Raw genomic sequence first — 133735 nt, 5'->3', positions numbered from 1 at the left:
TTTCAATTTGCTGTCCTGATAATTCGTAAGTGACGTCGCTGAACAAATACATGATGGCGTTGTTTACCAGAGCAATTTGGTCTGCTGCTGCGTAAGCTGTTCCGTTTGCTTTTTTCAGAACCCCTTCGACGAGGATGTAAGCATCAGACGGAACTGTTTGCACAGACTGGCAATCAATCTCAAAAACGATCGATCCTGAAGAATTTAAATCGAGATTTGTTGGAAGGTACTCGAAAAAATCAACTTTTTCAATACCGGTGTCGTACACAGGCTTTTCATCAATTCTTAATCTGTCGGTGTTTATCATTTTTTTAAAATGAGAAAAAAAATTTTATGTCATTTTTGATTCGTCAAAAAAAATCACGCAATCAAAAGCCTGCTCCCCATTTTGACCAGATCTTGGATTCTGGAAGCGTTCTTTTTTGTCATTTTCTTTTTTACTTGAATGGACGAACCAAACATTTTTTTATGCAGCTCTTCCATCGGATTAATAGATGCATACTGATTCACGTTTGCCGCTTCGTTTAAAATCGTGCTGGTCAATTGGTTTGGATTCACCGTCCCTGTCTTGGCGTAAACTTTTTCAATCGCTTTTTTTCCTTTGTCGATTGCAACGTCTTTGGCTGTTAATATGGCTGAAGATGCCAATTCTTTTCCGGCAGATTTGGCGGCGGTGATCGCTTCTCTTCCAATTTCGCTTGCTGCTGCTTTTCTTAATAAGTGAAGAGACGATCTCGATGCGTTTGAAGCTATCATTCTCCTCAAAAAATTTTTAAACGTGTCCACGATTCCTCCACCTCAGATGACGTTCTTTTTTATATATCTTCTGTTGTTCAGAATAAGCATTTTTAAAATGAGAAAATATTTTTTTAATTTACCATCGTGTTTCACGACTCGATGTATTTTTGAATCGATCGGTATTGCTCTTCGTTGATTTCCCCCTGTCTCAAAAGCTCGTCACAAATGGCAACAGCTTCGTTTCTCGATGCGATATTTCCAGCATGACCCGCGGCGATGCTCAAGCTAAGTCTTTGCACAAGAGCATTTGGATCGCTCGGAAGAATGATCACTCCACGACCTTTTATTCCCCTCGTTTTTGTGTAATTTCTTTCCCAAAATTTTGAAACAATCTTATCCCACTTTTCGCTTCTCGAAGCTTTTGATACGGTTGGTTTCCCTTCTCTCTCCATTGCATGCGTTTCGACCAGTATTTTTTCATAATTTTCAAAGTCCTCGTTTGTTACCTTTGTTATAACAGGCCTGGATCTTGTGATCAACTCCCAAAAACCTATTGTCCCATTGTACTTTTCTCCATCAATAATGATGTCGTTTTCATCGATAAAAATTTCTTTGTTTCCAATAAACATTTTTCCGCGTTCTTTTGCGTGAATTCCAAAAACTCTGTCTGCAGAAAATTTTTTGGCTGCGTATTTTGACAAATATTCCAATGCTATATTTCCAACATTCATTTTTCCAAAAGTTTTTTCAGCACTTTTTAAACTTTCAGAAGGCGTCTCGCTTTCTGGGTAAGTCAAAGCCAGTGGAGTGTTTCCAACCTCTTTGTATGCGATGCTCTTTATCTCGTTTTTCACTTTTTCGTTGCTTTCGATGAGCGGCTTAAAAAACTTGGACGAATCAGTCTGATAATTTGCATCTGAAATGTTCGCGATAAGGCTCTCATTGTAAATTTTTTCCCTGTTGGCTATATAACTTTTTACAATCTCATCTCTCTTTTTTGGGTCATGTATTTTAAAGAATTCCATTTTTTTAAAATACTGAGAAAAAAACTTAAACAAAAAAAAAAACTCGTTTGTGTTTTTGTTTATTCTCTTACGAATCCGTCAAAAAAATTTTAATTTTTTTGAAAAAGGTTGTTAAATGCTTTAATGGCTTCTTCTCTTCCTTTTTGGATCAGTGACTCTTTAGCCAATTCATCAATGCTGCTTTTTGTTTTTGTTCGGATTTCTTCGGTCATGGTTTTAAATTTTTGAAGCTCGCTGAAAATTAATTCGTATTCGGAATCGCTCACAAATCCGTCCATGAGAGATTTTGAAATGTGATCGCTTATCGTGTTCAATTTTGACTCGGAAAGAACTTTTAATTTTTCATGCTTTTCAGCCCTCAACATCATTTTTTTGTTTTGGTGATTTCCGAAAATGGACAAAGCCCCCATTCCAACCGCAATCCCCTAAATTTTTTCAGTGTTTTTTATTATCTTCATCTTTTTAACAAAGACAGATTTTTTTTAATTCGAATCGATGTGATTTATTTTGCAAAGCTTTTCACCTTTTTTGACTATGACGTCATTGATGCTGTTATTGCTTACATCCAAAACAATGTCGTCTAAAGACTCTGATAAAATAACATCGTTTTTGTAAAAGTTCAATTGATCGCTTATTTTATTCATCAAAGTGACGACAGCAATTCTTTTGTCAAAATTCAACCCAACGGACAACGATATTGTCGTGTGAGAAAGAGCAGCAAATTTAATGACTTTCTGAACAAAAATCTCATGATGTCCGTTTATGTTGAAACAATTTGGATGAGCCAAATTTTTTTTTACCACAATAATATTTTCCGAATTTTTCTTTTTCAACCCTTTGATTATTTCCACCAAATTTTCCAACTCTTTGATTCTTTCCACTAAATTTTCCAAATCTTTGAATCTTTCCAACTCTTTGATTCTTTCCAACTCTTTGATTTTCTCATCCATATGTCCCAAATACAATTTCGAAATTTCCAAATTCGAATCAATGTGTTTTTCTGCTGAGACAACATTTCTAAAAAACTTGTGAGGGGCATGCATTTTTTAATATGAAAAGAAAATGTTTTAACTCATTTTATTTTTATTTTTTTTCTTAGTGTTTTCACATTTCTTCGTCAGATTCCATTTCTCCCAAATCCAAGTCATCTTGCAACAAAAAATTGATTACTTCGGCGTGACCGAAAAAAGAGGCTATATGGAGAGGAGTCCAGTTATTTAATTCTCGCGCGTTGACGTCGGCTCCGTTTTCAATTAAAATTTTTACAACTTCAGCATGACCGTTTTGAGATGAAATGTGCAGCGGCGTTCTTTTATTTTCACCTTGCGCGTTGACGTCGGCTCCGTTTTGCAACAACAATCGAACAATTTTAATATAACCATAATAAGATGCCAAGTGCAATGGCGTCCAGTCGTTTTTATCTTGCGCGTTTACATTAGCTCCATTTTGCAACAAAAATTCGACTACTTTTACATCACCGTGATAAGATGCTGTGTACAGCATCGTCCATTTTTCATCGTTTGACTCGTTTACATCAACTCCGTTTTGCAACAAAAATTTGGCAGCGTCAAGTCTAGCAATTTCCGATGCCTCGTGCAATAACGTCCATTCGTTTTCAATCGTCATCTTTTTTATATGAAAAGAAAATTTTTTTAACTCATTTTTTTTTCTTTTTTTTTCTTAGTGTTTTTCTTTATCAGATTCAGGCTCATCAGATTCAGACTCATCAGATTCAGACCCATCCGTAATAGTAACGTGCATCGGCGTCATGTTTGCATCACAACGTGCGTTGACGTCGGCTCCGTTTTCAATTAAAATTTTCATGACGTCAAGATAACCTTTTTCCGTAGCAAAGTGCAACGGCGTCCAGTTTTTTTTCATCTCGAGCGTTGACGTCGGCTCCGTTTTCAATTAAAATTTTTACAACTTCGGCATGACCGTTTTGAGATGCTAAGTGCAGCGGCGTTCTTTTATTTTTATCTCGCGCGTCGACCTCGTCTCCGTTTTCATTTTGTGTATCAACATCGTTATGAAATTTTTGATAAGCCAAATCGTGAAGGTATTCTGCATAGTCCACTCGGTCCACCGGATTGGGCCCTGCAAAAATCATTCCTTGAAGATTTATATTTTTTGAAAAATTTTCAATCGTCATCTTTTTTATATGAAAAGAAAATTTTTTTAACTCATTTTATTTTTTTAATTTTTCTTCGTGTTTTCACATTTCTTCGTCAGATTCCGTTTCTCCTAAATCCAAATCGTCACCCATGATGCTTTGAACTGAAGGTGCATTTTTTGCAATGACCACTTCTGGAATTCTAACCTGAATGGACTCGATCTGCGACCCGACAAAAACACCCTCAATTTTCAAAGAGGCAACGGCGTAGCACTTTTGTCGAACATATTCCAAAGGATTCACTTTAACAAACTCTTTTGTTTTCTTTTTGAAAAACAAAGAAGAAACTTCAATGTTTTTTTCTCTTTTCTTTGTAAACAATTTTCCGAAAAAAATGGGCGCTGCGTTTGAATTATCTGATTTGTTTTTAAAAATGGACAAATCCTCCGTTGTTATTTTTTTCGTTCTTCCTCCTTTTTTCAAAGTGGGAATCATTTCCTTGACTTTATCGCGAAGAAATTTTGATATTTTTTCAGTCGCCTCGATAAATTTTTTTTCTTTTTCGTTCATTCCGTTTTTTTCGTTGAAACCGAGAAAGGACATGGAATATCCCTCCAGTTAGTTCGTTCCAAAACTGCAATTTTCAAACACACCCAGAGAAAACAAAACGGGGGTTCTTAAAATAAAAGGACCTTTTCCAGAGGGGTACTCATAAAAAAGTGGAATCTTTTGGTACTGAATTGGTTTGGTTGCGGAATAAATTTCTCCAACCGATAATTTGCTCTCGTCAAAATTTTCAATTGTAACAAAATTCATCTTTTTAAAAAGAAAAGAAAATTTTTTTATATCATTTTTTCAAACGGATCAATTCTTTATTATCCACCCATGAGTTGAACGAGTCTGGATATCCTTTCCATTTGACCAATGATTTGCTTTTTGTTCGGCGAATTATTTTTTCAATTCTAAATAATTCTTGATGCGTCTTTTGCATTTCCTGTTCGTAAAAAGTTCCTTGAATTTCTTCACCGGTGGCGTCAGCGATTTTATACGTAGGTGGATCCGTTCGCTGAATTTTTGACACGGTAAAAACCTCCTCGGTCCATCTCGGCGTGTACCCTTTTTCAAAATTGGTCTTCTTTTTTGTTATCCTCACTTTGTCTCTTATTAAAAATTTCGGTTCTGGTCTTTCTTTTTGTATCTTTCCATTCAGGTTCATCCAGACCATATTTTTATTCTTTTTCTCGCTGGCTTCAACTGGAGTCATTTTTATGGACGAGTGTTTTGTGTTGTTATAATTTTTTACCATTTCATCCAAAACGTCAATATATTTATTGGTGCTGTTGGCTGAAAAATATTTAAACATTTTTTCTTTCATCGTTCTGTTCCATCGCTCGACGACACAGCTTTTTTCCTCGTTTTCAGTAGAATATAATTGAACACCCAACGCTTTCACGTGCTTGTTGTAAAATTCTTTTCCTTTGTCCACCCACATTTTTACACATTTTCTTTCACCAAAAATCTTTTTCAACGCTTCAGCCACTTCAAAACCCGTTTTGCTTTTCAACGGAACGATCCACCCATACTTTAAAAAAACGTCAATCACCATGAACAAATATTTTGCACCATTGTTGAATTTTGAAAACGATTGCATGTCAACCAAATCGGCAGCCCATATTTCATCAATGTCGTTCACAAACACTTTTCTTTTTTTAAAATGGCGAATGACCAGTTTGTGAAGCTCCTCTGCAAGCTTATCCGTCCATTTCAGAGACACCCAGTCCGAATTTGGCTTTGGCTTTGATGATTGAAGCGATAAGTTTTCTTTCGTTTATTTCTTTTTGAGTGGGGTTTGGAATGGAGTTCATTTCTTCAAGCATCATTTGATCTGCCAAATTTCTACTTTGAACGTCGTTTAAATATTTATAGGCTAAATCGTGGTGGTACGCTGCACTGTCAACTCGGTCCACTGGTTTGCTCCACTCTTGGTACATGTCGGTGGATGTGAGCCTTTTGTCCAAGTTTGTACCAGGCCCTGCAAAATTCATTCCTGGAACGTACATTTCTCCTGGAAATTTTGCCCACGGAAGCTTTATTTTTTTTGAAAAATTGTTAATCGATTAGACCAAGTCTCCCCCTTTTGTTGCCGAAGAAGTAAATTGACATTTTGTCGTTCCGCAAGAGTCGCAAGTCCCTTTTAGCATTTTTCTGTTGTTTTTTGAGATTTCGTTTCTCAAATGGATCGTTTCTGTTTTCCTTTTACATTTGACGCAGTACATTTTTTTATTTTAAATAAATATTTTTAAATTAAAAAAAATGGAAGTAACCGATTTGTCATGGAATATTGGGAAAAACAAAAGGAACAACAACGAACTTTTACCAAGAAGCGTTCGAGGAATCATCGTTGGAAAATCAGGTTGTGGAAAAACAACGCTCCTTCTAAATTTGCTGTTAAAACCTGGATGGTTAGATTACAACCATTTACAAGTTTATGGAAAATCTCTTTTCCAACCCGAGTACAAAATACTGAAAAGTTCGTTCGAAAAAAAATTACCAAAAAATATTATTCTCGATTTGTTCAAGGTACAAAAAGATATTGAAAAATTAAATTTAAACCCTAAATGCGTCATTGATGACCTTTCAAAATATTATTCCGAGGACATGGAGTGTCAATTTTTCGAAACGTCTGACGATGTGCCTGAACCACATTTATGAAGATCACGTTTCGAGCGACATGTCAATAGAAGTTTTCAAAAAATTTTGCGATGATTGCTGGTCTGAGCCTAACGGATTTGTTGTTATCGATTTATCGTCAAAAAAATGCGAGGGAAAATACCGATTTGGACTTGACATTTTTGGTGCACCAAAAGAATCCATTTTTTGTGCACCGAAAGAATCCATTTTTTGTTTACCAAAAGAATCCATTTAAAAAAAAATTTCGTCCATTTAAAAAAATGTCAGGCATAATCATCGATGTGGATGGAACATCCAACGTAATAATAACAGAATTTTTGGACAAAATTGTTTTTGAAAAAGGGAAAACTTATGAGATGGCTTTTCTCAACAATTATTTGCAAAAAACCGTCTCAAACACATTCAAAAATTACGCGTCTCAAAGCGCAAGCTACGTTGCCGCAAATAAAATCAGCTACTCCCCCGAAAACATCAAAATTGGATCCTATTCAAACACTTTAAATTCAACCATCAAACTTGGATTAAATTATTTGATGGATTTGAACGTGGAAAACAGCATCGCCTCGCTTTTGGGTTTCACAAAAAGACAATTAGACTCCAATTCCGAATACGAGTCAGACGACATTGTCAGAATTACGAACGCCAACACGATCAGAATCGTCAACAACGTTATCGGGTCGGCATACATCAACGGCTCGCAATTAAATTGCATTTACTCCTTTTACCCCGCTGTGGGTCCTGGTTTTAAAATCATCGAAAGACCCACCCATTTGGTTTACTTCCCCGTCAAAGTACCAGAAATTTCCACGATGATCACACGCGTTGTCGATCAAAACGGAAATTTAATCAACTTTCGCGGAGAGGACATCACGATCCGTTATCACATTTGAGAAATGAAATAAATATTTTTTCCGTCATTTAAAAAAATGAGCAAATATATCAGTGTAAAATTAAATGTGTCTCAGGGACAGATCGAAAAAATAAAAAAATCAATCATTGAAGGAAAACCCGCGAGCATCCGTATTTCAAAAGATAATTTACACGGAAACGACGTTTTACTTTTAACAGAAAGCCAACATCGAAAAATTGTGGACGCTCTCAATCGAGGAGTTGGAGTCACCATAAAAATGAGCAAAACTCAATTGGAACACAACGCAAAAGTAAAAGGAGGATTTCTTGGTGCTCTTTTACCTTTATTGGGAAGGGTTGCAGCTAAAGCCGCCCCAGTTTTTGCTAAGGCCGCTTTGGGCGGTGTTGCCTCTTCTCTTGGTTCCAATATGATCGACAAAATTGTAGGAAATGGAATAAAAGCAGAAGGAGGATTTCTTCCTTTTCTTTTACCTTTATTGGGAGCTCTTGCGCCCACTCAAAAGCAATGGAAAAGGAATGAAAATTGCTACATACAAAGGAGACGGACTTTTTTTAACACCCTGGGTCACAGGAAGCTCACTCAAAGATGGATTTTACTTCAAAAGAGATGGAAAATATGTACCTATCCTATCTTGATTGCTTCTCGGACAAAACTCCCCATTCTCAAGAATCCTTTGTAAAAAACTTTTTTGAGCTAAATAATTTTCTTGGCATAATAAAATGAACGAAAAAACTAGAATATTGCGAAATGAGGATGAAAAAATTAGAAGTATAAAAACACTTGACCAAATTGAATATTTAATGAGCAAAGGAGTAGGATGGAGTGAAATTGAAATGTACAAATCAATTCTCGAACAAAAACAAAAACAAGAACAAAGAAAAAAAGAAATTTTTCGGGCAAAATTTAAACACCTTTACAAAAATTAAATTTTTTTTCATTACGCGTTATCACGTCATGAAAAAATAAAACGTTTTCTCGTCGTCGTCGGGAATTTTTCTCCCAGAAAAAATTTTTCAACCCTCGTTGAAAAATTTTTTCTGGGAGAAAAATTCCCGACGACGACGAGAAATGATTTTTTGAGAAATGATTTTTTTCATCATCGTTGTGATTTATCAAAAAATTCACAACGATGATGAAAAAAATCATTTCTCACAAAAAAAATTTCAACCCGCGATTATACAAAAATTTCATAACGGCGATGAAAAATGGTTTTGTCCCAGAACTCCCCTTTTCTAGTGGTCAGGTGGTCAGAACCTCGATGTAACCGAAGACCTTATCTTACAAGATATAATTTCCAAACTAAGTTAGGCCGTTGCATAAAATCCTAGATTTGAGGCCTTAACCATTTTTAAACAAATTATATTGGAACTAGTGCGTAAAGCCTTACGAACTGTTCTCTTACAAACCGGTAAGTTCAGTGTAGACTTGACCTTAGACAGTGGAATATGAAGCTAGTTTTACAGTACTCTGCTTATCTCTGGCTATTAGCTTTAATATTTTCGGCTTCCATTTGGCGGTGTCTTAGTTTTTTGGATTTTTTAAGTAATTTTTTTTCACCACATTTTAGGATCTAACGAGCCTATTTGTAATTTCTCTGATTGATACCGTTTCCTGTCTGTAACTTTTAATGATTCCTTTATCCTTTTATCCAACACACTTCCTTTTGACATTATGAAGCAATTTACTTGAATTTATCCACTTAAATTTAGCTGACTAAACAAACATTTCCTGTGTTTATTTTGTATGATTTCTAAATCTTAGAAAATAAACACAGGGAGTGTTTGAAACAAAGTTATCATTTTTATATAAATTGATTTTTAGCTCAGACAATACATGAGCTCCTGAAGATCTGTAAATTTTCCTTGAGGTTGTCGAATTCCTAATGTTTCAAGTTTTTTTGAAATATTGTCACCTCAAGTACGTGAATGTGGCTCAAATGAGCCTAAAATCCTCAGAGAATACATGCAATACATGTACAATACATGAGCTTTACAATATCATGAGGCTATTTTAGGTCAAACTTAACACTTGTTAACAATAAGAATAAGAATGAGAATATCAATAACAATAATAGTTATAACAATAATAGTAATAAAAATTAATAAAATAATAACAACAAGAATAATAATAATAGTAATTATCATTATTATGATAAAAATCTGATACACTTCAGGCTGCGCATGGAATATGATCTCTAATTTCGGCCATCTCATTATTTACTTTCTTGACCGCTCTGACATCATGTTCGGACATATCGTCGTTTTTAAAGAAATTCTTAACAAGAACCTATGACAAAAATATTACTAATAATAATGAAAGAGAAAAAAAAGAAAAAATACAAATTAAACTGAAAAGAGTCATTCATTCATTTAATTTTCGTGAGAAAGTGAACGACTTTTTAGTTTGATCGAGGATTACAAACTTAATCGAGGACATCAAACTTACTTTGTACGCCGTATCGAAGCGTCTTCCTTCAACGGACTTCTTCGCAACGTTTTTGGTGGCAAGCTCCAACATTTCTAAAAAGTCGTCTATTGTGTGGTTTTTTTTCAGTATTTGACGTTCCACTGAAAGACGAGCTTTAGATATGACCCTCTTCTTCATTTGAGTTAAATCACGATCAAAGTTTTTCATACGAGCAAGATGAGCTTAAAGTAAAGATTATTTACGCAAACTTACAAAACAACAAACTCGCAGATATACAAAAGGAGCAACAAACAACAAGAGTCAAAATTACCATTTCTGTGTTTTCTGAAAAATCTCAACAGATCTTCTTGCTCGTCCAAAGTACAATTTTCTTGCTTACCTAATAATTCATTGTTTATTAAGAATGATTGAAAATCGACATCATCAAATTTTTTAAATAAATTTTTAAGCCAATTTAATTATAGAATGATAAAAAAAGACGTACAATACTCAATTGCTGATTTCTCCATTTCGTTCATATTATAGCTAAATAGTTTGTTTTCACGTCGTAACAAGCGTTTTTCGGCGTTTATGTTGCTCTGCATGGTTTGAAAACGGCGTGATATTTGCAAAAAGTTCTTGGCTAAAGTCCTTCTCAGCAGACACTCATTTTTCTGATCTGACAGTTCTTCATACAATGAATCAACATCTAATGTGAAAAGCAAACTGAATAACTCTTTTTTAACAAAAAAAGACATGAAGTTGGCGATAAATCTTTAAAACGAAAATTTATAATCAAAATAACAATTTATAAACATAAAAGTACCAATAGGTATTATTGTTCTTTCTTCAATGTTGGTTTTTGTCGCAGGGTAGATAGTATTAAATATGTCATCGGCAGCAAAGTTAGGGAGGTCGTTATACATTTGGCGGCGTACCTCTGTCAGTGTCCATTTTTTAATGATATTGTCCTAAAGAATTAAAAAAGTAAAAAGCAAAAATAAAATAGTGGACATTTTCAGCTCTTTTCTAAAACCCCTTCTTTTGACTTTACATTCAGAACAATTTTAGCAACCATCGATTACCGAAGAGATCAAAACATTTTTTTCGAGGGTTTGCAGAACTCAAATCTTTTAGAACTAAATGTAAATATTTCAAAACGATTGAATTAGTAACAGAACAAAAAAGAAGGAATTAGTTACAGAAAGATTAATTTTTGGATTACACCTGGCAATTCTTAACTGGAAGAATTAATAACAGGTAGAATTCTAAACTTGTAGAATTTTTACCTAGTAGAATTTCTTAATCGGAAGAATTTTTCACTATGGCATTATTTCTAAAAAATATTTAACGGAATCAAAACAGTGTTTATTCGAGTCCAGAAACCCTCATTTCTTGTGACTACATCTACTTTAAAACACACCTCTGGTTAACCTTGCCAATTTGAAAAAATTCAGCAGTTGAAGGAGAATCCTTTTCTTTTAGCGAACCAGTTTTTATTGTGACTCGGTTTTAAAAGTTTTTCAAGAAGTAAAAATAAGATAACTTTGTAATTGCAGTTACCAACCTTATCAAAATATGCCCTCGATTTTTGCCATTTTTTCAGGTTGCTTTAGAAATATATATCTGATTTTAGTAACGAACAGAAGTCGTGCGCCAAGAAGTTCAAGATATCAAAACTCATTCATGTAAGGCTCTTTTGTCTTTTTTTGTGTCGTCATTTGTAATACACATTGGATTGTTTTGTTTAAGATTATTTGGTATTGCTGTTTTACAGTGTTTTACAGGCCAACAGCCGCAGTTGGCTGGGATTTACTTCTTTTATTGTAATGCTTCGCCCTAAGAGTTTTTCTTTAATGAATTAATTTGCTCAGTTAACTAAATTAGGCTAAAACCTCCGACAAAAAGTTAGTTCCTTTGGAGTTTCAATTTTCTAAAGGCTAAAACCTCCGACAAAAAGTTAGTTCCTTTGGAGTTTCAATTTTCTAAGGATTTTGATCAAAGCCAAGAGGTTTGCAGCTTTAGAATTAGTATGCTGAAATTTACCAGAATTACATCAACAAATCAGAGAAAAACTAAAAGAAAAGAACCTTTTTTTGCCATTAATAAGTTTTTCTGCTACCTTTTTGCTACCATCTTTTTCATCAGCATCTTCATTTACAGCTGATTTTATTTCTCCATCCATTTTGTTAATGTTTTCTTCAGATTCTTTGTATTCCTTTTCTAGCTGTGAGAATAACGCAGAATTAAATTTTAAAAAACTAAAATGATAAAGTTAGAAAATCAAAAAAAGACATCACTAAAAAAAAGGAAGAAACAATTAGAAAAATTATGCATATAATAATAAAAAGGAATTCATGTAAATTTGTCCATATAGTTTTTAGAAAGTAGAGTGCAACAGAATTTATTGGTTGCACTCTATCTTCTAGAGTACAAATATAACTCCAAACATTAGTAAAAATACTTTACTTTAATTAGTTTAATAGTACTTCAGAATTTTAAAACACACTTATAGCAATAAAAATAGCTAAAAGGGGAGGAAGTATTCCTTTCTAGTGCTGCTGTTTTTTCTCCAGACAGTGCTCAATTATATTCCAGAAAAAAACTTTACATAAAATTCTTTTCAAAAATGAATGCAAAAATAAACTTTAAGAAAAGATAAAAAACTGCTACCTTCTTCAATTCTTGTTGTTGACGAGTCAATAACAAAAAACAAACAAAAAAATTGACAGAATTCCAGGAAAAGTAAAATATTTGGAAATAGGACTTAAATGTAAATTATATATATATATATATATATATATATATATATATATATATATATATATATATATATATATATATATATATATATATATATATATATATATATATATATATATATATATATATATATATATATATATATATGTTAATAAAAAAAACATCAAATAATACGAATTCTCTAAATACAAATATTAATTTATGATGAAATTTTCGCTGGATTATGGTTACCAGCATCATCAGCTCGATAAATTTATTTATCGAGCTGATGATGCTGGTAACCATAATCCAGCGAAAATTTCATCATAAATTAATATTTGTATTTAGAGAATTCGTATTATTTGATGTTTTTTTATTAACATAACATACACTCTTATACAAGATGTCAACATTCAAATCATATATATATATATATATATATATATATATATATATATATATATATATATATATATATATATATATATATATATATATATATATATAATTTAAATAAAAAAATGCCCAAAAATAAAAAATAATTATAAATTTAACAATACATTCTTTCAAATATCAATTGCACATTCACAGCTTCTTTACCTAAACATACTCTTCAATGAAACCTTGATAAGCCTTGGGGCTTATCAAGACGAATGTTTGTGTTAAGGTTTTAGATGCTAAGAAAATTAAACATTTAAACTCTTCTTCATATCATATTTCAAAAGGCTAATAATATAGTATAGCTTTCCATGGGTGAAGTTTGATAATAATTGTTACTTTGTCATTTTTGTCGAAAGTGATTGTATTTCTATTAATAATTCATATTTTCTTGCTATCTTTATTTTAAGTAAAGATAGCAAGAAAATATGAATTATCAATAGAAATACAATCACTTTCAATCAGCAATATTTAGATTGTGGCAATTTAAATACTCAATGGGACAAAGTGCAATGAAAATTCTACTTCCATGATATGGGATAATTTAAAATAGGAGAAAAAGCTGGAAATTTAATCAGTTAAAAATGATAAGGACATCAATGAACTACATCTGCTGCTGAATACAGAATTGCTACTACTAATAAAAGAAATAAACTGCTTTTTTACATTTTTTTAATACTTTTTATTTATTTTTTTACTGTCCAAGACACTACAACTTGATGAAACTATTTCATAAAATTGTAATAATATTAAAAACTCAAAATTTTTAAGTTTGTTTATTTAAATAGTAAGCATGATTTAAAAAAAAGTTAATCAAGCTAAAAAAATTTTTGTTAAAAAGCTCTACAAAAGTCGTTTAAAAAAAAAAATTAAAATCATCAATATTATCTATTTTGAAACACCACTTACATGAACAGTTTTTTGTTCTTCCTCTTTCATCTTACTCATTGCAGTTTTTATTTGATCAGTAACATTAGATGCCCCAGGATAAAGTATATCAGTTACAGCTTTTCCAATTGTTTTGGCAAAACTAAAATCAAGACATGCTTCTATTTCAACTGCTTTATTGGATTTTCCAAGAAGTGTCACATTAACATTTATACCAAAACAACCCTTAGCTGCCTTTTTAAGGGAAGTTTCAAAACAAGCATGATGAATTTCTATTATATTTTTTGTAATGTAGTTGGCAATATCTTTTGCTACTTGCAAACCAGCACTAATACTTTTTTGAGCTGATTTGAAAACATTTTCGAACCGATCAATAAAAGACTTTGCCTTAGTGAGTATGTATTTTACACCCTGCACAAGTTTTTCCAAACCTTTATATACCAAGTCTCGAATCTTTGAAAGAGATACAAATAATCATTTGAAAATGATTTTTAAGACAAATATTTCTTCATAATACTAAAACTTCAAAAAAATTTTCTTTCTGATTAGTTTTATGGTATCAGCAGTTGTAATTTAAAACATTAACTAAGTTATAGAATGATATCACAAAATATTTTGAATAGGAACAAAAATTTTCAAAGATATTAGAGATGTACTGAGGGAATTCATGAGAACTGGAAAAAGTTAAGTTGTTGTAAAAATTTATAAGAAACAATTTTTAATATCAAGCCAAAAATTTACAGTTGGGCTGCTGGTCAAATAAAAAGATTGACTATGCTTAAGAGTGTAAATTTACTAGATGGTCTGTCTTGTAATAATAACCATTAATTTCAGCTTTTAACAATGCAAGATCAACAATTTTATAAACAGCTGAAGTGAATTAAATTAACAATGATTAAATTGATAAAAGTGAAATATGATTTAATTAAATTGATAAAAGTGAAATATGATTTGATTAAATTGATAATAATGAATTATGATTTGTTGTAATAATTAACAATGGCTCAATGAATAAATTAATAAAATGATTAGTCTATTATTAAAGAAACTGAGTTAAGAGACTATTTAACACTTTTCAAAGTGTAGACTTAACCTATATTTGTTGAAGTATAATTGGATCGAAGAATAAAACAGAGTTTTAAACATCTAAAGTTTTTAACTTTGTATTTAAGGTAAAATAGACATAGAATTAACAAGTATTTTACAAATATTATAAACTGTTGTTAAATATTTTATAATCCAATTAACAAAAATACCAATTTGCTTTATCAACTGTTTGATTGTATATAGAAACATTTTGAAATATTTTGAAATATTTATACATTATTAGAATTATTAATATTACAGAGAGAAATATTTGTAAAGAAACATTTAGAGGTATTTAAAGATCTTTTAAGTTTTGAGAAGATTAGCATCAACAAGACATCTTTTACTGAAAGAGAAATGATGTTGTAATTGGAGGTGTTAACTAATGCTGAAGGTTTATTTTAAAAGGTGGCTGCTGTTAATCAGATGCCGAAAAAAAATTCTAATAATACTAACAATTATTATAAACAACATACCACTTGCTTTGCTAACTTCTTTTTAACTTTGTTTTTTAAATAAACCAATCGAGCCTTACACTTTACCCCTAAAAGTTGTAAAGAAATTTTTAATCTAATAATCAAATTTAAAAAAAAAAAAACTTGATTCTTCAGAGTACTGCTAATTATGTTAAAGAGCTTTAAGTCAACTTTTTTTATTCTTCTATTTAGGTACAATATCTAATCATACTCTTACCTTAGTTAAAATACTTAAAACTAAAACAAAATATGACCTGAAACAGTTTATCTTACTGTTTTTGTTTACTAAAAAAACTGACTTTCTATTTTATTTTTCTAGTTTAAACATCTTTTAATGAAATATTTATAGAACAATGGTTTTAAAGAAACTAGTTTTGAACTTAATAAAATATTCATGTTGATGGGGACCACTCACCACTTTTTATTGAATATCTTATAATAATATGTTTAAATGATAAAAAGAATTCATGTCTCAACTTGATTTTCGTTTTATCAAATGACACTCATAATCAAAATGAAAAAAAAAAAAATCAAATAATAAAAAGCTTTACAAAGAAAAAAATTAAAGAATTTAATTATTAGAAGACTTTTTATGGTTAAATTGTTAGAGAAACCTGCATACAATCTTACCACTGAATATCCCAGAAGATTCAGAGCAGCCAGCATTAATTTTTTCAGTATATCTCTGTATTTTATCTGCACTAATTTTCATTGCTGACTGCAATAAGTTCAATTTTTGTTCAAACTTGGAAACTGATTCAGAAATGGTATCATACCATTTATCTAAATATATAGAAGGGAACAGTTTTTGATACTTTTATAAACACATGTTTTTCTTTAAATTAAATATGTAACCAATTTTAATAACTATTGCAAGTCACAGATAACAAGATAACAAGTATTTAAATTAACTATGCTAAAGTTGTATTTTCAGAGCTGAAAACAAATTTCATAAAAATCAATAAGACAATTTAAAAGTAAAGTATTATAACTTTTGATTAAAAACGTTTTTTTCAATTAAAAAATTTACAATGATACAAGATTTGTTATAAAATATTAAACTTACTCCAATGAAAAAACGTTTATGATTTTTATTTATACGAGCCATATTTATGTGATGACAGGAAATAAATATTTTAGAATGACAAAATGAACACTGCCAGCTCAGACATATCAATAACATTCAGATTTGTTTAACAACAACTGATTTTGTTCAATACTAAAACTTTTCCAAACTCCAGCAAAAAAAAAAAAAAACATCAACTCTTAATCAAGTCAGGACCAATCAATATGTTAAAAAGAAAAGATATGTTTAATCTATATGTTACAAAGAATTTCAAATTCAAGGTTGATCCAATAAGGCAACACAGTTGAAAACTATTTTATAAAAACATGGATTAAAGTTTTAACTAAAAAGCAAAACATGGGGGATAAACTTGTTATCCATTAAAAAGAACTTCAGAGTTTCCTTAACATCAGAAATATTTATGAGAGCTATATTGTGAAACTGGGAACTAATGGTGATGGAGGCTTCTAAAAAGTAAGTTATGTAATCATTAAAGTTGCCCAATACTAACTGTCATGAAAACATCTTCTCACTTATAACTAAAGATTTTAGGGTGAAACATCAGCTCTTTCAAAAATTTCCTTTTGCCTTATCTTGTGATTTGAAATTAAGGTTATTTTAAGCTGGGTTTTTTAAAAATATAGCTCGTTTTCCCATTATCAAAGGCTCTAATAAAACTTTGATCCTTGATATCCTCCTGGCTATAGAGCCTACTTCTCAGTATTAACCATCTTTCACAATCTTTTTTTTACTAACAACGCAAAGTCCTCCTTTTCTTTTCTTATCTTACTTTTAGACAAATTGGAATTTAGAACTTTTAAACAATAGACCATTTTAATTTTTTATTTTGAAAAAATCTCATTTTTGAAAACAAAATTTTGAAAGTTATATAATTAATTTAATGAAAGCAAATGTTTTGCTTACAACCATGTTTAAATATTTTTGAAATTTTACCCTAAACTTCATGAAAAAGGTAATCTTCTACAATTTATGTAAATCTCCCAAAAATTTAAAAAAGTTCATAAAAAAACTAATGAAAATCAAACATTAGGTTTGTAATTCCCTATTAAGCAAATTCAAAGTGGAAACCGTTCATTAGTTTTAGCCTATTTTTTTAGAACAAAAGCTTTTATAAGATGTAGGAAATCTCAGTAAAATAATTTTTTTTTACTTGTTTTTTCTTTTTTAGCACTTAAATTAGCATCAGCCTTTTTAGCATCTTCAGCAGCAGCTTTTGCAACTTTATTTGCTTCATTGGATGCATCAGCCATTTTTGTAGATAAACATGCTGAAACCTGAGAAAAAATATATTGATTTAATGAACTGGTTGAAAAACTGCACTTGCTTCCAAAGAAAATTTTTTAGTTTTATAAATTTTGTTTAAAACTTTATGTAACAAGATAAATAACACATAAAAAAAACAACTGAGATTGGTTGCACTAGCTGGCTTTTTTAAACACATTCAGTAAACGCAAAAAAAAAAAAAAAAAAAAAAAAGCAAGTAGAGTGATACACTCTGTAAATGCAATACTGTCAGTTGGGCTTTGAGTTCAGTAAGATGTGGATATATGTCTCTTTTAATTAACTACACAGCAAAAATTCTAATGTTTTATCTAAGACTCTTGTAATAAGCTGATTTTGAATGTTTTAACTGATTTGACATATTTTAGGTAAAAATGCTTGTAACTTAACCTACTGTGTTGCCAATAGTAAGGCTCAGTAAATTTGATAAAGTGCTTTGTTAATATAATATTTGAGCTTATTTCATGGAGTGCCTAAAAGAAGATCTGTTGACACAAAGTCACAGGTAAGTGTATCAGCCAAGATATCATATTTGTCCGATTGCAATTTGCCAAAAAATGCCAAAATAAGAAAAAAACAACCAGAAAATGATAACAACAACTTTGTTTATAACATTCTATCAACAAATCTAATCACAAAAGACTATATTCTTTGCTTTGTTTCAGGAGTAAATGGTGACACCAAAGTATGGAGTTGTAAGGGTAAAAGCAGAGAGAAGCTCTTAAGCTTCTTATTTGAAGAACAAAGCAACTGTTAAAAGAAAAATACACATAAAAGAAAGTATAAATAATTCTTATATAAATAATTAGTAAAAAAGATAAAAATAATTAAGCTTTGTATACAGAAAATGCAGCATCAACTAGAGACAGCTTTGCATCATAAGGTGCTTTCACAGTCAAATTTGCTTCAACAATTTTAAATAAACTTCCAGCAACACTAAATTCTAAGCCTTCATTTCCAACATTGATGTTAACTTCAGCTGATATACCAAGAACTGTTACACTTCCACTTATTATGAATTTTGCCTAAACAAACAAAAACATAAGCTTTTTAGTTTTAAACTTAATTCTATATTGTTGTCCATGGTTTAATATAGAGGTAACTTTTAGAATAGAATGATATAAGAAATAGATATGTTGAGAAAGCTAGATATATTGAGAAAGAACATGAGATAAAAACAAAGTATTTCTAGCTCTTTTATTGCTAATATTGCATCTGAAAAATAAAAATTTTTCTTCTACAACACACTGTGATAACATGATTCAAGAGAGTAAACCAGTTTGGCAATTAAGTTTCTGTATAAATTAAATTAAAATAAAGTCCAAAATAGTTGTTTTTGGACTGTTTGAGGAAATCCCCATCTTTTTGAAAGGAAATTTTGCACATGTATTATTTTTGTTTGGAACAGTAGCTTAAAAAAAGAAAAACTCCTTAATTGTCAAAGAACTAGCCATGTAATAAAAGAAAGATACTAATAGATCTATAAACAAGCTATTGAAAAACTGTATGAGAAAAATTATTATCACTAACCAAAGAGGCAGATAAATGGATAAGAACTATTGGTCCTCTAGCTTTGTCACCTATTGAAAACAAACCAAAAGCTCCATCAAAAAAACTTATTGGAGAAAGCTCAGCTTTCAATTGAAAGCTCTGGGTTGGATTGACAATAAGTAGTGCTTTAACTGAATATCCAAGAACATTTACAGTTCCTTGTAGAGTCAATCCTGATGAAATCTTTAAGTCTAGTTGCTTGACTTCCTTTCCTAGAAAATTTAAAAAAATAAGAAAGTTAACTTGCTGTTTTCAGACAAATTCAGTTAAAAACTGTAAACTTTTTCAAACAACTTTTTTAGAATTTAGAAACAGGGCGCATCACTGAAATTAAACTAACAGCTGAAAGTGTTTTTTTTTTTTTTTGGACCCATATCAAATTCAATTCCTTTAAAAAAAAGCTTTTTTTTGTTTTAAAGGAAGCTCAAACCAAAAAATTTTAAAAGCAAGTTTCTGATGAAAGGTAAGCTGTCTTAACAACTAGTTAGATTATGGATAAAGAAGGTTATTGTAAGAGATTTTAAGAAACTGGTTTGAAAAAGAAAACTCATAATCAGCAAAACAAAGCTTTGTTTAAAATTAATTGTTTACCTTTAGGATTAATTGCATAACCAACAACAAGACCATCTGGAAAACCAGTATCCAAAATAACTTGAGGAAGGTTCAAAACAAAACCAAATGCTTCTGCACAAGCTTCAAGTGTTAATTTATTGATACTTGCATAAATGTAGTTATCTGTTGGGTCTAAAAGATTGATTCCTCCAGCAACCTTTGCAACTATTTCTTTACCTTCTATCCCAATGTTTATTTGGCCACTTAGGGCTAAAATTTGCAAAAATAAAGAAATAAATAGCAATGAACAAAGTAAAAATTTATATATCACTTTAAAATAAATCAAATTTATCATAATATATACATTTAGACATAAAATATTAAAACACAAATAAAATTCCAGAAAAAGGATAAATATATTTAAAAAAACAAAGGATAATTATGAGATAATTTAAACAACTTAATTTTTTATAAAATCTTTAATTAAGTCTTTAATATATGACACATTAGTTATGTGAAAAAAAATAGAAAAAAATAGCCACCATCTGTTCAAAAAGAAAAGAGATTATTACAAAGATTAAAGCAAGAAAACTGATTAAAAAACCTTTAGAATGATGAAAAAAAAAGGTCTTTTAAAGACCTAGAAATTTTACATGATCTGATTTATAGAAGCAAATGAGTTGAAAAATATTTATCAGAATAAAAAAAAATTGCAGTTTTCTATTAAAGCTATTTTCTGGAGTAGCCTAAAAAGCAAGAATATCCAATTCAAAAGCTGACTTGAATAGATTTGAGACTGAAGACTTATTTGAAGAGTAAAAAGAGTACTTACTCTTTAGCTACCATGGAGAAGAGGAGCCAAAGAGTGATATGGAACACAACATCTCAGAAAATACTGTGCAATTATGATTAGATGACATAGGGTTGTAAAGTTATTGTACAGTAAAAAAAAACATTCACATCTGCAAAGAACTGAAAAGCAGATTTGAAATGTGCAAAGACTCACATAAAATAGACAGTAAATTAGTGGAGACAAATACTGGTTATATTGGAAAATAAAATAAATATTGAACATTGTGGTTGGATGAACCAATTTTTAATCTGAAAAGTTCATGTAGTAAACTAAATATGAGAAAACCAACTGAGAAACAAAAAAAGACAATATACAATACGTGTGGCTAAGGCTTAATGGTTTAGGAGTGCTTTTCAGAATTTTCTGAATTGGTACTACATATGCATATATATATATATATATATATATATATATATATATATATATATATATATATATATATATATATATATATATATATATATATATATATATATATATATATATATATATATATATATATATATACAGTACTGTGCAAAAGAAAGTAGCACCTAAGAAAGTTTTAAAAAAATGCACATTTAAATAAATATAAGTAAATAATATTGAGTTTTTATTAAATTAAACTAAGATATTTTTTTAAATAAAGCTATATTTATTTATTTTAGTTAATGATTTCGTTAATAATATAATTTTTTTATTAATATTTATTAGATGGTTTCAACTCGTATCATTTTTCACCCACTTATGTTTGCTCATTTATTGCGGACAAGGATCAACACTAGAAATTGATTACATCAATCACTGTACTACTTATTTATTTTGTTTAAATTTATTATTTTTAAATATTTTTTGATAAATAAGAATGTGGCGAAGAATTTTTATTTACTGTTGAGTTCTCGCATTAATTACAGATTTTTTCGTCTAAAAAATTTTTTTTTTTTTTTTCAAAAGTTTTGTTTTATAATAAAATTAATTTTCAGTACTAATAAAATTTTAAAGATATCAATAAATGATAGAAATCGCATCATTGTTTTACATGAAGAGGGCTATAGTCAAGTTAAAATAGCCAAACGTAGGAATTGTTCACGAGCCTCAGTTCAAAAAATAGTTAAAAAATATAATGAAACTGGTGATGTAGTGGATAAAAAGAGGTCTGGTCGTCCCAAGAAGTTAAGCCTATGCAATGAACAGTTTTTAAAAATAACAGCGCTACGAAATCGCAAGAAAGTAAGCGCAGAACTCGTTCAAGATCTTAAAAGAGCTAGTGGAACTTTAGTACATGCATCTACTGTGTGACGATCTCTAATAAAATCTGGATTAAAAGGCTGTGTAGCTATTAAAAAACCTTTACTACGCAAAGGTAATAAAGAAAAAAGATTAAAGTTCGCCAGAGAGCACAAAGAGTGGCAGAAAAATTAATGGGACAAGGTATTGTTTACAGACGAATCTAAATTTCAAATATTTGGGACGAATAGACGTCAGTATGTTAGGCGAAGAAAGGGAGAGGCATTGAAAGAGCCATGTCTAGCATCAACTATCAAACATGGTGGGGGAATATTCAAGTTTGGGGGTGTATTTCAATAAAAGGGGTAGGGGACATTGTTAGAATAACAGAAAAGCTTACAGGTGAAAAATATAAAAATATTTTACATAATCATACTGTGCCTTCTGGATGACAACTGATCGGGATTATTTTATCCGACAACAGGATAACAATCCCAAACATACTTGCAAGCTAGTTAAAAATTGTTTGTCAAATCTGGAAGAGGGAGTGCTTAAAACCATGCTTTGGCCTCCTCAGAGCCCTGATTTGAACATAATCGAACATGTGTGGGACTACTTAGACAGAAAGAAGATGGAAAGGTTGCCAAAGAATGTAAATGAACTTTGGAATGTTCTAAAAGAAGAATGGTATAATATCCCCATCATATTTATTGAAAATCTGTATAAAAGTATAACTAAAAGGCTCCAAGATGTTATTGTAAATAATGGTGGTCACACTAAATATTAATTAAGTCTCTATGTATAGTTATAAATTTAAATGTTTTTAATAAAACTTGTATTATATTGCACAATTTAATAAAAAATATGTTTGTACATATATCTTTGTTTTAATTTCATTTTGTTTGATTTTGCATTTTATCTTAATATATAAAAATTCTCTTAGGTGCTACTTTCTTCAGTACAGTACTGTGTATATATATATATATATATATATATATATATATATATATATACACAGTACTGTACACAGCCCTAATATATATATATATATATATATATATATATATATATATATATATATATATATATATATATATATATATATATATATATATATATATATATATATATATATATATATATTAGGGCTGTTCATGTGAACACAGGAAAAAAAATTTTTTCTCGGATTTGAATGCATGGTTGTTTATTTTGTGCCATTTGACATAGTAATTGACTGTGGAAAAAATCTTTCCAATCAGATAATGTTTAGGGGGTGCTCAATGACCATAAAGTTTTACGAAAAACGTCAAAAACGTGTAAAAAGTTCCAAAGTTCCAAAAATTTCTAGAACCTGGTTAGTTAGATTTTTTCCACTGAAATATTGTCTGATTGCGTGCTATATAGATTAATTAAAGTGCAGCAGATTAACTGTCATCAGGGCACCAGACTAAAAAATGTCTGCTAGTGTTTAAAACAACTGTGTTTATATCATTTTGTTAAAATTTGTATTCATAATTTTAATACTATTATTTAACTCAATTTAGAATTTGTTCAAACAGAATAAAAAGGTTTACAAGTATAAATATTATTTTTATTTGGAATTTCAGTTTGACAACAAATGTATTAATATTTTGATAGTACTTAACCTTAGTAACCTATTACAGAAAACTAGCATGGTAGTCTGGTAGTGTATTGTTTGTTATTAAGTGCAGATAATAATAATTTCTAATTTGAAAATATTTATTTAATTTCTTTAGTAATAATTATTATAATATATTGCTGCAGCTGCATAAACCAACAACTGAATGATAAGTTTGTATAATATGGTATTGAGTTTTGATTTTCTCATAATATTTCAGTTATCATTGAAATGGCAGCATCATCTCGTGTTGCTATCTCTACACGACTTCAAACCAAAATCTTTTTAATTGGACAACCAGAGCCAAATCTTCCAGATAAAGTTCTTCCCTTAACATCTGATGTTTTAAAAACATTTTTTTATCATCTTAATTCAACCAAAAAGTCAGTGCCTGAAAGTCTTAAAACAACTGTTGATGAACTGATTGTTATTTGGAATAAAGCCCGTATTCCGACAGCATTTCATCCGAATGTAGTCTTAAAGTTGAAAACTTTAGTCCAGGAATTTAAATTAATAAAAAAAAATAAATCCAGATTGTCAGATTCTCAGAAATCGAGAGAGAAATCATTTACAGACACCATTGGCCTACTTTTTGACATTGCCCACAAGGATGCTGAAACCATGATCAGAATTGAAGAAGATAAAGAATTTTTATTGGATCAGAGATGTCAGAGAAAAATGGTGATGTTTGGAGAGGACAAAGAACTTTCAAAATTAGAAGAAAGAAATGAAGCAAGGAAACAAGCAGAGAGAGAACGAAAGCTAAAAGAAGAGCAAAGACAATCTGGTGCGAGTGCAATAGTTCCTGTTATTGAACCTTTACATGACGAAAGTTATAGTGATGACAACGATAACGATGCTGTTGATAATGACAAAATGGTTGATAGAGATTTTGAGATAGAAATCCCTGTTTATTACAGACAACAAGTCAGTAAAGCAAGTTCTTCAGGGTCAGCTGAATCAAGTTTAGCAAGTACTCCAAAACGACAATGTATCTTAGATACAATTCTTGACTCGCCTGATGTTTCATCAACATTAGACAGAATTAATCTATCTGACACAAAATTTACTATACTAGCAGCAGCAATTGCAAGGGCTGGTGGACAGAACCTCGATGATGGATCATTGTCACGTTCTACAGTCCGTTGAAAACGAACCTATCATCGATCAAATATTGAAGCCACTGTTCGAACTGAATTCTGCGATTTGGACAAACCACCATTAATCGTCCACTGGGATGGCAAACTGATGATAGATCGTACAAATTCTGCAGCCCCTAAAGCAAATGTTGACCGGCTATCTGTAGGTGTGACAGGTCACAATGTTGACAAAATACTTGGAATAGCTAAACTATCAGCTGGAACTGGAGAAGCCCAAGCAAAAGCAGTTATTCATCTGCTTAATTTCTGAGACATAATTGGTGATGTTATTGGAATGAGTTTTGATACTACAGCCTCTAACACTGGCTCCAAAAATGGTGCATGTGTAGTTCTAGAGAAACATATAGGTAGAAATTTGTTATATTTCGCTTGCAGACACCATGTTCATGAGATCATAGTAGCAGGAGTGTTTGGATCACTATTTGGACCATCATCTGGTCCCAACATACCTCTTTTCCAGAGATTTCAGCAATATTGGCCCAAAGTTAATCAAGGAAATTTTAAACCTCTGGATGACATTCGAATGAAAATACCCCTGGTGCAAGAACTACAAAATGAAGTGATTGCATTCCTCAAAGAAAACCTGCATGTTAAAATGCCAAGGGATGACTACAAAGAAATCATGGATCTCTGTCTGTTAATACTTGGAAAACTGCCTGATCAAGAAGAGAAAAATTATCATTTCAAGATCCCTGGTGCTTATCACATGGCTCGCTGGATGGCCAAGGTTATTTATTGTTTTAAGATTTATTTATTTCGTGAAGAGTTCAAGTTGACCACAAAAGAGGAAAAAAATCTCTGTGAATTTTGCTTATTTGCTAGTCTGGTTTATGTAAAATCTTGGATATCATGCACAAATGCCAGCGATGCTCCAGTTAATGACTTGTTTCTGTTTCAGCAACTTAAGCAGTTTGCAGTTGTGAATAAAACGATTTCCGAAGCAGCAGTCAAGAACTTTCAAAACCATTTGTGGTACCTTTCACCAGAATTGGTCCCACTAGCTTTGTTTTCAAACAAACTTCAAACGGAAGAGAAGCGAAAAATGATTTCCAACATGAAATTTCACGGTGAGAACTGGTCTGAAAGGTTGATCAAATTAAAGAACATTGAAAGTCTAGAGAAGAAATCTCTGGACATGCTGGTGACATCAGTTTCAGCAAGTGCGTTGCGGTCAATGAAGGTTGATATTGATTTTCTGTTCAACAACGATCCAGCTACCTGGAATGATTCCCCAGAATACCAAGAAGGAAAAAATTTAGTATATTCATTGAAAGTAGTAAATGATGCTGCCGAACGATCTGTGGCTTTAATGTCGATGTTTAATGAATCGATTACAAGGAATGAATCTGAAATGCAGAGGTTAATTCAGGTGGTTGAGGATCATAGAAAGCGAGTGCCAGATGCCAGAAAGTGTACTCTGAAGAGTTATAGTCCTCGCTAGCATTAACATTGCACGAACTATAACATTACGATAATTAAATGTTAATTGCTCATATGTTTTTTTGTTTATAATTCGTATTTTAATCAATGACAAAGAGTCAAAAATCCTAGTGTTTTATTTTGGAAAAATTCTGATATAACAAAAACCGCAGAACTTTAGTCGTATTGCAGTATTTTATTTCATTAATTTCTCTGCTAATAAACCAGTCTAAAGTGGATGTGGATTGTAATTTGTATTCAGAATTTAATATTTAGAGATAATTAAAACTGATCAAATCTGAAAAATCTAATTAACCGGGTTTTAGAAATTTGTGGAACTTTGTTACTTTTTCCATGTTTTTCACATTTTTCGTAAAACTTTATGGTCATTGAGCACCCCCTAAACATTATCTGATTGGAAAGATTTTTTGCACAGTTAATTACTATGTCAAATGGCACAAAATAAACAACTATGCAATCAAATCTGAAAAAAAAATTTTTTTTGGACAGCCCTAATATATATATATATATATATATATATATATATAAAGTATGTAGAATTATATATGTATTTGTTGATTACAGTTTAATGCTGAAATATTGTATCAGGAACTTTAAACTGCTTGGTCACAAATAAAACAAGTTAAAATTAATGATTTTACACCTTATAGATGAATTAAGGTTAACAAGAACAATTCATATGCCATCAATTACTGATCTGATATGTTTTTGATATACCATATTTTATACTTCAATTACATTTTATCTAAATCTATAGTTTTTTTGTATTTATATTGAAATAGTCAGTAGCATATCATAAAATTTTTTAAAGTTTCAATATGTGTGTCTCTTACTTTTGGTGGACGCTGTATATTTGAATAATCAAGAATTGTTTGATATCCTGGTGAAAGACAAAGTTCAAGGATGGTCTCTGACTTTTCCAACAGGATTATGCTGTTATAAACCCAAGAAAAAACACCTCATTTCTAGACACTTTATTATTATTATAATCTTATATTGTGACCTTCTTAGAGCATTAAATATTATAGCCTCTTCTTAATTACTTAAGTTTGCAGTTCAATTTCGAATCTTTTATCAGATGTGAAAAACATTTAGTTAAGTAGATCAACTACTTTTGAGAAATTGTATTTTTAAAATCTGTCTTGAAACTATGGGCACCCAATTCATTTTTATAATCATTTCACTAAATTTTAAACTAAAATATAGCAATAAAAAGTTTTATAGCAAACAAAAGTCTTACCTAATTCAAGAGGATTAAACATTGGGGGTTGAAGTGCAACATTTAGTTCAGTGTTACCTATTGCAAGATAATTTAAATTAAAAGGCTTTTCCCACATTCCAGTCATTATTGCTGAGAATTTAAGGGCACCAGATCCTGACAATCCAATTCCAACTAAAAAATAATTCAATAAAACTTTTGTTTCTTTATGTCTTTATTTACAAAACAAACTTAATCTACTAATTAATTTAAACTAATCTTCTAATTAAGTTAAATCTCTATATTAACTTTAGATATGAGAAAATCTCAAAAGTTTCACTTTTTAATTTTGAAAGTGAAATCTTGAGAACAGTTTAATCTTTTTATATAACGCTTTCATCTTAATTTTTACATAATTTTTTAATAACAATGTGGTTGGAAGTTTATCAAGGTTTTAATACATTTAAACATGATTGAAAAGCTCAATTTGTAATGATACCTTTAAATATTAATTTCTCAGGAATTTCTAAGGTAAGCTTTGCTTTTAACATGAATTCATTCTTTAATCCAATAGACAGATCAAAATATGCAGAGTTTAATGTTATCACTTTTGTATTGCTATTTAGCAGTTCTAGAGAGTCTCCATTATATCCAGCTTTTAGATTAAACCCATCACTATTAAAACCAGCTGTAACAAAAAGCTTTGCTCCAGGTTTCATTTTTTTCTTTGCAAACTCACAAAGTGGGTTCTTCATGCAATCCTCTGGAATTCTTAGCTCTCCGCTAAAGTAAACTCCTAAAAATAAGAAAAAAGTTCTGTTTGAATGAGTCCTAAGCTGAAAACTATTTCATTCTAATGCTAAAATTGTAATCAATATCAACAACAACAATTAATGATAATAATAATGTTGTTACTAGAGCTTAGAAGCCTGGGATTCCAGTATTTGGTCATTTTCCTATAATCCTAAGATTACCAGTATCAACCCCAGAGAATTTTCTTCAAAAGAAATTCTATATATTTTTTACTTTTACCGCTAATAAAACCTAGGAAATTTACATGATTTTGTAAATTAATTAGTTTAATTTTATAATTAGCTAATTTAATTACACTGTACAACAATTTTTAACTTTTTGAAAAAAATAAGAACCAAATTAGGTTATCTTTATTAATTCAGACGTGCTGATTCCAAATATGTAATCAGTTATGCTGTAGCACATCACAATTTTTTGAAATAACGATTTAAAGTTGTAATGTAAGATGCATTTTTCTATACATATGAATAAGTGTATGAACATGTTTATTATCACTTTTAACACAAACTGTTTACTTGTATTTAATTGTATTTAGCCTGGCGTTTGAATGCTGCATCGGGTTCATCGTGCTGCAAAGTCCAGCAGTAATCTGCAAGCATGACGGGGCTCCACTTTCCCTTGTATCTGCTTTCCATTGTGGCAATACTCTGATGAAAGCGCTCGCCATTTTCATCATATACATCTCCATTGACAAAGAAGAAGGAAAGATGGGAATGAAGAAAGTGGAGCTTCAGCGACATGTTACAACTCAGTTGTTGATAGGATGCAATTAATCTGTCTACCAAATCAGCGTAATTTGGTGCAATATGTTTTCCAAGGAATCCCTGGCACACCCGTTTGAATGCATCCCATGCTGCAAGTTCATATTGATCCATCGTTCCCAAAACCGTGTCATCCAGCATCAGTTCTTGTATTTGGGGCCCACCAAAATGCCCTCTTTAATTTTGGCGTCACTGATTTTAAGAAATGTGGTCTGCAAATACTGAAATGCTGGTTTGTCGTGATCTAACGCCTTTACAAACTGTTTGATGATTCCAAGGTTGATGGGCAAGATGATCTTCTCTTTATCCAGAGGTTCATGAATGACGTTATGGGAACCAACCTCAAATGTTTCTCGTTGTGGCCAACATTTCCTCATATAATGTTCTGATTTCATCCTGCTATCCCATTTGAAGAGGAAACACATGTACTTAGTAAAACCAGCCTGCAATCCATTTAGTATAGCAACAACTTTCAAATCTGCACATATGGACCATCTGTGATCTCTGTATTTAATTCTGTCCAGAATAAGTGATATATTCACATAGCTTTCCCTCAGGGTTACCGAATGTGCTATGGGAATGGAAGGCAGTACATTTCCAGTATGCAGTAATACTGCCTTAATACTATAAAGTGATGCGTCAATGAACAAATTCCACATAGATGAATCGTATTGTACTCTTAGATCATCAAACAATCCACTGATGTCATTACAGAAGCAAAGTTCTTCATCCATAGAGAAGTATTGCTGCAGTTCCCGTAATCGCTTTCTAAATGACGACACTCTTGCATCACCAGCCAACAGATGCCACTCCTGGAGACGTGAAGCCAGTAATTCACTCTGTTGCTTTTTTAAATACAAATCTTGAACGAGATCTTTCAGGTCAGATCCTGTTATGAAGTGGGGTTTATGCTCTGTATCTTCTGGCAACTCGTAACTATCATCGTCATCAGTATCCTCGTCTGAATCAGAACTGTCCGTGTTTGGGATTTCCGATGGAGGTTCAGGAACAGGGAGTTCAGCCGAATGAGGAACAGGACGAATAGCTGAAGGTAGATTTGGGTACACTATAGCTTTCTTACCCTTAGAATTGCGACCTGATATGTTAACAGAACAGAAATAGCAATCTGAACAATGATTTTGGGGTTCACGCCACGCCATTGGCACCCCAAATGTTGGTCCTCCACCAGTCCTGTTTGCCCACGAAGATAGTGAACTAGCCCACCTCACACAGCATGCATGAGGCGCCCAGTTCTTATCCTGGTTGCTGAAGTATAGTTCATACAGTTTTTTCACATGTGGTGTCAATCTTCATCTGCATCTCTTTAAAGTCAGTTTGCCACAAATGTAGCAAAAGTTGTCGGCTTGATTTTTAAAAGTTCTGGGCATTTCTTGTTTCAATATACACTGTATTATATCTATATATTACTTGGCTAACTAAAGTTTATATAAAATAAAACAGACTTACATTTACTCTAATACAAGGTCAAACAAATGCAAATAGGTGTATGATAAAGAAATGCTAATAAATAAATCATAAACAACTGCTAATAAATATATTAAAAATCACATTGACAACTTTCATAGTGAAAATCGAAAATTTTAAAATGTGAATTTACACAAAATTGGTGGGTCACACAACAAAACGGACATCATTTTCGTAATCTCCAAATAAAAATACATAAGGTAGTGTCAATGGCATTTCCGTTTTTTTTTTCGTTGTTGTACAGTGTTATTATTGGATAAATGACATGTTTTGCTCGGACAAATTTGGTATTGAATTATTATTATTTTGTGAATAGCAAGTACAGGAAATTTAAAAGCAAATAACTTTCTTATTATGTGACAAATAAGTTTGTGGAAATATATAATATTTTTTAATAATTATTAGATTATATACAAAAATTAAAAGTTAAATAACCAGATTGTGTAAGAATTTTAAAATTGAAAGTAATTTAGGTGATTGGAAACATTTTCTACAAGATGACATGTCAGACAGCAATGTAAAAATTGGTGGTTCATTAAAAGATTTCCATTTAGAGAGGTTGTTTATGCATAACTTTTAAGCCAGAAGTGCAACCTCTATCTATTCTATCAGCAGCATCAGATGAACCACAAATGAAGAAATCTGAGCTAGTAAAATACCTTTTAAACAAACAAAAATCACTTCCTGCTGCACTTGCTTGCTGAAAAGCATTTGATGGGCATTCATTTAATGGAATTTGTCCTTTAAAAAACTTATGTGTCTTCCTATCTGCCATGGGGTTAAGAAATTCAATTTCAGTAAACACATAAATCAATAATCAAGTTATAGAAAAAAAAACAAGGTTCAATTCATCAACTTAATGAGAATTAGAAAACAAATCTATTAAATATATGGACATTGTTTTGAAATGATTGCTAGTTAAATACTAACATTCATGGACATGGGGGTTCTTCATCTAAAAAACTTACCATATTCTGCTGGAATTTTGCTAAATCTGTCAAAATTTGAAGATGAATTTTTCTGAAGAAGAAATAACTATAGTGCCTTTTTCATTTAAATGTAAAAAATCTTTTGGCAGAAATTTATTATCCAGCTATGTAGATATGAGAAATTGTCAAAAATAACAAAAGAAATAACATTATTTGAAAAAGGAAGTACATGGGAGAAATATTCAGAAAGAGCTCATTCTTTTTTATTGACTTTATTGACTAAATACAAGGAGTGCTGAGTCTGAGTGGGCATTTTCTTCTACTAGGTGTTTCAGTTTAAAAATGTGGAACTGAACTTGATGGTCAGCATTTGCAGATGCTGTGAGTAGCTTGTATAAAAATTATAATGAGATTTAAAAAACAAAAGAATCTTTTATCAAAGACAGAAGTCAAACAAAAGAAATTCAAAATGTTCAAAATCTCATTAAGAAATGAATACTTAATTTTTTTTGACAATTTTCTGGAAATGTATTCATTATCATTTTAATAAAGCATTTAAGACTTTTCAGGAAGAGAATTTTAACTGGGTGCTGCAATTTGTCTTTAAAAACCATTTTACATTTCATTCACAACTTAAGGATCAGGTTGAGGAATACAAGAAAAAAAGCCAAAATGATGCTTCCTAACACATAATATGCAAAAAGAATAAAAAAAGGAAGCAACAATATGACCTTTTTTAATGGTGATGCTAATGAAATTGAATTTCAGGGAATTCTTAAATTCAAGATTGAGACATACTTTCCTTTTATTGAGAAAATCAACCACATAGCATATGAGAGAATTAATCACATAGCACATGAGAGAATCAATGAAATTTTTGGAACAATCGCCAAAATTAAAATAAAAAATCATTGCTCAAAACTAAAAAAAGACTTAAATAAACGTGAACTTTTTTAAAATTCCAGCTATTTAAATATTACATTTCAAAAGATGAACAATTTTACTGAATTTTATTCAACACTAAAGAGAGACAACATGGAATCAACTTTTCACCAATTTGAGACCATTGAAAGAAAATTTCTTAAGAACTTTTCTTTCAATGGTCTCAAATTGCATTGGCCAGCAATCATTTTTAAAACAAAAACTTATCAAAAATAAGCTCCACTCTAGCATGTTACAAGAATGATTGAACTGTCTGTCCTTAATGTTGATTGAATCTGAGATTCTTCTCAAAATTGATCTTGATATTATTGATGAGTTTTCAAGAAAAAAAAAAGCACAAAAACAACATATGAATTCAAAAATTGTTTTAATGTTTACCACTTAACTGTTTTATTTCATTTTTAAAAACTTAGAAAAAGCCTTTAATTTGGGTCTGGATAGCCTTAAGATGGCCCTAGTACCTTCATAATTCATAGATTTCTTGTCCTGGTTCAAAAACTTATGAAGTGCAATACCATTACATATATACACTATGATTGAAAGAAAAACAAAAAGAACAAACATTTTAAACCATCACACATACATTCAGTACCAATTATTACGATCTTGTGCTCAAAATAAGAATAAAGTTTAAACAATTGCTTACACAAGGTTTTTTGAACTTTTGAACAGATTAAAGGGTATTATCAAAATAAAAAAGTGAATAAAGATGGTGAAAAATTCATTTGCACAAATGCTAGTTGGTTTATGTACAATACTTATATTGTACACTCTTGTTTAAAACTGAAATACTTAAAATCACTAGATTACTCAGATACTAAAAGTAGTGGCAAAACTACCTTCAAGTGATTCTATTCTTGTTGCTTATAATCAGCAAGAAAAAATTAATGCTGATTTGCATAATTTTTGCATGATTAGGCAAAATTGTAAGAGAAAAATAGTCAACAACAAAAAAACTAAAAATTTGAACATTTACAAAGTATTAAAGTACCTGTTCTTTCATTAATAAACATATCTTTAATTTCTGGTGTTTTAAACTTGTTTTGGTCTGTATTAGAAATAATCAAGGCTAAATGAAATATTTAAACATTTTTAAAACAAGCATAATAAAGATTTTATTGAAATAAAACATTAGAAATGAGTATATTGAATTTTTTTTTTAAAAATTGAACTTTTATATTGAATTTCTATATTGAATTTTTATATTGAACTTTTTTTTTAAATACATTACTACAAAAATCATTACAACTAAAAATCATTGCAAAGTGAGAATATTGAGTTGTGAGATGATACAAATATAGACTTAATAATATTGTACTAAATATACATGTGTACTATACATCTGCACTTGAAAATATGTGAATTTTCATCAGATAAGTTAACAAAAATTTTATTAAAAAAATGTTATAAAACTAAAACTTTTTAAACATTTTGTTAAAAGTGTCCTTTTAGTTATTTTCATAAACTTTGTCAAGTTTTTATCAGACAAAGGATTGGTGAAAGTGATTATGTTCCTTTAGAACTCTAGACTAATTGACTAATAAAACAGTTATAAGATAAACTCACCCATATTGAGATCTACCATCCAATTAGTTCCCATTACAGTTTTTTGAAAAAGATGTTGTATAATGTAATCTACTCTGATGTTTTTCATAAGAACTGCCAATCCCATTTTATATGAGCTGAACTCTACTGAACTTTTTTCAACTGTATTCTTCTTTGTATCTGTCATATATATTTGCTCAGATTCACCATCCTTTAGCACAGAAGCAACATCTTTGTTTTTAAAAGTGGAAAGAGGTTTTTGAGCAGCTTTATATCTCTTGTTGTCTTTACCCTCCTGAATTAGAAAACCCTCTAACTGCATTCCCTCCCAACTGAATAATATGGGATTACCAATTAAACTAAAAACAAGAGTTTTTTCATAGCTCCAAAAGAATTTTAGTTCAAAAAGCTAGCTTAATTTAACTTTACAACAAAATTTAACAAAAACATTTTGCAAAAAGAAAACTCATAATTATTGTAGCAGCATATTACAAGTCATTTCTTCTAAAGGATCTTATGAAGAAAATATTTGGTGCTTTCTTAAACATTAAATTAGGTCATGTTTTCTTAAATTTTAGAAAACATGTGGTGCTTTTTTAAATTTCAAGAAAGCTTCATAAGAAACTTATTTATAATTTGATGTTCAAAGAGTCCCATTAAATATAGTTAAAGCCCCTTTTATTTTGCAATATTAAAAACATTTAACACTAATTTATGCCTGAAAGAAATAGTAAAACAGCAGAGAATAAAGAAATTAAATTCTTTAATTTTTCAAATCTTATTTGACATGTTTAGCAGACATTAAATAGAGGACAGCTGTGTGTGTGTCTGTGTATATATATGCCTATATATATACACATACATATACATATATATACATATATACATATATACATATATATACATATATACATATATACATATATATACATACATATATATATATACACATATGTATATATATATATATATATATATACATATATATATATATATATATATGTATATTTATAGATATATAGAGAAATTTATATATACATATATATATAGATAAATATATATATATATATATATATATATAAATATATATATATATGTATATATATATATATATATACATATATATATAAATATATATATATAAATATGTATATATATATATATATATACATATATATATATATATATATATATATATATATATATATATATATATATATATATATATATAGAGAGAGAGAGAGAGAGAGAGAGAGAGAGAGAGAGAGAGGGAGAGATATTTATATATACATATATATATATATAGATAAATATATATATACATATATATAAATATATATATACATATATATAAATATATATATATATATACATATATATAAATATATATATATATATACATATATACATATATATATATATATATATATATATATATATATATATATATATATATATATATATATATATATAGAGAGAGAGAGAGAGAGAGAGAGAGAGAGAGAGAGAGAGAGAGAGAGAGAGAGAGAGAGAGAGAGATATAGAGATATATATAGAGATATATATAGATATATATATTTAGGAATAGAATTATTGCTCTGTACACCCAGTATGTAAAAATGTTAAAGATGAGAACCCTAGAGATGAGCAAAGAAACCATGAGCCAAGATACTCAAGACTTCTTAGACAAAGCCAATGTTTTGTTTTCTATACACAAGGAAAACATTTTCAAGTTAATTAGCCAGGATCCTAGAAAGGCTGTAAAGGAGGATTCAATTTTTTGAAAAGACGTTTGAAAGGGGACATAGTCAAAATGTCCTACAAAAATGACAAAACATTTGCTGAAATAGTTGAACAGCTGAACTTTAGCTGAACAGCACTTATTAAAACAGTTGGAATTATTAAAAAATGATGTTCCGGAGATGAAGAGCTTTGACAAAGAACAACCAAAACCTTTTACACAGGTCTGTCTCCTCTCAAAGATATCAGATTTTGTTTCTCAGGAGTCTGATCTCTTTTTTCTCCATCTTGATACAACCAAAGATGACATTCTCTCATGGAAAGAAGAAGGAATGTCAAATTTTGAGAAAAATCTCAATAATAAATCTTTCAACACATTTGTGTCCACTGTACGTCATTTAGCAGCTGTTAATGACAGGGCTGAAAGACACATAAAATTGGTGCAGGATTTCATTGGAAGGACACATTTCGAAGACAGGCTCCAAGACACAATGATGGTGGTTTTAGACAACCGGCAGAAGGTGTCTAAACGTGCTACTAAACAAGACTTGAAGAATATTTAGATAAAAAAATCACATTATGCCTATATTTTTATTTTTGAAATATAGTTTTTTCAAACAAAAGTTTAATAATTCTTGCACCACCTGTTTTTTTTTTTTTTTTTTTTTTTTTTTTTGTATTCCCTAGTATTTCATTTTAAAAAACATTTTAAAACAATGCAATTATAACAAAGAATAAAATAATTATAAAATATTTTCAAAGTTGCAGTAAGAATAGCAGTCAGAACTAATGAATTGGATGATTAACTTTAAGTTAATTTGAATTTTTTATAAAAATATTGAACATTTCAATAAACAAAAAAAACTCATTAAAATTTATATGCAAGTTTTTTCTAAAACACCTTCTTCAGCTAAACAGTGACTTTGAGCTCGGATATTTTTATGGTGGTCTACTGGGACCAAATAAGAAGGATTGACATAGTACACAATATAAAGTTCAAAAAATTTTTTTTCTGGGACACCTTAATATATATATATATATATATATATATATATATATATATATATATATATATATATATATATATATATATATATTTATATATATATTAAAATGAAATATCCTATAACCATGATGAATCAATACCGAATTTCTTGTAACCCTCCTTCTCCTAAAGTGGCAGTTATTTGAAGATCACATATCCCAAAATTAAATGATTTTGATTTTGACTCAACATTTTTAACAAGATCACTAGAACCAAATGTTTGCATCAGTTCTTCAGATGTCAAAGAAGCTACTGATCCTAATAATAAATGGAAATATTTCTTGACATGTCATAGTAGGAAAAAATATTAACTTTTTTTTAAGTAAAAAAACAGCTTAATAAGAAATTACTTATAACATCTTCATTACAACTTTTACCTGATAGTTCAAACACTTTTCCCTTCTTTTCTATGCTAACTTTTGCAGTTGCTTTAGCAAACTTTAATGCTGCATTAAGTTTAAACTCAAAATTACCAGAGACATCATACAAAATTTTGAAGTAAACTTCTTTTAGGGTAAATATCCTGATCACAACATCATCTGGAACAGACAAAGCAATATCCACTTCTTTTGTTTTTACATTTACATCAAATGTTTCAAACTTTATACTAAAAGCAGACTTAAAAATATACTTTTGGAGCATTTCAACTGCTTTTGGAACAAGTGCTGCCAATATGTTCATTCCATCATTGAACAAATCATCAGGGAACTTAAAAGATACCTTATTGTCTTTAATAAGAATTTGAATTGAAATAGATTTTGATATATTTTCTAAATTGGCAGCTGTTCCAGTCTTTTTTAATATCTCTTTAATAGGAAAAGTTGCATCAATTATAGCACCTTTAACAAGACCCAATCCACTCTCTACAGATGCCTTCATCAGCTTAACAAGCTCTGGATCACCAAGTTCAGTTATATCTTTATTTGCATACTGTACAGCAAGATCAACTTCAACATCTTTAATAATCTCAATATTATTGATATCTTTTCCAACTATTAGCGATAAAACTTTGAGTGGTTGCACATTTTTCAATGAGGCAACTATAGCAACTCCAGTTGGTCCATCCGCTGGTTTTTGAACAACAAGAAATGCCTTAATTTCACCAAAACCAGTTATACCAGTTGCTTTACCACTAACTACAAGCTCATATCTACCATCTCCATTTCTTGAGCCACCTATCAAAGGCTCCTCTATAACTAAATTGGAAAACATACCTCCAGCCTTAACAAGATCTTTCTCTTTATTTGTACTATCATCTTCCTCACTATTTTCTTTAAAAACTTGAGTATTTTTTGTTGAAAATATTTGATAGAACTCCGCAGCTTTAATGGCTTTGGAAGATAATTTAAACATTTCTGATAATGTATTTTTAACTTTAATGAGTTCCAAATTTAATGACTGTGTACCAATTTGAACTTCTCCATTCAAAGTGAACTCAATATCTCTGTAATTAAATGAACTCTTCAAACTATTGTAGTTAAAGTTGAGCTTTAAATCAACTTTGACAACCTGAAATAATAGAATAAATAGTTCTTCATACAATATTTAGTACATTTCAAATGAGTAAAAAGCCCAAATTTTTGACTTATATAAAGTACAAATTTACTAAAAGTAATAACAGATTTTTTTTTAGATTTTGTATGGCTTTTGTAAACACTTACAAAACTTATACTTTCTTTGTTATCATGAATACATTGACATTAATTGAAAGGAAAAAATACCAGAAATTAGGCTGGGATATTGTACATTTAAAACAATTTGAATTATTTTCTATTGCTTTGCCAAAATGTGAAAATGTTACCATTTAGTTTAAGTTCAGTTAACTCTTGCTTTGATAAAAAAAATGGTTGATTACAATATGAATGTATACTAGTTTGAAAAATGAATGATTCCTTATTACCATAGAACAAAAAAAAAATGAAACCTTTAATTTTTCTTCTATGATGTCAAAAGGCTGTGTTGAACTGCAAATGAAATCCACCATTCCATCATCTTCACCACATGTGCCTAAAGTAAACTTTTTCACTTTGAATGATCCAGGAGGAAATACTTTTGTTATGCTAGCAATATCATTGTCACCAGCAGACTTGCTTGCCAGCAAGTTATAAACTTTGGTAAGTGACAAATTCTCTTGACATGAGTCATCAGGTATAAAACTCCAGAGACATCCATCTTTGGAATTGCTTACTTTACAGCCTAAGATTTCATATTCTGTTCCGCTCTCTGTTTTCTTGCCAAATAAGTCAGCAAGACTTGGAATTTTATCTAAATTTAAATGATGAAAATTGCAAATATATTTTTGTAATTACTTGTTATAAGCACTAATTTTCATTAAAATAAAGTATTTGTTTTTCATAAAAAAGTATAATTGGTTTAGGTTTTTAAAATCCTTGGTTTCCCTGAACTTCATTTAGGATGAAAACCATAGAAATCATGTTTCTTCCTGTGTGTAGAGCCTATATAGAGACTACTAGCCTTTTTTTTATATAAAAAGTAATTTTTAATCATATTATAATAAACAAATTCTCATTTAAGGAGGTTAAACTACTCAGGAAAAATTTTGGATCAATCAGATGATAGGAAGTGATCTCTCACAACCCCTCAAAAACTGTGGCCTTCCAACCTTCCAACTTTCAGACTGGATTTCTTCCCTTGATGATTTCTGTCCTTACCTTAAATCTAATTAATTCAACATGTAAAGCTTTATGGACCCCTAAAAATATGCTAGACCATCCTCATATCAAATGTTTCTGCTGTATTGGCATTAACCACTTTTTGGCTGTAACTTGTGTTGAATTAGAGTTTCAAGAATCATTATGTCAAGTCAACTCCCTGTGAGAAGCTTTGCTCTTTGGAATATATACTTTGAGATAAAGACCAACAATTCAATGCTAGCAACTCTTGTATGTTTCCAGATGAAAATTTGTCATTCTGGCTAAAAGCCAACATTGCCATGACTACATAGGCACACAAGGGTTGTAAACAATTGTGCAGCTTAGGCAGTAAAATTGGCTACCAACTTTAATTAAAGTTTTTATAAAAAATGACAACTAGTACTATTTCCTGTGTCAGACTGTTAAGTACATCACAAACCTCTGTTGACAAGATGTAATTGATCAACTTGAATACCATAAGATAACGATATGACATTTAGATAATGACATTTAGACTATTGCTCTTTTTTGTTAATAACATAATCTGAATGTAAAGCAATTTATTTTAGTCTATCATTTTTGGTTTATTTATCTTAAAACCACCAAAGCAAGGATCAGATTCGGACATTAGCTTAGCATCGTTTTTATAAATGATATTATTGAAATTTGTTATCAAAATTAGTCAGGGGTTTTCGAACATTGAATGTTATTGATCAGTATAGTTCATTTTGTAAATTTTTTTTATGTTAAATTTTTCCCGATACCCGGGAAAGAGTGTGCGGTAGGGCATCCCATACTTTTCAAAAATCACCTTTTTTTTTACCATAAACACTAGGCCCCAAGTATTTTTTTTGCTCGAAGGTGGTATAAATGTAGGATCTGTTAAAAAGAAGCTGATATTATAAAGTCTTCATTTGCAAAAATGGACTTTGTTGCTTCATTTTCTAGACAAAAAAATTAGCTTTTGGCGAAAATAAAGTTGTAGCGAGTCGCTACAACTTTATTTTCGGGATGGCAATCCCGGGATTTTGGGATTCCGGGATTCCATGCAAATTTTTGATACCGTAATCCCGGGATTTCTCACAAAAATTTCCTGGGATTTCGGGAATGTAATAAAAGAAAAATAAAGATAAATAGGGATTAAGTTATTAAATTATCTGTACATTATAAAGTGTCTAGTAAATATAATCTTTGGTAAAATATTTATTTCATAGCTGTATTCTCCTTTGCAATGATTTAATTTAATTTTGAATTTTCGGCTTCATCGTCGCAGAATTAAAGAGCTCGATCTGCTTTTTTCATATTATAAGTTTTAATTAACAATTCATAATAATAAAAAACAAAAAATTGAAAATATTTATAAATAATATTATCGGTTTAATTATGAAGCATAAATAAAAAAAGAGTTATAGCTGAAATTATAAAAAATGACAGGAATAAAAACATATTAACTAAGAAAAGTTGAAAGTTAAATTCTCACAACAGCAAAAATTAGATAGAACCTTACAATTCTTATGCGATGAAATCTATGCGTGATTCTCAAAAATTTTTCAACAACGCACAGTGAAGCGAAATTGTCAAAAAGCGGCCAAAACTCAAAATTTTGTAAAGTAAGAAACGTTTTTATTAAATTATTCTTCCAATTCTCTGACTAGGATAGTAGACATGAGAGAACCAAAATATATATTTTTCTTATCATTTGATATTTTTTCTAATAAGCTGTAAAAGTTAAATAAAAATGGTGCATTAAAAAAGTTCCACTTATGGCCACTTTTTGAGCTTTTCGCTTTATAGTGCAACGGTTTAACTTAATGAAGTTTTCAAAATACAGAAGGTTTTTTAAGTAAATAAGCTTTTTTTGCAGTTATTTAAAGTGGTAATCATTTTCACAGTAACAAATTCAGTTAGAATAACAGATTTGATAAAGAAACATAAGTTGAAATAATTTAAGAACTTTAGAACTTTAAAAAAAATTGAACTTAAGTAAATATCATGACGAACTACGCTGAATTCAATAGCACAAATCTGTTATGGAGACATTTCTTAAGAGGAACAGATGAAACAGCCATGTGCAAAGTTAGTACATGCAAAAAAATATTGCAAATTGCTGGTGGTTCAACTAAAGGTCTACATTCTCATTTACTGTCTAAACATAAACTTAAAGTAACATTGCAATCGCAAGTTATAAAGGAAATAATTGATCAAATATCAAGAGGCTCTAAGTTTTCCTTGATGTGTGGACTTCTTTTGGAAACTTCAGATACATGAATGTGAATGTACATGAGTTGAAAAGCTATCGGAACTTAGGTTTGATTCGCATTTTAGGGTCTATGCCAGTAGAAAAGTGCGTTTCACTTCTAAAAGAAAGAATCCACAACTTTAAAATAAACCTTGAGGATGATATCATTGATATTACGACTGATGGCGCAAGCGTTATGAAGAAACTTGAAAAAAATTCTAGAAATTGATCAACAATTATGCTTTGCCCACGCTCTACAACTGGCATTTATATCAGTTCTTTACAAAAAAGAAGCCAGTCACTTGGAAGTTGATGAAAGTTTAGATGATTAGAATACTGCTTTTGCAAATTTAGATAACAAAGATGATGATTACAATAGTGAATACGTTTATGAAGAGGAAGATTGTACTCGAGATTCGAACGATTGATTGTTAATTAATGAAACATTTGAGGTTACAATTAAACATCAAATTATAGGACCTATTATAACCAAAGTCAGGAAAATTGTAAAAATGTCCCCAACAAAAAATGTAAAATGTCCCCAACAAAAAATGTAAAAGGTCCCCAACAAAAAATGAAAATTATTTACAAAAGTACGTAAAAATTGAGTTTGGAAAGGTCATCCATTTAATCATGGATTGCAAAACCCGATGGAGCAGTTTGTTGCTTATGCTTAAAAGATTTGACAAATTAAAATATTGTGTTAAAAAGGCATTTCTAGATTTAGAATTGGATTCCAATTTTGATAATTCAGTTAAGATGAACGAAAACGAATATCGAACCATATCAGTACTTTTGACTCCCGTTAAAGCAACTGTGGAAGCACTTTGTCGACGAGACACAACTTTAATTACAACTGACACTGCATTAGAGTTTATGTTGACCAAAATAAAACAACAACAATCCGAAATTGGAAAACAGTTGTATGTCGCTTTGAGTCACCGAATTAAAGAGAGCAGAACACCATTAAGTAGCACAGTTTATTATGAAGATAATAAACTGTGCTACTTAATGGTATTATGAATACCATTAAGTAGCACAGTTTATTATCTTCATAATAATGGTATTATGATAAACTGTGCTACTTAATGGTATTATGAAGATAATAAACTGTGCTACTTAATGGTGTTCTGCTCTCTTTAATTCGGTGACTCAAAGCGACATGCAACTGTTTTCCAATTTCGGATTGTTGTTGTTTTATTTTGGTCAACATAAACTCTAATGCAATTCGGTCAGGTTACTTCATCGAAAATCCCAGATGTTTTTGTATACAAGTGCCCAAATTAAAAAAGTTATAATAAACCTAATAAAGCGTCTAAGCTCGGCAGATATAATTACATCAGCAGACGTGATTAGTGATAGTGATGCTCAAATGAGCGAGAATTTATCAAGCAAGGAGTGTGAAAATAAAATCAAAACAGTGAGTGAAGAATTAATTGAAGTTATGGAAAAAGGATTGGCAGTAACACAAAGGGTAGAAAGTATAACTTCTAAAATTCAAAGAGAAATGTCGTTATTTGAAAGTGGTGCCACAAGAGGTAATCATCTTCAAAAAGCATATGATTATATACTACCTATACGGCCAAAAAGTGTGGAGTCCGAACGAGCATTCTCAGCGGCTGGGTTTTTATGCTCAAAAAATCAAAAGCGGTTAAACAACGAAATGATTGATGCTTTCATTTGTTTAAGGTGGTACTTTCAAAAATGAATATAATTCATGTATACTCATGTATACATGAATTATATTCATTTTTGAAAGTACCACCTTAAACGAATGAATTCATATTATTTTTACTTATATTGTGTTATCTTTTTAATGCATTGTTTTATAATTTAAATTACTTAGGTTAGTTAGTAAATGAACTATTTTAGTTAACTAAAAAATGAAAAATGATTAATTTATTAATAATATAATTGTATTATCAATAAATTAATCATTTTTCAGTGTTTAATGAGTACTTAAAAATTTGTTCTTCACATGCTTCACCGCCAATAATTTTTTCTGCTTACTAATTGATCTCGGGATTTCCCGGGGATAAATATCTCAATCCCGAAATCCCGGGAACGAGAATGTCCGGGATTTTGCCACCCCTAGTAGCAACCGCAATATAAAAACCCATTACACTTCTTGATAAAATTAAACTTTTTAACAAACGCAAAACAAAGTTTTAGAAAGAGTACTAATAAAAAGTGTTGATCTTAAAACCCATGTTCGAAATTCATGTTTTATAAAGTATTACTCTATACAATGACTAAGTGGTATGTTTACCTTGTACTGCAGCACAAAATAAAAATATCAAGTAGCCATTATACCAAATAATTTAAGCCACCTTATGATTATTCTTTACATTTTAGCCTGGAAGTTCCATGACAGAAGCTGCAGAAAACTGCTGTAAACCATATCAATTGCTTCTCATACAAGGAAATATTAGCAACAAAGTTCTATCGGCAAAAATTGCTGCTGAAAAGTCCTTAATTACAGCTGGGTCATCAGTTGAAGAGGGTTTTGAACGATTGTTTTAACTTTTTTGGCGTTTCAACTTGAAGTATACAGAAGAATGTGCGCTTTTTTAAAATTGTAGTAGTTAGTTTACAACCTTGGAGAAAAACAGCCACTTTCAGCATCAGTTTATCAGCTTCAGACGATGTTGAAGGTAGTTAAGAAACAGACACTTAGTAGTGCAAAAAGACAAGACACTTAATATTTGGTGATATATTATTTAGTCTCTATCTTATTTTTAGTAAGTAGAATTTAGTATTTAAAGCTGAAACTGAATTAACATATAAGTATTTCTGGAAATTCTAAAAATGTAGCTTTTTTTTTCAAAAAATTATAAGCGGCATTGTAAATACAATTTTGACTAAACTTTTTTTTTTTGCTGATACTATCATTAGTCATTAAGAAGAATTTTATATGTGAAATTCTATTACTTACATATAATCTTCGCATTTGATTACATATAATCAAATAAATATTCTAAAAGCTACGTTATTACAGTTAATATTAGTAAATAAAATAATTTCGCTGCTAACATTACTAAAAAGTAAATGCTAAAAGTCTTTTCTTTAGTGTAGTAATAGGCAAATTGAAACGTGAGAAAACGGAACTACTATTTTTAACGGGCTTGTCTGCAAACTTTGCGTAATGTTCCGTAAAAATAACTTAACGGACTGACACTGTTATGTATTGAATCTGTAAGTTTCATGGACAACTAACTCAGCTAAGAAACAAGGAACTACTCCGTTAAAAATTCCTTTAATCTTAATGGACTCTTTTTTTAGAATGCATATTTACAAATCAAGGATGTCAAATTTATAGCTATTTATCAGGCGACTATTGAACAAGTCAATATATTTTAAAAAACATCATTTTCTCAAAAAACTCATGTTTACTTTTACTTTCAACATCAACTCGCTTCTCTGAGAGCAAGATTTGGAACTTTAAGAGAATTTAGAAAAATGCATGAAAATAATAACTATTTTGATAAGATTTTTATGTAAAAAGTCTTGTTACCTCTATTAACCTCAATCCTTTGTTTACCGTATTTTGAATATTTTGCAGAAAATCCTTCAATCACAAAAAGAATTGTTAAAAAGTGAATCAATGCCGTCATCTAAATTTAATTGAAAGGAGTAAAACTAAAATTTAAAGGAGTAAAAACTAAAATCGTATCTATCTATCTATCTATCTATCTATATATATATATATATATATATATATATATATATATATATATATATATATATATATATATATATATATATATATATATATACAGGGTGTCCCAAAATTAACGCAAGATTTGAATTTGTTGCCATTTGTGCTGTTAAGTGTTGGCAACCCTAAAAAAAACACTTCGACAGCTGACAACTTAGGGTTAGTAAAAATGGAGCGTTACACGATAGAACAACGTGTCTTCATTATTGAACAATATTTCAAAAATAATGAAAGCTTGGCGGCTGCAGTTCGAAAATTTCATACAAAATTTGGTTGGAATAGTAATTTAACTTCATCAACTGTGAAGAGATTAATTGAGAAATTCAGGGCAAATGGATCCGTTGGAGACGCCACACACTGGTCGTCCGAAAACAAGCCGTTCAAATGTCAATATCGAAGCAGTGCGTGAGAGTGTCGGTGACAATCCAGGAACCTCAATTCGGCGTCGTGGACAAGAATTGCAAATTTCAAGAAGTTCTCCACGGCGTATACTCACTCAAGATCTGTGTCTCAATGCTTATAAAATTCAATTAACACAACAACTGAAGCCTAATGACCATGCAGAGCGAAGAGAGTTCATTGAATGGATTATTGAACATCAACTATGGATGCTGATTTTTCGAGCAAAATCATCCTAAGCGATAAAGCACATTTTCACTTTGATGGCTAATCGCGAAAATTGCCGCTTTTAGAGTTCCGAGAACCCACATGTGATTGTCGAAAAACAAATGCATCCACAACGTGTTACTGTTTGGTGTGGATTTTGGGCTGGAGGCATAACTGGACCATACTTTTTTGAAAATGGGGAGACTGGTCAAGACTGTTGCTGGAGCTCGATATCGTGACATGATAACACAGTTCTTTCTGCCAAAATTGGATAATATTGATGTGGCAAATATGTGGTTCCAACAAGACGGTGCCACATGCCATACAGCCCGTGAAACAATTCAATTACTGTATGAGACATTTCTAGGTCGTGTACTTTCTCGTTTTGGTGATCAGAAATGGCCCCCTAGATCGTGTGATTTAACACCATTAGATTTCTGCTTATGGGGTTATTTGAAATCACAGGTCTATGTCAACAAGCCCACAACCACCATTGCATTAAAGGATGAGATTCAACGCTGCATCAACGAAATTCAGCCACATTTATGCAAAATGGTCATGAAAAATCTCGACAAAATGTGCATGCAAAGCCGTGGAGGCCATATGCCCGATGTGTTATTCCGTAAATAACCCTATCCTATGTACTTTATGATTCAATAAAAAAATAACAATCAAAAGACTAAAAATTGTGTTTTCTATTTAATTCAAATCTAGTTTTTAGGACACCCTGTATATATATATATATATATATATATATATATATATATATATATATATATATATATATATATATATATATATATATATATATATATATATACATACACACATACACACACAATGAAATAAATGATAGTTACCTTCTGCCTCATTACAGATCTTCAAAATTTGCAGAATATGACCTTTAAAAGTGCCAGAAGGAGATGAGATTGTGGAAGATCTCATTTGAAGCATAATTGTTAAGACAGTTGTGTTCAGTTTCGAATGCCTCTTTAGTTTTGCAATTTTTCGAATGCCCCTTAAGTTTTGCACTTTTGCATTCATTAGATGTCCCGAAAGATCTTTTGTGAATGAATTTATGCTAAAAATCACTGGAGAAAAAGCGCTGAATGCCAACATGAGATTATTCCAATTGCAATTCGACAATTAATAACTCTATTTGAGAATAACGCTCTTAGCGCAAAATATCAACACTTTCGTCATGGATATCGTAGTATTAGGAGTTTTTAAAGAACCAAGCGTCTATTAAACCAACCGATTGTTAAATAATTAGCAAATTTAGTTTAAGGTTCCAATTCGCTACAACGAATTTGCAAACACCGCAAATTGAAACCGTCATTTCCAAAAAGCCACAAGTCACACTATTTTCGAGTTTCACTTTTTTGAGCAATTTTATTTATTGAAGTGTTATATTTCCTTTGAAAAAGGCACATTGTCATATACCACAAGTCAACTTTTAAGGCAAACGAAAATTAAAGTCTGTTTAAAAATGGCACTAGTTCTGGAGTTATGCCCCTTTCACGTGAAACGAAGCGCAACTGTCAGATGTGGCATCACTTTGTCACGAAAATGGAGAGCCGTGAGCTTGCTGAAAATGCTTATAAATCTAGAAAGAGAGTGTCTGGTATAACAAACAGTGAAAAATATAAACATGCCAAAATAAAAAAAGCTAAAATTGCTGGAGAAGCTCATTAAAGTCACAAAGGGAATGATGTGGCACCAAGATATACAGGAGCTTCTTGCAGATTAGTTTTTCCATCTTACTATTTTGTTTATCAACTCGTGTTTTTTTGCCACCAATAATTGGCAGTAAATTATTACCTTGAGGTAATAGTATAATTATTACATTATTACCTCAAGATAATGTTTATCGTTTTCTTTACTTACAGATGCAATTCAAAATGTATAGAGCTTACATCTGAAGATGCTGTGAAAAGTACTATACAGTTTGTTAACAAATTTGATAGCAAAAACGCCCTAGACGCATACTTGCAGTCATTAATTGAAAAGGAGGATATACAGAGAAAACGTCCTAGATCTGAAGAACCTAAGAAAAAATAATTTACTTTTAGACGTTTATGTGTTTCCTTAAAAAGAAATGAGAAGTCCATAGATCATAGAGATAAATCTGAGGGATCACGGTGCAACGCATTGCCTGGTGATACATTATCTAAGATCTAAGTACGAGAGCATATCGAGTCATTTTCTGTTAAATATGCGCACTATTAAAATAAAAATGCATTATCTTATTATTGAGACTAGCAAAAAGCAACCCGTAGTACGGGTTATGGTCGGTCTATTACTTAATTTATAAGAACTGTTTTCCACAATTTTAAGTTGCGAAACCTTAACTAATACCCTTTCAGAAATACGCCTTCAAATTGAAAAAATTAAACCATCTGTAAAATTAAAATAAAAAGTATGCGGAGGTAAAATAATTTACTAATTATTTAACATCATTTGAGTAATTTACAACTGACATAGGTCATATCAGTGTAAGGCAGAACCATTTTCCTCGATATAACTAAGTTTAACACAATACGTTTTTAGTTACTAACACAAAATAATAAGACTTCATCATGCTTTAAATTGACGAAAAAGTAAAGCTAAATTCTTGTTATATTTTTTATAACATGAACTTTAATAAGATTAATATAAAGCGAACGCAAATTATACATGAGTTATTAATTTTTTGGTATCCCCTTGATACATGTTTCTTTAAAAAAGGAAATTGTCTTTTAAACGTTAAATGCACACAACTAAATAAATTTGTTAAAAATAACTGATCATTTGACCATTACTATATATGGCACTAATCTGACCATTTTTATATGTGGCCTCTTTGTTTCAATAGTTTTTAGTAAACGGTAATTCGCTACCATTTACTTAAAACTCGTTTTGTTACTCGAAATTTAATTCTCTTCAATATTTTGACATTAATAAAGGATCTCCCTTCCCCGTTTTTGTCTTAATGGTGGTCAGGAGAATAGAGTTGTTTTTATTAAGAGTAATCAAGTTTTTGATGAAGACCTTTTACCAGAATAATAAAATGTAAAACAATTATTTACATGTATAAGAATTTTTTCTTTCCTCAAAAGTGTTGCAAATGCAAACTAAGCTAATTAATTAGTTAAACCCCTTACAGAATTTAAGTAACTCAATATTTGACAAATGCGCAAAACTACAATATTCAGCCCCCGTTTAAAAAGATCCCCTAAGTTACGTACAACAAATTATTAGGCATAAAATAGAGAAAACTTTAAAAAACTGAACTAATTGCATCATTTATTTATATCATTTTAACTGACAAAAATTTACAACAAAAGGTAATCAGGTTTTTCTTTATAAATCGTATAAATGCGTCAATCGTAAACCTTAAAGAAAAAAAAAAAAAAGGAATTATAATACCATAATTACAACAACAACACACACACAAAAAAAAACAAAAAAACACCACATAAAAACTGAAAAGCGATTTACCTATTTATAGTAACCTATTTTGACATGGCAGTTAATATAAACATTTATCAAAAATGAAACTATAAAATCTGGTTTGAAGTAAAAAAAGGAAATTAAGATATAAATTTTTAGCATAATGTTGTCTTGGCTTTTAGTAAATAAATAAAAGCAGTAAATTCCAATAATGAAACTACCTATTATTCATTTTTAACAATAGACAACAACATGAAGGTAAGCCAAGCAGTCTATCAACACAAAACATCACAACAATAACACATAACAATAGAATATTTACACCCTTGATCCTAAAATCCAGCGAAAATAACAAACCAAATTAAAATATGAAAGACAAATTTAGAAAACCAATTTAAAGTTAACTAAACATATCTTTTAACTAAGCATATAAATACATAAAAGTATATTTGTTTTTTATATTCAATATTAGTTATTCAATTACTTCAAATTTAGGCAACTAAAACATTAAAGATCAAGGTTGCATACTCTCTCATACAGATTACGCTAAACATTAACAGACATTACTATGTGCTTCCGGAATAATTAAAAAAGGCTAAACAACACAACCTAGCTCTAAAGCAGTAACACTGCCTGGCACTAAATGCTGCCAAGTCACACCTCGGCTGTAAGTACACCGCTTGGCTGGCAAGGTTATTAATCTTGCTCAACATAATGCCAAGTCACACCACTTTGAAAACATGGAAACAACATAATAGTTAAACATATATACAACTATAAACAAATATGGTTTTATATAACACATAAGCACATTTTATAACAATATTAAATGACATATATTTATTAAAAAACTATGAAAAAAAATTTTAAAATAATAAATAAAGTTATACATACAAAATGTGCTCAAAACCTACAAACATTAAATTTTCGAAATGAAAATCCAAAGACTATAAATTAAGAACATTAGAAAATAAAACCCCAACTCTATCAAATGTTTGACCTAGACTTTTATTAATTGTCATTGAATAAGCCAATCTGACAGGAAACTGCCATGTTTCAGAACAAAAGGTAAATTAGAATCTGATGGAGCCAACTGAATTCGAGGAACAAAAACCTATTTACCACCATAAACACCTGTCAAAACCTCTGCATCAATATAATAATTTTGAAGAGCACAAACTTTCCTTCAAGTACCATTGCATAACCCAGCTTTGAGATCTAAATTTCTAAGTAGCATAATTACACAACCATTTTTCAATTTTCAAGGAGTTAAGCTGTTCAAAAACTCAACAGGAAAGTTATTTCTTTCATTAAGGTCATCAGTATCAATTTGATCAGCACTTAAATAAGTTTTGACCTCACCCGACAGACATTCAAGCACTTCTTCATTGATTGATAATGAATCAACATTAGTTGGTGTTAAAATCACGCATTTAGAATAATCATTTTGATCAGTATCTCCAAAATCTTTTCAACAATCGATTCATTTTCTCTAATGATGCACTGATTTGGTATTTTAATGCATCCTTTAAAAGGATCCTCCCCTCTTTGACAGGTATTGTTCCATTCCCAAGTTTTAGTAGCCATTGGGAAAATTCACCTTCCCCATCATGTACTCTCATATTTTCAGTTGATGCAAACTTCTGCAGCCATTGCCAATGCAAAGAACATTTTATAAACGATTCTACTATTTCAACTGGCATGTTTAGGTATCATGGATGTTTCATCAAGCAAAAACAATTTAACTTGTCTTAAAAAATGCCTATGTATAGAGTTAGGAGTTACATTACATGTGCTATTATCCAATATTGGAACAGGAAGTTTGAATAAGCCATGCAATGTAGATCCATTTGTAAGAAGAGTTGCTGCTATGCCAGTCCATGCAGCTGTAGCAGATTTAAAGCCCCTACTTATGGTTTCAACAATCAAATAATTATAAGTAAAGGTTTTTCCACTACCTGCTGGTCTATCCATGAGAAACAATCTAGAATGTTGATTTTCTACATAGCATTACATACATTTAAGTGATTGACATTAAGCAACAGTCTCATTTGATTGGCTTCGTCAATAGATTGTTGAACATTTTCATCAAAATTTTCTAGATTTAAGCCTATAAACTCATCAATAACATCTATTAACTCAAAAGATAAAAACCATCACAGCAACAACACACAACAATAGCACACACCATAAGTTAATATAATATGTATATAAAATAACTTAAGTAAGATAACATTCATATATAACAAAACATAAGTTACAACCAATGGATCCATTTGGAACTCCATCTCGTCGGATTTTTCTCGGTTTTTCGGAGTTTGAGAGAAATCAAGAAACCTCGACGGAACTTCGACGAAGTTTTTAGAAAATATCAATTTTTACTCGTAAAATAATAAAATAATTCTTATTTTATTTCTACACTGCTTTTACAACAGTTCATATTGTTTTAAAAATATAAGTGTTATCTTTGTTCAATATCAACACAAATTTACATGGCAAAGCAATTAGTAATGCACAGTGGGACAGGTGGTGGTGGTGGAAAAAACCTCAAAAAAAAACTTATTCTATTCCAAACTATGGTATTTCAAGCCCAGGATTGTAAACATTTAAGTAATTAAATAACTAGATAAATAACAAAACAATAAGCCATGACTGAATAATCACTCTTATTTATAAACTTTAACATTTTTATAAATTAAACAAAATATGCCATAACTGAACAACAAGTTGTAAATTAAAATATTATTATACATGTAAAAAAACAAAACAACAACGGCATAATTTAAGTATTTCAAGCCAAGGATTGTAAACGTTTGAGTAATTAAATAACTAGATAAATAACAACATTTTTCACCCAAATCAATAATGGTCTACACAGTTATTCCTTAAGTTACATTCTTTGCCATTTCCAGATTTTCAGATAGAAGCACTAACATATCAACATGTTCCTGATTCAGTCTTGAGCGTCTTGGGCTAACAATGTACCCTGCAGTACTGAACACTCTTTCAGATGAACAGCTAGATGCAGCAATGCAAAGGTACTTCCTGGCAAACTCTGATAGTTGAGGTAGAGTACCCATATTTGTTTTCCACCAGATAAGTGGATCATCCTCAGCACTGACCTCAGACATCTGATCGTACACCAAGAATTCACCATTTATCTCGTCACTTGCAGAAAGAGGTGCATGACTTGAGGATGCTGGCTCTCCTTTTTCTTTCTTTTCCCCTTGTATGGTGGAAAGCAGAAACTTTAGGTCATTTTTGGATTTTTTTGATGGCCTGACTTCTTTACTTGACAATCCTCTAGACACCCAAGATGCAATTCCTTCTTTTTCATTTAGAGAGACAAAGCTGTTCTTAAATCGTGGATCAAGGCAGGTTGCAGTGTTCAAAAGAAACCGTAGCTGCAGGTCATCATAGCGATGCTGAAGATACTCGTGTATCTTTTCCTTCATCTCTTGGGCTAATGCAGAGTCACTTTGTTCATGACTGAGACACTCAAATATCTTCCAGAGTAACGGCAAGACTGAAGACAGGGTGGTATGTTTTTCCCCGCTAAGTGCATCAGTAAAGGGACTGAGTGGCTTAAGAACTGCTTTAACAGTTTCTAAAACTGTAATATCTGAGTCTTTTGGCATCAGGTGCCATTTTTTCCTGTCTTCAGCCAGGACAGTACAGACAACCTGCTGCTGCTCCAAGAAACGTTCCACCATATCGTATGAAGAATTCCAGCGAGTGGGTTCATCATGAATGAGTTTGTGGTCTAGAGAGGACAGACCTTTCTGTTTCTTGGTCAGCTGGTGTGAAAGTTTTGGGGATCTTGTAAAGGCAGAAATAGTTTTTCGAAGCCTTGACAGCACTGCAGACACCCTGTTTATGTCTAATGCCTTATTTACAGCAAGGTGGAGATTGTGTCCAAAACAAGGAATCCAGGTGTAGTCCTCAAAGGCTTTTTTGTTATTTGTGGCATTGTCTGTTGTGATGCCTGACATTCTTGCAATGTCCAACTTCCAGTCTTCAAGTTTTTCTTCAAAGGCCTCCTTCAAACTTTCAGAAGTGTGGTCTGTGTTGAGACCACAACAGCGAAGACACCAGGATTGCAATTCCCATGATTTAGTAATGTACTGCAGAGTTAAAGACATGAAAGTGTCTGCAGTTCTACTTGTCCAAAGATCTGTTGTGCAGCTGTAAAATGATTTGTCTCTGAGATGCTGGATTATGAGGTCTCTGGTGTCATTGTACATGCGGGGAATCTCAGTGTACATAAAAAAGTTTCGACTTGGAAGCTGGTATTTTGGGTTGAAATGATGGAGCATTTGTTGGAATCCACATTTTTGAACTGTATAAATGGGCACTTTATCAATACATATGAATTCAGCAACAGCTAGGTTCAGCTTTCTTGCCTCAGGTGAGTTTTTGTCATATTTTTGTTGTCACTGAAAAGCTTCTGTAACTGTTACTTGTTTATAAGTTTGCGGGGGTGTTCCATGGTCTTCCTCAGCTTGCAGCTGTAAAAGGAAAATATAATAAATATACTTTATAAGTATAGAAGTCAAAAATGGGCTGAGTCTGAACATATGAAACATTAGTTTTTCTCTAAATAACAAACCTCAGCTTTTATAATAGCCTATATAATAGCTTATATAAAGCCTATATAAACAATTTTAGTAAATAATTAGTACTTGTAAAAAGATTAAATATTTTAAATTTTGTTAAAAAATACTTTTTGTATAAAATTGTTTAATCCTTTACACGGTAGGTAACTACTTAATTTCTATTAGTAGCACCATGGAAGTAAAAAAGTAAAGGATTAGAAGGATTTTCCCAATAATTAAATATAATATATGTAGTTTTATTTATTTTATAAGTATGTATTTTTTATAATAAATTTAAAACTGTTTCTATAACTAATTTTATTTCCATTTTTATAATGCAATAAAAACCTTTAATACTTTAATCGAAAAAACTATACATAAAACTTTATTCGCTAAAACATTTTCTTCGATAAATATTTTTTATTTTTTTGGAATTTTTTTATTTATTTTTTTGAAGAAGGAAAGAATCAGCAAAAATATATATTTATATTATCTTTTACTAAATTATAATTTTTTTTATTAATTTAAATCGTTTAGAACTATTTTTAATATTAATTTTATTAACAACAACGACTTTATTCAAAACATTGAACGCTGTTCAAAACTTTTAACGCTTAAACATTTTAATTAGAAGTCACTTAAAAAGTTACATTTCACTTTTGAAGTCACTGATTTTATTTTCTCTGAAAAGTCATTCTATTAAAGACATCAAAATCTTTTTTACAAAAGACTTTTTACAAATAACTTTTTACAAACGACTTTTTACAAACGACTTTTTATGAGCGACTTTTTAAAAACAACTTTTTACAAACGACTTTTTACAAGAGACTTTTTACAAAATCTTTTTTTGTAAAGACTTTTTACAAACGACTTTTTACAAATTACTTTTTATAAGAAATACTTATTAAAAGAAAAGTCTTAACAATAGGTTGTAAAAAAACGTAAAAAAAGTATATATTTTTTAAATTTAATTTTTAAGCTTATTATTGTTCTTTTAGTCTTTCTGTAAGACTTATTTTTGGCTGTTTATTTCTATCTGACTGGTTCAGACATTCAAATTAAAATATGATATATAATTCATAACAGAAGCTCTATATCTGAAATTAGTTTGAAACTTACCTGCTTGAACTCTTTCATCAGATCCGGGTGTCGGTCTTTGAGGTGTTTTATTAAGTTCGATGTGTTTCCTCCTTTTGAGTGAAAACTTCGGCGACATCGTTTGCAAATGGATTTTTGATTATCAATGATATTCCCCTTGTCATCAGCCGCAAATCCAAAATATTTCCACACATGGCTCTTTCCTCCTTTTTTCTCAACAAGTGGATTTAGAGCTACCACATCAGCTGCACCACCGGTCGCCATTTCTCAGCAGTTTAATAAAGAGGACGCGCTACTGCACGCATGCGCATCAAGGAATCAGGTTTGAACGGGTCTTCGGTACTACCGGTACTTAAGAAAACTTGGTACCGTGACGTTTGCATTTTTTTAGTACCGACTTGGTACCGAAGTACCGGGTCTTTTGACAACACTAAATAGAACATACTCGTACTTTTCCATTGTACTGTTTCAGAAACTCTTTTGATTATAATAGTATCTTTTTAATAATAGAAGTTTTTAAATCCACAAAAATCAGTTGCGATATAATAAAATGTAATGCATAATAAAGTATCTTTTTTTGTCAAAAAGCAAGAATTTTTTAATTTTTAAGCAAAGATATTGTAAACAGTAACTTTTAAACTATTATGCATGTGTGATATTAGTTAATGTATTTTAACTATTTAGTGTTTACCTTTACAAAAGAAAATCAAGATCATTATTTACAATATATACAAAAACTGGCCTTAAAATAACGAGGTAAATTTTAAACATATAATACTTTTTTTTTTACAATAATGTTGTATGTCGCATGATCAAAATAATTAATCCACCTTAAGTCTAATATTCTTTTATAGAGAAAAATTGTGGAAATACTTTGATAAAATTGTGAAGCGTGGAAATACTTTGATAAAATTGTAGTAAATGATAAGAAATACGGAGATTGCAAAAAATGCCATAAAAGAATCGCTTGTCCATGAAGCAGCACAATTGGCCTAATTAGTCACATCAAAAGTTGCGAGAAAATAGATTTAAAATCATCCAGTTCCAGACCAGTTTTGACTAAGATATCGTTAAACTATCTTCTTGCCAAGTTAACAGCTCTTGATGGATACTCGATTAGGTCCATAACTCAATCTGAAACACTAAGAATGCTTTTTTGAAAATTATATGCATAGTTTGCCCAAGTCAGCGCCCACAATTTCAGAAAAATTTAAGATGTTTCATGCTGAAGCCAAATGTTTAATGATCGCTGAATTAGCTGCATTGAAAGCAAAAGGAGAAAAATTTGGACTAACAGGTGACGAATGGTGTAGCAATAGAGGTAGAAGATACTACAATTTAAATGTTCATCACGACCGAACATATTGTTTAGGAATGGGAAATTGCCCTCTCCTAGTTCTGCCGAAACGTTAAACATTTTAAGAATGCAAAAATTAAAAGAATTTGGTATAGATGATGAAGATGTTGCAGGTAAAACTATGGATGGCTGTAGCTGGATGGTGAAATTGGGTACCATGTTTAAGTTTCCACATCAAATCTGCCAGAATCATTCAATTCATTTGAGTGTTTGTGATTTGCTATACGCTAAAAAAGGTTTTCGCGAAATTGTGAACAAAGAAACTGAATCGGATATTGAAACAGAAACAGAAACTGATGGAGAGACTAAAGGAGAGTTTCTTATTGACTATTCGGAGAATGAGATTGAATATGAAGAAAATATTGAAAAAAGTCTACAGAAACTTCGAATACTAATTAAGTTTTTAAAATATTCATCGTATCCATATGAAGTTCTTAAAAGAATAATACACAAAGTTTACGGATCTTCGCATGACAAAGGACTATTGCTTGACAACCGCACTAGATGGAACAGTGTTTTTCAGATGATCAAAAGATTTTTGGACTGCTTAGAAGCTGTAAAAAAAAATACTCGAAGAACTAAACTGCTTAAACATGTTAGATAATATTGACTTGGATTTCTTAAAATCGCTGTCTGACTTATTGGAAGTCATTGCTGACGCTGCAGTTTGATTGGAAAAACCAAATACAACAATTTTGGAGTGTGACATCATTATGGAAACGTTAGTAAGGAAATTGAAGGTTGTAGAAACTGACACCAGTTCTAATTTTGCAGAGGTGTTAATCTCCAGATACGAAAATCGTAAAAACATTATGTTGGTATCATTAAGTCGTTATTTGTACAATCCTGATTTTTTTAAAAATAAAAACCACACATTTTTTAAGCTTCCAAAAAAGATATTCAAGTTTATGCTGCAAAATTATTTGATCAACTATTTGCAACAAAAGAAAATAGTCTCCAAACAAAATCAGATGATCGCGCTAAAAGCAAACAAGAAGAACCATCACAATCGACATCTTTTTTTGTCGAAATTCAAGAAGTTTTATATCAAAATCAATCAACAGCTAAAAAGCCAAAAAAAAGTCAAGACCTTCACCGATCAGTTAAAAAAATACGAAGTGACTGGTGTGAAATCAGAAGCAGTTTTAAAATTTGAACTAGCCATCCACAGAATTCAAGCAACTTCCTCAGAAGCAGAAAGAGTTTTCTCCTCGTCTTCCAGATTTGTCACTAAGTTTCGTAGTTCACTTTCTGATGAAATGATAAATGTTTTCATCTTTTAAAAATATTATTTTAAAAGATCTTCAGAATAAATACTTTTTTAATATTCTTTTTTTAGTTTTTACTTTAGGTATCCCAAGAAGTCTTTATTACAGAGCACCGCCGAAGGGCATTTAACTGAAAGTTCACGCCTTCTTCCTAACCGATGCTGGTTAGAAAGCCATTTATTAGATAAAACTTGTTCGTTAAAAGATTGCGATAAGAAAAATATTTAAGTACTAAGGAATATAAAAATATAATTTTTTTAAAAATTTATTATAAATTATAAATCGAAGTATATAAAAATAAAAAAATTAAATATAAGAACAATGTTTAATTATCAACTAGATAGTTTAATTTTTTAATTTATAACAAAGTTTTATCGAAGCTCCGATTTTTTCTCGACTCTGACGGAGTTTTTTCTCGATTTTTCTCGACTCCGGTTTTTCTCGATTTTGGATCCTCTGGTTACAACATTATGCAAAATGTTATTAAAATACATTATTGTGTTTTTTAGAATAATTTTTTAATAATAAAGGCTTGAAAACAGCAAGACCTAAAGCAGTAACAGTTTGACACTAAACACTATTGTGTAACCCTCTGTTAAAAGTTCATCACCTGGCTGGCAAAGTTGACAATTCTTGCTCTACATGTTTACCAAGTCACAGCACTTTGAAAACACGGAAACAACATAATATAAACACATGTACCAACTATAAACACAATAAATGTGTTTAAATATCTATATAAGGTTAAATATATACCTTATATACATATTTAAACACATTTTTAAAACAATTATATAACACGTATTAACACATACACAAACAATAAAAAAACATTTTACATTATTATAAAAACACATTGATGAAACAACTTTAAGGCACTTATTACCACATACATATCAAAAAAGCATATATGCAAACAATAAACGTGTGTAAGCAAAAATTTAAAAAATAACGCAAGAAAATTTAAAAAGATTCAAAGTAAACAAAATATATATTTACAAACAATACTCTTTACCTTCTTTTTTTTTTCTTTTTTTTTTCTTTTTTTTTTTTTCATAAGAACTGTAATCCTCATAACAAAATTTAACCTTTACATACAATAACATGTAACATGCCATGTCAGTGTTGGCACAAAATTTTAATTTATTTTTCTAAATTTTCTAAAAAAGAACAAAAATAGTTTATAGCATCACAGAAATTTCAAAGTAGTAATAACCATTTTATGGAAATAGCATTAGTATAACTTTAAATAACATCCATACCACTATAGAAGATTTTGTAATTGAGCTGCAATTATGTATCACGTGATATAATGTTTTTCTCGGGAGGGCAAAAATGTAAACAAAGCAATTATAAACATATAAACATAATAACAAGTTAATAATCAAACACATTTTCAAAAATAAATATAAATAAAACATAAGTGAAGAGAAATTTAGTAAAGAATATTTTATTTATACACCTTAAAGTCAATAAAATAGAAAAAGATATGAGCAGATAATAAAGTGAAATTGTGCTTATTAAAGCTTATTAAATTGTGCTTATCAAAGTTTTTGCAATAAATTTGTTTATTTCATATTAATTTCAAAGCCTCAAGGTTTTAAAAGAATGAATTAAACATAATGACTGATAAGAAGGAACTAAATGATTGACTGATTTAATATAAATCATGTAACACATGTAAAGAGATATTATTCAAGAAAACTTAACACAAAGTGGACATTGAGCACATGTAACAAATCCAGTCTAGATCTGCTATTAATTCCTAGTCTTTTTTTTTTTAATTTTGAAAAGAACAGTGGAACCAAGTGCAACATTTCACATTAAATACTGCTACATTCATTAAATTCATTAGCACTGATTTCTGGCTCTTCAAGTATTAGTTTATCACAATTTCCACAGAATGTTATAGGTTTTAATAGTAACAATGCTGGAGAAACATGTTTTGTAAAAAATATCTAAACTTGTTTTCAACTTATACCAGAGCTCTTGATCAAATTTCACTACTTCAACATATAAGTTCTTAAGTGTCCAAACAATAAAGTATTCTAACTTGCCACTTGTGATAGCCATTTGGGAGTTAATGTGTGTGTAATATTTATAACTCATTTAATGATATTTGATCATTTTTATTTGTAAAAAAAAAATCACATTCAATAACTCCTTCTTTAATTGTTTTACTAAAATTTAACTCCCAAACACCCTTCATTTGCATACTAAAAATCTGTCTGAGGAACAAGCCAAACAAGGTCTTTCATAAAAAATAAAGAGACCACCTTTTTCAATTTTCAAATCAGTGTGTTTTGATACATGGCCTGCATAAAATTTTTTTATAGGATCTTGCTTATGATCAATTCCTCATTTGGTAAAAGCGGTAATAAATGTTTTTATATGAGGGTACAAAATATCAGTAACAAAATTTGTTTTAGGCTTCTTAGAACAGGTATTTTTAGAAAGGGTGTTAACTTTGGTATATATACTGTGATGTCTGGATGCAGTTATCCTCCCCTTTCTCATTTGAAACCAGGTATTGCTTTTGGCTTGATCTCTTTATTATATCCTACATTTTAAATTGTTTCTTGGGTCAAAATCATTTTTTCTAAAAATATCTTGCTCAAAGTTGTTTCATCAATGTTAAGTTACTCAGAAAGTATTTTTAAAGATAACTCCTCAAGATCAGGATTACTTTCAACATTTTCACCAGATTTTTTTATTTTTGATTTAAATATTACAACAGAAGGCTTGGATATATGAATGTTATTTTAAAAAGTTTCAAATGAACGTTCATTAAAGTCATGATGGCTTTATTATTAATTAATTCTAGGATCAAGTTCTTGCAATGCTTTCATTTGTATGTTTTCCTCTTTATTATTATTTGTTACATTATTTGCTATTCTTTTTCTAACAACTAGGTCAGTTATTAAACAGGGATTAATATCTTTTCGAGAAGATATATTCCAAACACCTGCTTGTTCAGTGCATGTTGGATTACACCAAACTTTATAAGCATATTCCATTTTGTAAAGGGCGGCAATTAAATGATCACAATATTCAAAAGCTCCACCTATACATGAACACCAAGCATCGTTATTACTAAAAGTAATCCAGAGTTTTCTTATTTCATTATGAAAACAAAACATCTTTTTTAAACCTGAAGTGCATTATAGGGCCTACAAAAACACTCTCAAAAAATGAAAATGCTTTTTGGTCTTTATACTTGCCAATATATTCCAAATCAAATTATTTTTTTTAAAGATATACGAAAAAATATTTCTTTTCTGTTTTCCATAGGAACAGAGTTTGGGTCAATTAGATCTAAAGCTTTTAGTTTGTACGTATATTATTGCTTAAGGTTTTTCTCCTGTTCTTCTGCTGTTTCTATAACTTCTATATTTAGTTCCATTGCAGCAAATGTTCTAGCAACAAGCTCGACTTTACGTCCAATAGTACTTAGCCCACGAACAGTTAAAAAAACTAATCAGCTGTTTGACAAATAAATTCAAGAAATCTTTTGTTTACAATTTTGCTCTCCCAAGAAAAACATTACACCACGTGATTCATAATTGCCGCCTAATTACGAAAAGGTCTATTTTCCTTCTAAAAAAGAAAAACTAAAACAAACAAAATATAAACGATATAAAAAATTTAAATCCTTTCTACTTCATCTTAAAAAAATGTTTATATAAATATTTTATACACTTACTTCAATTATAATACAATCTTAACGATGATTATTTACCTTAATATGATTCTTTATGTAATATATCTAAACTAATAATTAAGTTCCATAAGGAAAACAGTTTTTATTCGCTTATGGGTACTTTCTCCAATGACCGCGTGCATTTAGAGAACGCGCTCTTTCAAAGCCTAGTAACTAATGACGAAACGACGTTAAACATTTCTGCAGGAATTATATTACAGAAGAAGATAAAAAACTCGTTGAGAAAATTATGCACACTAGGGTAATGACTTTTTGATTTTTTTTCTCAAACATTATTTCCTGTAGCACGAATGAATGAACTTTTGCCTACTAATGACTAAAATGACGTTTATTCCATTAAAATATTGAAAAAGGTCACGCACAAACCATCTTGAAATATTATTTCTGAAGGCATTTTAGCATTTTATGTAATTTTATTAACTATATATATACTTACGTATATATATATATATATATATATATATATATATATATATATATATATATATATATATATATATATATATATATATATATATATATATATATAGTAATTAAACCGACTTGTGTATTAAGTCATTAAACCGACTTGTGCATAAATTTATGTATCAGAGAAATGTATAGAGTTTTCCAGAACATCGTATATCGCTGTGCGCCGTCAGCCATGAAAGTGACGTCACGGTGACAAAATTGTTCGGGAAGCTTCTATGGAGTTCTAAAACTTTCTTCAGCTGTTTTGCAGCAGGGGCGTGTCTAGGGGATGTCTGCTACGTCGCTGGACATACCCAAAATATGAATATATATATATTTTTTCACAACTTCAATATTTTGTTGAATAAATATGATGCGTCGGTAGATAAAAGCAAACAGAGCGAATAGTTATAGCAAACTAAAGCAATAATTAAGCAAACTATACAAGGTAAATTGTTCGAGCGGATGGTAAGAAGTTATCAATCCGGGATAACAGTTAGATTTACGGTTTGGTATTTTATTATAGTGCTTGTCAAATCGAGAACGGTCTAAAGTTTATTAAAAAAAAACGATTTATATATTTAAACGGAGGTTATTTTAATTTTTGAGTTAAACAAATGAATAAGAAACTTGAATGGACATACCTTTTTTTATTAAGTTACAAAGTACTTCATTTTTTAAATATTTTCTTTTATTAATTAAAAAAAAATAAAAGTTATTATTTCTTAGAAAACAAATTTTGGACTTCCCCTTCCTATCACACCCTGAGTAAAGTTTTGATCAAATTCTATTGATATTTATTATTAGGAGGAGAATACTATAATTAACAACAAGCATATATTAAAATATATCAATCGACATCCCCAATTATTTTATACAAAGCTGTGTATCTTTTTAATTAATTGCATTTTGATCAATATAAAAAGATAGAAAGGGTTTTAAACATTATAAATTAAATTCGGACTTCCCTTGATACATACACCTTGTTTGGTATGTGTTTATAAAACATTTCTTAAACTTAAAATTTAAACAGTTTAATTATTTGCTTAAAATGTTGACTAATTCTCAAGTTCAAATAGCTCTCCAAACAAAATGCCAATCGGAGTTAGTCCATTGGAAAGAAAGATTGGAAAAAAATATTTCTTGTTTTAAAGACAAACATCCAAATATGAATGTTGTAGAAAACATTAGAGGTTTAGACACCTTTTTACCAAAGACTTTTTCAGAAAAACATTGTGGCAATTTCATTTGTTTAAGGTAGAAATATTGATTTCGTTTCAGTGATTTTTTTTTTATTGTAAAGCTTTCTTTTATTATTTTTAAGCTTTCTTATTATTATTGTTAAGCTTTTTTTATTGAACATTTATAAATTTATCTTTATATTAAATCCAATGTAAAAATAACAATAATGAACTAGTTTTCTTACAAAAATATTTTTTATTGAAAACATTGCAATTGAAAAATGTAATTGTATAACTATGTTTTTATGTGCATATCAGGTCTCAATCAACTGGAAACTGTCTGTACAGTTCTATCTCATTAGTCATCACTGGGAATAATTCTGTAGTAAATGATTTAAGATTATTGACATCAATCGAGCTTTTCTTAAATGCAGACTTCTACTCAAACCATCCATCTTTTCAATCTGTTTTTTGTAACAATAGAAATGTTTTTCCTTGTTTAAAAAACATTCTGTCGTTGTCAGTATCAAAAAATTCTTTAGATACAAGAAAGGAAGGCAGAGAGTTAGTACAAGAAGAAGCTGTTCATAATTGCAACGATAAAAACTGGTCCTCTTTCCTTTGTGTTCTTGGATTATCAAGCATATGTGGAAAAAAAATAGAATGTCTTTACCCAGATAATGGCCTTACTAAGTACAAACTATTATTTGGCCAAATTATTTATCCCCGTATGACCTCTTTTGAAAATTACGAGTCTTTATATCTTCTTTTTTGTTGTGAAAGTTTTTCAAATGATTTTTCTGTCCCTTTTCAACACAATCATTATGTTCCATTAGTACTAAAAAACAATTTGAAACGTAAAGCTTCCAATGAAAGTAACAGGATGTTACAGGCTAAAATTACTTTTCATAACAAATCCAAAGATCATGATGACCTTATGGAATCTAATTTAAAAAATAAATCTTTGCATCTTTGCAACCAAATACCAATACCTAGTTTTAGTAAAGTAACTCAATCTATACCATTTTCTATCCCTTCCTATAATTATGATATTGGTTATTTGGTTTCTAATTATGCTAGTTATTCCAGTGTTGCTAAAACTTTAAGTAATTCTGAAGTTCAACATTTAGTTCAATCTGTGTTTGTACCTTGTAAAACATTTACTTTTCCTAAAAATTCAAATGGACGTAGCTTTCAACTTGCATGGATAAATAAATTTCCATGGCTTACTTATTCAAAGATATTTGATGGTGCTTTCTGTTTGCCATGTGTACTTTTTGGTCACAGCTTTCCTTCAGAATGTACTATAGTAGAAAGGCTATTCAGTAAACCATTCAACTACTGGAATGATGCTTCTGCTCACTTTAAGAAACATGTATTTGGAAAAAATAATAATAATCTAACCTGCAGAAACAAAGGATTGCATGTTAAAACTGCTGAAGTTTTGTTTTCTTTATCATCATTTTGGTCTTTTAAAGCAGAGCCAATTGATATAACCTCTCAAAAAATAATTCAATCACAGATTTCTGAAAATCGTAGATTGTTGTTACCAATTATTGAAACAATTATTCTATGTGGCCGCCTTGGTCTTCCTTTAAGAGGTCATCGAGATAATTCAAAATTTCATCCTGGTAGAAGCAAATCTCCTAGTCCTACTGCAGGAAATTTCATCGAACTACTTCATTTTCGTGTCAAAGCTGGCGATAAAATTCTTGAAGATCATTTAAAATATCATCAAAAAAATGCATCTTACATATCAAATACATCTCAAAATGAGCTGATAAAATGTTGCGGAGAAGTAGTTACCGACAAAATAATAGAAGAAATCAAAAAGTCTCAATATTTTTCTATTATTGCTGATGAAGCTTCAGACAGTTCAAATAAAGAGCAACTTTCTTTGGTTATTAGATTTGTTGATTCTAATTTAGACATAAAGGAAGAATTTGTTAAATTTATACATTGTTCAAATGGTGTTACTGGCGAAGGTTTATTTAGTGTTTTACTAAAAAGTTTGTCTGTTCTTTACTTGGATATTATAAATTGTAGAGGACAATCTTATGATGGTGCTGGAGCAATGGCTGGACATACTAAAGGGTTGTCTGCTCGTATTTTAAATTTGAATGAAAAAGCTATTTTTACTCATTGTTACAGCCACAGACTTAATTTAGCTATTTGTGCATCATGCAATGTGCAGTCTATCAGGAACCTTTTAGCTCATGTAAAAGAGGTATCATACTTTTTTAATCTTTCTCCAACCAGGCAACAAAAATTAGAAGAGCATATTGATAAAATTACTCCATTAGCTTCCAAAAAAAAGTTAAAAGATGTTTGTAGAACACGTTGGATTGATAAAGTTCATGGCATGGATACTTTTCAAGAGCTTTTTATACCTGTGGTCTCCTGTCTTGAAGAAATGTCCTTAAATATCAATAAAACATTTAATCATACAACATCTACTTCTGCTTCCTCTTTACTGAAGTTAATAACAGGTTTTGATTTTATTGTTGCACTTTGTATAATAAGAAATGTTTTTGATGTAACTCTTCCAGTTACACGATTGTTGCAGGCAAAAAGTAATGATATTTATAATGGTTTGAATCTTATCCAGGCATTAAAAGATGCTGTGTCTTCTCTTAGAAATATAGTTGATGAACACCATCAAATATGCTATGAACAAGCATTAAAAATTGCATCCAAGATAAATGTTATAGAAGAAAAGCCTAGAACTTCATTTATTTCAAAAAACAGAGCTGATACTCCTTTTGAATCTGTCTCTCATTATTTTAAATTGGTTATCACTATTCCTTTGTTAGACCATCTGAGTACTGAGTTAAACACAAGGTTTAATGATACAACTTTAAAGTGTTATAAAGCACTTGTCTTAGTTCCTTCAAAAATGATTGCAGAAGTTCAGTGTTCTAGTGATACTAATTGGAAAGATCATGTCATATCTTTCAGTGACTTTTATATAACAGACTTACCAAATCCACTCGCTTTATTAGGTGAGCTTAAACTGTGGGAAGTATATTGGGTAAATTTTAAAAATGAGCTTCCGTCTAATATTACCGAAACATTAAAAGCAATAAATTTTCCTGGCTTTGAAAACATTAAGATTTGTCTTAAGTTACTTGCTACCTTACCCTTAACTTCATGTGAATGTGAGCGAACGTTTTCTTCACTTCGACGTCTAAAAGATTATAAAAGAAGCACAATGGTAGAGGACCGCCTAAATGGTTTAGCTTTAATGAATATTCACACAGAGATACCTATAGATGTTGAAAAAGTCATAAATAAGTTTGCTATAAATAATCGTAGGTTGTGTTTTAAATAAAATTTTAATAAAAATATAATAAAATAAAATAATTAAAAAAATATATAACAAAAATATAATATATAAAAAATATAAAAGTATTATCTTAAAAAGAAAAAAATCTTTGTTTAACGGCTATTTTCATAGCCACACATCTTTGTAAAAACATTATTTGGCATTGAACAGTACAGTAAGTATAGCCCGCAGTTTATTTACTATTTGGTTTTCAACTTTTTTTTTTGGAGGGGGGCCGAAGTTATAGTTTCGAAAAAAAAAGTTCATATTACGTCAAATGTGTTAAAAAAGCCTAATTTCGCAAACAGTAGATAAGGAACAGTGTCGCAAATATCCCAAACCAAGAGTAGTATACGAATCAACTAAGTTGACTCATTTCCTCCTTGCGTGCTCTCCCTAAATAAGTCGATGCGTGTATTACTTCATGCGTGCTCTCCCTAAGTCTAAAAAAGTGCGATATCAGAGATTTTTAAGAATTATTTTTGCTTCATATAAGAATAGGTCGTGTGTAATTGTTAAGCGTTGGTGCTGACTATGGTTATCATCATTTTCTTCTAAAAATAGATAGCGTGCGAAGCGATGATGCTTGATAATGGTTAGTATCATGTGCGATAAAATATCGGGCGATTGCTAAGCCGTCTTACTTCATATGCGTTTGTCAATGAGGAAGTGGGGGGTGGGGGGGGGATGCTAAAATTTAACATTTTTGGGGAGGGGTTAAAATTGCGACTTACCCAAAAAAATTCCTGTACACGCCCCTGTTGCAGTCTGCTACAAACTGGTATATAAAAGAAGTGTTCAAAGCGGGTAGTTAAGTTTTAATTATCTTAATTTGGTGTCAACATTATTACTGCCTTATTCTAATTACTGCGCATTCTCTATAGTTTAAGTATAAAGAGATCCTTGTATTATTTGGTAAGTTACATTTAACTCTTTCGCAAATTATAATTGAGCATATAATATTTTATTAGTATCTGCCTTTTTCATTTTCTATAATCGTTATTTGCTTCTTTTGAAATAAAATATATTAACAATAACAGTTCAATTGAAAACTTAATAACAATTTCTTTAATTTGTTACGTAAATAATTTTGACGCTAAGGCCTTCCCTATTTCAGTTCTTGAGTAGAAGACAACATGTCGTTCAAGAAGAGCTCTTCTAACACGGAGAAGAACAAGGAAACCTGGACAAAGAACTTAGTCCAGTTTCAAGCCCAAACTAGAAGAGGCAACGTGGCAATTTATGAAGCACCCTTGAACGAACGAAGTTGCATGCCCCTGAAAAACCACGTCATTAGACGCTTCAAATTTCTTGAATCCACTGCCAAAGAACGGGGAGAGAGGATCGGTTTAATTGCTGTAGAGCTTAAAGACCTATGGAGCAAAACGTTGAACTTCCCGCATGTATCTGATCATACACTTTGATGGCAAACAAATTGAGGGCTTTAAATATCAGGCCGTGGTCCTCAAGAATGAATATAAAGAAATTAAGTTGACTGCGCTAGAATTTAAAGATGGGAAAGCTCAAACAATTGCAGAAGGACTCCAGGATTTGTTAGAGGAGTTCAAACTGTGGGGATCAGTTGTGATGATTGTTGCCGACACAACAAACGTGAATACCGGCAAGAAGACAGGCGTTGTTGTTCGGCTGCAGCAAATGTTCGAAGAGAAAGCTCACCCCAAACCCAATTTCATCAGTTGCCAGCACCATGTGCTAGACCGCGTTGTCATGGACAATCGTTGTCATGGACGATGAGCTCTATGGGTTAACTAAATCACCAAACATCGAGTATTTCTTTGTGCAGGATTTGATGAGCAATTACGATAAATTGAAAGCAGCTTTCAGCAACGGTAAAGCTAAGACTAAAGAAACAGGCGGCTGGAGAGATGACATGAAGTTTCTCTACCACCTCACTCGTGTCTTCCGTCACTTAACTGAGAGGAATGAGATCCCCTTAGTGAATTTCAAACAGATCCCAAACATCAGCAATGCACGCTGGAACTCTCGTGCCATTCTAGCCCTTCTTGCGTTTGTTCTGATGCCAGAAACCGGATCAGGTTGCGTAAAATTTGTTCATTCATTTCTTACTCATGGGCTGACCTTTGGTTCAGCAATCAATTGTTCCACGTTGCAGATTTTGATTAACTATCTGAAGCTCAGAATAACTACCCAAAAGCTCTCAATTGCTTGAAAACCCAATGGAAAGCAGATGACTCTCCAATCAAAATTGTCTGAAGCAACCAGTGCTGCGAGCGCGCCATCAAAGTTATGCAAGAATTGCACAACTCCTGCCGCAATAAGGAAAACCTCCTACTGAGATTCATCCTCTCTAATGACATTATCGTGAATATTTGACTTCCTTGTGCATTTGATGATCCTATATGATGTTGTATGCATGTGACTCTACAGCTTGCGTTCAATTTTGTATCTGCTTACAGTGACTTCAAAAATTTGGCCAAAAAGCTAATAAATAAAGTTCTTAAAATCATTTTGTGCGTGAGGTTTTTTTATCAAATCGCCTGGAATGTAATATTTTATTTAATCTTAAATGAAAGCTCATCAAACTATGATACAGGGAAACGAGTTTGTATAAAAGTCATCACCCTAATGCACACATTATACGAACAAAAATATCCAGATTATCCTGTTAGTTTACTAACAATTCTACACAGTAGAATTGTTAGTAAATTCTACACAGTAGAATTGTTAGTAAACTAAATATCTTTTTTTTTCAGAATAAAAAAAAAAAGAAAAAAAGAAAAAAGTACACACTACGACCATATTCTATAGCCGCACCCTTTTTTTGCATAGTTCGTCAAATATTTGTGTTTTTTGCCGTTACACATTTTAAAACGTTAAATAGAACACAAAACTGGGGAAAACATTAACAAAGCAACTTTATTAAGAATTTGTTAATGCATTTATGTGAAATTACTTGGCTGATATACCTTCTGAAATACCTTCTTCCTGGTCAGGCAAAACATATTGACACATGTCGTACTCACTGGGTACAAAAGCTTTGTGGACTTGATATGTTTTTTGATAATTATTCAGCAGTTTTTTCTGCATTTGAAGAAATGGAAGACAATAGTTTAAACAATTTAATAAAGATAAATCTTTAAAAGCATCTTCTTTTATGAAGTTTTTGACAAATTTTTCTTTTACTGTTTCTTTGGTTTTAACTAAATAGCTTCTGGATTACTTTTATGGAATTTCCATCAGCCTTTTAACTAAATATTTTGATATTTCCCAGCAAGTGGATGAAATTCAAAATTTGACTAAACATTCAAAAGAAATACAGAGAAATGCTGATGCTTACTATGACAAATGGTATAAAATTGCTTTTGCATTAGCAAAAACGTTTGATGTTGATGAAAAAAAACCTTGAACATGTGGTGTTCAGAAACATAGAGATAATCAAATACGTGATACTATATCTGGTTATTTTAAAGTTTCTATTACATTTCCTCTTGTGAATCATCTTCTCAATGAATTAGAAAACAGGTTTGATGTTGTGCTATTCCTGCTTATTTAGTAAATCAATATCTTGACCATGGAAAGAAAAGTTCTTAATTTTTTTGAATTTTTATAAATCAGATCTTCCTCATTTCTCATCAATTCATGCCGAATTCGAGTTATGGGAGGAATTTTGGAAAGAAAAGACAGAAATACAATCTACTATTTCGGATACATTAAAGTTCTTGGATATCAGAGGCTTTCCAAACATTTTAGAGGCTTTTCATATACTTACAATACCAATCACAACTTGTGAGTGTGAAAGGTCAATATCTACTTTTAGGAGAATGAAAACTTACACCAGGAATACTATGTCAGAAATAGATTGAATGGACTTGCATTAATGTCTATTCATCAGGAAATAGTTCCAGATATTAGCAGAGTTATTGAAATATTTGCATCCAAAGGAGACAGAAAATTGGGGTTTATATTCAAATGATGAGTAAATTTAGAATTGATGAGTAAATAGTATTTTTAAAAGTTTAAGTATTGTTTTAAAAGTGTCTTATAAACTTCTATTCAATGTTTTAAACATGTAAACTGTGAAAATCTTTTTTCTTTAGCATATTAATTCTATTCATTCTTGATGTTGAAAGCGTTTTCAGGTTATATTAGTTTTAACTTTTTTAGTAATTACTTAGCTTGTTGTATTATATTTTGTCTTATATATTTATATATTAAAAATTTAAAAAAAGAAAAAAGAAATTACAAAAAGATATTAAAAAATTTGGGCATAACTGCCTATCAAGAAAAAGAAAAAATCCAAAAACAGAGGCGTGACCTTAGGCAACATTACTAATACTTTACTTAAACTGCCTATCAAGAAAAGGAAAGAACCCAGAAATAGAGGGCTAACCTTAGGCAACACGACAGTTTACAGATGGAGTGCAAAGTCCTATGGCTTACCTTCTTGTTGGTGCACTTCGTTAAATAAATTAGACAAGTATTACATGTCTAATTTATGAACTAATAGCCAAGGCAACATTTTGAATAACTTTATTATTAATAGGATAACTAAAAACAATACAAAACAACACTTTACAAAGCTTAACTCGATTGTTTAGCATAGCACTCCATTAGCAAAATTGTATCGAATAAACACATATAGTGAACAGACTTCAATAACAGGTAAAAAGTTATGTTTAAAAAAAAAGTGAATTTTATCTGGTTTTGCAAAGCCACTTCTCATATATAAAATTATTTTACCTCTAATAATTAAAATATTTTATCTCTAATGATTTTTATACATGCATGCGTTCTTGGATTGCACAATTAATTAGGAACTTGGTATAATGATATTATTATTTGTAAGTCTACAACTATAATATAAATAGTCTTTAAGGCCTGCCGACAAGGGTTCCTTATATTCCATGAAAAAGTCTTTAAAGAAAAATTTGAAAGGCTTTATCAACGAAGTTTTTAGCAACATTCGTGAAAATTATTGTACTTCTATGTGCGCTCTCAACCTGCGATGGTTAATTAGAGAAGAAAAAAAAATTTAGTCTCTATGATTTTAAGGAAAAAAGTTATACAAGTGACGCCCATTGCCTTACCTTTTACCTCACAAGACCTTTCCACAGGAACACCAAAAGTAAAGTAGATTATCCCAAATATGGCCACACAGTTACAATTTCCTGGATCCCTGTAGTTTACTAACAAATCTACTGTATAGAAATGTTAGTAAACTAAATTTTTTTTTAGAGTAAAAAAAAAAAAAGAAAAAGAAAAAAGTACACACCACGACACAGTTATCACGGAAACCAATAGTGCCAACCTAGCTGACCCGAGAACGCCACCTATATGGGGTGATAGCTGACACATTCAGGTATCCTGTGATGCAAATTTTGAAATCAATTAATTACATCCGCGGAAGAAAATTCAGTTTTAATGCAAAAATTTTGTGTTTTTTGCCCCTTTTGAGAACTGCGGAAAATCTGCTATAAAATCAGAACCACTCAAGAAAAATCAATGAAAATTTCTCCACTTATAGACCATTGCCTTAACTATGTTCATGTAAAATTTCAGCCAGTTTCATGCTCTAGTTTAAGATTTATAGTCATTTAAAGTTCAAATTTTACCATTTTTTGGTACTCTCGCCACTTATCTTTTCATTTTAGAACACTTAAAATGTGACAATACTAATGGTTTTGTAATATTTGAACTCCTCAGGGTAAGGGCAACAACTTTTGTAAAAATGGTTTTTTTGATTGTCATTATCATTTTCGAACTATGAGGCAAAACGTTTTTCCTGCAAACCAAAGTCTATATATATAGGCCTTATAAGAGGCTCTGATATAAAAAGACCAATTTTAAATTTCAAGACAAGAAATGTAGTCAGAAACTTTAAAAACAAGCATTCTGTAAATAATTAGTTGAAGTTAGTGTAGATTTAATGATATTTTACTCCCCACCACCTTTTTCTCTTATTTTCATTTCAAAATAATGGAGAAGCTTTTTCTATTTAATGCTTGATGACATAACCTAACTGCAGACAAAATAAATAAGCTACAGAATCTTCATGAGTTCTTTATTTACAAATAAAAACTGTTCAGAGACAAAAATAATGTCTGAAAAACCTTTTGAAACAATTTTCTCTCAAACTGTTTTCAGAGATGTTATCACATAACATAAATATGAATTTTGATTTCTTCCTCAAAGTTCATTTTTTTCAAAAATATTTTAGATAATTTCTGTCACATAACTACTATATTGTAGTTTCTAGCATGACATATATGAAGGACTCTAATGGCAACAGGTTTCATAAAAGGAAAGCAATTTACCTCTGAAAATTTCGTATAAATAGTGTTTGTTCACAACAGTGAAAAAAAATTTAACTCTGAAAACTTCTCATAAATAGTTTTTGTGAACAACTCTTTAAAGATGCTTACTATACAGATCAATCAAGCAGTTCAACAATTTTTCCTTGTACTCCGGATGATTTTTGTCTCTCTTATATCTGGACCAATGCTGGTGAAAATCTTGATGCGCTGTTTCAACTGATTGCTCACTATAGGGTCCCAAGGGGGATCCTTTGCGACTTATGAAATCCGTAATGTGGTGGAAGACCGAGTGAACTTTGGGAGTCACACTTGCACCAGGTATCATGAGATAGCTCCTCTTGAAGGCTTCAATTTTTTCATCAAAGTCCGGCTGAAGGATGAAACCAAAGCAAGCTTCCACAACCAGGTTGAAACATTTGAATGCTTCAATAATACTGAAGGCTTGATGAACTGAATTTGTCTCAACCAGTTGGTGCAGAACGTCCACATTTTTCAGAAGCTTTCTGCATTCATCGCCCTCAAACTGACCCCCATGATAAGGACTTGGTTGAATGTGGAGTGCAGCAGGCCACTTATCGGCGTCAGACCATGCAGTTTTGTGCATCTTGAACAAATAGTTCACAATGCCTAAGAGGAGATGCTACTCCCTTGGCGGGATGATTTCTAGAATGAGAGAGGTGTCAGGTCCACTGATTATCGGTTTTCTGATGACATTGCCGAATGATTTTGCATTGGCAACAACCCCACCTGATCGCTCAAAAGACTGCAGGTTTAATTTGATTGAACCGAGTGGCATTGGTTTTTGGGTTGGCATTGTCACAATTTCCTTTAACTGTAAAAAAGAAAAGACAAGAGAGTGCACACTAGAGAACTTTTTAATTTTGCCTTTTACTTACAGATTATCAAAAGGTTTAAATTAGATACAAGGCACCATACAAATCATAAAAAGAAATGAAAAACACAATCAAATGCAGCCTTTCATGTCACAGGCAATTTGTATGCATACTTTCTAATTTGTAATCTATTGAAAAAATCTACATTTAAAATTACCTTGATGAACCATGTCTATCTCTTTTTATATTTCAAAAGTAAGCTTTCTCAAATCCAACAAACCAACATTTATTAAATAGAAAAAAGCTTTAGCTAAAGAAAACTAAGTAATGGTCTCTTTTAGGTTATTGGAACTTTTTAAAAATACTCATAAAATGTACCTGACAGATAAAAGTTAAAGTATTGATGAACCCTGATGTTCTGTTGGTGAATCCTAATGAATCTCCATTGATAAATTTTGAAGATCCGCAATTGATGAATTCTAATGACTTACTGATGATGAGTTCTGATCTACATAAAGCAAATAGTTTCTTATTTTATAAGAAGAAAAAGGTTTTTGAACATCATGTACACAAAAAAAAAATAAGTAAGGGATTTTGGCTACACATCATAGGCCATCAAAAAATTCATTTTTACCTTTTGCCTATGATTGTTTGAATGCTTCAAACAAAATCCTTTAAAAATGGTCTTTGAGACTTTAGTAGGGAGAAATGTTTAATGCAATACTGCTTAATTCTAATTACTCCCTGATTTGAATTAAAGGAGTCTCTTTTCTACAAAGGGAAAATTTTGTTTTTGGTAGCCTTTCAAATATAAGTATATTAAATAGGAAAAAAAATACTTACTGTGAATTAAAAAATGTTATGAATGCTTTTCTTCTTTTCAAAAGAAAATTCTTCTTTGGAGCACTTATTACACATAAAAAAACATTTGCACTATGCAAGAAAAGGTTTTAAAATGATATTTCAAAACAAATACATGCTAATCCCTAACTATTTAAGGTGGTAGCAATAATCCGTTTTTGTACTATATTTTAAAAACACGTTCAAAGCAAAAATATACACAAAAATTTAATTTTTTAGATAATTGTTTAAGTTATACTCCTCTTTAAAAGTTTCTGACTACATTTCTTGTCTTGAAATTTAAAATTGGTCTTTTTATATCAGAGCCTCTTATAAGGCCTATATATATAGACTTTGGTTTGCAGGAAAAACGTTTTGCCTCATAGTTCGAAAATGATAATGACAATCAAAAAAACCATTTTTACAAAAGTTGTTGCCCTTACCCTGAGGAGTTCAAATATTACAAAACCATTAGTATTGTCACATTTTAAGTGTTCTAAAATGAAAAGATAAGTGGCGAGAGTACCAAAAAATGGTAAAATTTGAACTTTAAATGACTATAAATCTTAAACTAGAGCATGAAACTGGCTGAAATTTTACATGAACATAGTTAAGGCAATGGTCTATAAGTGGAGAAATTTTCATTGATTTTTCTTGAGTGGTTCTGATCTTATAGCAGATTTTCCGCAGTTCTCAAAAGGGGCAAAAAACACAAAATTTTTGCATTAAAACTGAATTTTCTTCCGCGGATGTAATTAATTGATTTCAAAATTTGCATCACAGGATACCTGAATGTGTCAGCTATCACCCCATATAGGTGGCGTTCTCGGGTCAGCTAGGTTGGCACTATTGGTTTCCGTGATAACTGTCTAAGCACTATTTGGTTTGTTGTTTTTTAACAAAATACAAGGGCGATTTGATATTCTACACATATAATAGTAGCATGCTAATATTTCTTAATTTTATTAAGGGGAGGTGATATTCTAACATTCTAAGCACTATCTAGTATGTTGTTTTTTAACAAAATACATGGGCGATGTGATATTCTAAAAGTATAATAGTATGTTTCTTAATTTTATTAAGGGGAGGTGATATTCTAACATTCTAAGCACTATCTAGTATGTTGTTTTTTAACAAAATACATGGGTGATGTGATATTCTAAGCATTTAATACTGATAGTATATAATATATTTTTAAATTTCATTAAGTTGATGTGCTGTTCATAGATTCTAGGCTGCAAGTACAACTATGATAATTAGAAAGAAAATACATTGAAAATGTTTGTTTTGTTGTTTTTGATTATATTAAAAAAAAGAGCTCAGTAATTTATCTATGTTCTACATAACTATTTTCTTTTTTTTCTTTTATGATGTTTGCATTGCTTATCTTAATCGCAAGGCCTAAAGTATTTTTGATTTTCCTAAAATTATTAATTAATCTTCCTTTTTTTCCCTTGATTTTAGGTTCTTAATCTTCCTAGTTGTAGAATCACAATAAAAACCGTCAGTCTGTCAGGTTGTCTATATAAAAAAAACATTAATGGTGTCATTGTTATACCAAGCACACAATAACTTGCTGCTACATCCCTGAGGGATCGTCTGGTGCATTTTCCAAGACCAGCTGGATATATTCTCTCCGTTATATATTTTTCAATATTGTTAAAGTAAAGTTTGTTCTTTTCTGGTTTTTCCATTTTGAAGTCCTGAGAAAATATTAAAAAAAATTATAGGGTAAATTGATGCTATTGAAGTGAAGTACCATTTACAACCTAATCTTTTTTGCAATTGATGATTTATGAGCTAGGTCTCCTTTACTTGATGGATATATGACTGGCTCTTTTATGTTAAAAGTATTTTTTAAACATGACTTAATTATGTCAATAGAATTATTTCGGTAAAATAATGCCTGAAGAATTCTATTTCTAGGTGATCCTGGAAAATACCGACAAGAAGTTGAAAACTTTTGCTCAAATCTCAATATTTTTGTAAGTTTATCCCACATCCATTTATGATGGTTGGGAAGATCAGATAAAAGACTAAATTGATTTTCTAATGTCGGCAATTCTACTATTTTAGTCCATAATTTTCCATAGCTTGAGTTTCCTTGAGGATTACTTCGATGAAGCATAAGACTTTTTTCCCACTCTTCAGCTTTTTCTGAAGGTTGGCAAACAAAAAACCTAATAGAAAATATTTAGCAGTTCAAAAAAAGAAATAAAAAATTAAGTATATAAATATCAAACATATCTTAATGTACTTCTAAAGGTTTTTATTCTTTTTTAGATCTTAGGCTAGAAAGAACTTCTGAACAAAATATAAAATCTAAACAATATATAAAATCTGAACAATGTATAAAAATGATGTAAAATATAACAAACAGTTGTACACCTAAGCATAAGGATGCTAAGACAAAGCAAAAAATGTACTAAAAAACTAAATTTAATAACATACTTTTTATTTCCTTGATTATTAACTTCCCACAATTGGTCTTTAAAAAGACAAATAGTAATTAACTGATAACAAATGCATAATATATTTTTATCCAACGCAGTTATTAGTTTTTTTAAACTTTCATTTAAACCACCCTTGCAATCGTATATTATACGATTAAAACTTCTATTTTTGTGAATACGACTTTTATCATCTAAAAAATTATACAAAAAAATTATTTCTAAATACTAAAATAATTAGACGTACCATGATTTAGATAATAGCTTAAACAATCTACTTTTAGTTCTGTATCCAAAGGTTTCATTTTTGAGTAAAATCTCCATTTCAACATCCTTTATAGTGAAAGCACAGTATGGAAGAATTTCTTCAATTTCAAGATTTTGTTTCAGTTTAGCATGAGCAACATTTTCAAAGTATGCAGTGAAACTGCCAAACTCAAAATACCTAAAAGTAAAAAATTATTTGATGCATATTTATTGATACAAATGCATATAAACAAGTAATAAACTTGATTATAACAAAAAAAAGTTATACTTAAAGTAATTTATACATATTTATGCAAAAAACATATTACCAAACTAGGAATATAAAACAAAAGAAAATGAAACCATATTTTTAGGGAATAATACAAGTGTAAAATACAAAATTTTAACTACCTAGCCAGATATGTTTCTTTTCCTAACACATCAACTTTAATTAAAAGGCAGTGGAGAATACCATCAACATTCCCATGACTACCAAGAGATAGCAAAGATTCCTCGACCTGTAGCACTGGCGGAATCAATATAATAGTTTTCGCCATAGCATTTTCAACTGCAATGCTACTACCACACCTGTTAAGATTCTCCATAGCTATCATTACTAAATGCAGTATATATATATATATATATATATATATATATATATATATATATATATATATATATATATATATTTAGGAGCTATTCTCTTATTCTCTCTCCCTCTTTATATATATATGTGTGGTGTGTGTGTGTGTGTGTGTGTGTGTGTGTGTGTGTGTGTGTGTGTGTGTGTACACACACACAGAGGGTGTTCTTATATAATGATATATTATATATTACTACATTTATATATATATATACATTTATGTTCATTTATATGAAATTTATTAATTTTACCTTTATCATCTTCACTAGTTTGCACATTAAAATCAACATCTTCTTCTGATAGTGGAATCTGATTATGATAACAATGCAAAATAATAATTAAAAAAAAAAACAACCTTATATAATATATATATATATATATATATATATATATATATATATATATATATATATATATATATATATATATATATATATATATATATATATATATATATATACTAATCATTTTTAAAAGTACCGCTTTTTCAACTTTTTTTGAGCTTATAGGAAAACTATCTTCAATAGCAGAATAGTTAAGTAGATTAAAATCCATTTTTAATAGTGTAAAACGTTAGTTATGTTGTTAGTTGTTATAATTGCAGATCCTTTTGTCAAACTAAAAAGTAAAAAGAAAAGATTAGTTAAAAACTATTAACTGAGATTTTAATAAATATTTGATAAGTTTATTTAATATTTTTTAATGATTTTGAAAAATAATTTTGTATTAGGTTTTAATGTAAATAATATTAATAGCGTATGGTACGGAAAAGATTTCAATTCAATTTAGAGGTAACCACCTTAATCTCGCCTTACAGACCATTAATATGCTTCTTTTATTTCTAATAATCCACTCAAATAAAACAGAAACTTCAATTTTATCAGAGAATAATCTGGTTTTGTATTGATAGGTTTGGCTAATATAATAACTTTATACGCAAAATAAACAATACGTCATAACATTACCATAAGCGGAGTGAGCAGGTCTCGGAACATGAACTGTATGATTACTTCAAAACGCATCCTCGTTTTCATTATTTCTACTGGTGCGGTGATATTCTAAGGTGCAGTGATATTCTATTACAGTACCATACCGCCCTTACCATCAAGTAATACGCAAAATGCCAATCAATGAAAAAAAAAACAAAACAATGAATACCAAGTTGGAATTCAACAAACAATGAATATCAAGTAATAAAAGATGATAAACTAAAAAAAGGCGTCCAGAAGTTTAAGTTAAAAATATCTGTATGATTTATATATATATTTTTTTATAAATAAAATTCACAAAAATTATGGTTTTTAATTATCTACTCCTATATTTAGTTTCATAAGCACCGTAGACTTTTTTTATAAGAAACATTTTTGCTGATCCTGAAAAGTTTTAATTAACGGACTTGTGTTCTTTTCGAAATGACGCACATTCAAGCGAAATGGTCAAAAAGCGGCTAAAATCAACATTTTGTAAGTAATAAACGTTTTTTTTTAATTTTTGTTCCAATTCTCTGACAAGGATAGTTGACATGAGAGAACCAAAAAATATATTTTTCTTTTCGTTTGATTTTTTTTTTATTAAGTTGTAAAAAAAAATTAATGAAAATGGTTTATTAACGGGTGGTTACTAAAAATCCGGACTAACTTTCATGGGCAATTACTCCCATAGTTTTTATGGTAGAGATTAAATAAAACTATCATTAAAAGAGCTTTTAGTTATTTATTTTAATTAAGTTTGTCTTCAACCAGTCTGTTTCTTCGGATTCGGCCAACTCTAACACGAGTTGACCCAAAAAGTGAAAATGCAAGGTTAAGGTCAATTTTTTTCAGGCAAAGCTTTATTCTGGTTTGTAGTTGCTTCACGTCTTTTGCTTGCCAGTTACTCTTATACACTTTGCCTTTCAAAATAACCCAAAAGTCTTCTATTGGACGACACTCCGGTAAGGCTGGCGGATTGTCAACTTTTTTGATAAAATTGATGTTATGAGTCTCATAGCAGTTGGTCACGGTTTTGGCATAATGCGATGGCGCCAGGTCCGGCCAAAATATGTAATTACCATCGGCATAATGAGCGTTGATGAACGGCACTAACCTTCTCTTTATACAATTAATTTCATAGATGGCTTTATTGACTGCAAGGCCGCTGGGGACAAAAAATGGCTTTGATATACCTTTGTCAGAAGCGGCCAGCCAGACAAGCACCTTGGGTTCGAACTTGCGCTTTTTGCGATATTTAACACTTGGTGGAGTCTTGTCTCTGTTGCTAGAGTAGTAGGTGCTGTTTCCATTAATTGTTGAGTGTGACAGCGTAAAGTAAGACTCGTCGTCAAGGATGACCGATTTTCCTTGAAATTTACGATAAAGACGATCAATGCCGGTTTTTATTCGCTCATTCTGGTTCTCTTGTCGATGAGGTATACCCTGTTTTTTTATAACTTTTGATGTCAGTGTACTTGGCAAGAGTTTTAATGATATGTGAATAACTGCATCCATATTTTCAACCAGCTTGCCTCATCGAACTCGGTCACTGTGATCAAATATGGCTTTCAGGCGCTTGATACCCTTTGGGGTCATGATTTTGGCCACACGACCACTTCCTTGCACTCTTTTGTACCCAGAATCATTCTCAACAAGTTTGATTATATCATAGATAGTGCTTCTTGGAATTATTTCAGCATTGAAGTGAGCTACTGTGAACTTTTTACCTTGCAATTTATTATTCAAATAGAACTCGTAAATCTGTTTTCTTACCTCTTCTTGCTTGGCCATCATTATTTTCTTATTATCTAAAAACAAGTAAATTAACTTATAGAGAATTAAATAAGCTTTAAAATGGATATAGGCATGAAAAAAAAAAAGGGTTAGCTTGTGGCATTTAAAATTCAGTTAAAGTTAGTTTTTTAGTAACCACCCGTTGAAAAAATTCCAATTATGGCCACTTTTTGAGCTTTTCGCTTCATAGTGTGACGGGTACAATTGTTTTTTATTGTCAATTCGCGGTTTTTTGTAAAGGAAAGATTATCATGGAGATACGAGAGGAAAACAGTTTTTCCAATAAATAAGATTACTCTTAATGACAATTTTCATGAGATCTTATGGGTCCCAGTAATTTTTACAGATCTAAAGGATATTCCCTACTTTAAATACCAATTAGTTGATGTATTAATAGTTTTGATTAAACGTTCATCACTTCTACACCTTGGTGAATATGACATTACTATTTCAAAAAGTCTTATGTGAAAACGAATTGTACGCGGTAGCAATAAAAATGTAAAAAACTAGTCGCAACAATAGCTACAAAGGATCGGTAAAATAACTGGCAAATATATATATATATATATATATATATATATATATATATATATATATATATATATATATATATATATATATATATATATATATATATATATATATATATATATATATATATATATTATTATAGTAATAAATTATTTAAGTAACATCTATAAATACAGAGAGAAAAATGTACTCAGAGTTTGTTTTATCATGACCATTTTCAAATACAAATCGCAACTTTAGCTCTTTACAATCATGTCATTTAAGATAATACTTTATTTCAGCTCTTTGCCATCATAAATCGTCTGTTGGTAATAGAGCAAAACTTTATCAAATCATGCATTAACTCAAAGACAGAAAGTTATCCAAACTAACACCCTGTGGTAGGCGAATATCAAGGTCGTCGACTAGGTAGCATATCTCTAGCAGATCTTCATTCACCAACTTTTTTAAAGCATTTCTAATTTAGAAAATATAGAAGCAGATCTTACAAAATGAATGGTTGAATAAATATTCTTCTAGACTTAATAAGTATATTAAAAAAAAAAAAATTGTTAGCAACCTACGTCAATTCTTCTCTAGCGCTACTTTTATATTGTTGGCATAAAATCACAACTTTTTTAAATAAGAATGAGCCAAGTACATCTTCACAATGGCGACTAAATAAACAGAATCAAAGAGCTATAAAAAGCATATCTTCACAATGGCGACTAAATAAACAAAATAAAATTTTTTAAAACAATAATGAGCCCAGCACATTAGGGTGTGTTGATTTTTAATTTTTTTTTTAAATTGGGGTGTTAGTAAAAGTTGCAGAATTTCATGGAGAATCCAAATCTGATTTTAAGACTTGAATTAAAAAAAATTTGCTCAGGTGATTTGTCTTTTTATATTTCAATAAAACTTTGACCTGGTTTCTAAAGAAAACCCGGTTCTTATTTAAATATTAATGAGCTTTTTTTAAAATTTATTATATATATTTGGGATATAAATGTTGATTAAAAATAATTTTGATATGAACATATTTTCCTTCAGAATTTGTATAAAATTAAAAAGGAAGATTTTTATTTTAAAATTAGATGCTTACTTTGAATTTTTATACACATGTTAATTTAAAAAAATTCTTTTCAGTGATTTTTCAAATACTGTTTGGCTCAATATTGCGTAATAATTTTATTGGTATTGATGTTAGAAAAACAATTTTTTTTTTTTAAAGTAAAAAAGTTTTAAGTATTGAAATGTTATAAATTTACTACAAAAATATTTCTATCAAACTTTCAAGATCTTGTTTACTATTATTTTTAGACATTAACTTTCTCTTTGCCTCCTGAATTCGTACAAATCCATCTCTCTTTTCATGAGTATGCACTCTACTTGAAGCTTCTGTAACTTGCTTCACACAATGTTCAACAGATTGCCCATGACATGGCCAATTTGGCACCTGCATAGCTTTTGATAAGAACTGACTGACTTCAGAAGTTGTTAGAGAGGTAGTTAGGACTGGTTCATAAACTGGTAACTCCCATGATATCAGGTCTACCAATTTTTCAGCATTAAAGTTCAGAATAGGAGTCTTTCTTGGTCTGGGAGATGATTCACCTTTTTGTAGATCCTCATTTCCAGTACCTCTATTATCTTTTATCTAATAGCTACACTTCTATCCTTTTCAGTACAAGAACATAACAATGTTTGAATTATACACTCACTGAAACAAAACCAACCTGATCTTACTATTTTAAAAACATTTTCTTTTTTGAATTTGAGTTGTTGCCACTGGTAATCTGATTTGAAACCTGCTAACAGTTCCAATTTTAATCTTTGAAAATATATAAACTTCAATAGATGGTATTTTGTACTCTTTGATAAAAACCTCAATAGATGGTATTTTGTACTCTTTGATAAATTTGCATTTTAAATGAACTTCTTTATCACAATCATCAGAACAAATCAAAGCATCACATTTTACAATCATGAAGCCTCATTCCACAATGTCACTATTTTATCACAAACCGTTTTGTCAGTAATTAATTTATGTGATGTAAACTCCAAACTTGCACTTGACCACTGATGTAATAAAGCTGGTTTTATATCTTTGGCCATCTCTTTTACAGGATAATTTCTTTTTTTTATGTCATCACAGTCCTCTCTCAATAAAATTCCATATCTTATAACATCTCTATTAGTTGGTAATTCTGAAACTAAAAACTGTTTTCCTGTAACAAATGCAAAACTAATTTGTGTACTAGTGTTTAATCTAGCTTTGGGTGGCATCATGCCTCTAAGTTATAAAATACTTAAATTTATATTTGTAAGGAATGAAAAAAGATTTTTAGAATATATTACTAGAACGAAAGCAAGTGCAAGAGTTCTTAAATTAATACTTAACAATATACATTTAATAGTTATGTAGTTAAGTAATTTACTGAACACCATTAAGATGAAAAAAAATATTTTTTTAATATTTCTGTAAACTCTTTTTTAGAAATAAAAAATTATTTTGCATAAGTATTAAGCAAAAAAAATTTAAAATTTGACTCATATTAAGTTAAATAACTTTTCTATAACCCAAATATAACTTTTGCCACATTGTTGATAAACCCATTTTGTTTTACCAGACAATATTGTCCGGTAACCTTTTCATTCTGTTTCAAAGAAAACAAAAACGGTTTATACTTCTAAAAAGGCAAATCACCTAAGCAAATATTTTTCTGATTTAAAAAATGAAATCAGATTTGGATTCTCCATAAAGTTTCACAATTTTTACTTATACCCCAAATTTTACTTAATCTTTTTTTTAAAAAAGTCTGAAATCAACACACCCTACCAGCACATCTTCACAATGGCAACTAAACAAACAGAATAAAAGAGCTATTAAAAGAAAACTACTTTTTAAAGAAAAAATGACAAACAACACATACCTAAGAAAGACACTTCTTTTTACATTACTGTGAGATTCTTCAAAGAAATCCTCTTCGGCAGCTTAAATGACAGCAAATTATTAGATTTTGATTATTAATATATAGCCCAGAATAATTATATTTATAATAAAAAAATGGAAAAAAAAATAAAAATAAAAAAATAACAACAAAGGTTTTCATATCATTAACATATAATATATTTTGAATAATATTGAAAAGCGGAAAACCTGAACAGCCAAAACATTTTATTTGATTCAGCTTCATTTTTTCAATAATATAAATAAAAATTTTTGGGCCTTTCTTAGTAGAGTAATTTTTTATAAAAACATGCAACAAATTTTGCCTTAATTAATTTAAGTACTTTATTAGTGGGGTATTACAGGGTTCTGTTTTGAATGTAACTTAATACAGAGGTTAACTTGAAAAGTTTTAAAGTGTATAGAATTCATAAAAAAGATTTTAAAGATCCTTCAGAAGTAAAAAGTTTTTTATACAAGAACACTTTGCTTTATTTGAAAAAATCTTACTATCTCTGTTTTTCCTCTTGACCTCTTCTCTTGCATTAACCAAAACATTGTTAAATTCCTTAAAATCAAATTGCTGAATTCCTTAAAATCAAATTTTTCTTAACACAGTTATTTTGGAGGTATTGCACTTGAGTTAAGTGCAATACCTCCAAAATAACTGTGTTAAGAAAAAAAACATTACTTCAAAAAGAAAACGATTTTTTAATCATAATTAACCACCACAAAAAAAAAGCATATATATATAAAAACCTCTTCTCCATCATCTGCTTCAAAATCATCTTCATACTCATAACTATCCTCTTCAAAGTCATCTGAATAATCACTTTCACTTTCATCAATGAAGTCATCAGCGTAAACACCTGTCTCCTTGGAAGTTAATACTCGTGGTGAAATAACAGTATTATCTGAAAATCAATTAAAAAAAAAAATTAAACAACCAGACACTTTTTTAGACTCATTTCAATGTTAAAAATACTTTATCTGTAGATTGAATCTGCCTGTAAAACAAGTGTCTACTTGCTTATCATTTTATTTATTTCACATTTTAGATTTTACTCTCAAAATAAAACTTGATAAAATCTGGAAGTTTAACCTTGGAATTTAAATGAAACTTTAAATTTTTCTTTAGAGCGTGGAGATTTTTTCTGATCACGAGCTGCATTCCTAATATGAAAAGTAAACCAGAATTTACTTTCTTTTTAATCATTTAAAAAATTAGAGAAAAATAAAATTTCATAGTAAACAAACCATAGCCAAATAATGAAAATTATACAAAACCAAAAACATTAGAAAACAATATTCTTACTAGAAATATATTTTTATTATAACTAAAAGCTATTATGAAAGACAACTGTTAATGGTAAAAAATTTTGGAAATTTGAAAGAAAAAAAAAAAGCAAAAAATAAAACCTGTTTGTTATCATCTCTTGCATTGATTCACAGTCCTTGACAAATAAATGCAGACTCTGTTGAATAAATGGAAGATTCAACAATGCTGTAGCACTGGAAATAAAAAGTATGCATGATGCCTGAAACATGAAGTATGATTAAAAAAAGAGTAGTACCACTTACTTTGGTCTTTCATCAGCTTTTTTTGCTAACATCAATTTAATAAGTTTACAGATATCTTGGGAAAAATGTTGAGGAATTTCCTAAAAATTAATTTATCTTATTTTACTTTAGGATTCCATTTTAAATAAAAACTAAATAAATTAGTTATTACTAAAACTTTCCAAAAGTTTATATGAAATTAAAATGAAATGTTTTTCAAAAAAACGCACCACATATTTCCCCTTGACAATCTTATAATAAAGTGTGACAAGATTAGTTGCTTCAAAAGGATAGTTCAAAGCACACATTTCATATAACATACATCCTAAAGCCTGTAGAAAAAGTTATTTTATTGCCAACTTTATATACTGAAAACTGAAAATTAAACTTTAAGAAAAAAAGTTTATTGCTTAAAATTTTTTCTTTTTTTTAATATATCTTCATTGTTTGTTTTTAATTTATTATATTTTATGCATAAAACTTAAACTGTTTGCATACTTCTAATTTTTTATTTTTTACAATAAAAACACAAAACATTATCAACTGGCAAAAAAAAAATAAATTTCAAGAATTTACCCAAATATCTGCTTTTGAGCTATACGGCATATCTTGACATACTTCTGGACTCAAATAACAAGGAGTACCAACACAAGTCTGTGCTAAATCAGCAGTACTTTCCATTTCTTTAGAAATACCAAAATCACCTAAATATTAATTTTTATAAAATTAATTTGCCTATATTTTCATTTTTAGATTTTTCTAATTAATGTTCTGACATTTATTTCAGAAAGCTTTTTTTCCTAATCATATCAAGTATAGTAAGAAATTTTGAAATTTAAAACTTGTTTGACCTAGTTTGGCTAAACCTTGCTTTGTGAGAAAGACATTTTGTGCCTTAACATCTCTATGCAGTATTTTCTGTGAGTGAATATATTGAATTGCCATCAAAACTTGAATAAACCACTGTAATAAAGAGTGATTTATGTTATAATTATCTTCATTAAAATATGCAATAACAAAAAAATATAAATATATAATCAATCCATAATATATGAAATATAAATAATTTCATATACATAATGATAAATATAACAAAAAATGTTATGAAAATAATTCAAACAATTTTTTTTTTGTTTTTATATCAACACATATTGACTAATTTTGCTAAGTAGTAACAAACCTTTAAAATTAGTGTTTCCAGTAACAGTTCTTTTTTCTTTAAAAAAGACAGAGAAGTAAGAAAAAAGAAAAGAAATCTTATATAATAGATTGATTTTTAAGAATCTATATAAAAAAAAAAATCATGCAAATAAAACACTTACAAGCTTTGCTTCTACAATTTTATCATGAATAGATCCACCTTCACAATAATCCTAATAAGTAAAATAGTTCTAAACCAAAAAGTAAAAATAAAAAAACAATTATCAGAAAATGAATCAGAAACCCCATAATTCATCATTTTTTTTCAGAAATTGATATTTTTGCACAAATCAATTCTCTAGAGATAGACTTAAAGTTGCAATTTCACTTGTAGCTGCAGAAAAAAAAACATAGAAAGCTCATACTTGAGCAACTTTAAAATATTGGCACAAAGAAAAAACATTAGCACAAACAAGGTTAAGCAGCAATTAAGGTGTTTTATAATTGAAGACCGTTTTTTCAAAAGGGATATAAGTCACATTTTAAATATTTTGAAAAAACTAAAAAAAATTAATAATCTATTTAAACTTTCAACAAATAAAAATTTTTCTTTTTGTAAGCGGTAGTTTATTGTGATTTTCATAAAAATAATTTTACAATTAAAATTTTTCTTTTTTTGAAGTATACTTATAACGGGTTAAAATGTAAGAAGTTTTTCAAAAAGGGCATAAGTCCACATTTTTTTAGAGAAAAATAAGTATTTGTGACAAAATTATGTTTTAAATTGTTTGCGAATTAAGTTTATTTGGATGGACTTACAAATTTGTAACGTAAGTTCTTAAAACACACCTAATATTTTGACCACCTCATCCCTTGTTACATGATAAGTGAAGACCCTCTCTGTGATTTTTCTTTTTTGTAAAAATTTAAAATTCATACGTACGCTGTTTAAAAAATAAAAAACTGTTGTTTTATGCCAGAAATATGTTTAATGGAGATTTGAAAAGCGAAAATATTTTAAACGTTTTTCGATGGTTTTCAGCCATACCATTTCAAAGCATGCTGCAGATCAGTTTTTTTATTTTCATAAAAATACTAAATTGAGTTAATCAAACATTGGTTAAAGAGTTTTTAAGGAATTAAAGATGCCTATGATATAATTAAATTGTTTAATTAAACATTTTTGTTTTAATTCAAAATTTTACCAATAATTACCATCTGAATTAATTTACTGATACTCCCTTCAGCAGAGATGTCATTAGTACCCCTTTCAGCAGAGACGTCATTAATGTATGAACCCTTAATGTTTGGGACAAAAAATTATTTGAATGGATTTAATATTATATTCTTTTAGTACATATTTTTAGACAATCTCATTTTAAGACAACAATAGAGAACATTTTATAATACAAAAAAACAAAACAAAAGTTTAGTAAAATTATTTTATTAAGTTTAAACAAACGGTTCATTTTCATCAAACTCATCAACATCATTCTGCATTACTCCCTCAATACCATCAAGAATACAGGCATAGAAGTCCTTTGCATCATATGGTACCTCAAAGAAAGCCATTAACTTTTTTACATCTGCTTTCTTTTCCTTTTTGACTTTGTTTTCTAATGGTCTTGGTATTGCTTCAGTCATTTTTGCAAATAACTGTCCTTTTTTTAATAAAGAACTAACTAGACAAGGCTCTGCAGAATATGCACTTTGCACTTCGATTTTCTTTTGAGAGTAAATTATAATTTTCTGATCTCTCATTGGAAATGGCTTTTTTTTTTTAAGAATCTGTTTAGCCATTTTTTGGTAATCTTTAAGAAACCAATCTTCTCCTAGTTTTTGCACTGCTCCATGCTCTGAAAATATTTTGTAATATTCCAGAGGAGAAAGAATGGTTTCTTTTTTGCGTACCACTTTTTCTATACGCCTAAAAACTCGATCAGGAGGTAAAAAACTATGACCCCTGATTGGAAAAAAATGTTTAACAGCATTAAACATAACACTCGTTTCCACAAAATTTTTCAAACAACACAAAACAACAAAGTTTTTGTTCTGTGATGAACAAGCATCAGAAAATAAATGTAGATCTAATTTCACTTTAGCTCCTCTTTCTGTAATTAAATCTTTTTCCAACTTAGACAAATAGTGAACCAGGGCTGAAGAAACTTCATTAGATCCTCTACCACTCTGAGTTTCCAACCAGGTATAAATAAAAATGTTATCTTTGTTTTGTACTATTTGATCATGTCGAACAAATGTTAAATTATAGAGCCAAATTTGTCGAGCATAAAATACTTCACTAACACTTAATTTAGGAAGTGGTTGGTTTTGTTGCATGTCAAAGCACACTTTAATGACATTTTCATTTTTCTCTTTCATAAGAGAGTAGAATTTTTTTGCTCTTAATTTGTGCAGACGATATTTAGCAAACTCTTCTCCCTTTAACTTTGTATCAAATGTTTTTCTTATCAACTTCTTTTGTGCTTCACAAAAAGAACAGATATCTGTTCTTGGGTTTCCAAATCCAACATTAAACTTTGTGTAAAAAATGTTTTTAAATTTAGAAAGTGATGAAATACCCATATTTTCTTGGTTTCTATGAAGTTTCCAGTTTCTCCATAACTTTACAACATTTAATTCAGGTGAAAGGTACACTCTAACACTTTTCCCTCTCCCATAGTGTGAAACACAACCTTTATATTGACTTATAAAATTCACTATTGAATTGGTGATTTCTTTATCACCTATCGTTTGTCTAAATCCTCCGCGTTTTTCAGGTCTCAGACACCCATTTTTAGAGTAATATTTTATAAGATTATGCAATCTTTTTATTCCAACACATGTTATGGAAAGAAATGTTTTTTTACAAACTGGAACTGTTTTACAACTTCTGTCAGCAATACTGTAGTTTATTGAATGTTTTCTCAAACAAAAATATTCATTCCTTGGCCTGTGTCTTTTAACTTGAGTTAATTTAACAAACTTCAGAAGAAAATTATCCTGTTTAACTTTTAATTCTTCATTGTACAGCTTCTGGAAAAAACCTAAAAAAAATTTTGGTATGTCAAGATTGATATAATAAAGAATTATTTGTATTTTAAATTCATAGTATAGATTGAAACTCATAGCTAACTATAATAATTCTGAACTAACAAAAGTGGCTAGTGTAATACAACTGAGCTCACCAACAATATCCAGGTTGCCAAGATTGCCTGCTTTACATCTTTTGTTGTTGTGCCTACAAGCTATGACAGGTAATTTTCCAAGAGATGAATATCTCTGGCGTTTTTTCTCTCCTGTTTTGCTTATTTTTGATCTTTTCCGACCATGTCCAGGGGTTAGAGAGTAAGAAAATATTTCCAGTTCTGAATCTATTATTTTAGATACCATTTTTAGATAAAATTTGTTACGGAAGTTGCTACTGCGCAAGCGTGAACTTAAGTTTTTGCTATACTTTTTTCTAATGCTGGGACTTATGCCCTTTTGAAAAAACTTGGTGATTTTAATATTGAAAGTAAAGTGGATAAATAATTTTCTATCCATGTTATTATAGTTAGATTTGTTCCATTTACACTATAGAATCCAAAAGTAAAAAAAACTCGATTTCAGCAAAAATGGACTTATATCCCTTTTGAAAAAACGCTTTTCAATTAAAATGAATTACAATTAAAATGAATTTACTAAACAATCTTGAAGTTGCAGTTTTATTTACAACATTTATGTTCCTTTGGTTAAGGGTCTGTAAAGTAGCTTTTATAAATTTAAATAAAATGAAATGTGATTGAGTTCAAAGACTTGATGTTATGTGTATGAAAGAAAAATATATATTAGCAAATAACAGACAAGGTGAAACAACACATTTCTTCTTTTTCTGGAAAAATTTGGCACATTTTTCTTCCTATAGATATTACAGAAACATTTTCAAAAGAGATTCTACTCTTTCCTTTGGATAGCATCAGGTTGATGCTGATTTCTAAGAAACTTTCACTTAAAAAAAGAAGCAAACTTTAAAAATATTCTTAAGTCTCTTAATGGCTAAAAAAATCCCACACTAAAGATGACCAAAGAAATTTTCTATGAAAAGAAAACACTCAATATGTGTTAGCACTTTACCAACACATTCTGAGTGTTCTCTGCATACATAATCTAGATTAATATCAATCTTGGTGGTGACTAAAAAATGTCAGAGAACCCACTAGTACTTTCCTAATCAAGGTCAAACAGTCTTGCCTGTGATAGGGGATTTTGTTGTTTTGAAAAAAAATTTAAATAAACAGATCACATCTACACCACTGAACAATATGCTGAACAAATAAAAATTTCTACAAAATGTTCAAACATTTCAAGTGGTTAAAACTAATTGCATTAACCTCTTATAGTCCACTTTAATTTCTTGTTGTGTAAAAAACATACTTTTTTTAATTTTAGTCACTTATGATCCTAGTATAATGATGAAATTAAAAAAAACATTTGTTTTATTTTTTTTGGGTCAATTTGGAGTTTGTTGCTTTTAGGCAACAACGGATGCATAAAGTACTAAAATAATTTTTTTTTTAATCTGATATAATAGTGTTTTACATGAAAAACCATGTTTTCTTTTATCTCTCTGTTTTACATTTTGTTTAGAGAAATATATTAAAAAATTTAGGATTCATGAAAAGTTTTAAAACAGTTGGATGTTGGTGTAAAACAGAGACGAACATCACACTTGGAGCACTTTACCTTAGGGAAACCATTACAACCAGGATATCTACATCTTCCTTTCTTATCTGTAAATTCTGGCCAATCTTCGTAACCATCATTTCGAGTGAGTTTGTTTGGAATTGGCGCTGCAGAACCTCTTTTTTTCTTTGCATTATAGTTCAAATCAACTGATGTTGAAGGTCGTCCTTTTCTGATTGACCTTTTCCCTTGCATAATCAATGATTCAGCAATTGACATTTTGAAAGATTTTAATGACATTTTCTTTTTATCGTTTGCTAAATCTTTTCTATACAAAATCCATGCTTGGACTACTGAAACATCAAGAAAATGCCAGATTAGCCGATGATACCACTTTTTTGAACGATCAGGAATTCGATAGTAGCTCAATAGCCTATCTAAAAGATTGACGCCTCCCATGCATTTGTTATAGGTGACGATTGCAGAGGGACAATCAACCAAAATCTCTTTTTTTTCTTTTTTATCCCATATTTTTACTTGAGTTGTTGGAACTACTGATTCATAAGTAGTGAGTATATTAACAGATCTATTATCAAACCATTTAATTGCACGAAGCTCAACCCCATTATTTTGGCATATTTTTATTTCAACTGAACCTCTTCCTTTATTGTCTGTTATTTGCTAATATATACTTTTTTTTTACTAATTTTATAATTTTTGTAACAATTACTTTTTCAATTTTAAAAAGCAATAGCATCAGCTACAAGTAAACTTGAATAGATTTAGGTCTTGTATGGTTCACTTGAACCAGTCACATTTTGTGTTTCTCAATATTTTGCGTTTTTGGGGATTTATGAGCCATTTTGTTAGCAAAAAGCTTTTGGAGTTAGTTGGCGCAATGATTGCGGGGCTAGTTGACAACATGTGCCAACTTATAACTTTTCACATAAGCCGTAAAATCAAGCTATATAACACTACAGATCTACAGACATGCAAACATATAAAAAAAAAGTAGACAGGCCTGTAAATTCTAAAAATGTTACAAAAAATGCTGTTGATGCTATTTTTATAGAAGGAAATTTGATCGACTTAAGGGCAATAAAAGTTAATGTTAAAAAACATTGTTGGATAAAAATCATCAGGACTTTTCATATAAAAGATCCGCTTGAAAAATATGCTTAATGTTGCTAAACTTGTCTCTTTTTATATGGTATGCCAACTTACCCTGAGATTATAAGCAACTTACCCTGGGCCGGGGTAAGTTGGCACATTTTTTTCGTTTTGGAGGCCCTTTTTGGGTCACCAATTTTTTTTTTTTTTTAATGTTTGACACTTGAACATGCTTCCCAAATTCATATTCTTTTGAAGTGCAATTTGATATCCTCAAAAAAGTTCACCCAGAAACGCACAGAGCTCAAAAACTAAAACTGCAGCCAACTAACCCCGGTCTCCCCTACAGTTACTGGGAAAACAGTTTTATTTGATTTCCGAACAACATTTGTTCAGTTACTTATGAGATTTTTAAAATAACTGATTCAAAATTTGTTGCATAAAGTATTTCTAATTTTTGAACCTGAAAATGTCTAAAAATATTTAAATAACAGATATTGCACCAATTACTTTTATTGTAAATTCTGTAAGTTCTAATAATATTAGTGAAAACATATAAAAAAAAATTTTTCTATACAAAATATAATATACATACTAAGAATAAAACACACATTTTATACCTGTATTATAGACAAGTATTTTGAGTCTTGATCAAAAAAAAAACTTCGACATGATACAATATGAGGATGTTTAAGTCGAGACAAAAGTCTACAAATAATAAAAACTTTAACATTTTTTTTTTATCACAAAAAAGCAACAATAAAATATAGAATATTACAGTTAAGTATAGTCCTGTTCATAATAGTTTTTTTTTTAGAATTTTCTCAAAAAATACCTGGAGTTTTAACTTTGTCAAGAATAATAGCTTTAATATATTTTTAAAAATTATATAGTTTTCTAAAACAATTAAGTAAAGAGACAAAAGGTGAAATAAATAAAAAAGAATTGATTTTTTTACTGTTAAAACTTTTTTTTCTATGTATTATCAATGCACTTGTTTTTGCAAGATGACATCTTTTATTTCATTCTATTTTTTTAAAACTTTGTTATAGATCCATATTAACTTTTACTATTTTTAAATCTAATTCCAATTAAAAAGTGGCCATATCAATAGATCTAAAAATTTTTACAAAAAATTAATTATATACATAAGGCACAATAATAATATCTGTTCAACAGGAACAAAGTATATAGTTACTGTGCTTCTTTTAATACATGATCTTTACTTCTAGTTTTCTTTGATGAATCAAGTTCAATTCTTTTCATTGCCAAAAGTCTGCATAAAACAAAAAGACATAAAATATTTGGCTGTAAGGTGTATTCTTTTGTAACATTGAAGATAAATAATAGATCTATTAACAATTGAAAAAGAAATGTCAATAATTGAAATGTTAGTCATTAAAATAAGCTACATCTAGATTATTATTTTAACCATAGTCATAAAACTGAATAGTCTGGAAGTGAACAATAGTACTTTGTTTATAAATTTTTGATAATGTTTTTTGTTTTTATTAATATAAGTCTAAGATTTTTTTTTAATTGCTTTTTTCTTGTGATGCCTTATGAAAATTATATTTAGTTATTTCACATTAATAAGGCACTATGGTGTCAGCTTTTAAAGTTCTTCCCACAAATCAAGGTTTAAATAAGAAATGAAATAAAGATCTTATTAACATAATTTAACATTGATGGTTCACAGAAAAATACATTGATTCATGAAACCATTCCATTTATAAACTTCACTTTACTGAAGATCAACTTTTTGTATACTCTTCAAGGAAAAAAAAAAAAATTCAATTCTAAACTCTTAAAAAAACAGCCACAGTGAAGTATATATGAGCCGTTCAGAAGCCAATGCGGTTAAGTCCATTTTTTGATATTCTTTAATTTTTTGAAATTTTGATGAAATAAGTAATAATCTTCTTAGTTATTAAAGGATTTACTCGTTGGTTACTTTTTTCTAGGTTAAACAGCCCTTGTTTAAATAGCTTCTGAATATATTGTATAACAATTTCAGAAGTCATTGTAAATAAGTCCACCTTTTATCAATATTTTTTTGCATACTTTGAAATAAAAATTACATTTTTCTTCTTCTTTAAATATTTGTTGGTAACACTGAAAAACAAGATATTCGTAGTAACTGAAACCGTTACTTCTAATTAGAATTGTTTGAGTTTTATGCATGTGCGCCAAAACATAAAAATATTACTTTGAAGTGTTTGCGAAAACTATTGTGTTATTAAAAACATTAAATAAATTTTCTTTAATAACTGTAAAAACTCTGCTAATAAAAAAGATTTATTGTAAGGGTATAAAATCTAAAAATGTCAATGGAAATAGAACACAGTGAAAGTGAAAGTGATATGATATTTCATCCTAATTCAAGGAGAATTAAATGTATTGATTCTGATACATAGTCAGATAATGAAGATATAAATAATCAAAATAACAGAAAAGTTGGTAGAAAACGCAGCAGGAATCCTGGAAAATGGTCTAGAAATGATGAGAAACAAAAAAGGATACAAGGTAAACAATATCAAAATAGAAATAAAAGAATAATTCCTGCAAAGAAATTTGATAAAAAACCTTGTAACTTTTTACGACTTTGTAATTGCAAGATAACCTTTTATCAAAGAAAACAGGCGATGAAAATTTTTTGCAAGCTTAATGATCATCATAAGCAAAATATTTTTTTAACCCATTCCACCACAATTTTTTTTACATATTTTGTTAAATAAAACACTATTTCATTTTTACAAGTTTTTAGTTCAAAGAAACCTTAACACTAAATTATGAGTAATATTTACATGAATAAAATTGTTGACAATGATTTTTTATGCATAAAATGACCACATAATGACAGACCAGCGAAACGCCGGTTTAGTGTTTCAACACCATAATGTAGTAGACCGGCAATTCGCCGGCTTTGTGCGTCAATGGGTTAAGTGGGTTAATTAGAGTTCATGCTATCAAAAGACAATGACCAAGGAATAACACCAAAGGATCAAGATCTCGGTCTTTTGAATATTTTATTAGACCTAACGGCCAAGATGTTGGTGTTTGCAAAAAATATCAAATAAGTAACGGGCGACTATATAATTGCTGTTCAAAGGAAGATCTGAAGGACCACCGAGGGCAACATATTCCAGGTAACAAAATAGATGATTCCCATGTAAGAAAACATATAAGTTCCTTTCCTGCTATCTCAAGCCATTATACAAGAGGTCATAATCCCAGGCGCAGATACTTAAATTCAGACCTTTCTATTGCAAAAATGTATAACCTGTATATTGAACAATGTAATGAAGAGCAAATTGTAGCAGTTAAGGAAAAGTTTCATTCTATATATTTTTGACAAAATTTAACTTACATTTTAAGCAACCTTCAAAAGATAATTGTGCAAAATGTGATTATTTGGTAATAAAAAAACAATCTACAATAGATGAAGAAAAAAATGCAGCTGAAATTGAACATGACAAACACTTGTGAAATGCAGAAATTGCCCGTAATAGTATAGCTATTGATTGATTAAGAGCTTCAGATGAAATATACGTGATTAGTTTTGATTTAGAAAAAGCATTACCATTTCCATAACTATCCACATCAGTGGCTTATTACAAGAGAAACTTATATGTATACAATCTTGGTTGCCATGATTTAAAGACTGATGAGAGCTACATGTATGTTTGGCCTATAACCTAAGCATCGTGGGGATCACAAGAAGTGTCATCATGTTTAACTAAACACATTAAATTGTATGCAAAGGATTTTCAAAAAATTATAATGTATTCAGATTCATGTTCAAGACAGATGTGAAGATATAAAAGCTGAATCAATTGAGCTTAAATTTTTATTAAGTAGGCTCAGTTATTTGCCCAATGATACTGATTTTGCAGTTATAGAAGCTTATGCAAAAAAAATTTAGTATATTTATAACACTAGTGACTGGGATCATATAATACAAAATAGTAAAAGAAAGAACTCTTTCAGAGTTTTCGAAATGAATCCACAAGAATTTCTTTCCACAAAACCATTGGAAGAAGCTGTTACCAACAGAAAAAAATCAACAAGCGGACCAACAGTCAATTGGCTTAATATGAGATGGATAAAATTGGAAAGGTCAAACCCAAGCAGCATTAAGTTCAAATATAATTTTGGGATACCTTTTATGTAATTGATATAAAAAAAACAAAAATATATAGGCCAGTAAATTTAAAAAATATAACTCAACCTATATTGTATCCTCATGGCAGAACAATTTCAAAAGAAACAAAAAAAGACATGTGTTTATTTAAGTATATACCTCCAATTAAACACGACTTTTACAGGATATTAAGGACAACACCTGGAGATCAAGATTTACATTTAAATAACTTGGAAGAAGATGATGTTTGTTATGATGAATAAACATAAAATTTATGAGAATAAATGTTATTTTATTATTTTTACATAAATTTCCTTTCTTTTTCAGCTGCCAAAAGGTTTAAGTTCTAAAATTTTTAAGATGCTGTCATTATTTCAATAAATACTTACGTTTTTATTTACACATCCTGTACATATCTTGTTTTTTTGGAGAGTTTACACCTCGAAAAAAGGCTTTATACACTTTTCTAATTAAATTAATAAACCAAGATTTTTAAAAACCAATGTATTAAAAAACATTATTTTTCTCAATTTTTGTGTTTTAGACTTAACCACATTGGCTTCTGAGCGGCCCATATATCTAAGTATGTGTTAATAAATACATAATTACATATTTCCAACAGAGATAAAAAAAAAAAAAAAAAAGAATGTTTTAATGCTACAAAAACTTTAAAAGAAAAATGTTTGAACTGCTGCCAAAACAGCTGCTAAAACAAGATTCAGAAAGGAATAAATTAATATTTTAGAGGATTTTCTAGAAAGGAAAAAACATTCTCAAGGAAGGCATTTTATGTGTTAAAATCATTTATTAAATGATATGTTTACAGAAAAGAGATGATAAGCTTGAAAATTTGAAATTGAATGTTTTGGAAGTTTTAAATTCAAGCTAAAACACAATTGCTATTTTACTGAAGGAACTGTTGTCTTTTATCTCCTTAATGATTATCTTTAAAAATAAAGTTGAAGTTTTAGAAAACAAAAATATAAAAACTTTAAGCTTAAAAAATTTTGACTTATATATTAATTCATACTACTGGATCTAAAAAGAATTCCTTTTACCACATGGGAAATGATTTCATATTCTAGCAGGATAACAACCCAAGAAAAGCTGCTAAGAAAAGATACACTTTGATAAAAATAGCCTCAATGTTTTGGAATTTCCATCCCAAAGCCCAGATTTGAACCTGGTAAAACATTTGTGATATATTTTGGAAAAAAAAATTGGCGACCAAGCATCTAATTGAAAAGATGTCTTGAAAGAAGCTATAATGATAGTATAACAACAGAAGAGACCCAAAATTTGGTCAACTCAATGCTAAATCATCTAGTTGATTCCATCAAGGGCTTAGCTAGACATTTTGGCATTGAATTGACAAATTTAGTATTGAGAATATTATCAAGAATGGCCATTAAATAAGGCCATATTCAATATAAACTCTCAAGAAATTTGGTCAGTTTGAGAATTTTTTTGAACTATACAATTAATTTTTTTACGGTAGCTTTGTTATTAAATTTCAATAGTACAAAAGAAAACTAAGATTTTTTCCCAAAATCTTTATATTTTGATATCGATATTCTAGTGTATACTTCAGATACAATTTTAGTTATTATTTTACCTGATTAGTATAAATATTTTGGTTATAAACATGAAAGATAAATTTTTTTTTTAGTGAATGAATTTTTTTTTATATATTAGCAATAAATTTGTTTAATAAAATAACACTAAAATAAGACTAACAAATAAAAAATGAACCTTGAAAAGTAAAAAACCTTGAACTTTTCTTGTGCTTTACCAAATATACTGTTGCAGAGCCTCCTTTTCCAATAATGCGCAGAATATTAAATGATTCTTCATTCATATCACAGTCAATAGAATGAACATCTGACTCCATTTTAGTATATAGTTTTATCTACTTTTCTCCAGGAAAAACTTTTTATAAAAAGATATATATAATCTGTGTATATATTTAATCATTTTTAGTTAAATCATATATTAAAAGACATTAAAGAACTAACAATAGCATTTTTTACTTTAACAATGGCATCTAATTACTTGACTATAAATCATAATAATAAAATACTAATAATTTATTATGTTTGTAATCAAATGATGCATGTGTATCACAGTAATTGCAAGGTTTGAGTCATCACCACATTAAATTTTATTTTTTAGTTAATTATGTGAACACTGCTATGAAATTTAACTGCCAGGTTGAAGTTTGTGTCAATTAAAAAATTCTGATTAATATAGCCTTTACTAACATATAGTAATGGGAAACAATTGAGTTTGAAATCAAAATCGTGTACTAAGTATAAAAATAGTCAATTTTCATCCCTTTTTTCAATTCATATATATAATTTACAATAAAGATTACAACACAGTTGATACTATTATCAAACTCTTCTTGTGTTAAAATCGACAACAGCCTTTTTTAACTTTTCTCCATGTTTAATATGTTCTGTGCTGAGTTTATATCTTTTCCAGGTAGGTTTAAATTTAGCATGCACTGCCTCGCCAGCCTGTTCTGCAAAATTTCCCAGTCCCATGTTATAATGTTTTACAAATGGAACAATGTGGCTCACAATAATATGTATTTTCCATGTTGTAGATAAGGTAAATCCCTCTATATTTTCATTATGGATGTCATTTTGCAGGGATTTAAAAGTATCAGCAAAATTATTAATAGTTGTTTCAAATTCTGGTTTTAAATCTTTACCAAAAGCAGCATCCTTTACTGATTTAAAAGCTTGCAAGCAGTTAATTACAGCTAATATCAGATAATGGTATATTGGGATTTCCTCAATCACAGCTTGTTCAAGATAATCTAACTTTTCAAGTATTTTGTTGGAGTTATTTCCATCCCACCCAATTCTGTGGTAGCCTTGAAAGATAATATAATGTTAAGTCAACCAAATTTTAAAACCAGGTTTCCAGAGGAACAATAATACTTTTCCTAAAACTCCAACTGCCTTGATCATCAAGTGTAATTCTGGTGAAACTATCTTATGAATAACTAATTTTTCAGGATTCTCATCCAAATAAATTTATCTTTTATTAATTACATTGTAATAATTTGACATTTTTGTGTGTAGGCATCCATCATCTTTATATTTCTGAGCCCAGTAATCAAGACTTCCAAATATCCTACAATCTCCAGAAATTAAAGAACATAATCCTGTACAGTATAAACAGGTATATTTTCCAGAATGTGTAGACAGACCAAGTACAGCATTTGCACATTTTAAGTCAAAAGCTATATAATAGTTTACTTCCTCCAACTTAAGTTTTGATAGAATCAGTCCTAAATTCCAGTTGGATTCAGGAATGTCCTCAACTATAGCTAAAATCTGGATACGCTGAACTCCACTATACTTTGAAGAACAGGAATGCAGATTATCAGGATCAAACACATTACATACAAACTTCAGGAAACTTCCTCCTCCATCCACAGCTATATTCACAAAAGCTTTATAAGGGTTTAGTTTCCTTTCGTTTATAATATGCATTACAAAATCACTTGTATTTTTAACAAAAACAAAATTACAGCCTATTTTTGACCCTGCCTTTTCTTTAAACTCAACTAAATCTGCAGTATAAAAGGATTCAATATATGACTGAAGTTCTTTAAGTTTCCCAAATATATTTTTGGTAATGCGATTTGGTCCGAATGAACTCTTTAGACTGGAAACCAAAACCTGAGTTCCTGCTTTGGAAAGTTCTAAAACAGTCTGTAAAGTCAGCAGCATCTGAAAAGGCATCATATTTGCAGATTTGGTTCTTTCTGATTTCAAATCCAAGATTCCTACGGTAATCTGAATTGGGTTACCATCAGTTGATAGATTGAATGTTGCCCCTTGTATTAAATTTTCTTTCTTTCTTTATTCTTGATAATATTTTAAGCCATCTGTTCTGCCTGTAAAGCTCCAATACCGAAGGCTAAATCAGTAAAGTTTACAACTGCCTGACTTTTACAGCAATTATGAGGTCTTCCAGCACCTTAAAAAAAAAACAGAAAAGAATTTATAAAAAAAAGAAACTCACATACAAAATAAGAACAATAATCAAATAATTGAAGATTATCTCTATTATTTTTTAAATTGTGTAAAGCATTATATTTACAATTATGCGAGATATAAGAATTTTTTTGCTAAATTAGAAAGTTAAAAAATTGCATATTACAAAGTTTGTAATTTAATTTCAGGTTTTGTAGATTGAATAGTATCTAATATATCAACACCACGTCTGACTACTGATTCTACATGAATCTGTAAAGATAAATTTGGTTTTGTTATTTCAATGATTTAATTTTAACTGTAATTTGATTAAATCAGTTTTGATGTGATGTTTTTTTCTTAAAGAATATTTGTTGTTCAAACACAATACCATTTATAACATATTTTTGAATAACCTTAAAGTAAAAGGGCTTAAAATAAAATTTTTTAATATATATTTTGATACCTTGGATACTTTTGATAACCAAGAACTTCTTGCAGTACTTTTGTCTGAGTCAAGTAGGTAAAGGTTTCTTTGACCAGTAGAGCAAATCATTGTAGAATATGCTTCTAAGTTAGGATCATATTTGTAATTAACAAAAGCATTTATTTTCTGAATGCTAGGTTCAGAAACTGCAGTTAACTTCTTTGATCTTGCACCTTTATGTTCCAGACAGACACAGTAAATACTATATCTTCTCGCCATTTTCTGTGAACTTTGTTTTTCATTTTGCATAAAACTGTGTAGTTCCCAGGATTTTTCAGCGCATTTTGTAATTTTTTAAGAAATAAAAAATAGATGAAATATAGTATTTATTTTTTGAAAATACACTAACATAGCACGCGATTTTGATTTCAAACTCAATTGTTTCACATTACTATAAATTAGTAAAGATTTTATTAATCAGAATTTTTTAATTGACACAAACTTCAACCTGGTGGTCAAATTTCATAGCAGTGTGTATGAAGATAACTATTTAAGCAAAAATTGCTAGATGAATGAATACCTATAGAAAAATTTTTAAAAAAAGCATTTAAATTTTTAACATAAATTGATAACATCATTTTATGATATGAACTACTTTTCAATTAAAATTCTGCCAACATTGCTGTGTACATCATGTAAAAAGAAGGGGAAAAATAATTAAGAGGTACATTTCAAATGATTTAGTAAAAAGTTACCATGAAATAGCAATCGAATAAAAAAACAAAGTAATAAGTAATAGTAATTGAAGCAAATATAAGAGGCCGGGTGAATAAAAATGAGCAATTGCTTTTACTCAGTAATTGGTCAGCTTTACGTGAATTAAAACTTCAGCAGTTTTCCTCATATTTTTATTCAAGTAAAGGTAAGCAATTTACTCAGTAATTGCTCAATTTTACGTGAATAAAAACTCAAGGAAAGTTGTTGAAGTTTCTATTCATGTAAAGCTGACCAATTACTGAGTAAAAGCAATTGCTCATTTTTATTCACCTGGCCTAAGAAATCTTATCTGTTTTTATTAACAAAATTTTGAAAACCATCCTTAAATAATTTTTAGTAGCAACTGCAGATTATTTAAGGATGGTTTTAGTAGCAACTAGCAAATATTAATTTATTACTATTAAATATTAATTTATTACATTTAAAAACATAGATTAAAAAATATACACAGTTGGTAAACAAAAGAATTATTTTATAAATTAAAAATAGCAACAAAAAAAAAATTTTTTTTTTTTTATAAAACAGACTCTTTGATTAGATGTTAAAAAAATTGCTGAACATGTCTGTATTTTATGGTAAACCATTGAGCATAGTGACTTTAGTGACTTGAAACACTGATTAAGGAATTTAAACACTGATGATCCCATCATCAACAACTTTACCAGATAAAAGCACAAGCTTCAAAACAGCAGGAAGATTTATTCACTCATCTTTAAGTAATGATATTTAAACAGGAAGACTGCTACATGAATGGTTTTCACTACAACCATATCAGACAATAATATTCAATCCTATTGTATTACAGACTTTAAAGATTTGTAACAGCTCCTAAAATGTGGAAAATATTTATTGACAGTGCTCTTGCTGATGTTAACTCTTGCTGTTGACTATGTTATCTGATTTTTGATTTCTAGACTTACTCAGAAATGAAATTAACTGCTTAAGCATATGGCTAAGACTCAGTCCTAACTTTCTAGAACCAGTGATGAGAAATAAAAATCTCTATGATTAATATCCTAGTGGCAGGAGTACCAGTTGTTGTTTTGAATGGGAAACCAGTTCTAAGCTTTGTGTAAACTTAGGCATATAATTTGCTTTTTTCTTGAAAAGTTAATCAAAATTATGAGCTTACTTGGAACTACTAACGACTATATCTATATCTATTGCCTCGGCCTAAAGACAATACTACTTGATTAGTGGCTCAGATATGAAGCAGAGGAGAAAAAGAATTCGGCAAGGAGAGTAAAAAATAAGACAGTGATAAAAATTTGGACTTAAATATTTAAAATCAAAAAATGCTAAAATGCTTATAAAATATCGAAAAAAAATTGATAGAAATATTTATGAAGGAATTAGATAATACAATAGACCATACGCATTTTTCGAAGTCATTTTAAAATTACCCTCGGCTCTTACGGGACAAGTTTAATAGTTAAACATAAATTATGTATAAACATAATTTAGTCAGCATAAATTAACTGGCCCTTATTTTTTAACTAATTATGCGGAAACCTGTAATAAACTTTAATCAGAAAATTTAGAAGAGATCGAACTATGGTAAGTGTGACGATTTAAAATTAGAGAAGAAAATAAATATCACAATGTATCACATATTTAAATCGTACTTATTGAAATCAAAATAAAATAAATTAATTATGTATATTTTTTACATACCTGGGAAGAATTTTAAAAACGATTTTAAGCTTTTCTCATCAGCATTGAACATACAAAATCTCTTTAGTTTAGCTTAAAAGAGATTGGAATATTTTACACTTTATTCCACTCAAACCCGCAGCAAAATCTGATTATATTTGCAAAAGGTCATCCAAGTGAATGCTGTTGCATTGCCAAGGTAATAGACTTTAAATGTTATACTAAACTCACTTTTAATTTTAAAGTTTTGGTGGAGAATTGTTTCTGGTTCGCTCGTTTATTAAAAAAACTGTGACATCACTCGGGTTTAGGCTATTTTTTCTTTTGTTCGAACAGCAGCCATATTTAATCGAGGAATCCCCTTTCACGTGTTAATGTTGTGAACCCTCATTAGCGCGGTTTAACTCCACAGAATATTATATACAAATAACTTATCCCTTTTTAAAGTTAAATATATGCTCAATCATGCCATGATAATGTAAATGCAAATTTAAATATGATTTAACTTTCAGGTTTTTTCTTGAGCTAATGTAATTGTTTTAATAAATAATAATCTTGAGCTAATGTAAAACCTAAAATTTAAGTACAGCCAACTTACTATGTCTAAGTTTTGCAAAGAAAATATTAAAATTTCTATAATTTTAACAGGTCATATACTAAGAACAATGGTTCTTGATTTTGTTTAGTTAGAAACACTTCGCCTTTTTTGGGTCTCACTTTTTAACTAGTGCTTTTTTTTGTTTAACCTTATGATCTTGACAGCACTCTTTGTAAAAATCTTAATTGAAGGAAACCTTTAAAACATTTTTGCTATATTTCACTTTTTTGTATGTAGAAATTTTGCTATGGCTGATTCCAATCAGACTTCTTTCCAACAAGAATTTAATCGTCTTTCTTTTCTTGCATCAATTGCTACTGGAGCATCCCCTACAAACAAAACTTTATTTCAAAATTCTTCAGAGGAAATTAGTAAAGATATAAAAAGTTCTATTGGAAATAAAAGTGCTGAGGCTCTTTCAAATGTCACATCTAATAGTGGCTTTTTAGTTGATATGTCACATTCAAATGGTTCAAATGTGTCAGATATTGGTAGAATCAACAGTTTGTTGATAAATGCAACAGAACAAGCTGATCTTTTAAAATCTCAGACAAGTATTTTACACCAGCATCCTTCTATTCTACGGAATCGACCTAATAATGTTGCTAGGAACACAGTCAGTTCTTCTCGCATGCTCTCCCCATTATTACCAGCTACAAATGGGTCACTTCAAAATCTTCATCTTAAAAAGGTCTCTCAAATTGTATCAAATATTTCATCACCAAGTCAGCAGCCTACAGTGCAACAAAGTACAAGCTCTTCTTCAAAGGTCTTTAATCTGACTGGAAATGCAAAGACAACCTTTGGGCAAACAGTAATCTTACCTGCAAATCTTGCAGGTGTGTACTTTTTTAATGTAAATAGTTATTCTAAATGGCTTGTTAATGATGAATTGTTAGTTATCAAAGTATATACTCTTCCTAGCATCAGTATTATAAAGAATAATAATTTCTTAGTCTCTGTAAGTTGTAATTTCAGACCTTTCTAAATTGAGAGTCTTGTTGTCAATGGCTCCAGTTGCTCTCAACTTTAAGTACATTTATTGTAGGTTGTGAAACATTAAGCTGCTTACATTTTCTTGTATAACTGCTTGAATCACAATTGAAAAACTTGATGATTTAAGTAATGAAAAAAGAGTTGTACAATTTTGTATATTGTTGTACATTCTAAAAAAGTGTTTATTTCTCTTAAGTTAGATATTTGACTCCTTCACCTTAATTAATGGCTGCTTGTAAGCTTTTAACAGTAAAGCATTTTTGTTAGTTTTAATTTTTTTAAAGATTTTTGTTATTTCTCAATAGATTTTTAATAGTTTTTTACATTTAAAATATCTGTTTTGATAACTGTAATAATCTCTGAAATTTTTATCATAATTAAGGTGTGGAGATAAAAATTTTTAGGACTTTTTCAACTTTTGAATAAAAATATAAGCATCAATTTTTTTTTTGTTTGTTAACCTAAAATTTAAGACCAGTATTGCAGATGAAAATTGAAAACTGTCTGATATAAATTATTAAGTTGATCTTTTTGTGATTTGATTCCATTTTGACATAACTAGGTCATGTCATCATGTACATCAGAGGATATTTATTTTAGTAGTTCTGAAAGAACTTGGTAAAAAAGTTTTTATCTAAATATACTAGTAAAGACTATATGTTTTTAAAAAGTAAGGCATGTAATAGTTTAGCTGTAAATTTCTCTGCAAGTTCAACTTTAACAGTGTTTCTAGTTTGTTGAAAGAGCAGCAGGTGACTCATGTCTTGCTTTATGTTAAATAATAGTACAATATTTTTCAATAACTATAAATGTAATATGTTTTCTTTTTTTTCTTTTTTTTTCTTTTTTTTTTTTTTTTTTTGTTTATTTCTAGTCTTATTCTAGTCTATTCTAGTCTTATTCTAGTATTATTCTAGTCTTATGTTATTTTATATTTTTTAATCTAAAAGATTTCATTTTTATGGTCATCATCTAGCTGAAATATTATCATGTTACATTTAAGTTATTGGTTAAAAAGTCATAACATAAATATGCCCATAATTATGAAAGTGGTGTAAGTCAAAATTAAAAAAAAAAAGAGTTAATCACCTATTTCACACCACCAAATTAGAAACTAGATAATGCAGTATCGTACATTAATATCATTACATTAGTATTACACCACATTATTATAAACTAAATTAACCCTTTCGTGCCAAAGGCGCACATATGTGCGCCTCGGATATTTTATATTTATATTTTTGTTATTTATATATACATAAATAACAATATATATATAAAGTTTTTTAATTTCTTAATTAATTTTTGGATTCTAAATTTTGCCTGCTTTCCAATGATATATACTTTGTTTTACTTATTTTGTAAGGAAACCCATCTATTTAAGTGTTTACGTCGCATATTATTGCGCTTTTTAAATCGCCTAAATAAATTCCGGTACAAAAGGGTTAATTAAATGTAATTTTTACAAAGTTGTCAAAAATGAACCATTCAGCAGTGGTTGCTATTTCAACATTTGGAATTCATTGAATGTTAATGTTAAAGATTATAATAAAGCAAAGACCACATTTATATGGTAGTGTTGGCCAAAACAGATGTATCATGTAAATGAGTATTGCATAAATTTGTGTTGATTCCTTTGTTTATGAAAGGTTGAACTGGTCACTACTGCTAACATGTAGATGTGTTATCTGCATAAAGATATTAACATATTCTTTTTAACAAGAAATGCGTTATTTCATTAATTGATTATCTATCATTAACTAATTATGGCAGAAAATAATTTATAAGTATAATCTACCACTCTTAATAGATAGCAATTCAGATAAGTTAATGAAAATTTACTTATTATGTGAATATGTAGATTATTCAGATATGATGTGATTTGTAGATATACAGCTACATAATACTTCAAAGAAATTGAGAAAAATAAGATAATTATCATCTTCAGATGAATCATACCAGGACTTCACTTCAAAATTAGAAACCCCAGAAATGGAACAAAGTAAAATAATAGAAATAGAGCAATACAAGAAAAGAAAGAGGACGAAAGATAGTACACATAAAATATCAGAAAAATCAAAAGAAATAGTTGCAAAGAATGGACAAGAAAAAAATCAAAACTTATTTGTGCTAAAATATTTCCAAATAAGGGTTGCTTTTGCTCAAAAAAAGAGTTTAGATTGCATAGAATATGATGAAAGAAAATCAATTTTTTTTGAACCAATAATAGTTTAAAACCCAGAATCTATATCTATGAAACTACAGTATAAAGGATTTATAAAACAAAGGTGACTTAGAACTTCTGGAAGATCTATGAGAAAATGCAGCTAAAATATTTTTCTATCAAGTAGTAATAATTGGAAGCTATATATGAATATATTATAGGTTTCCTAGGAAATGAGAGCCATTACACCAGGCCTCATCACACTCCTGGTTGAATATAAGTAAGTCCTGAATTAGATATAAGAGAAATGTGTAGCCTTTATGTAAAAAATATTAGGAAAATAAACAATCATTCATTAAGGAGTGGACCTAAAGGAAAGTAATACTGAGTTAAGTTTAAATTTCCAAACTCCTCAAAAAGATATGCCAAAAGTGCATTTTACTGAAGAGGAAAAACAAAGCATGCAGTGATGAGGAAAAGAAGTTATATTAGATAAAGTTACAATTTATATTTGCAAAGTGCTAAACAAGCATTTCAGAGTGTATGGTAGAAGACCAGCAAAATCAAAAGAGAAATCTAGAGAATGTTATGGATTCTCATTTGATTTTCAAAACTTTCTGTTTTACTAGCTTTTCACTACTTTTATTATAAACAAAATTTGTATGTATTTAACTTGTATTTTCCTGAATTTTCATGATGAAAATGTCAAGTTGTATGTATGAGATAAAACTATAGCTTTGAGAGGTGCACAGGAAGCAGCATCATGTGTTTAAAAGCATATGAAAGATCACTAATCAAAAATATGTAATAGCTTACAGTGATGTTTTTTCAGCCCAAAATGATAACTTTAAAGTAGCATTGACATGGATGAAAATTGCACAAGTTTTTGGTATCTACTCTTTCCTTTCTGTTTAATGAAAGTTTTAACCTTATCCATGATTTGGATTGATAGAATTGATAAATAAAAAAAACTAACTATTTATACAACCCTGAATATTATTATTGTGAATTGATAGAACAGTCTAGAAGAAGAAATACATATTGATACAACAAATGTCACAGCCTGATTTTATTTCAACAAAACCACTACAAAGGTCAATGACAAGATTGAAAAATACTGCAAATGGCTATGTTGCTTTGCTTTTCAAATTGAATTGATGATTTTCTTGAAGAATTAACCTTATAAGAAATCCATGTTAATACTTTTCTGACTTGAGTTTTTTCATATTTTAATTGAAAAGCAATTTGAATTTGAAAAAAGAAAAAAAAAACAAATTAAAAGGTAATTTGAATTAAAGTCAAGGTGTTTGAATTATCTAAATGCCTTGCATAAAAATAATTTTGGAATGCAAGAGGGAGTTTAGTATTGATTCATGTTTAATAATGAAGTTCTTCTGGACAACTTTTGTGGACCTAAGTAATATTAAGATATTTATGGACAGAAAATGTCTACAAAAGGTTTAAAAGTATGGATTAGTTAATGTTTAAAATGCACTAATTTATCCAATATTAGAATAAGTTTCTTGCATCAAAGCTTTTTATTCTAATGCATTCATCATTTGTATGTCAATTTGTATAAGACTCATATTATTTTTGCTAACTACAATATACAGTATGTCCAGAAAGTTTGAGGGGAATTTTTTTATGACATCAATCTAGTTTTTTGATGTTAAAATTGTCAAAACAACAAAAAAAAAATTTTAATTTTTTTTTTTTTTATTAGTTAGAGTAAGAGCTCTTCTGTTTATAACCACCTTTTTGTGCATGTGAAACACTTCCCTCTTTTTTATAATTTACTGATTTTTTACCTGTTAATAAATGACCAATAATTTTAAATGAATTGTGTATTTTTAACTTATTTAATCAATCCAACACGTGTTTCCTCTGAAAATGATATTTGTTATCTATAAATTATAATACCCCACCAAAAACATTTTCATGAAATGTTAAATGATTTTTTAAATATTCCCAAATCTGATCTGGTAAAATTTTGAACAATTGAGTGCTTTTGACCAAATCTGCCAAGAAAAACTCATTTGGTCTGTTAAAGAATGGAATATGGGGATGTATTTGTCTCAAAGGTCTCAGCAATATATACCGGTAGAATCAATCAATATAGACACAAAAGTTATTGATTATACAGATATTGCTTGGTTGCCTGATTTAAATCCTTATAAGCATTGTGCTGGATTGATGAAAAACTAGCCAAATATAAGATAATTTAAGTTGAAAATCTTAGACAACATTTATCAGAGGTTTGGCAGAATTACTGTTGTATTTTTGTATATATAAAGTTGTAAATTTTGATTGCAAATTTTTTTACTTAAAGTTACTTAAATATAAAATCTTTAAAAAAAAATTAAATCAAAGGTTACTTAAAAACTAAATCTTTTGTTTTCACAATTTTATCATCAAAAAAACTAGACCAATATTATTAAAAATTTGCCCTATGTAACCTTTTGGACACACTGTAAATGTTATGCTTAGTTAACAAGTTAATATAAGAAAATAGTTACTGTAAAATCTAAATATAACAAACCCATGATGACATAAATATCTTAATGTAATGAACTAAACTCTATTTCCCCTAATTTTTCTCTAAAATTACTTTATGTCACTATAATGAACTTTTGATGTAACAAAAGTTCATTATAGTGACATAAAGTCACTAAAAGTTACATCAAAAGTTCATTATAGTGACAGAGAGAGAGAGTATTTTTTTGTTCAGTATTTTTTGGTCAGTAGATATATAATTTTGGGCCAGTATTTTAAACAAATGGTCAGTATTTCCCTTTAGTTTTGTCAGTATAAAAAATAAAATTGGACAGTATAAAAATAACATTGGTCAGTATAAATATTAAAGTTGGTCAATATAAAAATTAAAATTGGTCAGTAAAAACTTTATACAATTTTGAAAAATATTTTTTCTCCAAATATTTAACAATATGAAAATGTGATCAGTCTCATAGTAATGCTTTAGTAGCTTTTTCTGGCCTCCCACGTTTTCTTTTTTCACCAATAGGAGCATCTTTTGCTGCCAGTGGGGGTTTACAATACTTCATTCGAATTGCAAAACCAACAATATGTTTGCACATGAATTTCTTAAAGAAATCTGGACAACTACAAACATTATGTGACCAATTTTCTTGATTGTTAATCATAGTTAAAGTCCAGACTTTGACTATAATTAACAATGCTTTTTGTTTGAATTGATCAAAAGTCTTCCATTTCATTTCTTTGATGTAATTTTGACTGAGTAGTTTTTATTTCATCATTTGCAGGTAAATTACTTCAGGTTCATACCCTCCCTGGTTGATTTTTGCCAAACCATAAGAAATGTTTTCAAATATAAACTTGAAATCTGCAGTTTATTTATTGGAACACTTGGCCATTTCAAATACATGAAAATGACAATCCATATCAGTGGTCCCAACTAGTAATGCAGGGAACCCTTGCCAATTTAATTTGGGCGTAGCATCAAAATGTAATTTATCTTTTCCTAAAGCTTGACATAAGTCTTTTTGTTGATACAAAAATTTGAAATTTCGAATTGTCTCGGACATTTTCTTGTTTGACATCTAAACCATCAGAGTAAACTATTTTGCAGTTTACTATGAAAGGTTCATCCTCACTGTTGGGAACATTATTATTGTCTATGCACCATTTTTCTAATTCCCAAGAGAAATTGATGTACTGCCGTACTTTTTCTTTTTGTAAGCAGTTGTATAGTTTTCAAGTTGTTTCATTTGGATTTGGTGGCTATTATCTACAAGGGTTTTTAAAATTCTTTTTGGTTTCATAAGTAAGTCACACATTTTGTTGATTTGAGTCTTTAAAAAAATTGGGATGGCTTCTTTTGACATGTTGTTACTGTCATATTCATGTCCATTTTCAGTTCTGTAATTGATTACATTATTACTTGCTAAATAAAATAAAAGATAAACTGCATCATCACATTGCTCTTTGCATCTTTGAATGGCTTTACATCTATAGTATGATTTTTTCCCATCATTAGTGTAATTGGAATAATGATAACTCCATTTGATCTTCTGCTGTTATTGCTGAAAAAAATATTTGTGAAGTAAATAAAAAGAAGAGGAGGAAGAGAGAGAGAAAGAGAAGAAAAGGGAAAGAGAGAGATAGTTAGAGGAGAGAGGAAAAAGGGGAGAGAGCAAAACATGTCTCCTCTCTCTCTCTCTCTTCTCTCTTCTCTCTCTCTCTTCTCTCTCCAAATGTGCAATTAATCTAAATTTGTGTATACGTAAATGGCTCTTAGGCCTAAAAGATTGTTGACCTAAATGTAAAGGACCTAACTATCTGAGACCAAGCTGTCTGATGGCCTAAAAACAGTTAACCTCCAATTGCATCTTTCTTATTCGGGTGTGTTTCACATATTATCCACTCATTTTCATTTCTGTTTCCTTGATTTCAATGATGCTTGCTCTTCTATTGTCTCAATTTCTTCTTCACTAGAAGACTTTGAGACAATAGAAGAGCAAGCATCATTAAAAACTTTGTATTCTGGAACAAAGTTTTCCATTTTTTTAAACTTTCTTTGTTCAGTACTCAGATAGAAATGGCAGTCTATTTGTAAATTTTATCTAATTACTTTAGTTCATAATACTTTAGTTAAATTACAGATCATTTTTTTTAAGTTATAGATCATTAAATATTAGTTTAAAATACAGATTGTTAAATTTAAAATACAGATCACTTAATTTAAAATACAGATTATTTTATTTAAAATACAGATCATTTTATTTAAAATACAGATAATTTTAATTAAATAACTGACCACTTGGTTAATTTTCTGACCATTTAAATAAAATACTGACCATCTCAATAAAATACTGAAAATTAAAAATGATAATATATATATATATATATATATATATATATAGAGAGAGAGAGAGAGAGAGAGAGAGAGAGAGAGAGAGAGAGAGAGAGAGAGAGAGAGAGAGAGAGAGAGAGAGAGAGAGAGAGAGAGAGAGAGAGAGAGAGAGAGAGAGAGAGAGAGAGAGAGAGAGAGAGAGAGAGAGAGAGAGAGAGAGAGAGAGAGAGAGAGAGAGAGAGAGAGTAGTGTGCAAAAGTAACCAGAATAAAACGTAAAGTATTTTTAACTAAAAAGAAGATTGTTTTGGATAAATTTTAAAAATGACAAAGCAAGTTTATACAAGTTTAGCTGTCAAAAAAGCGGTATTGTGTGCTATTGAACAAGGCAGAACTACAAGAGACAGAGGATCAGTTTGATATAGGAAAATCAGCAGTGGCGAATATATATAAAAAATATAAGGAAAGAAGTTTCAATAGAATCTCTGTAAAGTCAGGAAGGCCTCAAATTACATCTGAAAGACAAGATAAAAGTTTAATTTGTGCTGTAAAAAATGGTCCATGCAAAAATGCTGTCTTATTAAATGCTGAAATGAAAGAATTTAGTAATGTAAGATGTAGTGTTGACACAACCAAGCATCGTTTGAGGTCTGCAAAGCCATTTGGAAGACATCCTTCAAAGAAACTTTTTATTTCTACAAAGAATCAAAAAGTACGTTTGAGATTGCAAATGAACATTTGAATAGGTCAAGAGAACAATGGTTGAAAGTACTTTTTAGTGATGAATCTAAGTTTATGTTATTTGGAACTGATGGTATTAGATAAGTTCATCAACCAAAAGGCCATAGAAACAATCCTAAATGCCAGCTACCAACAGTAAAGCATGTAGGTGGAGATGTTATGGTTTGGTGTTGCTTCAATAGAGATTGTGTCGGTTCCATCCATTTGATTGATGGCATAATGGACGAAAATGTGTACCAAGATATCATTAAGGATAATATGCTACCACATGCTAAAGTCAAAATGCCTCAAAGATAGATATTTCAGCAGGACAGTGACCCAAAGCACACTTCAACCCTTGTGAAAGACTTTTTCAAGACCAAAAAAAATTGATTTATGGAATAACTATGGGAATACCTTGATCTACAAATTTCAGGTTGAAAACCAACAAGTAAACATGATATATTTAAAACTCTGAAACAAGAATGGGAAAAAATCTAATAATGTGATTATGAAGCTGGTGGACTCAATGCCTTGTCGCTGTAAAGCAGTAATCAATGCCAAGGATTTCCCGAAGAAGTAATACAGAAATTTACTTTAAATTACAACATTTTTGATTAAAAAACATTTAAAAAAAAAATCTACTTTAAGTATTTTTTCCGTTCCGATACTTTTGCATGCACATATTTCAAAAAAATGAACTTTTAAGATTAGATTGCTTAGACTTAGTAAAAACTCGTTTGTTTTTAGAATTGTAATCAATTTTTTGACATTTCAGTAAAAAATTTGAAAGAAATTGGACTTTTCATTCAATAGTTATATCAAGTTATGCGCTTTTCCGGTTACTTTTGCACGCTGCTGTATATATATATATATATATATATATATATATATATATATATATATATATATATATATATATATATATAATGATAAATAGATTTTTATTAATTGCATAATTAATTGAAAAATATTTTAGAAAGATAAACCTTTTAGATATAAAGGAGTATGCATAATCCTCAATGATTATACTTATATATATTTAAAAGTTTTGAGAGTTATTTTAAAAAATAAAGTCTATGAATTTTTTTCGTTATTTTTAAGGAGTTTCAGGAAAAGTTTTGATTGTTAATAATCCCAGTAAACTAACTCAAGCAATTAATGTTTCGCCAAAGCTAACCCTAAATTCGCAAGAAGTTATACAAAGTAGTTTACAGCACAACCCAGTTCTACTTATTCCAAGCTCAACTAGTGATCAACAGTATACACAGCAAGTTTCAAACAATGGTTTGCCTTTAGTTGTTAATCCAAATCTTATAAAAAATAATCAACTACCTGCATTACAGCACATCCATCCTATATCAATGAGTTCGTTCCAATCTATACGTCCAAAATCATTTGTACAAAGTATACGACCAAAAATGGAAATAGTAAGTTCTACATCTAGTGGTAACACACAAGCCATTCGTCTTTCTCATTTTCCTGTAACTAGTTCTGTAACAATAAACTCTCAAAGTGTAGCTGTTTGCACATCACTTCAAAGCACTTTGTTAGAAGCTTCTTCTAATTCACCATTGAGAACTTTTACTGTTTCTGTTGTTTCCTCTTCTTTTGATAAAACAATGAGTGAACATTTACAAACTTTAGAAAAAACTGATCCTCATTTATTTACACAAAGTAAAGGATTGATAATGAATCAGGGTTTATCCCAGCTTAATCAAGATCAAGTTAAGCAACAAATACTCCAAAATACTCAGCAGTTGCATTTAGTTACTTCAATATCCACAATCCCATCTTTGCAAACTACTGGTTCCAGTAAACAAGCTACTCAAACTACCCAACTGAATTTGCAACAATCTTCTTGTAATACTACTACAAAGGTTTCTCTAGCTAAACAATCTTCAAATATTGCACTTAAACAGAATGAAAATCTACAAAATATATGTAGGCAGCAACAACTCAAACAACTACAAGTAAGTTCGATAATTTTATGTTTCAATTACTATGTGTTTTTTTAATTGTAATTTGCATTTTTACATAATTTCATAATTACATATGAAGATATTATCATTACATAATTATATATGGAGAATCTGAATATCAATACCTTAGCCAGTAAGAAATACTTTCTTTCTAATAAGAAAAAATAAATATTATAATAATAAAATATTGTTTAATGATTATAGTGAAACTTTTTAAAATGAAGATAAAATAAATGCGCGTTTAATATTTTAAACTCTTTATTCAAGTTGTAATTTTTTGTTGAATTTATGATGAAAGTCATTTTTCAACTATATTGTTAGGTTATTAGAGATTTGAGAATTGTTCAAAAAGATAACTCTTACATTTATCAATATAGTGAAAAATAAATTCTTAAATGGATCTCTTCTAAACAATGTTTTTTAACTGTAACACTAAATGTTAGAGATGAAAACTTTTTGACACAAATATTTATAACATGTTTTAGTTAGACATTTGTTTTAATTTATCCATTTTAAAACTTTAAATAGTAAGATAATTCCTTTAGCAACAGCAATCAAACCTTACCATTATTAAAAATCAAGTACAACAACAAACGCTGGAACAAGCCATCCACCATCAACAAAGTCAGCTAAAACAAAAGCCACAACAAAATGAACTTTTTGCATTGCAGCAACAGTTGATTCAACAAGTGAGATTTCTTTTATGTGTTTTTTCTTTTTTTAAAATATTATTTACAAAACAAAACTTATTAATGCTGACATTTTGTCAAGATTGTTTTGCTGCCTTTAATTTTTGTTGATAATACTATGTAATACTGATACCATTCATCGATACACTGCCACTTTTTTTAATTAAAAAGTTCTTAATATACATGTGTAAATATAAGGCTTAAGTTAGAATACTCTTTTTTAATTTAGTAGTTAAATGCTGTTTTTTTAGGATAACAGAAGTTTTAATAAATATTAGAGAGTTAAGTATTTGGATTGTTTCATGCTTCATTTGAATTAAAACATTTAAAATGTATTTATAATTAAAACATTAAAAAATTTATTTATAATTATACGCAATTGCAAGTTATATCTTAACAAGTTGAAAATTATCAGTAGTGGTAGGTATTGGAGGCAAATGATAACTGGTGAATGGCAATGGTTGAAATAAATGGTTGTAGTAAAAATTGTTATAAACAAGAAAGTGGTGCCAAAGCATCAGCTGCACAAAGTCATGTTAGTTCTAATTCTAGCAAAACATGTTGTCTGCAATAAATTTGTTAGTAAAGCAGTATAAAGAGTTAACGGAGTTTAAACTCTAAAAGAAATCAGGTAATTTTAAGATAATGAGTTGCATAATCTCTAATATTTTTTAACATGATTTGAATAGATGTTCAGGTGTTTTCATTTGTGATATCTTTAATAATTCCTTTACTATTTTCTTTTCTTTTTTTTTTAACCAGTAAGGTATTAGAATTCTTCAAAAACGCTAGAGATAATTATTGTAGACATCTAGTTTTTTTAAAAGTTATTTAGATAACTTTTATAAAAAACTTTATGTATACAATAATTATCTCTAAAGTTTTTAATAAACACATGATAAATAGTATCAGTATCTGATTACTTAAGATCTTTTTTTCTTATGTAAAACATATTTACTCAATCAGTTTCTTCAAGATATTAGTTTTGCATATAACCATGTCCATTCATTCCACAATGGTGTAATATCTCAAAAAGACAATTGAGTATAAAACAATAAATTGATTCCAAATCAGCTAAAATAGTTTTTTTTAACACTCCTACTATTTTTTCAAAAACGCTTCCATGGAAGATATTTTTAAGAATGTTTTGTTATTGCTGTTTTTTCAAAGCAAGTGAAAGCACGTAAACTTGGTTGTAATAAAGATGTACTATTAAAAATCAAAAATTTGATTGAACATTGATCAATTTGTTTTAAATTTGTTTATTTGTTAACATTATTCTTTAAGGTTGAAAACCAAAAGCACATCCGACAAAAACAACAGAGACATTTAGGAGCTAACACTTCTACAATCCAACCTGGTGTGCAAGCAAAACTGCAAATTCAGTCTCAAAGTATGAACTTGTTGCAAACATCACAACAAAATGCATCTTTAAAGTTATTATCAAGTCTTACTAATATGGTCAACAAATCAGTATCACCAAACACTGTAACTAATGGAAGATTGTTAACTAATAGTACCAATGACCAGTTTTTCCTAATTAACCCAACAGTCTCAATGCAAAATGTCAGACCAGTTCTTGTTCAATTGCCTAGTGGAAATACTGTTTTATCCACACAATTAGTAAATGCATCTCAGTTGTCTTCTGCCCAAATAGCTGAGTTGCAAAAATCATTGTTAATGCAGCAAAATAAACTTGTTCAACCAATTGTTTCTCAACAGAATGTCATTTCTTCTAGTAGCATGCGGAGTAACCCTGTAAAAAGTTCTGTATTAAACTTTAACTTGGTTTCAAATTCATCTATATTTACAACACAAAAAGTTCTATCTTCTTCAAGTAAAAATGTCTCTGGCCAGAACACAGTTCAAAAATCTATTATAGTTCCTACTAGTCTTTCTTCTACAAATTTTATTGATAAAAATACTGATCTTAGCATTTCATTTAACAAGCAAATAAATAACTTGTCACCTATTCAGAAAGACCAACTTTTAAAGCAATTGGGAATGACTGGTTTAGCCAATGGTCAGTTACCAAAAACTGGTCTATCAAACTCAATGTTAATTTCTTCCATTTTAAAAAGTTCAATAACTGGTGGAACTCAAGATGAACAAAAACAGTTTTTTATGCAACATTTAAAGAAGCCTACTAGCACATTGAATAATAAAGTAAGTTATTTTTATATAGTTTAGAACATTACTTTTGATCATTGATTTTATCTTTAAAAAAAGATTGATGATAATCATGATGGTATATATTTATGAACTACTGTCCATAATTATTTGAATGACATAAATTTTTAAAAAAGTATATAAATTTTATATTTCTTTTAATTATTTTTTTTTTATAATATTGGTAAAATCATAGTGATGTAAATGTTTATAGATTGTTTAAATAAAAAAATTAAAAAAAAAAATCATAAATTTAGCAATAAATGATTTCATATTTTCTCAAGTGGGTGTTTAGATGATGAAGCAGAGTATGGTGTTAACTGAAAAACATGATGGAAGTTGTGTTATAGTAGGAGGTTTGTTTTGGTTGTAATAATATTGCTGATATTGTTAAAATAGATTGTATAGTTACAGAAGAAGTGTCTTGGCATTCTAAAAATTATGTCATCCCTTCAAGAAGTTGGATAGTTGGAGAACCATATATTTTTCAAACAGATAATGATCCAAAACATTCCTCAAAAATTTGTAGAAATCAATTAAGTGAATTTGAAAATGATAAAATAATTGAAAGAATGAATTAACCTTCCCATTCTTTACCCTACTAAACCTTTATTAAATGAATTAGAAATGTCAAAGAAAATAATGCCTAAGAGTGAAAACTTAAAGTGAGTGGCATAAAATAGACTTTAAAAAGATTATGCAAAACATTACAATTATGTAACATGGTTATTGCTACTAAATTAATTGACTTTTTTTTGTGTGTGTGCAATTTTAATAGTAGTAAAGCATATATTTCAAGTGATTTTTATTTTTAATTTTTTCCTTGTTAGTAAAAATTTAAAAGTTTAAAAAGTAGTATCATTCAAATAATTATGGACAGCTGTGTATATATATATATACATACATACATACATACATACATACATACATACATACATACATACATACATACATACATACATACATACATACATACATACATACATACATACATACATACATACATACATATAGATATATACACACACTTCCAACTATTTTTCTCTTCTTTGGGTTATTTGCAATATGAACTTGTTCAACAACATCCACCATCTTAAATGTTGTTTTCATCAGCGTTGCATTTCATTGGACTCTCAGATCACATGATGCTAATTATTGCATAAGTTTTTGTGATTTTGCTTTTTTTTTCTTTGTAAAAAATGGACTTAATCTCTTTTTCGATTGGATTGGTTTTTTTTCTTCTCTAATTTTCCTAACTATTTTTTCGTTTTTCAATTGAAAAGTAGTTTAGTACATACTATTTATGACTATATGTAGAATAGAGGCATAAACTTTAAAAATTACAAAATGTGACTGCTGTTTTTTCCTGTGTAGTTTTACGTGGAATCGCCCATATATATATATATATATATATATATATATATATATATATATATATATATATATATATATATATATATATATATATATATATATATATGGGCAATTCCACATAAAAGAGGAAAAAAAAAAAAATTTCATGGTGACATATAATAACTTCATTAAATTTATTTTCCAACTATTTAGGAATACTTTTAAGAAAAAAATTTATTAAAAAAAATGTTTTATAATTATGTTAACATACTTTTAAAGTTGTAAGGAATATGAGCATTTTTTGACATTTATATATAGTCATGTTGTGAAGCGTTGAAAAAGGTTTCAGTGCTGTTTTTTTAAATAACTTTTACTTCTAAGTTTGACTAAAAGGCAAAATTAAACATTATGCATAATATTTTTTATAAGAACAAACTCTAACTAGGTCTATAAGAAGAGCATGCTAATGAAAACAAGACGTTACGACCATCACGAAAAAAAGTTGAAAAGTTTTTTCTATGCTTCGTATCAAATTTTTTAAAACTACAATCATGGTAAAAGTTAAGATACTCATACATATTTTATCATCGTTTCAAAAAAAAACATTCAAGTGCTTTAGATCACCATTTCAACATGTTACTAAGTACGTTCTGACCATCACAAAATGTTTGTTTTTCCATCACGGCTTCTTGACTTAAGCGCGAACGATTCAATTCATTTCAAACGATGTACATCATTTAAACCAATTTATAATATAAATCAATTTTGTTTATTGTTTAATTTGCAGTATGTTTATTCATTTTATTACTAAACTTGTTAAAGTTTTTTTTGAAACTATGAATAACTAATTTCAAAAAATTGCAAAATGTTGTAAATTTTTATTTTACAACATTTCGTGGGTTTTTAAAAAATATATAACGGAGCATAAATTACAAACAGCAGCCATTATATTTAACAACATTTAAAATGCCAAAGTCAGATGCTGAAAGATCGAAAGCTTATAGAGCAAGAAACAGAAAAGCTTTGTTAGAAAAAGAAAGAAAGAGAAGTTATCTAAGCCGGCAGTTATTGACACCAAGAAAAGAAAACCAACAAAAAAATCAGGTGAAGGTTTGCAACCAAAGGCTAAGAATGAAAAAAAAACTTGATTTCAATACTAAAGTCAGTCTAAATTCCACGCAAGACAATTCTTATATCTGCAAATTGTGAGAAAGGCATTAAACAAGTATTTATTATACTAACATAACTTTTTTAATACAATTGCTTACACATAATTTGGCTTCTTTTATATCAAATAATATTTTTAGGACAAAACAGGCTCTTCCAAAGTCTCCAAATAAAAGACAAACTATTGTAGAGCAGTTGGGTGCTGAATATGGCCTATGCACTGCTAAAGAAACACATCGAGTTCACTTCACATCAGAAGAAATTGAAAAAGTAAAAGTATTTTATGAAAGAGAAGATATATAAGTTGTCTCCTGGAAGAAAAGATTGTATGAAAATCAACGAAGAAAAAGTTAAAAAGCGCTATTTAGTTATGAATTTAAAGGAACTGCATGAACTGTATTGTGAGGAGAGTGCTAGCAAAACAATTAAATTGAGTAAGTTTTGTGAATTAAGGCCTCCATACATTCTTACATGCAAAAATACACCGCTTGAAAAATGTGGTTGTGCTTTGGCAAGTAAAATACCTTTTCTATTGTATTGCAATAAATGGTTAGAAAATTATGTATTGTGCAAGCCCCCAACGTACCAATGTTGGATAATGAAATGTTCATTGTGTTGTGATAGTAAATTATTGAAAGTTTATTTGCCCGAAAACGGAGACATGGATACCTTAATCACCTATAATTGGTGGATTAAAGAAGATCATCACTGTGTACCGCAGTCAAAAAGAAAATCTCGAACCAGACCAAATTTTGATACACTTTGATTATTCACAAAACTATACATGTGGTTATCAAGATGCTGTTCAATCTGCTTATTGGTCACAGTCAACTATTACCTTGTTTACTGTTGTAATCTATCGTTACAAATTAGAGCCAAAATCAGTTGTAATAATATCCGACGATAATGATAAATCAAAACGCGCCACTACTACATATTTAAGTAAAATATTTGACCTCTATTGTATTAATTATATAAAAAAAAGTTATATTATGGAGTGATGGTCCATGCACTCAATTCAAAAATAGATACATGGCCAAATTCATACAACATTGCTCTGTGAAATATTATTTTCAAAGTATAGAATGGAACTTCTTTGCTACCTCTCACGGTAAAGGAGCAGTTGATGGAGTAGGAGGGTCGTTAAAGTGATTTGTTTGGAACAGGGTAAAATCTCGTGAACTGGTCATCTTAAACACTAAAGACTTTCTCTTAGCATCAAATGGGTGCAAAACTTATGTTAGACTTATCAACACAGGGAACATAAATAGCATTAAGCATTTGTTGCCTACTCCAAATAAAACGATCCCAGTATTGAAGAACCATCATGGATAACCTTGATAATGTTATAAAATTCATATTTTTTAACATAATTTAATTGGTTTTTATAATCATTCATCTTTTATTATGTCATTCATTGCGTTATTTGTTTTTCATTTTTGGCTTTTTCGTTACAACCATCACGACATAAAACTTAACAAAATTCTCTGAAAACTTCAAGCAAAAGCTATGAAACTCACCATATAGTATGTTCAATGTGTAGTTAAAGAACACAGCAAAGGATTTTTTTTTCACTGTGTAGATGGCTGCATAAAGATTGACAAAGTTTATTTGTTTAGATTTGTCAAAAAGTAAGCATTACGACCGTCACGCTACATTAAGTTGATTTTTCAAATAAGTTGAACACTTGAATGATTTAACTTTTACATACTAAATTATATAATAGTATTTAACATTTCTGGAAATTTTCTTGTAAATACCATTCTTGGTTGTTTTTTAATGGCTAAAAAAGCGTCAAATGTTACGACCGTCATGTGCGTGGAATTGCCCATATATATATATATATATATATATATATATATATATATATATATATATCTGTTATTTAAATGGAGAAAAACAACATTTTAATAGTATCTAAAGTTTCTTGCCTTACGGCAATCATCAGCTATTAATTACCTTAATATTGATTAACTTTCAAATCAGCTATTAATTAGCTATTAATATTAATTATAAATGTTTGGAAGAGCAAAAGAAAACTAAAAAAACTAAAAAAACTAAAAATTTTAATTCACAAAACAGGACCAGACTGCAAGTTTACAAGATTTAAATGTTTTAAAATTGTAACAGAAAATGATATTTATCTTTTATCTTATTTTTTCCAACGCTAGACTTTCAAATAAAACTGTCAGTATTGTTGACCCTGTAAGACTATACAAGAAAAAAATTTCTTTATCAAAATACAAAGCTCTTCAGGCCCTCAAAAAATTCAGTGCCTGGTAATCAATAGCTGATGATTGCAGTAAAGCACGAAACTTTAAGTACTATTAAAATGTTATTTTTCTCCATTTAAATAACATATATATATATATTATAATAATGAGCACTCATTACGCACAAGAGCTTTGTATTATTTTGATATAATACATAACCAATCAATATGTGTGTATGTATGTATGTATGTATATATGTATGTATGTATGTATGTATGTATGTATGTATGTATGTATGTATGTATGTATGTATTCAAATTTTGCAGGCTATGTATTTTTGATTCTACATTTTTTTATTTTGTTACGTTAGTATACATGTTCCCAACATATCTTGATCATAATCAGCAATTTTTAGTTGTTTTTTTTTGACAAATTAAAAGGTTAAACATTTTTTTGTGTACTTATGGTTTTTTACTATCAAAAAAAAAAAAAGAACTTTTATTAAACTTTGTGTGAAAAAAAAATTAAGTGCTCCAACCCCACTAACTTTATTTTTCATCAAAATATTGACTGTGGCACTTCATGAGTCTACTTTGAGAAAAAATAAGTTAGTGGTAAAAGCTCTTCAGGAAGATGTTAGAATATGCATCTAGTGTGTGTGCCATCAGTTAACATACATTGTATGTTAAATAATGGTGGGTGGATTTTAATGCTTTGAAAAAAAAAATACCTAGAAAAGATTTAATAGCTTGATTAATAGAGAATTAATATGAAATTTCAAAGTGTTTTATTTTGCCACAATATTTTAACTTCTAGGTTCGTTCAGTCAAACGCTCTGCCCCTTTTGAAGTTGCTGCCCAACCAGAACATAGATTAACTAAAAAGTAAGTTGTTTTATTTATTGTACAAGTATTTTTAGAGTGATTGATAAAAAAAACTGCAAATGAAATTAATAAAGAATTTCAAATAAAATTTAATTTTTATTAGCTGGTTTTTTTCATTAATATCATTATTACCATATTTTTAAATTTTCAGATGGAAGCGTGTCTTGAGTGAAGATCAAATGCATGTAGTTTCGCCTGAAATAAAAATGCCATTTAAATCTTTAAATGATGTCATTACTAGGCTTGTACCATATCATATCTTTGGTACATATGATGAAAGCAACAAAAAAGATTCACTAAAGTGTATGCTTTTTACTTATCTTTTACAATATTAATCTGAATTTTCTGTTTTTAATTTTTCTATACTTTAAGTCAACACAAATTTCCTAATATTTGCACTAATAAATTTGCTTTTCTTTGAATATTGTTTTAACTTAGTTTCTTTTTTTAAGTTTCAAAAGGTTTCTTTTAGTTGATATCCTTTTTGAATGTTATGCAAAAAATGTTCTGGAACGTAAGACATGGTTACTGAATAAGTTCAATCGAATAATGCTTGATGAAGATCTTGTAAGTTTTTTTAGTTTTTTTTTTATTAATTGTTAGACAAAAATTTACCCTCATTGCCTCTCGTTTTGTTTTACAGATATCATGTCCTAGTGAAGAAGCAATACAAATTGCTCGACTGTTTAATGCAAATGAAATTGAAACATTGACAGAGGAGAAAAGTGCATTACAGGAAGGTCTGTATTAGTTAAATAGTAGTTTTACTCTCAATGCACTAAAAATATCTGCCTCATACAAATATTATTTGTAGATAGTGGAGTTTCCCCCACCCTCTCATTTAAAGGCTGTGTCCCTATATATGTTAAAACTGAGCAATATAAATAATTTTTATGATAATGCTTAGAGTATAAGTTTTCTTTTTTTGTTGTAGTTATCTATTTTTATGATTTCATGATACAAGCAGTGGTTTATATTTTAACAATAATTTCTATGTAAAGATACATCTATCAAAATCAATATATTCTAATAATAAATTTCATGAATAAGTCAAGAAACTCAACTATATTATCACAGCTATTTTCATTTAGTTTGGGACTCTATTAAGAATTTATTTATAAAATGATGAAATAGTGAAAACTTTTTTTTGTGTGTTAGAGAGTAATACAGAGTTCATTTTTCTTGAATTTTTTCTAAGTAAGTTCTTTTCTAAAAATAGTTAGTATACATCAGATTTGAATAATTTCTGCATTTCACTGTTTATGCAACACATATGTCCATTTAGGTAATGTCAATTTAAGTAATGCTTCAGCTACCTGTTTGCTACACCCCTAATACCATAAATATCAAACCTTAAGTAGGTATTTGTTGATCTCAGAAAGATCAACAAGGACTCATTCTAGATAAATTCTCCTTTTACTAAAGATCTTTTGATTTTTACAAGAACTGTATGTTGAGTTAATGTGTTTTCTCAAATGAATTTGCATATAGATTTGAAAATCAAAGCAAATTTTTTTCTATATTTTTGAATCTTATCTAGAAAGTTGGCTGTATTGAGCTATTCAGATGTTTTTTTTTTTTTGATTGGTCCTGATTGATTAAGATCATTTCTCTGGATTTAGCAATGACCTTTTCTTTGTGCCTATTTCGTTGTTTTTTTTGCCAAAAAATGTTGCACGGTGCATAGGAACATGCTCTAAGACCTTGAAACACATCCCAAGAATTTTTTTTTTTTTTTGATTCTCATCAGAAAACATTTCCTCATTCAAAAAATGTGAATGACAATCTTTTTAAGTGGGGGCCTGGGGAGAAATCACATAATTTAGGGGAGTATCCAGGAATTTTGTTGTTCAAGATTGGTAACTAAGAGGCATGGGACATACTCAAATACCCGACCCCTAACTGCCCCCTTCCTAGAACTACATCTCCTTTAATCTTAAAATTTCTTTTTTGTTCTATTATAAACTAGATCAAAGTTCATCGACAGATTTCAAATTTCATCAAAAAAATCTTTTTTCATTTAAGATTTATAACCATGCAAAGCTTAAAATTACCTCCAATTACCCCCTGAAATAACTTTAAATGGTCTTAATTTTTAAACGAAATATTTTTTGATCTAGTTTAATAAAAAACAGACAAAAAATTGAAAAGGGTTTTTAGGAACCTTACCCTAGGGGGAATTCGGGGATCGTTTTGAACACCACAAAATCATGCCCATGCCTCTGTATTTAGATTTTCAGAAATATTTGTGATAGATTTATCAATTTTTTCTTTAAGTATTTTAAAATGTTTGTTCAACATTGAAATTTACAGACTGATATGTAATTTTCATTACTTTCTATTTACATTTTTATTGAAATAAAAACAAAGCAAAGCAACCTTTAATTATTAACAATTAGTAAAAACTAACTGTTGCTAATTGTTAATAGTTGCATAATAACTCCTCACACAAGTTGACATACAAACTGAAAACTATGCGGCCATGTTATGAAGGTAATTATAACTGTATTGATGTTTAATTTACTTTAGTTAAAATTTAGTTACGTTATTTTAGTTATTATAGTTGCTGTACATATGGTATAAAATTTAGACCTGAATACCAGAATTATCAGAGGGAGAAAATGTGAATGTTTTATTTGTGAACATGGGCGCAAATCAAAAATGGAAAGAATATTGGCCACCATGGTTGAGTGTGTGTCGGGAGAACTTGTTTATCAAGGCGCTGAAGATGTTTCAAATAAACCTGCAGAAAGACTAATTTGTCAAGATTGCTACGCCCAAGTGGGACAAGGAATTCCACATCTCTGTACAAAATTAGAAAGACAAAAGAATTTGTAAAATCGACATCCCCAACAACTGCCATTGTAAAATCGACATCCCCAACAACGCAAGGAACATTCTGTCCAGTTCTATTAAAGATTTCCGCACAAATGACTCAGGGGACACCTTAGCTTTGAAAACTTTTGGTCCAAAGCAACTCACTGTCTCTTTCAGAAAGACTGAGGTTAAAAAACTTTTTTTTTCTTTAAGTAAATTGAACAAACTTCAATTAAAATCACATGCCAGGTAAGTTTTTGTTGCTTAAAAATGCTTTTAAAAATAACTTTATGAGTTTAAAGCCAATTTTTGTAAAAACTTGATTAAGGTTTCTAAGTAATCGCAACATGATTGAAGTTGCACAGTTTCTGAGAAGTGAGGCAGGCAGAAAGGTGTGGAATCTGGTTTCAATATTAAACTGATTGAGAACAATGAAATGATTGGAAAATTATTCAATGGTGATAAACTCCCATTGCTATTAGAACTAAATGAAAGCAAAGAGGTTAGTAAACTATTACCAAAAAAAAGTATTTTTTGATAGCTAGATTGTAATCTGTATCATTCATTTTGATTTTTTATGGATGTATAGTTGGTAGAAAAAGATACTCCTATTGTGTATTGCAATGACATTAAAGAGCTTGTAGCAATGGTACTTCATCACAGAAGTCAAGGAATAAATGATGTTGATATCAAATTAGGTGTAGATGGAGGGCAAGGGCTCCTTAAAGTTACACTGTCAATAACCCTAAAACCAGAATTAAAAAGTAATAAAGTTTCAGAGAAACTGAGCAAGTGTGACAGATATGCGTGCAAAGATTTTGAAGAGTCAAGCGTCCGTAAAACTATTATATTGGCCATTTTGCCTTCATTAAACGAAAATACCAAAATTTGCAGTTAATTTTGGATAAGTTAAATATTTCATCCTTAGATTACACAGTATCTGAAGATCTAAAGACTTTTCTTCAAATGGTTGGAAAACAAACTGCAACATAAAAGCAACCTTGTCCGTATTGCATGACGTCATCTCATGACTTTCAAAAAGCTGATCATAATACTCTAGAATCTTTGTGTAGATTGTTCGACCAATGGATGGCTGGTGGTGCAAATTTAAAAAAAGCAAAAAAGTACACAAATGTTGTTAACCCCCCTTTATTAACAGGCGAGAAAAACAAACAAATATTAAAACTTGTAAATAATCTTGGTCTACGTATATTGTTAGGTGTTGTAGACAAAATTTTAAAAAAGATTAAAAAAAAAAATTAATTGAAAACAAGGAGTGTGGGTTACAGTTTGTTAACCAATATCTGTCTAAGATATGCATCTGCAGAGTGTCCTACCAAGGGCAGCATCGTTTGGAAGGCAATGCTTGCAATAAATTGCTTAAAAACACAGACAGCATTGAACTGTTTTTTCAGGAGTCTAGTCGTGGAGTTTCCGCCGCCAAATACATTTGGGTACTTGTTTGTTTTGGAAAATCATTAAGCTCCACTTTGTCAAAGATTTAAAGGAGTTCCCTAAGAGCTATAGAAATCTAAGGGCTACAATTCCTTTGAAGGTACACATAGTTGAGCAACATATTATCGAATTCGTCGACACGAAAGGCGGAGTCTTTACTATGATAAATAATTTTTAAATTTGATAAATAATTTATAATATTAGTAATTAAATACTCTACTTTAACAGTTTAATTGTAAAATTTGCATAAATTATGACAAATATTTGTTAAATAAACTTGCATTTCTTTTGTACTTCTTATATTCTACAGGCTTAGGTTACTGGACCAAACAAGCTCTCGAATCCATTCATCAGGATTTCAATCAGTTTTGGCGAATGAGAAAAGTTGGAGAACACAGCCCAAACTATATAGAGGCGCTAAAAAACGCGGTTGTTGCTCACAACTACAAGCACTTTTAAAGTAGCTTTCTATTTGTAGGAATGTAGTTTGTAAAAACTAAAACATTAAACCTCCTATGAACAAACGTTTAGTATGATTTTGAAATGTAAAATATCAATCATAATCCAACCATAAAGACCAGAAATTTTTTTTTTTTTTTAATGTAATAAGTGATTTTAGCAAACCCTACTCGACACCCAATAGCCTTCCCCTAGGGTAAGGTTCCTAAAAACCATTTTCACTTTTTTGCTTGTTTTATATTAAACTAGATCAAAGTTCATCAACAGATTTCAAATTACATCAAAAGAGATATTTCGTTTAAAAATTAAGACCCTTTTAAAGTTATTGGAGGTAATTTTAAGCTTTGCATGGTTAAAAATCTTAAATGAAAAAAGATTTTTTGATGAAATTTGAAATCTGTCGATGAACTTTGATCTAGTTTATGATAAAACAAAAAAGAAATTTTAAGATTAAAGGAGATGTAGCTCTAGGAAGGGGGCAGTTAAGGGTCGGGTATTTGAGTATGCCCCATGCCTCTTAGTTACCTATCTTGAACAACAAAATTCCTGGGTACTCCCCTAAAGCATGGGATTTCTCCTCAGCCCCCCACTTAAAAAGGTTGTTGTTCACATTTTTTGAATGAGGAAATGTTTTCTGATGATAGTCAAAAAAAAAAAATTTCTTGGGGTGTGTTGCAAGGTCTTAGAGCATGTTCCTATGCACCGTGGTTTTTTGACCTTCCACAAGCTAGTTTCACCATTTTCTAGGTTTTTCAGAACTTTGTAAACATTTACTCAGCTCAAACAGCTCTTACAGCTTTAAAAATATTTACTTTTTTTTTTTTTATCTGAAATCATTTTTTTTTTCTTTCTTTCTATACAATTAACTTTTATTTCATAAAATGTTATGTTAAGTATTTTAAAACCTTAATACTTAATTTTCAGGTCGTTCATCTATTGTTAAGAGTAAAAATGGTGCTTTACATTGCATTGCTGTTGAAGAGAAATCTTCTATTGAACTGAAAAATAAAAAAAATTCAAGTAAAGTTGTATCAATTTTGCATTCGTCAGAACAGCAACCTTTTGAAGAATGTTTACGAGTTGCTCATAAAGACATATCACGTATTAACTTTGAAGAATCTGACGGAAGTGAAGAAGAAGTTGATGAAGAAAACGAAATTCAGGTTGTTTCATTTTTGTTTTGTTTTGTTTTTTATACATTTTATGCTGCGTTTATGAATATTTCTTCAAGATTCTAGGATTCATGAGTCTGACTGCAAAAACTTAAATATTTAAAGTTTAGTAAAGATTTTCTGTTATTGTTATTACAAATTTGTTGTTAAGTATTGAAAGTTACTTATAGTTGTATTGAAATCTTTAATGAAAGACTTACATTATATAAAAATGTTACTTGTGTTCTGTTTTGTCAGCTATTGATAATTTTAATGGAAATCTGTTTTTATAGCTTGAAGAGTTTGCAGCAGATTGTTATAAAGATGATATTAATAACTTTAAAATGGAAGATATCGAGCTCACAGCAGCAACAGACAACTTACTTGCTGATTTACAACAACAGGATGATTACAATCTGAGATTTGAGCTATAGATTTGTTCATCGAATGCTTTGATTTTTAACATAGCATTTGGTTTGCTTTTGTTAGGCAATATTTTTCTGCAACTATAAAACTCTTGACATTTTATAGATCTATGTACATGTATATACGTTAATAAACAGATATAAAAAATAACATCTGCATATTCTATTGTGTTAATGTATGTATGTATGTATGTATGTATGTATGTATGTATGTATGTATGTATGTATGTATGTATGTATGTATGTATGTATGTATGTATGTATGTATGTATATGTATGTATGTATGTATGTATGCATTTTCTGGCGTAAATAAGTCACCTATTTGATGTTCGCTTAAATTTCATAAGAAATTATTTCAATTTTTTCTAGTGTAAAAAAGACTTATCTCTGTACTGAAATTAATTTTGTTATGTTTAAAGGAAAAAAGTAGTCAAGTTCTTTTTAAAAATGCATAAATATAATCATATGTATTATAAGTGCTACTAAAATTCTACCAATGTTTAGATCATTTTTTGCTATTTGTATTTTAGATATAGTTTTGTGTAAAATTTATAAAACTAGTTGCTACTCAGTAGAAGTGGGTAAACTATCACTGTTTGATTACTATTTTAAAGTTTTCCTTCATCAATTAAAGCAAAGGATTGTTCCCTTTAATTACTCTTGGCAAAAAAATAATAAGTTGTTCAACAAAATGAAATATTATGTAAAAGTTAAGAGTTACACAATCACTTTCAAGGTAAACTTAATACTTACATATTTCATTTGATTTTTGAAATCTTAAACTGAAAAAAGTTTACTTTATCTAAAACTCATCGATAGATTAGTAAAAAGATGAAGCTATGAAGAAGTTTTATTTATAGCTAACTATGGTATACAAAAACTTTTAATTCAGCTTTTTACTAGGAATAGTAAAATATGAAGTTTTAAATATCAAAATACATTTTTACTTGTATTTATTTTTTCTATATATATGATTCATGGTGGCCACAGTCCTGGAATGTCCTGGATTTTTACAAGTGTCCTGGAATGTCCTGAAATGTCCTAGGAAATTAAAATTTTTCAAAAATGTCCTGAAATGTCCTAGAATTTTTTTTTCTAAACCAAGTTAAAAAATTACTAATGATATTGAAGTAATATAAAATTTTTTATGCAAAAAAAAAAATTACATAAATGGTTTGAACTTAATTTTAAATTGATTTTTTAAATTTAATTTTTAACTCTAATATTAATATAATATTCTATTACATAATTCAATCAATATTTATGTTTTACAAAATAGTTATGATTTACAAAACTATTACGCTTATAGATGATAATTTATGGACTTTGCATATTTTTAACAAACAAATTTCAAAGAAAAATAAAGTTATTAATCATTTGCCAAAATTTCTTAATGAAACTACTACCATTGAAAATTTCTCATTTGTTAAGAGTGCAAGAATTTGCTCTGGTAATCAGGGCCGCCGAGAGCCTTCAAACCGCCCGGGACAAAACCTTTTTTGGCGCCCTTATAGATTTTGCTTCATATATATACTTAGCATAGAAGCAAAAAAGTACATTATGCCTTTATAGCTACTTTAACTTTATTTCATTTTTTGCTAACTAACCGCAGCATAAACAATTCCTAACTTAAATAAAATTTTTGAGCTTTTTTCGAGGCAAAGTTATAAATTACTTCATCATATCACAATGATTTCGCGAGATCATTTTCAATAGACAAGATCATAAGATTTGAAAGTCGCTATTGTCCCATGGTGGCTCTGAAATGGTTTTTTATAATCTTAAGTTTACTAAAAGATCTTTCACCTTCTGCAACGGATATTGGCATTGTGTGAAAAATGATTAATTTCAAAAATATTCGTAAACTGCTTCGAAAATAATATATATATATATATATATATATATATATATATATATATATATATATATATATATATATATATATATATATATATATATATATATATATATAGACCTATATATTTCTACTAAATCACCTTCAAATCAGTATTTTGATTAGTAGCTTTGTAAAACCAACGTAATTCTTGGAGCATTTGTTTATTTTTTTCACATTCTTTTACCCTTTTGGAAGCCAATGCCCTATTTTGGGCACCAGAAAGTTTTTTACGATTCATTATTAACAGTTACTGTAAATAACCGTACGCATCAATAAAATAATAGCATTGTCAACTACGCAAACTCATCAAGAAATTATAAACTCAATCTCAAAAAGCTAATGTCATAAATAAATATTTCAATAGTTAAATATAAATCTTAAAAATGAATAACCATAAATAAGTTGATCGTAAAGAGTTGAAAAATATTTACTATTACTTTCTAAATTCTGAATAGAATTATTTCTAAATTGTATTCACAGTTTGTTATTTTTTCGAGGAATTAAAAATAATGATATAACGCGAGTAATATATACATTTCAATCTCAGCGTAGTTAAGGCGAGTCAGTAAAATTTTATCCGAGAATTCCAACAAAATTCCTAACTTTGACAACCTATAACTTAAGTTTTGAATGAGATGAAATAAATTTGAATTCAATATTTTTTATGAAAACTATATCTGCTTGTGTTTAAAAAAAAAAAAAAAAAAAAAAGAATGTGTGACAGTATTTTGGGTTTTTGTAAAGTATATATTTGAGGTATTTTGCAATTTTGCTCTGTCGGTTTGCATCAAATTGACGTAAATGAAATTACAAAATATCCTTAATTTGAACATGATTATAGATCAAAAGAGCTAGAACATTTGTAAAGTGTTTAAAGCTGATAATTTTATAAAAAACATGTTATTTTTACTCAAAATTACTGTTACCCACTTATTAAGTAAAAGTACTCAAAAAAATGAGATGCTAGGAGTTGTAGCTCTTTTTCTTCTATTTCCTCAATGAATTTTCTATTGTTTAAATGTCTTTGCAATAATTAAGATTCCAGCACCAAGCAAGGTTTAAATTAAAAAATAGAGTCCAAGAACATGAGATTTCACAGGTCTGGAAATTATAGCTATGCGCAAATAAACGTGTTTTTGCAATAAAATATCTAATGGTTTATTGCAGACCAGATATTGACCGGAAATATCTCGATTGTTCAAACTAATAACCGACTGACGGCAGTTTTTTGAAAAGCACCTTAACTACGCTGAGATTATGGCATTTTAAGATTAAAAAAACTATTTTTATTTTACTTTGGCATCTGGCGCCCCATCGACATCTGCCGCCCGGGACAAACTGTCCCTTTGCCCCCCCCCCCCCCCCTCTCGGCGGCCCTGCTGGTAATTGTAACTTTCCTGAATTGATTAAGCAAAAACTAGTAAAAGTAAGTCCAGAAAATTTTCAGTCAAATTCAAAAGAAGATGTTGGTATTATAGAAACAAAATTTATGAGCAGTTTGAAGGACTTTTCAGTTATAAGATCATCTAGTTGTTCATTTCTGATCAATATTAATGATAACAAAAAAAAAAAAGTGATTATTGTTCCAGTTATAAGAGATGTCTTATGACATCAAACTCAATAAAAGATAAGAACCAGGCTTTTTCAAAAGTAAATGACAGGTACCTTACTAAACACCAACTAATTGTTAAACTAAAAGAATTGGAATGAAAGAAAAAGCTCTCATCATTAAGAACTGCTCGTTTTGAGCGTAAAGGGAAAGAACATTTAGCAAAGGAAGGTGTTGCTGTGGATTTTGAAACAAATACGCTTTTGAAAGACAATTAATAGCCAGTCAGATATTCCTTTTGAAAAAGATTCTCCACAGTATTTATTGTGAGAGCAACAGGTAATACAATCATCATTAAAAAGTGGTAAGTGTATGATTTGGCATCCATTAATAATTAGATGGTGTCTTAGCATATACCTTAAAAGTCCTGGTACATATCAACACATGCCTAATTTACCATTTTTGTTTTTAAAACATGCAAAAATACTCTTTTGAAGTACATTAATTTCACAGATCCTGGTTGTGGTTTTAATGCTGATACAATCAGACATCTTATTGAAATATTAAAAGCCAACAACATAAAAGAGTATGAGAAAAATGTAAGCTTGATATTTGATGAAATGAAAATTAAAAGTGGTTTAGTCTTTTACAAAACAACTGGAAAATTGGTAGGTTTTACAGAGATGGGATCTATTAATGATGCTCTAAATGAATTTGAAAGAAGATGTAACAGTAATCAAGAAGGAAGTAATTTTGAACTAAATCTTGCACAGTATGTTATTGTATTTATGGTGAGAGGAATTTTTTCATCCCTATGTTATTGTTTTGAACATTTTGCCTCAGAAGGATTCAATAGTGATCAGATATACA

The 133735-nt window shown here is 29.4% G+C and overlaps 10 protein-coding genes and 1 pseudogene across 51 annotated transcripts; 5 read left to right on the top strand and 6 right to left on the bottom strand.

The window, feature by feature from the left end:
- Positions 1-9565: 9565 nt before the first annotated feature.
- LOC145186483 (uncharacterized) lies at positions 9566-47526 on the bottom strand. Of its 16 annotated transcripts, none has more exons than XR_016454858.1 (22): positions 46779-47526; positions 45109-45208; positions 38626-38966; positions 37079-38210; positions 36803-36959; positions 33938-34275; positions 33363-33440; positions 27941-28237; positions 27484-27636; positions 19985-20215; positions 19373-19605; positions 18685-18867; positions 17712-17835; positions 16105-16257; positions 15475-15542; positions 13934-14365; positions 11935-12071; positions 10671-10815; positions 10350-10553; positions 10176-10244; positions 9884-10086; positions 9566-9724 (listed from the first exon to the last, which is right to left on the bottom strand). XR_016454858.1 is itself a non-coding variant. In XM_090095490.1 (22 exons), exons 1-22 carry the CDS (start codon positions 46788-46790, stop codon positions 9608-9610), a joined length of 4875 nt encoding a protein of 1624 aa, XP_089951616.1. In that variant the 5' UTR covers positions 46791-47526; the 3' UTR covers positions 9566-9607. The 16 variants fall into 16 exon arrangements, 5 of the variants coding, with proteins under 5 accessions (XP_089951616.1, XP_089951619.1, XP_089951618.1 ...); XR_016454859.1 differs by having other exon boundaries at positions 11967-12071; positions 13934-14054; XM_090095490.1 differs by having other exon boundaries at positions 11967-12071.
- Positions 25061-26728, top strand: LOC149884924 (uncharacterized). Its single transcript, XM_090096430.1, has one exon. The coding sequence runs from the start codon at positions 25078-25080 to the stop codon at positions 26242-26244; it is 1167 nt and encodes a 388-aa protein (XP_089952556.1). The 5' UTR covers positions 25061-25077; the 3' UTR covers positions 26245-26728.
- On the top strand, positions 41960-44403 carry LOC149884923 (uncharacterized). 2 transcript variants are annotated; one of them, XM_090095496.1, is made up of 2 exons: positions 41960-43283; positions 43950-44403. In XM_090095496.1, the coding sequence occupies exons 1-2, from the start codon at positions 42853-42855 to the stop codon at positions 43963-43965; spliced, it is 447 nt and encodes a 148-aa protein (XP_089951622.1). In that variant the 5' UTR covers positions 41960-42852; the 3' UTR covers positions 43966-44403. The 2 variants fall into 2 exon arrangements, with proteins under 2 accessions (XP_089951622.1, XP_089951623.1); XM_090095497.1 differs by having other exon boundaries at positions 42759-43132; positions 43950-44093.
- A 1650-nt stretch (positions 47527-49176) lies between the features above and the next one.
- On the bottom strand, positions 49177-61533 carry LOC145186938 (E3 SUMO-protein ligase ZBED1-like). Of its 3 annotated transcripts, XR_016454919.1 has the most exons (4): positions 61408-61533; positions 58931-61265; positions 58684-58828; positions 49177-49292 (listed from the first exon to the last, which is right to left on the bottom strand). XR_016454919.1 is itself a non-coding variant. In XM_090095672.1 (3 exons), the coding sequence occupies exon 3, from the start codon at positions 53664-53666 to the stop codon at positions 52236-52238; it is 1431 nt and encodes a 476-aa protein (XP_089951798.1). In that variant the 5' UTR covers positions 53667-53858; positions 55065-55473; positions 58684-58830; the 3' UTR covers positions 52011-52235. The 3 variants fall into 3 exon arrangements, 1 of the variants encoding a protein (XP_089951798.1); XM_090095672.1 differs by lacking the exons at positions 49177-49292; positions 58931-61265; positions 61408-61533 and adding exons at positions 52011-53858; positions 55065-55473 and having other exon boundaries at positions 58684-58830; XR_016454920.1 differs by lacking the exons at positions 49177-49292; positions 58684-58828 and having other exon boundaries at positions 59343-61265; positions 61372-61499.
- Positions 53698-57625, top strand: LOC149884922 (uncharacterized; annotated as a pseudogene).
- A 1306-nt stretch (positions 61534-62839) lies between the features above and the next one.
- On the top strand, positions 62840-66575 carry LOC149884921 (52 kDa repressor of the inhibitor of the protein kinase-like). The gene is made up of 2 exons (XM_090095658.1): positions 62840-63096; positions 63339-66575. The coding sequence occupies exons 1-2, from the start codon at positions 62891-62893 to the stop codon at positions 66349-66351; spliced, it is 3219 nt and encodes a 1072-aa protein (XP_089951784.1). The 5' UTR covers positions 62840-62890; the 3' UTR covers positions 66352-66575.
- Positions 66576-72369: 5794 nt separating this feature from the next.
- Positions 72370-78882, bottom strand: LOC145194295 (uncharacterized). Of its 5 annotated transcripts, XR_016454921.1 has the most exons (8): positions 78619-78882; positions 77905-77962; positions 77422-77626; positions 77043-77209; positions 76766-76958; positions 75873-76494; positions 73853-73982; positions 72370-73473 (listed from the first exon to the last, which is right to left on the bottom strand). XR_016454921.1 is itself a non-coding variant. In XM_090095673.1 (7 exons), the coding sequence occupies exons 2-7, from the start codon at positions 78206-78208 to the stop codon at positions 76077-76079; spliced, it is 1116 nt and encodes a 371-aa protein (XP_089951799.1). In that variant the 5' UTR covers positions 78209-78271; positions 78619-78757; the 3' UTR covers positions 75664-76076. The 5 variants fall into 5 exon arrangements, 4 of the variants coding, with proteins under 4 accessions (XP_089951799.1, XP_089951800.1, XP_089951801.1 ...); XM_090095673.1 differs by lacking the exons at positions 72370-73473; positions 73853-73982 and adding an exon at positions 78134-78271 and having other exon boundaries at positions 75664-76494; positions 78619-78757; XM_090095674.1 differs by lacking the exons at positions 72370-73473; positions 73853-73982; positions 78619-78882 and adding exons at positions 78134-78271; positions 78453-78574 and having other exon boundaries at positions 75664-76494.
- A 2254-nt stretch (positions 78883-81136) lies between these two features.
- On the bottom strand, positions 81137-103584 carry LOC145186274 (serine/threonine-protein kinase Nek5-like). Of its 13 annotated transcripts, none has more exons than XR_016454916.1 (17): positions 103368-103584; positions 98267-98426; positions 93552-93629; positions 92974-93061; positions 86764-86814; positions 86622-86657; positions 86293-86404; positions 86018-86145; positions 85672-85773; positions 85463-85542; positions 85301-85356; positions 84984-85054; positions 84641-84795; positions 84392-84449; positions 83865-83925; positions 81513-81605; positions 81137-81406 (listed from the first exon to the last, which is right to left on the bottom strand). XR_016454916.1 is itself a non-coding variant. In XM_090095663.1 (17 exons), the coding sequence occupies exons 2-16, from the start codon at positions 98386-98388 to the stop codon at positions 81509-81511; spliced, it is 1332 nt and encodes a 443-aa protein (XP_089951789.1). In that variant the 5' UTR covers positions 98389-98426; positions 103368-103584; the 3' UTR covers positions 81137-81406. The 13 variants fall into 13 exon arrangements, 11 of the variants coding, with proteins under 11 accessions (XP_089951789.1, XP_089951786.1, XP_089951792.1 ...); XM_090095663.1 differs by having other exon boundaries at positions 81509-81605; positions 85301-85393; XM_090095660.1 differs by having other exon boundaries at positions 85301-85393.
- On the bottom strand, positions 87247-91642 carry LOC149884920 (uncharacterized). The gene is made up of 2 exons (XM_090095659.1): positions 89767-91642; positions 87247-89625 (listed from the first exon to the last, which is right to left on the bottom strand). The coding sequence occupies exons 1-2, from the start codon at positions 90122-90124 to the stop codon at positions 88034-88036; spliced, it is 1950 nt and encodes a 649-aa protein (XP_089951785.1). The 5' UTR covers positions 90125-91642; the 3' UTR covers positions 87247-88033.
- Positions 98471-101357, bottom strand: LOC145185349 (uncharacterized). 2 transcript variants are annotated; one of them, XM_090095678.1, is made up of 2 exons: positions 100956-101357; positions 98471-100762 (listed from the first exon to the last, which is right to left on the bottom strand). In XM_090095678.1, exons 1-2 carry the CDS (start codon positions 101223-101225, stop codon positions 100673-100675), a joined length of 360 nt encoding a protein of 119 aa, XP_089951804.1. In that variant the 5' UTR covers positions 101226-101357; the 3' UTR covers positions 98471-100672. The 2 variants fall into 2 exon arrangements, with proteins under 2 accessions (XP_089951804.1, XP_089951803.1); XM_090095677.1 differs by having other exon boundaries at positions 98657-100493; positions 100956-101191.
- LOC145186273 (uncharacterized) lies at positions 103181-129817 on the top strand. 7 transcript variants are annotated; one of them, XR_016454914.1, is made up of 13 exons: positions 103181-103250; positions 103435-103545; positions 104182-104783; positions 113759-114627; positions 115182-115325; positions 116613-117491; positions 123044-123111; positions 123263-123414; positions 123584-123678; positions 123755-123851; positions 125702-126115; positions 126257-126430; positions 127694-127843. XR_016454914.1 is itself a non-coding variant. In XM_090095653.1 (12 exons), exons 3-12 carry the CDS (start codon positions 104192-104194, stop codon positions 129425-129427), a joined length of 3276 nt encoding a protein of 1091 aa, XP_089951779.1. In that variant the 5' UTR covers positions 103181-103250; positions 103435-103545; positions 104182-104191; the 3' UTR covers positions 129428-129817. The 7 variants fall into 7 exon arrangements, 4 of the variants coding, with proteins under 4 accessions (XP_089951779.1, XP_089951783.1, XP_089951781.1 ...); XR_016454915.1 differs by having other exon boundaries at positions 125702-126430; XR_016454913.1 differs by lacking the exon at positions 127694-127843 and adding an exon at positions 126518-127187 and having other exon boundaries at positions 125702-126430.
- The last annotated feature ends 3918 nt before the right edge of the window (positions 129818-133735 follow it).

Source organism: Hydra viridissima, unplaced genomic scaffold (genome assembly GCF_058129835.1).
Source record: "Hydra viridissima isolate aposymbiotic clone 2 unplaced genomic scaffold, HvirCarnegie_v1 scaffold_8, whole genome shotgun sequence".
Classification (NCBI taxonomy): Eukaryota; Metazoa; Cnidaria; class Hydrozoa; order Anthoathecata; family Hydridae; genus Hydra; species Hydra viridissima.
Note: the sequence above shows the minus strand (reverse complement) of the source record. Positions and strands in the feature narration are given on the sequence as shown.

Coding starts and splice junctions, on each gene's coding strand:
- LOC149884924 (XM_090096430.1), top strand. CDS start 25,078: ATGAGTTTTGATACTACAGCCTCTAACACTGGCTCCAAAAATGGTGCA.
- LOC149884923 (XM_090095496.1), top strand. CDS start 42,853: ATGTTTTTGTATACAAGTGCCCAAATTAAAAAAGTTATAATAAACCTA.
- LOC145186483 (XM_090095490.1), bottom strand. Junction 27,637..27,940: donor TGAGAAATTAATATTTAAAG/GTATCATTACAA, acceptor ATTATTTTTTAG/TTGGAATTGGATTGTCAGGA. Junction 16,258..17,711: donor TGCTAAAAAAGAAAAAACAA/GTAAAAAAAAAT, acceptor CTATATATTTAG/ATAAATGGTATGATACCATT.
- LOC145186938 (XM_090095672.1), bottom strand. CDS start 53,666: ATGCTCCATCATTTCAACCCAAAATACCAGCTTCCAAGTCGAAACTTT.
- LOC149884921 (XM_090095658.1), top strand. CDS start 62,891: ATGTTGACTAATTCTCAAGTTCAAATAGCTCTCCAAACAAAATGCCAA. Junction 63,097..63,338: donor GGCAATTTCATTTGTTTAAG/GTAGAAATATTG, acceptor TGTGCATATCAG/GTCTCAATCAACTGGAAACT.
- LOC145194295 (XM_090095673.1), bottom strand. CDS start 78,208: ATGGATTTTAATCTACTTAACTATTCTGCTATTGAAGATAGTTTTCCT. Junction 77,963..78,133: donor CAAAAAAAGTTGAAAAAGCG/GTACTTTTAAAA, acceptor TATCATAATCAG/ATTCCACTATCAGAAGAAGA. Junction 76,959..77,042: donor CTTTGGATACAGAACTAAAA/GTAGATTGTTTA, acceptor ATAATTTTTTAG/ATGATAAAAGTCGTATTCAC.
- LOC149884920 (XM_090095659.1), bottom strand. CDS start 90,124: ATGGATAGAAAATTATTTATCCACTTTACTTTCAATATTAAAATCACC. Junction 89,626..89,766: donor TGGCAACCTGGATATTGTTG/GTGAGCTCAGTT, acceptor AATTTTTTTTAG/GTTTTTTCCAGAAGCTGTAC.
- LOC145186274 (XM_090095660.1), bottom strand. CDS start 98,388: ATGGAGTCAGATGTTCATTCTATTGACTGTGATATGAATGAAGAATCA. Junction 93,062..93,551: donor CATGTATTAAAAGAAGCACA/GTAACTATATAC, acceptor TATTATTTGTAG/ACTTTTGTCTCGACTTAAAC. Junction 85,394..85,462: donor AAAGCTGATGAAAGACCAAA/GTAAGTGGTACT, acceptor TTTTATTTCCAG/TGCTACAGCATTGTTGAATC.
- LOC145185349 (XM_090095677.1), bottom strand. CDS start 100,258: ATGATGCCTTTTCAGATGCTGCTGACTTTACAGACTGTTTTAGAACTT.
- LOC145186273 (XM_090095653.1), top strand. CDS start 104,192: ATGGCTGATTCCAATCAGACTTCTTTCCAACAAGAATTTAATCGTCTT. Junction 104,784..113,758: donor CTTACCTGCAAATCTTGCAG/GTGTGTACTTTT, acceptor GTTATTTTTAAG/GAGTTTCAGGAAAAGTTTTG. Junction 123,112..123,262: donor GAACATAGATTAACTAAAAA/GTAAGTTGTTTT, acceptor TTAAATTTTCAG/ATGGAAGCGTGTCTTGAGTG.